Source organism: Myotis yumanensis, unplaced genomic scaffold (assembly GCF_028538775.1).
Source record: "Myotis yumanensis isolate MYYU_CA2020_CCGP unplaced genomic scaffold, mMyoYum1.0.hap1 SCAF_8, whole genome shotgun sequence".
Classification (NCBI taxonomy): Eukaryota; Metazoa; Chordata; class Mammalia; order Chiroptera; family Vespertilionidae; genus Myotis; species Myotis yumanensis.
Window position 1 is genome coordinate 41,894,295 of NW_027223759.1, and position 144,179 is coordinate 42,038,473.

The following is a 144,179-nucleotide window of genomic DNA, read 5'->3' on the forward strand; positions in this document are numbered from 1 at the left end:
CAAATTTTTCTGAATATTGCCACCTTCTTACAATTCAAAGTATGTTCCTCAGAGGAGCAGAGTTGCATCACCTGGGAGCTTCTGCAAATTGACCCACCCAGATCCACCAATCAGAGTCTACATGATAACAAGATCCAAGCTGACTCATGGGCACCTTGAAGTTTGAGCAGCTTTGGGGTAAGGTAGCCTAGTGCTCATCTAGCACTGATTCTCAAACACACACACACACACACACACACACACACACACACACACACACCTTCCAGATCACATGGTAGATACTCTGACAAGTCAGCAGTCAAGGATCATTTGACTTTTAAGAAACACTTCTACAAAAGGGGGAAGGAAGGGAGGGAAGGGAAGGAAGAAAGGGAGGGAGGGAGGGAGGGAGGATTAGATGGAGAATGTAGATACAATGTAGAGACAGAAAAAAATTAAAAAATCAGTAAGGTCCTCAAAAATATGTTCTTTTTAAATACATATTCAAAGAACAGTGAAGAGTTCTTAGAAATTATAACCACTGAAATGAAGAGAGGGGAGCAACAGAATGACTGGAAGACAAAGTTGAGGAAAATTCTAAAAAAAATAAATGTATGACCGTGAAGGAAATAAGATGAAAATTTAGATAATTTCTTCAGGAAGTCCAACTTTGGTCATAGCAGCTTAACAAAGAAAGTACAGGAAAGAGATGGGGAGGAAACCATTGAAGAAATAACAGTAGAAAAGGACACAGAAGAGAAAAACATGAGGTTCCATATTTGGGGGCTAAAGTATCCAACGTAGTAAATGAAAAAAGACCGATTTCAAAGCTCAGAGTCATGAAATTTCAAAACTATGAAAACAATGAGGAAATCCTGGAACTCTGATGTAAGGCCACATACAAAGGATGGCATAGGAAACCTTAATGGCAAAATTGGAAACTAGAAAACAATAAAGCAATGCCTCCAGAAGACTGGGGAGGAAATTATTTGCACACTAGAGTTCTATTCTCAGTCAAACTATTGAACAAAGGTAAGGATAGAATAAAAACATTTTTTGGAAATGGAAAGACAAAAAATGATCTCCTCTGCATTTTTTTTTTTACTAGGAAGCTAGTAGACTAGACACTTCCCAAAGGAGTGATAAAACAGGAAAGAGGAAAATTTGGGGTCCAGGAAACAAGGGATTCAGTATAGCAAAAAGCAAGGGAATGTACATGATGATGGTAAAGGGATCTTCTAGGGCAGCAGCCATGAGCCAGTCTAGACTGGAGCAAGGTGAAAAAGGCATCCAGGAGAGATGTATCTAAGAAAAAAACTATCTGATTTGTTTAATTGTCATCAGAGAAATATACCCATTTGGCCCAAAATTTGGGGTTAAACTAGAACAAAAACAGAAAACTAAGCAAATGAAAAAGAGAGAGTTATTAATTTCAGGAGAAACAACAAAGTAGACAACAAAGGAAAAGCTATCGTATCGTACAGTTCCATTGTAAAAAAGATGTACTTGGTCATAGACTCTGAATGTTGATCCTACCAAAATGAGTGAAGGTGTCAGGGAGGAAGGGTGTGAAAGCTAAACTCATTATTAAAGGTAGGAAATTAATAGGTAATACTGAAAGCTGAAAAATAACTTAATCATAAGGTAAGGATGTTATTCTGAAACACTATCACAAATACTAGAAGAACAAGTTAGAAGACTGAAAAGTGGTTACACTGAAGATGACTCAGGAGAGAAAGATTGAGTCAGGGGCTGCTGCTCTTAATTTTAAGCCTTGAAAATAATTTTCCTTTTAAAATTGTATCTATGTACACCTTTTTAAAAAATATTTTTAATTGATTTCAGAAAGGAAGGGACAGAGAGATAGAAACATCAATGATAAGAGAGAATCATTGCTTGGCTGCCTCTTACACACCCCACACTGGGGATCGGGCCCGCAACCCGGGCAAGTGCCCTGAATGGGAATTGAACCGTGACCTCCTGGTTCATAGGTCGATGCTCAACCACTGAGCCATGCCGGCCAGGCTATACCTTTATAAAAGTTTAAAAAATAAAGGGACAAAAATAAGCAGAATCAAGATATCAAAATAAATCCATATTTTAGAATCAGATGCATTTATGATAGTGAATGCATATTTCATATTTAATGACAAAACGTGTTAAACAGTCTTTCAAGTTTTACAATTTCAAGTTAATAAAATTTTTTAAGGAAGAAAAATGAGAGAATTCTAATGGAATTATATAGCCACAATATTAAAAAGTGCTTCTTAAGACAGTTTCAATACATTAGGTACATTTTAAAATCTTAAGTATTTTGTATTTTTAAAATAACACATATCAATCACTCTTTCCCAAGTATGTGTTCATTGAGAAACAATACTGAGTAGATGATATAGTATAAGATCTCCAGTCCCCAGAGGTTTAAAACATTTATTTCCCATGTTTACCAGATGTCTATGTTGTAGAATTCTTCATTGATTTTTTTTTCAATTCACTATTTGAATAGTTTTTCCCATTTGTAAACATGAGTATCCAAACAGTAGCTCACAGCACATTTCAGTGTACACATATAAACATTTCAGTGGGACAGAAAACTGCACTTCATTCAAACAACAGATTAGGGATAAAATAGTGGTTTTAAGGTTGTTTCTGACATTTAAAAAGGGTAAAGTATTTTTTATCCCTTTGCTGCCTGTTGTATCTCTAGATACCTAATAATTTTGAAGAGAAGATCCCAGCATGTTATATACACTGAAACCCCCTCCGATAGCAAAGTGAGGTTTTCCTTTCTATTTTTCATTTCTGGATTCTGGCTACAGTCAACGATATAATTGTGTTCTCATATTGACTTTCTTATAAAAATGTATCCTTGTTAGATTCATTGATGACTATACATTACTGAGGCACCTGATAAAATTTCATTGTGTTATTACCACTGCACTGGAAATGCTCTTTGCTCGATGAAAAGAACGACTTTTAAAGTGAAGATGAAACTGCGTTTAATGCAGAATTCCAGAGAGTGGCATCCTTACTTGAAAACTAATCATCAAGAACTCCCACCCTCAAATCCATTCAGTATTATTCTCTGTTGAGAAGATGCACTGTATCATTCTAACTTGACCTCAGTTTTCCAATTTTAAGAAAAGATAAATTTCCCACTTTAAACACTTACCCACTGAAAGCTGTAAGTTCTTCAAAAGAATCCTGGTTCTCTCGGGGTGGCCTGTGTGGTTGCACCCCCTCTATCTCACTGGATAGACTTTGGTGGCCTGTACCTGGTTAACTTAAATTGATTTGGGTTAGAAGATTTGTTAGAACAACTCAAGTCAAATAGTGACTTTGTGTTTGTAAGGTTGCACAAATATATAACCCATAGTTTTTTTTCCTTTTTCATTTGGGGGATTATAATAACAAGTCCTCCTTTTTACTAAGAAATACTAAAATATTCTCTTTCATTTTTATCAGAATTCTAGGCTTCCTGAAATTCCTAAAGCTCCCCACTGACAAAACAAGGGAGAATACATTTTTTAAAGTCTATTCAACCATTATAGATTATTTCTAAGGAGTCCAACTAAAAAGAAAATAGCTAATACTGTCGCTTAAAAATTTGATATGACATACTCTTATAAGATCATTTACTTTTCAGTTAAATGCATCTCAGCCTGTGCCATTCCTGATGACGTGGATCATGGAGAGTCCGTTTAAAAAAAATAAAATTTTCTTCTTGGTGAAAAAGAATTTTAAAAATCAATTTCTCATTTAAAATTAGAATCATTGTTAATTTTAAATAATAAAAGTATTCAGAATTCCACATCGATTAGATGACAGCAAATTTATGAATAAACTTAATTTTAAGGATTAGGACACAAAACTAGCACTTTGCTACATAAAAGATGGTGTCAGATACCACAACACTTCCTAGTTCAGTCTAATCTGAACTAGAAACTATTTTAAACCCATCTTCTTATTTCTTTGAATCACGTGCAATAACTCAGCCAGCTCACAAGGCACTGCTAAGAAGAAATATTTAGGGGCCTGATTGACAAATAGAGAAATAATTCATAATTAGCATGTCAATTGCATAGGACTGGCTGCTTCCCGGGACTTAAAATAACATGTACATTAAACTGTGCTTTGTAAAATGTTAATTTGTTTAGCAATTTTTTTCTCCAGGCTAGAAATAAGAGCCCAGTTCTTGTCTTGGTTATCAGAGCTCTTCTTACAGGTAGCACATTGGCGAGGTTTTCAAATAATCCGACTTGGCTCCTGACTCCCCACTGTTTCTGGCTTAAACTGGAGTAATTTACTAGTATTTGTATATCTACAAGCCTTGGTTTCCACACTTGAAAAGTAAGGACAAGGGGCTGTGCAAGTTCAAGTGAATCAAGAGTTCAAATTGAATTTGATGCTAAAAAGATGAGCAGGTACATAGCAGTTTTCTCCATAAATCATTTTGAGGGAGTTCTGCCGACAATAACATCCCACTTGGCCATTGTATTAAGTGTGTGTAAACAAAACTACTCTTTTAAGTTAGTCTAAAAAATATGCACTTAGGGACTTATAAATAGCATATTTTTATTCATTAAATCGTTTTTAAAATAGGCTGTGAGTGAGGACTTCAACGTGCTTAAGAAAATATTATTCATTCTGCAAAGAGTTACTGTGGCCTGGAATACAAACTGGTCCCTGGGGACTGTTTGAAAGCCACAAGCAGGAGGAGGTAGAGGCCATTGCCCTCCTTCCTCCATGACAACTCGAACCTCCTCAGCCTTGGCCTGTCCACTCCTGAGGGACGGTCCACTGAGGCTTTTGCAGCCTGAACACGACCGAGATGTTTGATTTGAACAAGGCAGAAAATCACAAAACTAAAAACAAATTTGCTATACGGGGGAAAAAAGTGCTTTGCTTTCCAGATTTTATTTTAAAACATTTATTCAGGCTTCTCTATGATTTCAAGCCCCACAGCCCAAAGGCATTAAACTGAATTGAAGCTTAATGGCCTGAAAAGTTGCCTTTTGAATTAAAGCACATCCAGTTACAAAGCAGGGAGGGGCGGACATCTGCAACTAATCTGAAAATTCCATCTGATCCTGGACTTTGAGGACACAGAAATAGCCAGAAGAACACAGTGCTTTCAAATCACATAGGGGAGCATATGATTTCTGGGAGCTGGGTTTCTGTATCAACACCCAGTTAAGGGGCTTTCCCATTAGTGAAGAATAAACTATAATATAGAGAGGTTTAGATGGGCCTGGAGAAGAAAAAAAAATAAGCTTTTCCAGATTCTCTTCTCACTAAGTTATTCACTTAATATGGAGGCAAATTCTACAACCTTTCCTTTTATAGGTAAATGGGGCATTGTTCCCAAACCAGTGGGCTCCAGAGTAGGAATGATATACTGGATACAGGTAGAAATTTTTAATTTTTTATTTTAGTGTAAGTTGCCTGCATGTTTATTTAGCAAGTGGTTCTTTGGAGATAAGAGAAATAAAGCAGGGAGCAGAAGAAAACTTCCAAAAAACTACAACTAAAATTCTCCAGGGGAAAAGAGAAAATATTGCATCCATGAAACAAGAAGTAGCTATAAACACAGAATAAACAAGGATGAGCTTTTAGGGGGGAAAAAGAAAAGATAGCCAAAATAAAAAGTCCAGTAAGAGGACTGGGAGATAAAGTCAATAAAATCTTCTAAGGAAAGAGACAAAGAAAATTTTAAGAAAATTTGAGTATCAATATAAAATATTAAACAGCTGATAAATAAAACTGACAAAAAGAAAATGATTGGGAGACAATTCTCAAATAAATAATATAAGAAACATTCCCAGATCTGAAGTTTATAAATCTGAGAAATGAAAGGCCCTCTGAGAATCTAGTATAATCAATGAAAGATGTTCACATAAGGAATTTTAGATCACTCTGGATAAAGGGAAGATCCTAATAGCTTCCAAATGGGAGACCCGGCACATACAAAGGATCAGGAATAAGAATGGCATCAGACTTCTCAAAAGCTACATTGGGACCTATAGAACAATGAAGCAATGAAGATCATATTCAATTAGCATTTCATAGCCAAACTATCATGCCAATGTGAGGGTAGAATAAATATATTTTAAAACGAGATGAAATGATCACTTCTCATGCCCTTTTTTTCTCAGGGACCTTTTTTGGAGCAAAACAAGAAGGAGTTTAATATGCACTTTAGCCAGTTTGGCTCAGTGGATGGAGCGTCGGCCTGTGGACTGAAGGTTCCCGGGTTTGATTCCGGTCAAGGGCACATGCCCTGGTTGTGGGCTCGATCCCCAGTAGGGGACATGCAGGAGGCAGCCAATCAATGATTCTCTCTCATCATTGATGTTTCTATTTCTCTCTCTCTCCCTCTCCTTTCCTCTCTGAAATAAATAAAAATATATTTTTTAAAATATGCACTTAAAGAAGATAGGGAATCCAATGTAGACAAAAGAGAGAATCCCAGGACCACAGGCCTCTAGGGCAACTGGCTCAGATTAGAGCAAGAAGATCCAGGATCCAAAGGAGATATTTCCAGGGAGAAAGAAATCAAAGGAAGGGTATAGGGGGAACCTGATAGAGTGTCAGACTGGTTAACCGTTAGGGAAACTGGACAGAGAGACTTAAGAGGGTATGGAACAATCTATTACTGAGTACAAAGAAAACAAATCCAATGAAAATCAAGAAAGTTAGTAACTCTGAGGCAAGTGAAAAGTTATATGATAGAAGAAACCTAATCATGGTACGCTCTTTGGCTCAGACAAGAATAATAGTAGTCATCCTATATAACAAAAGGGTAATATGCAAATCGACCAAACAGCAGCACAACCTGTCGCTATGATGCTCACTTTCCACCAGGGGGCAGACACTCAACACAGGAGCTGCCCCCTGGTGGTCAGTGAGCTCCCACAGGGGGAGCATCACTCAGCCAGAAGCCGGGCTGAAAGTTAGTGAGCACAGTGGCGGTGACGGGACCCGCCTTCACTGTAGCACTAAGTGGTCACTTGAACATCCCTGGAGGGCTCCTGGACTGCAAAAGGGCACAGGCTGGGCTGAGGGGACCTCTCCCCTTCCCCTCCCCACCCCTCCACCCCCTCCCACCCCCCAGAGCACGAATGGCCTCTAGTAGTTTTATAAACTCCAAAATACTAATTTAACCAAAACTAGTGGGGCAAGACTCAGGGTGGTGTAAGAGAGCTAAGTCCTCTCTGTCAGAGTCGCAGTCAAAGGTGGTGAGTAAAACTGACCACTCAGGAGAGCGCCACACACTCTTATCTAGAAGTTGTGGAAGACATACCAAATAACAAACAAACAAATGAGCCAAAAGAGCCGAAAGCAGTTGAAGGGTGGAGAACAGGTCTTTATTACATAGTCAATGAGACATTTCCTCTTCATGGAAAACTTTTACCTAAAGATGAACACCAATTCTGATATTCTACTACAAAGTGCCTTAATTCTGTACTTTAAAAAGTAGATTATCATGTTCTTGTTAAGCATTTAATATCAAAAGGTAAAGAAATTCCTCCCATCCTACCCACTTCATCACAGGCCTGCCAAGTCCTCTATGCCAAGATGAATGGACCAGACTAGGCACTCCACTGGCCTGAATAAAATATATACTATCTCTAAGCTGCCAATGGATTCTTTCAAAAGTTCCTGGGCCAGTTGTTTGAAATATGAGAATGTTTTTTTTCTGCATTACCCCTATCCCAGGAGATATGTTTTAGATGGTTACTTATCACAGGATTCTGGATTCTGTTCCTTGGGTTGAGGAGGAGGGAGATTGGATGGGGGGAACAATAAGTTAGATGTAGGTTATTGTTAAGACTGAGCTTTTGTGTTGGATGGTGGGTTCATGGATACTTATTCACAAAATTATATTTATGAAAAAGTAAACAATAAAAACAGGACCATTGATAAGAATATGTCATGAACCAAAAATTATTAACTCATTTCTACATACCAGAAACCCAATGGAGACAAAAAAAAATCTATTAACCCAGAATCCTGCTTAGCTTATGGTAATTCAGATGGCACATTGCCTATATATTCATCCATTACATGCAATGAATATTTATTAAATATCTCCTAAGAAGTAAGGCATTAAATAGGTCCTAGGGTTACAGTAATAAATAAAAGTTGGGCCCAAGACCTGTGGGTATTAGAGAATCACCTTTATCTTTCAGAATTCAGAAATTATATTTAAATATCTAGACCATTTCAAATGTTTTTAAAACATACACACAGCAGTTCCCTCAAACATCTCATATAATTATTAACAAAAAGGAAGGCAACAGTAAAGTGGATTAGGAAAGTGTGTATATATATATTATTGTTGATACTTGTGAAAGTAGATTTAATTGGAAATTCCAAAAAAGTCCAAGCAATTTTGATAATGCTGGTCCTTCCCTTTCCCTTGACACGCATGCCCCTGAGCACCACTTTAAGCTTATTAGTCAAGATTAGGGACATATTTAGGTCATAGATATAGTGGTACATGTTAATACTGAGAAAATAATTAAAGTCTCTAGATTCTCTCCATAAAGCAATATTTTCCCATTATTTCTTGATTCTTCATTTTTTACACACATTCTTTTCTAGGGTTTCTCTCTAGTTCTCTTGAGTTGCTTTCTTTCATTCTAGAAATATATCTGAGTGCCTTGATTACAAAACAAGTTTTAGCCCAGAGGGATTCTGGTTTAAACCATACTCTCCACAGCTCACAGACCACACACACACTCACCTCATATACACCTGACAGCTGCACAGTCAGCAATCTCAGACCTGAAGTTCATGGTCATACATCAGGGCCAAGGCTTCACATGGGCTCATTCAGAGAAAATATACTAACCCTGAAGTTACAACTTTGCCAGGGGCTGGGACCGCAGGTAGGTGATGCCTGGTTCCTGGTCCCCAAACACATAACCTCATCCCCCAGAATAACAATGCTATAGGAAATAGCAAGGTAGTTAGAGGGAAAAGCGAAGAGGAAAATTTCTCATTATTTGAGAAACACTAACATAGCACTTACTCTTTGCCAGCTCTGTTCTAAGTGCTTTACAAATATTAACCTGTGAGGTAGATACTATTATTCACATTGAAACATGAAAAGATGGAGGCCAGAGAGGTTAAGTAACTTCTCTAAGATCACACAGCTACAAGATGATGAATTTGATCCAAACAGTCTGGCTCCAGAGTCTGTGCTCTTAATTATGACTCTCTGCAACCTCCTTGAGCCTACTCTCTACCTTTCTAAGTCTGTGATAATTAATAATCTGTTTTCATTATCGAAGGAATAGAGAGTGTGGGTGGGGAAAGGGCTTGGGCTAAGCCCACAATCTACCTTTCCAGGCAAGCAGAGGAGCAGAAGCTAGAACAGGGGAGTCAGGGAAGGAGGGTGTGGGTTCAAGATCTGTAGAGTGAGAATCTGGTTCTCCCTGGCCAGACATGCTTGGGGATGGATAATGCTGGTAGCCAATGTGGAGAGAGGTGATTCCAGGCCTGGAGGCCATTCATAAATAGGAAATAAGCCAGAAGTAGAGGTTAAAGTCTGTCTGAACTGATAAGAGGACTCTATGGATGGAGCACATTGGAAAATGAGCCAAATCACTGTCATCAGAGAAGCATATAAATAGCATTAAGACCTTGGCCTCTTTTCCCATTCAACTCAGTGAATGTTCATAAAGGCCTACTGTGAGGAAAGGATCACATTCGACAGAATAAAATAAGGATATGGCCCAGACTTTTCTCATCTCAATGAGCCTTGACATTGAACTTGACTGTGGGCGTGATAGGCATGAGATGTTTGGAGGGGACCTCAGCCACCAAGGCCCCTTGAGAGTGCCGTCAGCACAGTCTGCAAGACTGAGAGCAGCAGGGCTTCTGGGAACCTCCACCAGGTGGAGGGAAAAATAAATGGGGGTGGGGGGGGGGGGCAAAGCAGCCAATATTAGTCAAGATAAAAGAAATCCACAATAGAAGGTCAGCCACTCTAAGAATAACTGTCCTGCAAAAACAAAACCAGGTCAAATATAACATCTCCTACCCCAGCCAAAAGCATCTGCCTTTTGAAGTTAGTGTTATGTTCCGGCTTTGTTCTGTGTTTTTTCTCCTTTATCCCCTAAAGGTTCTTCTAAGGTAGGCCATTCTCTGTGAGAAGATATATGTGAACAAGGTTTCATTTGACATCTGTTTTCCAACTATTAAATTTGAGGTGGTTATTTTTAGAATAAAAAACCATTTAAGAAATAATTAGGTGCCCATAGATGACACAGACTAGATAGTTTTAAAAAATTTTAGGGTTATGTCTAAAATAATTCAGACTGATTGAAAAGTAGGAGAAAATAAGTTAGATTTGAAGTTTATTAAAAGGACCAAATATTTAAAAATCAGCAATATAATGTATCTGCGTGCACCTCAATTTCCCCATTTGCATGCTGTACTGCCGTTTGCAAAACATGGCTCCCCTGACCCTCCCAGCCCCCAGCCCGGGAGCCAGCTTGAGCAGTTGGGTTTCCGGGAGTGGTGATGTGGTGATGGATTTGCTATGATCCACCCTCACCCTTTCTCCCGTTTCCACCCATGATGAATAGACACCATTACAAGACGGTGACTGGGGTTAGGAGTGCACCTGGGAGAGCTCACCTCCAAGGGAGAATCAAACGCTGGACCTTGGCCTCTTTCCTGTGATGCTTTACCCCGACTGAACCAATCAGAAAAATAAGGATGCTTATCACTGGCTTGCCAAATGGAAGTGCTGTGAGAATGTATTTTTTAAAAAGAAGGAGAAGGATGAAGAAAGATGTTAGAAGCTTTGCTTTCACAGTAAAAAAGCTTTACTTTCAAATGCCAGCTAGTATTACTATAAATCAGGAACTGAGGCAATGGCATAAAAGCTGCTTCTGTAAGTCAACAACTGGCTAGAGACTACATGTGTCTACAAAATAGGTTTCGTAAGATCATGCTTATTTTAGAAACATCAATACTAAAACAGCAGTAACGGAAAGTGTTTTTCCCCTTAGTTTAAGCACTGCTTGAATATGCATTATATCCAGCCAAGCAATAACTGAACAAACTCCTTTCTTAAATGTCCCCAAGTTCAAGTATATGGCTTCGAGCACACCACAAGCTTTATAAAACAGCCTAGCTTTAAGTGTGCAATAATCGCTCATTTCCTGGCCATTAATTCAGACATCATGCAATCCGTCAAAGACATCCATTTTCCTCTGCTGCTATTTTGGGGACTGCTGCCCTATTGTCATCCCTGCCTGAGACCCCTGACTTAGTCGTCTTTTAATTAGAGCCACCAAGAATGACAGGCGGAGCCAGCCTACTGAGGGTGATCCATCACATGGCTCATTTTGCTCCCTGGCCTCGTAAATGACAGTGTATAAATAGGACATCTTGGATATCAAGATAGCTGCTTAAGGAAACAGAAGAACAAATGGTGACCGCCTTGTAAGCTCCTTCCCTGCGATTATAAGCTCTAGTCTAGGGCTGTATTTACGGACACAGTATTTTGATTAATCATCCAAATAAACTTTACCAATGATGATGCTATCGAAGATGTTTTCTCTAAGCTTGCCCTTAAACAAACTGATGTCATAACCTAACACTTGTCCAAGGCATTGATTCATACCAGTATACTTACACTGAGCAATTGGGACAAGTTTTAATGGGACTGCTTTTTAGCTAAATCCTCTCCATGTTGGTCAACAGCTATAGTCCCAGTCCTAGAAAATAAAATTTAAAAAATCAACTCAATACTGGTAGGCTCTTTCTTTGTCATTTCAGAAAGCACTACAATTAGCCTACAGAGTGTTACTGTTCAATTATATTTTCCAGATAAAATTAAAGGAGTTCTTTATGCCTGATTCAATATAACCTTATTATTACAGAGAGAAGATATATAAGACCCAAAGTTATGTTAGGCTGGATCTCAACTCTATACCTATGTGGTGAGCCAGAGAAATGGAGTCTGGAAGTGATGAAGGCCAAGAGGTAAATACTTGGTATTACCCTCCTGGCCTCAATGATTTGTCCATGTCTGGGAAGGTGCATGAAGTTTTGGTCCTCACACTCAATATCTACATATGGCCAGAAAGTTAGATGAAAGGCAACTAAAATAATCATGTGGATGAAGCAGTTTTCATAAAGGAAGACTTAAAAAGTTAAGACTCCCTACCCAATAAAGTCTAAAAGGGAAACTGTATTAATGCCTGTGAAATTAAGAAAAATAATGAGTAGGCTACCATGATATACTTGCTCATCAAATCCAAGAGATCAAATTTAGATAAAATCCAGCCAACCAGGGCATTTCACATTAACCCAAAACTTGCAGAACCTCCAAACAAGGGCCTTGGAATTTGTATTTTAACAAATGTCTCAGATGGTTCTTATGCTTAGGCAAATTTGGGAATAACTAAAAGTAGAGGCTGCAAACTCCTAGGATGAGCAATATTCATTGCAAAAATGTTCTCACCTATCCTGCTGTTTGTCTTACATATGCCAATTATCAGTACACAGGACAGCTAGGATCCCCCCAGAGGATGGCTGGGGCTATTTATGGATAACGCAACTGACCCAGAGCTCACCAGCCTCTTCAGCCTAGTGTTTGACTGTGACGAGCTCAGCCTCCTTCAAATTGTACCTATGGTTTCCCCAAGTTCTCTCACAGGAACATGATCATTTAAACTCTTCTTCTCAAGCCACAGGCCATTGAAGGCAGTCACCACAGGGCAGCTCCTGTGTCCCCTTCCTCTCTCTCTCTCTCTCTCTCTCTCTCTCAATGCCCTTCTCTAAAGCCCTATCCTTCCTTCAGACTTCAGGACCACAATGGCTGGAGGAAGGGGCTGGGACTTGTGCTACATTCCTGTTTCTGGGTTTACTTTTCCAGGACTGCACTGCTAAAGGCAATCCCCCTAAAAGGACTCGATTTTTACCTGCTTGTCAAAAAATTTATTTTCATATTCACAAGTATCACATTAGGTAATATTCCCAAGCACATAAAAGATATTTTTAAATATGTTTATTTTTCAATTACAGTTGACGTTCAATATTGTTCTATATTAATTTCAAATATACAGTATAGTGGTTAGACCATTATATAACTTACAAAGTGATCCCCCGATAATTTTTGCACACATCTGGCACCATGAACAGTTATTACAATATTATTGACTATATTCCCTATGCTGTACTTTATATCCCATGACTATTTTATGACTGCCAATTTGTACTTCGTAATCCCTTCACCTTTCTCACCCAGCCCCCTAACCCCCTGGCAACTCTCAGTTTGTTCTCTGTATCTATGAGTCTGTTTTTATTTTGTTTGTTCATTTATTTTGTTAAAAGAGAGAATTAAAAAAAACATATCGAGAATATAAATTGTTTTGTCAAATTTCAGCTTGATGGCATTTGAAATACAGAATCAGTCAAATGATAGGGCTTCTGCATCCTAGGAACCACTGGGGAAAGAGCATGCCTTTCCTGGCACTTGCATAAGCCAACAGCAAATGGAAGACATTTACAGCTTAATGAATATGGTACGTAGCTGTTTCTAAAATGTACTTGCATTTCAATAATCTGTATTAAGTGAATATGTTCTAAGTAAGAGCTCAATTGAACTAGAATCATAAATACAACTGCTTCACAAACCAAATCCAAAGCTCCAAAGGTTTCAGGTGAGTGTAGAACCTTCATTAGTCTGAGTCAAATTTGATCCCTTGTTTTTTGGTCATTTCACTGCTTGCTAAAACTGTCAACAAAATGGGGGTTTAATGGGGGGGGGGGGGGTGAGGACACATTTGTAATACCTTAACTAATAAAGAATTTTAAAAAAACTGTCAACAAAAGGCAGAGGAAAGACCCCAAATCAATCAATGACAGATGTTGGTGTGCTACATAGAGAACCCTACAGTCTGAAAAGTCTGGAAGGACCCCTTCCTGGGTAATGTAGACCAAGAGAAGTTTCTGCTGGGCAAAACATTCTCATATGCTAAACAAGTGCATCAACGGTAGACATTCTGTTTACAACTTAATTAAGTTTACTTACTGGTCAACATCAGGGTCAATTTACTACAGCCACGTGACTCCTCAAGAGAATTACATGAGTTTCATAAAGGGAAAAGAAGCCATCGCCACAGAGCCCTGCTCAACCTGTTATCTTCAAAACACATATTGCCCTCATGTGATGAGTGTATAGGTCTTTGATAATGATAATTCTCCTACTCAGATGCTTGCCCAGGATTGGGGTGTGCTCACCCTATCACTTCTGTTTCTCCATATGATTAAAGTCTGGCCACTTGTGATGTGGATCTTTATTTAGAAAAGGGAATAGTTCTCTAAAGATGTCAGCCCTAGTCATAGGTACTGATCAGCCACTTTTCATTATTCAACATTTTGTACCACAAGACCCTTTTCAAAATAAATTATGAGACAATATATTTGTTCATCTGGTGTGTTTTGGGCTCTAGACATACATCAATGTTATTCTCTTTTCCCCCTTCAATTCATTGGATAATAGATCTTAGTGTTGAAATGCTTCTTTCAATTAAACTTGCAGTAGATCTAAAGATTCAGGATTGTAAACTCATTACAATGGGAGTAACATAGGAGAACAATACCATTGCTGGTGGCCCTGGGTACCCAGATGTAAGGGGGGGATTCCTTATAACAAGTTTCAAATTTAATCTTTGTGTGAGAGGATTCAATTCCTATGAAGAAGACAGAATCAAACATCAAAATGCAATAAAAGGAACTCTGAGCATGTAAAATCAGTAGTGATGAAATATTTAATAAAAGCCAAATATTGGACTTGGACTTGGGGAAGAAGACTTTGATTCTATTGTGACTTGTTGGGGTGAAATGGAACCCCCCAGTCCTACGTTGAGCCAGACAACAGAAAGTGGCCACATAATCCAGCTCAGACTGTGGTGAAAGACAAGCTTGGGGGGTTGGGGGAGGAAGGGAGGAGTGTTCATTCCCAGACTATTTTACCTGATTATTTAAGCCCAACAACTAGGGTTGCCCTATTTAGCAAATAAAAATACTGAATGCCAATTAAATTTGAATTTTGGATAAGAAATAACTTGTTAGTATAAGTATGTCCCATACAATACTTGAGATATACTAAAAATATATTCTTTCTTTATCTGAAATCCAAATGTAACTGGGCATACTATAATTTGTTTTTGTTAATTCTCATCCAATGATATTTTTTCATTGATTTTTAGGGAGAGTGGAAGAGAAAGGGAAAGACAGAGAGAAACATCGATGTGAGAGAAACACATCAATTGGTTGCCTCTTGCACAAGCCTCTACCAGGGCCCAGGCCAGGGAGGAGCCTGAAACCAGAATCCAACCTGGGACCCTTTGGTCCACAGGCTGATGCTCTATCCACTGAGCCAAACCGGCTAGGGCTGGGCATACTATAATTTATCTGTTAACTCCACCAGTTCACTGCCACAAAAGGAGACCACATTTGAGTCTAAGATAAGAAACAAAATTTGAACTAATTTTTCTGGTTCAATATTACCTGAAGACCAAGAGTCCTAAAGCAGAGAGCAGAGATTTGGTACAAAAGAAAACCTCTTGTTTTTCCTTAAAATAGAAGGACATTGCATGTTGTGATGGTGGTTTTATTTTTGTTAAATTTCCTTGAGTTCATATAAAATCATAATCCTTTGCATTTGTAGTAGCCTGGAGAAATAAGAATGTCATTCCTATGGGAGTTTATGTGCATTTCTAACAAGACTACAGTGACAAAGGACTAAGTACATACCACAGTTGTATTTAACAAGGGAAAATAGGATTGTCAGTGTGGCCCTTATGATTCGAGATGGGCAACCTTAAGGTGGGTTTATTTATTGTTTGGGGTTTAAGGTTTGGTGTGTCTGTGGAAATGTGAGCATTTGAGAGTGCCTCTGTTATAATAAGGTAAATCTCAAAGACGCATTGAACAGTGCACTGATAAAAACAAATTATTTTAAAAATCCATGATAAAAGATTTATATGTATTTTTTAGAATGCAGAATACATATATCTCTTTTTATAAATAGCAACCTGTAAGGACACAGAACACATTTATTAACTTGTACTAAAAATACCAAGGTGACTCAAGATCAAAAGTTATCATATATAATTCATTCCCAAATACACCGACTATCTTTGAGACGAAGGAAATTACCCAGCCACCTACTATACTTCTTGGATATTCTGATGTTTTTTGACATATATAAAATCCTCTTCTTTCTCATTATGCATCAGGAAATCAGAAACTGATTCCAAAGTAAAAGATTGAACTTCTTTATTAAACACATTAGTCTCTCTTTATTTATCTAGAAATCTCTTAAGCACAAGAACGTCTCTTTGTTTTTTATGTCCCTGCAACCGGGCAGTGCCTGACTCACCATAGATGCTCAGGAATTATGCTCAGTGGATGAATCAATGATTCCAACAAGATTTTTTGGAAAATAATTCAATACTAAAAGGTGTCAACTGCCTTTTAGCATAGGTTTTATTGGGTAAGACTTGAAATGAGGTATGTGTGTTTTTTAATCTCCATAGTTGGGGTCTAAGAAAAGTGACGTCAAGCCCTAACTTGGCTTTAGCTTCCAGCCCTAAGACCTCCAAAAGGCGCGCTGGCTTTCTCTGCATCCAGGAAGGGCCCCGTTTGCTTCTGCGGGAGCAGAGCAGCAGAGATTCCTGCATCTGTTCGTGTCTTCAAGGAGCCTGACCATGAAAGCAGGCAGCTTACTTACCAGCTCTTGTTACAAATACCATTCTATCAAAAAAAAACCAAACACGTTATTTTTATTCCTTTATAATCTAACTCCAAATAAAATAAAATATTAAAAAAATGAAATATAAATTAAATGTGAATTTCTTCCATAGCACAGTGATAATAACGCTGTTGTGTCAGTGGCACACTGCAGATAAAGAACAGGGAATGAAATAAACCATGGGTCTCTCTACGCACACCTGCATTACTGACACCTTCGCAAACGACAAGGGAGAAAGGACAGAGTATTACGCACTCAGCACCATATTGGAAAGCATTATGTACTCATTTTACAAATGAAGGAACTGACTGCAAAACTAGGAAGCAGTGCTAAGATTTGAACCCAGGTCTGACTGATGCCGAATGCTGCACTTTTGCTAAGGTATCATGATATTATCCCTACACCAAGGGCAGATGGCTTGCAGCAGCCCATCACTGCTACTGCCTAGTCAATTAGTACACATAGCTGACTATGAGTGGATAAGGGGTGTCATTGCCTATTTGAAAGGACAGCAGATAATTCTATTCTTTTATGGAATGAGAAGTGCCAAAGTTAGGATGAATCAGTTCTCACTAAAAATTTCAATGGAGCACACAAGATCAGATTAGTACAAAAAGAATAAGATACATGACTTCTTTCATTGTTAAATTTGGATTTCTGTTCTCTGCATTTTTCATGCTAGCTTGCTGAAACATCAAGGTTAATGTCTCAGGAACCTTCCAATTCCTGAATGACCTTTATCCCAATTATCCTTCCATACAACACCTGCTTCAGAAAAATTAACCTTCAAAATTCCCCTAAAATGGAATTTTCCCGAAGATCTGTATCCCATTCCACTCACTTCTTGAGTTAAATATGCTCAAATGTCCATGCTGTCACAAAGGGTAAGATTTCCTTCTTTTTTATGGCTGAGTAGTATTCCATGGTGTAAATGTACCACAGCTTTTTTATGCACTCATCTACTGATGGGCACTTGGGCTGCTTCCAAATCTTAGCTGTTGTAAATAATCTGCAATGAACATAGAAGTGCACGTATTTAAAGCTGATACAAGTCATCTAGAATCTAATTCTACTCAATGGCGCACAGAAACAATGGGAATGCATGTATAGACAAGATTGTCTGTGAGTGCGTTATTGTTGAAGCTGGGCAATGAGCACAGGGAGCTCACTATAGTGTTCTCTTTGAATTTTTATATGTTTAAAATTTGGCATAATAAAAAGTTTTTTAAGTACCATATGTAAATAGTCTAAAGTAAAAGAGAAATCAAGATCTGGACATGTGAGCTAAAAATAGATGTCATGTAAAGAGCGAGCAGAGTTGGTAAAAGCTGCAACTCAGCTTAAAGAACAACATTCTAAAACTCTATGCAAGAAGTTAATAAGAAAATAATGTTTGATAAGACATGTTTGCTGAGACATAAATAATCAATCATACAATAAGGCCATGAAGTTCCTGGAGCTGGAAGAGGAAAGCAATACACGGACCACAAGGCAACATGTACACAACTAGAGCAGAGGAAGGATCTGGAGACCTCAGTCTGGAGAAAATAGTTAGCAAAGAGTAATAGAAGAACAATGAGGATCTGAAACCAGGAAACAGACAGTGACGTGAAGATGATGGGATAAGTTATAGAGATAATTCATAACAACAGTTGGCAGTACTTGATGTTGGGATGAGAATGAGGAGCCAAAGATGACTCAATTCAGTACAACAAATATTTACTGAGCTTGTCTCAGTAAACATTTAAATGGTCTCAAAGACCTGCAGTCTAATTGAAAAGCTAAATAATTAAAACAATTTACTATATACAAGAGTTTTATAACAGACATTAGCATGAAAGTTGTAGGAGATCACAGACGAAGGAGCAACTATATAGATGGTGATATTAAGTGAGATGGGGAAACACTGGAGGAACCACAGGACTGTAGAATTTAAGATGCTTATGGGACATCCAGTTGAATAGGTTCAATAGGAGGTTAGACATAGAGTTCATATATCAGCATATAGCCAACGACTTCTAAAATAAATGGGTTAGCTAAGTGTGTTGGAAGACAATTTTTAAAATGCCATCTTTATACTTTGGGCCTATAGATATAATTTGATTTTATCAACATCTTCATCAAGTTAAAAAAATTTTATTTAAATCTTGCCTGAATGCTAAGTAAACAAACTTCCAATTTAATGCTACTATAAAGATTTGCCTAAATCATCTGAACCTAATGTCAAATTCCCTGATGCACCATTTAAGTGCATCATTTAAGATAAATTAAAACAACTTCTTTGTAAATGCTTGCCTCACTGCACTTATCAGTACAGATATAAAACAGCAGCGTGATAATGGCTACCTTCAATGAAAAAAATGTTACTTCAAAAATGGAAATGCAATAAATCTTTGTTTTAAGGGCTATGTAACAGAAGACAAATGCAGCTCTGAATGGCAGTAATTTTCCAAATGAAAACAAATCATATTTCTCTTTAGAAATGTTTGTAGTCAATTTCTGAATGCCCTGTCTTAGAATTTATTGTTTTCTTGCAAAGTAGGAAATTGTGAAACTGTCTCTAAAGTTCATTTATCAATTGGTCCAAATATATGCATAGAGCAATGACTCTGAAGTGTCTGCAACATTTGCTATGTATGGTTAAGCTGTAACACACAATTTTCAACATCAGTTGACGTCATCAAGAACTCAAAAAGCAAAAAGTGCCATATGGCATAAAGTTCATACTTATAGAAACAAGGGACTACACCATCTACTATTTTTTTTATGAGTGTGATTTATTTATTACACTTGAACTATGTGAGTCATACTGGAGAAGCAATTTTTGAAATGTATGGTGCCATAAGCTACACTGCAGGGAAATCTTCTAGATTTTATCTTATATTTATAAAAGAAATTTGATAGTAATTTTTTTTTAATTTGACGATCATAAAAACTTACTGTTCATGAATTATAAATCTGAAAGAAACATTACCAAAAGATCAATGAAAAATAACTTATCAACCACAGCTAGAGAAAAGAACGATTTATCTTTCTATAAAAACTATTACAAATTGTTATGTTAAGAAGTGGCCGTCTACTATTTAATCACCACAATTATTTTCTTAGGTTGAGAAAGAAATCCCATATTACCAATATACAATATATAAAATTTAAGCAGGCTAGGAGATATCATTGAACATTTGCATATGAACTTCTTTAATTTATTAGAAAACATAAGAAAAATTCTTAGGATGAGCCATTTTCATCTTATACCTGTCTGCAGATCGTCATAGTGAGAAATGAAAGGCGATATTCTCCAAAGTAAGCTCGCCAACTTGAACAATGAACTAAAGGTGAGTAATGGTACAGATGGAAAGGTTTATTTACTAGTAACTACCACCTCACCTAGATATGGCATGGAAGGCTGCCTGGAGACCCCCACCCCCTGGAATGCACGTCTTTGTTTTTATCTACGCAACGTGCATGATACAGTACATGACTAAACATAATCCGACTTGATTTGTGCCGCGGTGATTCTCCAAAGAACAAATCTGTAAAATGACAACGTGTGAAAGCTTAACACCGTGATAGAAAATGGCAGCGGCACGGTTCATATCTTAAACTGACAGACTGATGGTGATTATTGCAAGGACAATGCCCTGCATATGTCAAACGATTTGCAAATAATTTATGTCACCTTCCCCTCCATTATTGTTTTTGCAGAGGACATAAACTGTGTCACCAATATTAAACTGTCTGCAAAAAGAGCCGAGCTCAGCTCTCTCCTCTCTGACAAAGCAGAGCCATCTGCACCCAGACAAACATGCATATGGCCATCATTTGTCCAACATCTTACACAGTGTGAAGGTTTTTTACTTGAAATGCCAACCTGGGTGGCAGATGATGTATGTGTTTCCTCAGTCCTGTGATTACCAGGCCCGCGCGCCGCGCCGCGCTCTCACCTCATCAGTTCCACAAGCTGCGCTGCAAGGTGCGTGAGGCATTTGCAGCAAGATGGCTTCTGACACGCCGCGGTGCAGGCGGCCTGGTGTGAATATCCGACTCCAGATTTTGTTCCAATCGGGGTCAAAGTCTGACCCGCCGAAATTGGTGTGGGTAGAGATTTAGGACTGAAAAACGGCCATTGGAAAACTGGAATGAATATATTTTGATAAAGGGGAAAGCAAAGGGCGCTCGCTATCCCCCGCTTAACTGTTGTCTCAGATGCCTTGGAAATGGCCCCAGCATTGTTCCTCTGGAAGGGGATGCCGAGGAAGGCGTGCTGGTTAGCCCCGGTGGTAAATAGGAAAGGTTACACCTGCCACTAGAAGGTGTCGTTAGTTTGGGGGATTTGCCAGTACTCTCGACGAGAGTAGAGGGAATTGTCACCCCTGCAAAATGACATGACAAGGCAGCTCTCCTACAGACCTGTAGCAAGGTTTATAGGGACACTTAAGTAGGATTTTCTTTTATGTATTGTGTGTGTGTGTGTGTGTGTGTGTGTGTGTACACAGAGGATATGCGACCCTAAAATATAATTTCAAAACTATGAAGCTCTTTTCTTTTTAAGAGCTCTGCAGAACCCAGGCATGTGATCCAAGGCAGAATGCATTATTTTTTTCTCTTCCTGTGAGCCCCTGTTTTTATTGGGGAGGGAGAAGAAGCAATAGAGGAGAACTGAGTTTAAAATTGTCCCAAAGGGATCTGTTTAGACATCAAATAGCTTTTACAAAACCACACATTTTGATGAGTTACGTGTAAATTCATTAGAAACATATGGACTTAGTTTCCTATAAAATTCACATGGACATAAAATATCTCCCCGAGCTCCTTTATTCAGTGACGGGTGGTCGAGGGACTAAAAGAAGACATGTGATACTTAGTTCTCGTCTTCTGTCATAAACAAAACACTTTTCAAACATGGACTTTGAAAATTCAACCAAATACCTAATTTTATTCTCCCCCCCCCCCCCCCCACACACACACTGATTTTTAGAGAGAATGGAAGGGAGGGAGAGAGAGAGGGAGGAAGGGGGATGAGAGAGAGAGAAAGAGAGAGAGAGAAGAGAGACACATTGATTGGTTGCCTCCTGCATGTGCCTGACCGGCCTAGATTGAACCTGCAACCCAGCTACGCATCCTTGACCAGGAATCGAACCTGAGACCCTTTGGTTTGTGGGCTGACTCTCTAACCACTGGACAACACCAGTCAGGGCCAAAATACATAATTTTAATTAAAAGAAATAATTGCTCAAAATTAATTTATTAAGAAAAACGTCTCTGTACTTGCCAAATTGAAAACGTATCCCACCTAGGAGCAGTTATGCTTATGGGAGTGAGTGAAATGTAAGCCATCAAGACCATCTTAATAGTGACTCAATGTGATATGATTTCCAGAAACTGAATTCTCTCGATTGAAAATAACAGGCAGTTAACATTGTTTCCATCAATATTTGCCACTCCTGATTACCTGCAGTTCTTTCAATTAATGACAAGAGGGATGAAAATGGAACATACACATGTTAATAATAAAATTATAGAAAAACAAGCATGATGGATTTTGTGAACTGACATTTGGGGAGTTTGTAAAATGTGGCCAGCAGCCCCTTAGGAACTTATCTTGACAAGTTTAATTTACATGTTTTTAAATGAGCATTGTCAAGGTTGGCAGAGCTAAATAACATTCAGTTTACCCCTCCTCCAGGCTTTTTGTTCTCCTACACCTTAAAAATATCAATGATATGGTTATTAAAGGTCTCTTTTATGCACAGAAGATTTTTGAGAGATTCGTTAAATTAGAATTGTGAAAATTTAGTCTTTTTTAAAATATTTTTATTTATTTCAGAGACGAAGGGAGAGGGAGAGATAGAAAAATCAATGATGAGAGAGAATCATTGATTGGCTGCCTCCTACACGCTCCCTACTGGGGACTGAGCCTGCAACCCAGGCATGTATCCCGATGGAGAATCGAACCTGTGACTGCCTGATTCATAGGTTGATGCTCAACCACTGCAGGGCTAATGTCTTTTAAATCTGTCAATGGGGGGAAAAGGAGACATATGCAATACTTTCACAATAAAGAATTTTTTAAAAAGAGAGATGTCATATACAGAATAAATAAATAAATAAATAAAAATAAAACTGCCTACTGGAACTTTCCATTTGGATGTCCAACACAGCATATCTGAAACTGGCCTCCAAATTGTTAATGTCTCATGAATTGCTTTTCTATTAATTATACCTTTTCTTCCATTGAGGCTCAAAGTCTTTAATGCTACTTTCTCCTTCACCACATCTGATTAGCTATCAGCCCTGTAAACTTTCCCTTTCCAGTTCTTATCAGATCTGCCCCTTTATTTACTTTTCCTTGGCAATGTTCCTGACCCAAGTACTCATGACCTCAACTCAAATTAATGAAAAGGCCTTTCATGCTTGTTTCCTACCTCCAGGAGGCAGATGACACATCACTTCCTGATCAATCCTTCTCAATGGCCAGTCTAATCATATCTTATTCTTCTCTCCAATAAGAATAATATTTGAGATTGTGGAATATTTAAAAATCCACAAAGCACTTTCACATTCATAAATCTGTTTGATCTTCACACCAAGCCTGTGAGGTGGGCTGAACAGGTATGGACATTTCTGTTTTGTAGATGAGGAAGCTAAAACTTGGAGAGGCACTTGCCTGCGGCTGTACATAGCTACCAATTGGAGCAGAAGTCCAATCCCAGAGCAATTTCCATTACACTCTTCTGGCTAGGGTAACTGCATGTTGCCTAAATGTAGAAATTGCTTAAGTACACTCAAGGCCTATTGCAATTAAGTCCAAATTTACACTTATAAGTTTATGTTTCATGGCTACCCTACAGAAATCTTCTGATCCAACTGCATAGATTTACCTACCGTTCAAAAATGTGCAAGGCACTCTTTGCTCCTACTGTGAGCTTCTAATAAAAGTCATCCCCGCCGAAACCGGTTTGGCTCAGTGGATAGAGCGTCGGCCTGCGGACTGAAGGGTCCCAGGTTCAGTTCCGGTCGAGGGCATGTGCCTGGGTTGCGGGCACATCCCCAGTGGGGGATGTGCAGGAGGCAGCTGATCGATGTTTCTCTCTCATCGATGTTTCTAACTCTCTCTCTCTCTCCCTTCCTCTCTGTAAAAAATCAATAAAAAATATTAAAAAAAAAAAAAAAAAAGTCATCCCCTATTCAAAGTCTACCTACCTACCTTTTAAAATGCAATTTTTACCTTCTCCATGAAGCTTTCTAAAACCATTCCATTAAATGTCAATAATTCTTTCAAATGTTTAAACTCGGGGTAATTTTTTTTTAATACTAATTTGGTCCTCATCCCCTTCTGAGGCAATACCCTCTGGGGATTCCATTTGATGACCATGCATATCAGGTGATCTTTCCACTCACTGGTGGGAACACAAAATGACTTCCAGTCCTTTGTGAGCTCTAAAGATCGTTTTGCTTGTTCTTTTCCAGTAGTTCTTTTTGTATTTATAAGTCATTCTTTATTCTCTTCTGGAATGAGAACAACTACACCACTAGTTCTTTCCTGAGTCTTGGTAGTGTCTTAATATCCATGTGATGATCAACACTCAGTTGAAGTCTCGTAGCAGAACCCTCTACAGCTCTCTCAAGTTCTCTCTCTATGCAGCTATCTCATCTCCAGTGTTCTGCTTTGTGAATTCTAGCCGCCTTAGTCTTCTCAAACTCTGAACCCTTGTTGTCTCAACTCAGGGAACCTCCTGGGCTGCTTGGTTCCCCTCACCTGTGCTACAGCCTGGACATGCTCTCTAAGCAGAAGCTGGAATAATGAAGGACTCACCTTGTTTCTCTTCATGCAAGGATCATTATTCTGAACTATTGTTTCAGTCTGAACCATTGTTTCCTAAATTTTGTCTGGTTTCTTTAGTTATTTAAAGCAGAAGAATAAATCCAGTCCCTGTTACTCTCATCATGACAGGAGGTGGACATCCTTAGATAGCATTCTGAAATGTAAACATTGCTCTAGAAGTCAGAGTAAAAATAAACCTTTCTTATTTGGAATTGCAAAAATAAAAATAAACAAAAAAACAACAAAAATAAAAATTTACCCTTCCCAAAAATAAGCCCTTCAGCAATGGTATTTAGTTCAAAGTAGACAAAGCAAAATGTATCGACTCTTTAGAGTGAAATCTTTAATTTATACACATATAAGGAGGTTTTAGAGTGAAATCTTTAATTTATACACATATAAGGAGGTAATTCAATATTTTGGAGGTAATTTACCTACCTAACCTCTTTCAAACTCATTTTAATTTTTTAAAGGTCACAAAAAAACATTGTTTCAGTAGCCAGAAATATTTTCTGATGTACTATTAAAATATAAGGCATTTCTCTATTTGTGTTGTTTAGTCTCAAAAAAAAAAAGTGGGATTGGCAACACAAATATGTTTGTAGTCAGAGAGGGAGAGAGGGAGAGAGGGAGGGAGGGAGGGAGAGAGAGAGAGAGAGATAGAGAGAGAGAGAGAGAGAGAGAGAGAGAGAAACAAAAACTGGTCTGAGCAAGCTAGTATTTTTTTTTCCCTACATGCTCCACTTTGTATTGGTAAGACCAGATAATGAGTAGCACTTTTTCTTTGTAACAATTCATTAATCAGAGAAATGATCCTTGCTAGTGTTTAGATGTTTTACTTAATTTGGTACCTCTGGCCTGCTGCCCCACTAGTGCCAAAATTATTATTTCTCACCCAGCAGGTGATAAATAACAACTTCAGTCGTGATTAATACCATGAATCCTTCAACCTGACTAATGCAAAAAAAACTTGAGACCTACAGAACAAGTGGGTGATAATTGTTGTGAGAACTGTTGAAGCTCTGCTCAGCTTGTGAGGAAGAAATCCACAGGAAATGGAGCGTTTGCTAGCAGTCCAGCTGATCCAGGGAGGCTTCATTAAGCCCATCTCAGCCACATTCGCTATGTGAATACCAGTGTTAGATTTTTCTCCCTCCCAATACTAAATTTTAAGTATCTTCTGAGAAAAGAAACCGCTAACTCATTTTTGCATACATTTAAGTATTTATTGAATGGATAAATGAATGGATGAATGAATAATAAATGAGAAAATAGAATTCCTGCCGAAGTACTTGTCATTGTTAATATGGGTCATTTGAGAGCTACATATGGTTATTTCTCTAATAACACAATTGTGCACAAATGTAGTTTTGCTAAAGCCCATAGCACTATTAACATTCTCTTCTGGCAAAAAGAAAACTGTTAGTAATGGCCAGTAACTAAGGCCATCATCGTAATTATTATCGCTTAGCAATAGATATCAAGGTAGTATATGAGAAGTCAATTAGGCAGATGGTAAAGGGAATATGTATTGTTTGAAGAGCTTCTCTGGATATTCCTTGCCTCCTGAGAAACTTCTTTAAATGGTACAATATATTTTAAGTCAATGAATGGTGGTCAACCAGTTGAATATGGCTTGCAGGCGTATTTGTTTGGCAGACAAGTTGTTTTAAGTTTTTAGGTTATTTTAATGGTTTAGGTGGAGATATGCATTCTCCAGTTTGGCACAGCCCTCCCTATTCCTATTGTCTTGATATCCAGTCTGTCTCACTCTAATCACCATATGCCTGGCTTCTCAAGTAAGTTTGTGAACCCTGACTAAATGGGGAGATGTAAAATAAAGACAACCAAGGTGGGGGGCCCAGGGAGATGAAAAATTAGCTTGGATTGAGATATATGGCTAAATACAAGGTGGGTCAAAAATAGGTTTACAGTTGTTGATGTTGTAAACCTCCTTTTGCCCCACCCTGTACATCCAGAGATTTTTCAAGAATCACAAATTATCTAAGCATCAATTTCTTCAGTTAAAAAATATTTTACCTCATGTGGTTTAATTACATTTACTTGATGACTAAAAAACCTTTTTGCCTAATCCTAAGTTCTAAAGATTTTCTTCTATTTTTTTAGGAGTGTTGTTGTTTTAGCTCTTACATCATTTAAGTGTATAGTCCATACTGAATTAATTTTAATGTATGGATTGCAGGTTGCAGGTCTGATTCCCAATCAGGGCCCATACCTACGTTGCCAGTTCAATCCAGGTCGGGGTGCATATGGAAGGCAACCAATGGATGTTTCTGTCTCTCCCTTCCTCTTTCTCTAAAAATCAATAAAAAGTGAGGATTAAACATACATATATATAAACCTGTTATAAATAAAATTGTGCAAAGATTAAGTATATATACATAAGCCTGTCATAAAAATTGTGCAAAACCAATTATTATAGTTCGCGGAAGCTATAATAAATAGCACTGTAGTCCAAAGAGAGAGCCCAAAGTTTATGGGGGATTTAGACTAAGGAGACTATAATGTGCGCTTTATATGGTATAAATTTATAATCTTCAAAAAAAATAAGAGACCAAGATGGCGGCATAGGTAAACACTGGAGATTGCTGCCGCAAACAACCACTTCAAAAATACAACTAAAAGACGGAACGGACATCACCCAGAACCACAGGAAGGCTGGCTGAGGAAAGACTCTTCAACTAGAAGGGAAGAGAACAGCATACTGAGGCTCAGAGGAGGCGCAGTGTGGAAAATACAAAGGTGTGGAGGTGCGCGCGCAAAGCGGGCTGGTGGCTGAGGGCGCGGTTGTCGTTTTCAATCAGGAGGGAGTCTCAGACTCTGAGCTCCAGATCCGGGCGAGTCTCTAGGGACTCAGACTCAAACGGGAGAGGCGGGATTGTCTGGCATCAGTTGGAACGTGAGGGCAGCTTTCTCTCCGAGGTTTGCAGCAGTTGCTGGGGTTCTGAGAAGCAGAGCCTCTGGGAACGGGACTGAGAGCAGCCATAACTGCTCCCTCCGCCCGCCCTGTTGATCCCGTGCGACCCGCCCCGCCCAAGCCCTGCACAGAGCCATTTGCCGGATAGCCTCAGGCAAAGGCTAGATTAGCACCTCTCCAGAGGACAGAAATTTTCCCACTGCAGATTCAGGTGATTCTCACAGCCAGTCGGCCTGGTGGTCAAATCCCTCTAGTATTAACTACAACAATCAAGGCTTAACTAGAACAAGACTTCGCACAAAGACCACAAGGGGGTGCACCAAGAAAGCATAAAAAATGCGGAGACAAAAAAGAATGACAGAAATGGAGGATATAGAGCTAAAAAACGCAATTTTGAGGGTTTGCAATAATGTGCTAGAAGCTGCCAATAAACTTGATGAGAGCCTCACGAAATCTAATGAGACCTTCGATGCTGTGATAAAGAACCAACTAGAAATTAAGCATACACTGACTGAAATAAAGAATATTATACAGACACCCAATAGCAGACCAGAGGAGCGCAAGAATCAAGTCAAAGATTTGAAATGCGAAGAAGCAAAAAACACCCAACCGGAAAAGCAACATGAAAAAAGAATCTGAAAATACGAAGATAGTGTAAGGAGCCTCTGGGACAGCTTCAAGTGTACAAACATCAGAATTATAGGGGTGCCAGAAGATGAGAGACAGCAAGATACTGAAAACCTATTTGAAGAAATAATGGCAGAAAACTTCCCCCACCTGGTGAAAGAAATGGACTTACAGGTCCAAGAAGCGCAGAGAACCCCAAACAAAAGGAATCCAAAGAGGACCACACCAAGACACATCATCATTAAAATGCCAAGAGCAAAAGACAAAGAGAGAATCTTAAAAGCAGCAAGAGAAAGAGACTCAATTACCTACAAGGGAATACCCATACGACTGTCAGCTGATTTCTCAACAGAAACTTTGCAGGCCAGAAGGGAATGGCAAGAAATATTCAAAGTGATGAATACCAAGAACCTACAACCAAGAGTTCTTTATCCAGCAAAGCTATCATTCAGAATTGAAGGTCAGATAAAGAGCTTCACAGATAAGGAAAAGCTAAAGGAGTTCATCACCACTAGACCAGTATTATACGAAATGCTGAAAGGTATCCTTTAAGAAGAGGAAGAAGAAAAAGGTAAAGATACAAATTATGAACAACAAACATGCATCTATCAACAAGTGAATCTAAGAATCAAGTGAATAAATAATCTGATGTACAGAATGAACTGGTGATTATAATGAATCAGGGACATAGAAAGGGAATGGACTGACTATTCTTGGGGGGGAAAGGGGAGTGGGAGATGCGGGAAGAGACTGGACAAAAATCGTGCACCTATGGATGAGGACAGTGGGTGGGGAGTGAGGGTGGAGGGTGGGGCGGGGAACTGGGAGGAGGGGAGTTATGGGGGGAAATAAAAGAGGAACAAATGTAATCTGAACAATAAAGATTTAATTTTAAAAAAAATTGGAAAAAAAAATAAGTATAGTGTTCTTTAAAGGCCAAACAGCTGCCACACTTCCTGCGTTTGAATTCCAACTCTACCACTTATAACTCTATGACTGTGGGCAAGGTATTACCCTTTCTGTCTCCATTTCCTCTTTTTTGATTTGGGGATAATAACCTTTGCAGTGTTTCTGTAAGGATTAAATGAGTTAAAAATGCATGGTACCTAAAAATACAAAAGTAATATTATTATAGAAATTATTATTACATCTGACTCTTTATAGCATCCCTGGCTTTATGTAAAATATTAGAAAAATTGAAAAGGACACAACATATAATCCTTATTGCTTATATATAAACTCTTGTTGATACTTCTCTGAACACTATCCTCCCTTCCCCACAAAAGGAATAAAAAAGCATTATTAAAATATTATCTCAAAGTTTCAAAAAAAAGTTTTAAATTTATCAATATAAATTATAGCTGCTCTGATGAAATGTTTTTAAATTTAATTAAGTTTATTTTTATTCCTTTTTATTGAATTCATTGGGGTGACACTGGGTAACAAAATTATACAGGTTTCAGGTGCACAATTCTACAACACATCATCTGTACACTGTATTGTGTGTTCACCACCCCAAGTCAATTAAGCTTAGACATGAAGAATGTTCTTAAATGGTAATCTGTTCAAGGCTTTCATCACCTTGTAATCATTCACATTTTCCAAGAGTATACTCATTAGGAACATTTTTCCTATGACCAGGTTTACCATGTAGCTAGCAAAATAATCTTAGGTGTAGAAACACAAACTATTTGCCTGAGAAAAGACACTGTTTACTTCATGTATGAAGCTCAGAAAGTGACTCTCAGAAAGATCAAGTAAATATAGCAGCCATATAGTTGTTTAAAGTTTATTTTTATGTGCATACAAGTTTCAAGAAAACAAAACTTTCAAGATACAGAGTATAACATATCAAATGGAGTCATTCAGAATTATTTCAATTTGTACATAAACAACAGTATAAAGTACATGTACAAGATACATTATATAATTTGTTTTGAGGTTTCAAAAGCAGTGTTTTGGTTTTAAAATTTTGATACCATTCACATATCATTCAAGTAACAGATTTCAAAAGTTAAATTTTTTAATAACAACTAAATTAACACATAACTCTAAGACAATCTAATAGATGAGCTGCCTTTAGCACGATCTTCAAAATAGTGCTGTTCAATTCTTCTACAAAAAGCAAGAAGGTTGCTATAGTTTTTCACCTTCTCAGAAAGTTCATCATTGGTCAATTGTGTGGTAAGAATGGTGTACAGATGGCCAAATACCAGTGCATCTAGTTCAGTAGGCCTAAAACAAAAGTAGAAATGAGAGTAACATTGTGTTTAACTTGTATGGTAGGATATATACTATTTTTTAAAACATTTTATTCATCTATTTAAAAGAAAAAATCATAGAAAAAAATTCTACCCAACTTGATAGAATTTATTGTTTTAACTTAGAGTTTAAGATATGAAAAAATAATTTTAAACTATGATTTGCTAGTGTGTGGCTTGCTTTTTGAATTAGTATTATTTAAATGTGTTAAAATTATATTGGTATGTTTGATCATATTCGTTTTATTTATTAGTTTGTTCACTAGATAAATACAGCATGTTGCCAATGTGCCAGAACCGTGCCAGATGCTAGAGAGATAAAAACAAGAAAGATATTCTAAAACATAGACACAAATTACCACAACAGAATTTAGTAAATGTGTTAATAGATGCATAGACAAAATGTTGGCAAAGCACAGAGAATTTCACTGTGGTGCCGGGACAACAAAATGATACCTGATTACCCAATCATATACTAACAATATATCATTTTAATTTGACCATTTTTAAAGTGACTTAACTTTAAAAATGAAGTTGGCTTCAACAAAAATTTTTCCAGGGGGGTTTCCCTATAAAAAATGAAATGTATCTACCTCACAACTAATGGCCTATAAATGGGGCATCACCAATCTATATTACATTAAGATAACCATGATAATTATGAACTATTGGTAATTGCTGCGATTAGTCCTACAGTGATACAAGTTTTTGAGAAAACATGTGTTAGTCCACCTAAATGTGAAAAAATGTTACAGTAATCTGGTTTGGCAGAATAGATTGGGGGGGGGGGGGGGGCGGTCTATCAAATCTAAGTTTGAATCCTAAAGCTGCCACTTACTTACTAGCTATGTGGCTTTAATCACTATTGATGAATGAGCTCATGCAGTTCCATGGCTTTAAAAGCCTCTTTATGCCACTAATTCCCAGATATTTATCTCCAGTCCTAGTCTTTCCCCTAAACTCCAGAATCATATATTCAATGATCAATAAAAAGGTGATACCACACTAAAACTAAAACACCCCCCCCCCAATTATACTTCAAGCTATTTAAAGGTAACACTGCACATATCTTGATATCCCCAGTTCTTAATAAAATATCTGAGGAACTGAATCTGTATTTGGTTAAAGAATGAAATAAAAAGAAAGCATCTTGCCTAAGTTGTGTAAAATACTTAATTTTTCAAAGTCTCTTTCTCTCTTTTGACACATTCATGAAGTTTTCATCAAAGTCAGATAAACAGTTGATGGCCAAGTTTAAGCCGGAAGACAATAGGATGGTTTCAAAAAATCACAAGTATCCTTGGACTTAATAGAAATATAATTCTATCACTATAAATGGACTATCAAGGGGGGGAGGGCAGGAAGAGATTAACCAAAGAACTTATATAAGCACTAGAGACCCGGTGCACAGATTCATTTACCGGTGGGGTACCTTGGCCTGGCCTGGGCCCTCTCGCAATCCAGGACCCCTCGGGGGATGCCAGAGAGTCGGTTTTGGCCTGATCCCCGCAGGCCAGGCTGAGGGACCCCACAGGTGCAGGAATCCGTGCACCGGGCCTCTAGAATGCATATAAAATCTTTGGTTAGTCTCTTCCCGCCCCCTCCCTTCCCTCTGAGATTCATCAGTTTGATCCATGTTTCCATGCCTGTGGTTTCTGCTCCTGTGTTGAGCGTCTGCCCCCTGGTGGTCAGTGCACGTCATACCTACCGGCTGGTCGGCTGGTCGCTTAGGCTTTTATATATATACTAGAGGCCCGGTGGACAAAAATTTGTGCACTTGGGGGGAGGGGCGTCCCTCAGCCCAGCCTGTGCCCTCTCGCAGTCTGGGACCCCTCTCGGGGGATGTCCGACTGCTGGCTTAGGCCCACTCCCCGGGGGATTGGGCCTAAACTGGCAGTCAGACATCCCTCTGGCAGCCCGGGAGTCCTCGGGGGATGTCCACTTGTCAGCAGGGAGCAGGCCTAAGTTGCAGTCAGACATCCTTAGCTGCTGAGGAGGCGGGAGAGGCTCCTGCCACCACCGCTGTGCTGGCAGCTGGCAGCCTGGCTTGTGGCTGAGCAGAGCTCCCCCTGTGGGAGCGCACTGACCACCAGGGGCAGCTCCTGCATTGAGCATCTGCCCCCTGGTGGTCAGTGTGTGCCATAGTGACCAGTCATTCCCAGTCGTTCTGCTGTTAGGGTCAATTTGCATATTACCCTTTTATTATATAGGCTAGAGGCCTGGTGCATGGGTGGGGGCCAGCTGGTTTGCCCTGAAGGGTGTCCTGGATCAGGGTGGGGGTCCCGCTGGGGTGCCTGGCCAGCCTGGGTAAGGGGCTGAGGGCCGTTTTCAGGCTGGCCACACCCCCTTCAGAGTGGGGGTCCCTATTGGGGTGCCTGGCCAGCCTAGGTGAGGGGCTGATGGCTATTTGCAGGCTGGCCAAGCCCCCCAGCGAGGACCCTCACTCCATGGGGGTGTGGCCAGCCTGGGTGAGGGGCTGGGGGCCGTTTTTAGGCTGCCCACAGCCCCTTCAGGGTGGGGTTTGGGGTCCCGCTGGGGTGCCTGGCCAACCTGGGTGAGGGGCTGATGGCCATTTTCAGGCTGGCCACGCTCCCCGGCGACCCAAGCTCCCAGCCTCTCCTTTTTTTCTTTGGCGGGCTGGAAGCAGGTATCTGGGATTTATTTATCTTCTATAATTGAAACTTTGTAGCCTTGAGCGGAGCCAAGGGCAGGCCAAGGCAAGCGGGAAACTTGGCTTCTTCCATCGCTGGGGGAAACCCAAGCCTCCTGCTCACTCCAGCTCCGTGGCCGCCACCATCTTAGTTGGGTTAATTTGCATACTCACTCCTGATTGGCTGGTGGGCGTGGCTTGTGGGTGTAGCGGAGTGGCAGAGTGACGGTTAATTTGCATCTTTCTCTTTTATTAGTATAGATAGATAACCCATGGATACAGACAATAGTACAGAAGGCCTTGGGGTGGGGGTGGGGGATCAATGAGTGGAATAAAGGGGACATCTGTAATACTTTCAACAAAAAAGATAAATTTTAAAAATACATACCCCCCAAAAAAAGAACAAATAAAAAACAGATCCCTGGAAAGAACTAAGGATGTAGAACAAGCATGTCAAACTTGCAAGCCTCGTTTCAATAAATTGTAGAAGGTGGATAAATGTAGAGCCTTGGCACTTTGTGAGAAGTAAAATAAACATCAACACTTACATATCCCTAAACATATTTCTTAAAAGATTTATCTTATCTTACCAATGCAAAATTTATCTTTCTAACCCTTTTTTTATGGTGAACTACCCTTTGCTTCTTATACTAGAGCCTTAAAAAGTTGAATACATTCCCTGATGCAACTTCCAGTAGTGTAGATAGCATCCACTAAATGCTCTGAATGAGTTGGAAGTATACATGTATGTTTAACCTACTGTGGTCTAGAAATGCCTCTGAATTGTACAAAATGTTCTTAGCTGCAAATATACATCCACATAACTCAAAAGGTGCTGAATTACATATGGATAACAAGCACACAAAAACTGATCTGAAGTTACATAAAAATAGCAGTTTTGTGGCCAGTTACTCTAGAACAAGCATGTCAAACTCAAAGGCTAACATGGGCCAAATAAACAAGGTTTAAGTTTATGTGGGCCGCAAAAAAACAAAAGCTTCAATTTTCATAGAAACATAGGTTTATTTCAAAAAGTACAGTACAAAAAAAAGAACAAGAGCAATGATAAAATTAATGTTTTCTTCCTGACACTTGGCATCTCTTCTCTGCTACTATCTTTCCTACTTCAGGGGAAATCTTGTTCAGTGATTACTTTTAAAACTGAACCAAGGTGAATGTCAGTAATTCTGGATCTGACAGGAGATTTATTTCCTTTCATAATTGTAAATAACTGCTCACACCGTTATATTGGCTGGGCCGCAAAAATATTCATTGTGGGTTGCATGCGGCCCACAGGCCACGAGTTTGACATGCTTGCTCTAGAACAGCGGTTCTCAACCTGTGGGTCGCGACCCCTTTGGCGGTCCAACGACCCTTTCACAGGGGTCGCCTAAGACTATCCTGCATATCAGATATTTACATTACGATTCGTAACAGTAGCAACATTACAGTTATGAAGTAGCAACGAAAATAATTTTATGGTTGGGTCACAACATGAGGAACTGTATTTAAAGGGCCAGAAGGTTGAGAATCACTGCTCTAGAACATCTAGGGAAGTAGAATAAATACACCAAGTAAAACAAAACACACATACACACAAACTTTAATGTGTATTTGTTGCAATCCTTACAAATTTCAGCAATTACTTAATTTATATACTCTGGTATAAATAAATTACCAATTCCCTCAATTCTTTCTTCTTAAAAAGTATGCTTATAGTAGTGATTAACGTAACTGTACACTATTACTAAAACTCATAGAACTATGCATATAAAAGTGTCAATTTTACTATATGTAAATTATACCACAATAAACTTAACTTTAAAAAAGCAACTCAGAAAAATGTTTGCAACTCATATGCAAGACAAGCACAAAAAATATACTTTAACCAATATTTCTACTGAATTATTTAATCAAGCCAAAATCCTTAAGTACTTCCCATTTTAATTACCTTTCCTATATCATATGGACAGGAAACATAACATTTGCACCCTTCTGTTTACTAAGTAGTTGGTGGATTGTAATTTGGATATAGATAACAATTTTCCTACTATGACTTTTAACATCTTTCATATATATTATTGCATTTATTTTTATACACTTTTTATTAGAAAAATATTCCAGGGTGACAAATATATTTTTAAAGTCCTAAGCAATTTGTTGCCTTCTTATTATTCTTTCCGCATTTCTGTTGGTTAGCTACTACTCTTTCATGTGAGTATTAAAATAAAAACAGCACTGTAGATGTGAATATTTTCCTAACTTTCCCCATTTTAATTGTTTGCACTAATCTTTTTTGCTTTACTTATTATCTATACTAATAAAAGGGTAATATGCTAATTAGACTGATGTCTTCCAGATGACCTTTCTGCTAAAACTGGAACCAGGTGAAGCTGCCTGGGGTCCCGGGCGCCTGCAGCCAGTCCGGGCGAGCCGCCCACAGTCTTGGGTGCCTGCGGCTGTGGCTGGCCTGGGAGAAGCCACCCTCGGTCCCGGGTGCCTGCAGCTGGCGAGAGGAAGGGAAGCCCAGGTCCCAGGTACTTGTGGCCAGCTGGAGAAGGGAAGCCTGGGTCTGGGTGCAGGGGCCAAGGCAGAGGCAGTTAGGGGCAATCAGGCTGGCAAGGGAGCAGTTAGGGGCGATCAGGCAGGCAGGCAGGCAGGCAGAGGTGGTTAGGGGCAATCATGCAGGCAGGCAGAGGTGTTAGGGGCGATCAAGCAGGCAGGCAGGCAGGTGGTTAGGAGCCAGCGGTCCCGGATTGCGAGACGGATGTCCGACTGCCAGTTTAGGCCCAATCCTGCAGTGATCGGGCCTAAACCGTTAGTCGGACATCCCCCTAGGGGTCCCGGATTGAGAGGGTGCAGGCCAGGGTGAGGGACCCCCCTCCCCCCGCACAAATTTCGTGCACTGGGCCTCTAGTGATTCCATACTTTTCTTTCTGTCCCAGTCAGTCTGGTTTCAAAAAGATGAATTTTGTCTGAGTGTTCCTTAATCTTTCTTTCCAATTACACTACTAACTTGTCATGTCTTCAGACCACTAGAAATAATCTACATATCCTTTCTTTAAATACTGGCCACTAATCTTTAGGAGAGTCATTCAAGTTTGTAAATCAAGCCCCTTGCCATCAACCTTTTCTATATTTTGCGTGTGAATATTTTTGAGCTATTTTCTCTTCATTTTCTTAACTGGTGATTTCTTAATTGAACAAACCTCAATAAAATCTTATTCCTTCCTGAAACTTTTCATCTTAAGATTCCCAAGTATAATTCTTGCACCATTTCTTCAATATACTTTCCCATCTGTACATGAAAGTATATTTTCAAATTTTACCATTTACTTAATGGTTACTAGCAATATTTTTTCTTCTTAAAATCTAACTCCTTTTCCAATTCCTCATTCACCTTAACCTAGTTTAACCAACATTTATTGAGCTGCTTCTAGCTAACAGGCTTTGTTTGGAAAACACAGACCTGCAAGGTCATAAATACTTTGGAATACTATAATTCTTTCTTGATTAAAATATTTCTTGATTTAGCCGAAACCGGTTTGGCTCAGTGGATGGAGCGTCGGCCTGCGGACTGAGAGGTCCCGGGTTCGATTCCGGTCAAGGGCATGTGCCTGGGTTGCGGGCACATCCCTGGTGGGGGATGTGTAAGAGGCAGCTGATCGATGTTTCTCTCTCATCGATGTTTCTAACTCTCTCTATCTCTCTCCCTTCCTCTCTGTGAAAAATCAATAAAATATATTTAAAAAAAAAAAAAATTTCTTGATTTAAAATATTTTTTTCTACTATTTCTTCTCCTTTATTAAAAAGGTCACATATAAATATCACTTTAAGAAAAGTTTTTGTTTTTCATTCCAAGTCTACACTTGAAGGGAACTAATGACCACATAGTCTTTGCTTAGGTATCTTAACAGATCACACATCAGCAAGATAGCGTAGTACCAATTTTGGTTTTGTTGCATTTCAGAAATATGACTTAAGATATTTAAAAGCTACCAACACTATATATTTGAAGGAATAAAAGCCACATATTTTAGTATCATTCATTTTCTTCTGCCTTTCCACCATTTAAGCTTCCTTGTCTTCTTTTCCCAATTACTATTCTTGCTGCAAGATCTCCCTCAACTACCCTTTTTCCCTTTCTCTCATTAAGTAAAGCTATTGGGCTTCTTTCATGAGCTCTCTCAACAACCCCAGTAGGAAAGCAAGGAGAAAATTGTATTCTAATTTAAGAGGGTAAGGAGAGGACACATAGGAGAGTCAAGAATAGAATACAGGGCCTCTAACTTGGAATCCAGTACTATATATCTTGACTTAAGCCAGTGCTCTTTTTACTACTCTTACAAAGTAAATATGCTTGCAATAGATAAAGAAATGAGAAAAGTTTTGGCACAACAAAGTGCAAATACAAGTTACCTTTTCCTAAATGTAATTTTCTTGCATGTTAATATTAATTAAACAGTTGGGTAAAATTAAAATTAAAAATCAAACCTATTCTTTAATCATAACTGTTAAGGAAAAATGTTTATCTAGGTCTCATATAAGGTAAAATTATTTCAAATACCTATACTTAATATCAATTAAACTGTTCCTTGATAGGAAACCTCTTTAGTTTTGCAACTGTTCTAGATTTTTTATTTTTCATTACAAGTTTAAATATAATTGTACCCTTATGAAAAAAAATATTTTTTTAAAAATATGTTTTATTGATTTTAGAGAGAGAGGAAGGGAGAGGGAGAATGAAAAAGAGAAACATCAATGTGTGAGAGAAACATCGATTGGTTGTCTCCCATACACACCATGACCCGGGACCAAATCCCACACTGGCCAGGGCACAAAAGAAAGTTTTAATATTTTCACTAAGTCACATGCCAAATGTTACCTGGTTACTAAATCTTTGACAATGAGTTTAAATGAAAAGAAAAATAAGTTCGATGTATCCTCCCAAGAAGACAGCATGTATAACAAAACTAACTCCTAACACACAAGATGCACTTCAAACAGTAAAATGCATCCCTTTCTGAGCTTCTCAACTCCTAGAGCTTTTGAACTCTTATGACCTTCCTTCACAGATACCAGGCTCCAATTTATTTTTAATATCAGTTACATGTAGTACACATTAATATAACTTAAATATTTCCAACCTATCAATAGTCATTTTTGCTACAAATATTAATATCTCTAACCAAAAGATGTTTGATAAGGCTATAGAAAATGAGTGCCTATAAGACATAATAAATAATAGCAAATAAAGGTTTATAAAAAATTATCAATCTAGCCCTGGCTGGTGTTTCTCAGTGGTTAGAGCACTAGCTTTGATCCATGGCCCATTGGGGAATGTGCAGGAGGCAACCAATCAATGTGTCCCTCTTGCATCAATGTTTCTCTTCTCTTCCCCAATCTCCTTCCATTCTTTCTAAAAATCAATGAAAAAATATCCTCAGGTGAGGATTAAAAAAAATTATCAATCTAAAAAGCAAGAAAATTTTATTAAAAAGCCAAGAAAAGGTTAGAATTTCTAAGCAAACCATTGAGATTAAACTGCTAATTTAATTCCATCTGAAACTGGATCACAGGATAGCTGATCCTGGTACACTAAAAGTTTAACTTAAAAAAAAAATTCATTTTTTGCCTACGTTAGATATTTTTCTCCAAATTACCAAAAAAAAAAAATCTGTCTTAATGAAACATGAATTAAACTATATACATAAATATTTAATCTATATCCTTCACATTCTCTTCTACGCTTTACAAATATTTTCACTACTTTAAAAGATAAGTTCATAATCGTGCTTGTCTACCCAACAGTATTTTTTATTGCTTAGCTTTTATTCACTTTTCTAGTCTTAGGGCATCACCCTACATAGACAAGTGTGGTTACACTTCATATGTTAATAGTACTTTGCAAGCTTAGAATTCTGTTAATTAAGATGTCGTGTTTCGCCTTGGCCAGGTGGTTCAACTGGTTGAAGCATTGTCCCATACACCAAAACGGTTGCTGGTTTGATTCCCAGTCAGGGTACATACTTAGGTTTTGGGCGGGTATGGGAGACAACTAATGGATGTTTCTCTCTCACATTGATGTTTCTCTCTCTTTTTCTCCCCCTTCCTTTCTCTAAAATCAATAAAAACATAACCTTGGGTGAGGATTTTTTAAAAAAAGTCATTATTTCCATACACAGCACCTTGAACTACCTCTAGTAGAACCTCTATCATATCATACACTAATGACTGGTTTACATATTTGCCCTTTAGAGAAATTCTCAGTCTCCCAGAGCCTAACACTTTGCCTGATACCTATGAGGTGCTAAGTAAATGTTTAATAAAAGCAAAAATAAACTAAAATACAACTAAATATTTTCACAAATATTTCTTGATAAAACAATTTCTCTATGATTAAATAAGTTTGTAACCTAACAATATAGAAAAGAAACTAACTTTAAAAAAATAAAATTTCTTACTGCTTATTGAAGAAATATGGTTGTGTTCCCAGTCTTTGAGAAAGAGCTTGACAGCACTGGTCAACATCTTCCAAGACCTAATATAGGCAATAGACCCCAAAGAAAAATATTTAAATTAGCAAAACAATAAAATGTGTCTAAAACTATTTATAATACAGTTTATAACAAAAATATAAATTTAGGTAATCTTTAATAATACATTTAAATCTGCCAATAGGTCACATATAAAATATAAATAATATTTCCTATAGAAGACATACAAAGAAAATTTGAGAGCTAATTTCCTTTAAATGCAAGTACAATTAAGTTACTTATAAGGATTACTATCAAGTAAGTTTTTACCTTAAAACTTTACTCCATACAAAAACTGTTTTGCTGAATCCAATGATTTTACAAAAATTAAAAAACCTGCTTCATAAAAATGACACTGCTGACCTACCATGAGCAAAAGTATTTCAATTGTTTTTCCACTAGTAGAGATGGATTTTACTTACTCCATCCCTATTCACTTACCCAAGATCCCTTACGGCCAATAGCACACACACATAAGTGAGTTGTCTAGCTAAGACTAGGGGTAGCCTTATAAAAGAGACATTAATTAGTCTAATGATATTTAAACTCATGACCTTGATAAGATTTGTATTTTTTAATCTTGCTACTTCAGTACATTTAAGACCAAAATCTTTAAAAATATATATTAAGCACTGTATTTAACATGGTGTTTTTTAAGCCCTGATACTATAGATCAATATTTATTGGTATAAAAGATGCCCACAATATGTTGTTAAATGGGAAAAACATCAGGTTATAGAGTGGGCAGGTATAATATGATCCCATTTAAGGAAAATATTATTAAGAGACATCTAGAATAATGTTCTCCAAATAGTTAACAGTGGCTACTTCTAAGTGGTAGTATTTCAGGCCATTTTTATTTCCTTTTTTAGCTTTTCTGTATTATATAATTTGTTTTACAATCAGCATGTGATTTTTATAAAATTACTTCATGTCAAAGAAAATAAGAGCAAATGTTTTGTTAATTTTTTATTATGTTGGGATTTTTTAAGAACTATCAATACAAAAAAATGAACTTAATACTTTAAAGGTTTATCTTAAATGCATTAAGGGTTTGTGAACTTCAATCTGAACTGACCTGGTCCAGAGTCTTCTTACCCCATCCAATAGCTTTCATCTTACGTTTGACTTCCCACTGTTTCTGATAGGCCAAAATACGATTCAGAGGCCAAGGGTAAGGAGATCCATATCTAGCATGTGTGATCTAAAGCAAAAAGATTTTGTTAAAAACATGATTCTTCCTAAAAACAAAGCCTCTTTTTCACAAATAGAATTCTAAGGGAAACAGACTGTCAGAGAACACAAATAGAATAACCTGAAAAAAAATACAGAGCTTGCAATCTAAAAAATTAAAATTTTAAAACATTCCTTTTAAAAATATATAAACTTTTATGTACTTCGCAACCAGTTATATCAAACAATGACACATAGCTTCCCTAAAATGTATGTGCAAGCAAAATTAAAGTAAGTGAAAAACTAAAGCACTAATGGTATAAACCATAATGTTTCATTTATGAGCAGGGACTTACAATTCTGAGCAAAAGTATTTTCTCATTAAATTTTAATTAAGATAAATGCTGCAGAACCACTCACCTCCCCTACTGTAGCTTCATCACACCACTGGAGATACAACTAGGAACAAAAGAAACAGTCACAAAAACTTTAGAATACCAAAGAGAAAATGGTTAAAAAGAAAGTTATTTCTTGCCATGGTAATTTTTTATAAGCCAACTTTAGAAAAGTCACATATGTGAGGGGCTTTTATCTTCACTAATGTTGCTATATATAAATATTAAATTTAATGGTGGTACTTAATAAAAAGATTTCTCATTGGTATAGTAACATCTCCAAATACCATTAAAGTATTTTACAGATATTATTTAAGTACACTTAACAAGGCCAAATAAAATGAGCAAGAATCATTGCTTTTTATAAACAGAAAATTAGAAGTGAAAATGTCAGGCAATTTGTTCAAAGATAATGATCAAATAATTTGTGTAAGCATCCTAGCCCTTGAATTGCTTGACTATTTTCCTATTTCTCAATAACTTTAAATAACCCATAAGAAAAGATTATCTTTTATGAGAGAAATAGCTTATTTTTAAGGCCTATTATTTTCTATTATACCTCTGCAGTCAACAGCATGTTGTTGACTAATTCCATGTAGGCTTTCATTTCTGCTTTTTGGACTTCATCCAACCCATCACTAAGAGAATGGCCCTAAAGGGAATTTAAAAAAATTTAAGAGCATCATATTAAATATACAAAAACTTTCAGTTATGTTACTATCAAGTAATATAACATCAATCCTTTTACTGCAAATGTCCAATGGATTAATTTCCAAAATGTTTCCGAAAAGAAAATTAATATCAAAAAATTATTTTATACTCTTGCTACAACATATTAAAAAGTCGTATTTGTCATTATAAAATGACGCTTTCAATGGATAAAATTACGTTATCAACTATTTCACAAAAGAAGAAAACAACATGGTCTGTAAACCTTGTTACTTTAAGAGACTAATCTTAATAATAAAATAAATGCCAAGAGATTGACATGTGTTACTTATAAAGTGGTCAAAGATAAATAAAGGTATAGGGAAATAGATACTAATTTTTAAAATCTACACTATAGTAATGAGTGAATGCATAAAATGATATAACCTTTAGTTCAATCTGGCAATCTGTTTTAAGATTTTAAATTGCATACCCTAATATCACAATATCACTTTTAGGAATTTATCCTAAGGAAATAATCTGACAAGTGTACAAATGTGTATGTACAAGAATATTTCTCATAGCACTCAATAACAGCTTGCAACATAAGTGTCCATCAGTAAAGACAATAAATTATTATATATCCATATAATAAAACACTAGACAATTTAAAAGGGTAATTTATATATATATAGATATATACATACGTAAATTTATATATATAGTCATTACTATGGAAAAATTTCCAAGCATACTGATGATTTTAAAAAACAGGTTACAAAATAACTAATAATTGTATGATGTATATTTTTCTATATATACAAAAAAAAAGTCAGGAAGGGTTTCCACAAAATGTAAATGGAGGCTGTCCTTTAATAACTATTAAAATCTAAACTGAATAATTCAAATGAATAAATTAATACATTCAACTTCTAAACAGATCCTATATCTCCCTTCTTAAAGGTTAACTTGACATTTTTTAAAAACCTAACAGTTTTCATTCATGGCCAAAATTCTCATAAGCATATTACAAAATTATCTACCATTTTGTAAAAATCAAATTACCTCTTTTGCCACTGATTTTCATTATTTAAAAAACTTGCACTTTAGAAATATTTCTCTAGTAGTTTATACTGGCATTTTCTAAAACCAGGTTAAAATCAATGTAAATGTTAAGATATGCTAAGAAATGATGAATGACTTATTTGAGTGGCTGTAATCAAATGCATCTGGTATCTTTTTTATTACCTTGGCTTTAACGAATTGGACTATTGGACCAAGTTCTGATACTACTTGATTTCCTACATGAATAAAAGGTACTTTACCTGTTGAAGAAAAAAAAAAGTGTGAAAACACTTTCAGTATATTAAAGTTTGTGCTAATACACATAGGAAATTAACACAAAACTGAGACATGTTTTATTAATACAGAATACCAGAAAACTATAACTTTTGAAAATTACAGTTGAATGTGTATGTTAAATTCTATACATTTTTAAATACTGATTACTTACTAATTTTAAAACAAAAGACAAAAGAACTATTTGAATTATTCATTTACAGAATTCTCACTTATATATAACAACAAATCACAATAGTCCCTTTTCAGAGCTAACACTAACAAATCACTCTATAGTCGTAAATATTAATTATTCAAATTACATGAACCAAGCCCAGATACTGGTTCATGACCACTGACAGATTTCAAAGCAATTCAACTGGGCCTTCTCTTCAATCCATATTTTAAACTACACTTAAGACTTCTTTTTGTGTCTTCTACTTTCAAGTCTCAAATATTCATTAAGGTCGATATTTTAAGTACATAATGGTGTATTAATAAATGTCTTTGAATCAGAAATATCAGAAATTAACAGAATTAACAATCCTTGAAAGTATGTTAGTTTATGAATTATAATATAAAGTATGTTTCCAACATATATTGGAAAAAAGAACAAGTAGGATACTTATAAAAACTGGCTTTTCTAAATAAATGTCATGTTAAAAAATTATTTCATTCCCATAAGCACTAATAGTTGATGAAATTATCAGAGATGATGAAAACAAAATAATCTCCAAGTAGCAATAAAGTTTACCCCAAAAACCAGAGAATAAACCTTGCTGTCAGGCCTAGTTCAAATAGAGTTCACATTAACAGCAGGTTTCTTCATGGTCCTTTTCAACAGATTCACTGCTTGCTCTCTGGCTCAGTTAGCCTGAGGGTAATGGATGAGGTGCAAAGCACCAACAAAAGCTTCATCTGCATCCATAGGATAACACATTACAAAGGAAAGTCAGGCCTCTTGGAACACAACTCAATAGATGTATTTAGAAGACATATCCATGTTACCAACATAGAAACACTGAATTCCGCATTCTTTTCTTCTACTGTTTTATAAACCTTGCAATAAAAAAAAAGTTTATTATCTGGGTAAGCATTAGGGCATATTGTTTTTTAGTGCAGATCCTCTGAGATAAAATAATCTTAGAATAAAAACTATTTATTAATGAATGCCTAGGCCAGTGGTTCTCAACCTTCCTAATGCCACGACCCTTTAATACAGTTCCTCATGTTGTGGTGACCCCCAACCATAAAATTATTTTCGTTGCTACTTCATAACTGTAATTTTGCTACTGTAAACAATATATAATTATATATGTGTTTTCCGATGGTCTTAAGTGACCCCTGTGAAAGGGTCATTCAACCCCCAAAGGGGTCGAGACCCACAGGTTGAAAACCCCTGGCCTAGACGGAAGGGTATTTCTGGGGTGTAACATTTTGAGAGCAAAGTGTATTTCTCTTTTTCAATAACCAGTTTGGAGTTGTTGGAAGAAAGAGATTTCATTTTCTTTCTTTTCTTAAAAATATTTTGAGCACTACAGTTTCTGAAAAAGGGAAGCAGTGTAGGGTAATCAATTTAATACTTATATATCACTAAATATAAAGGTATATATAAAAGGCTAATATGCAAAGTGTCCCTTGGGAGTTCGACTGGGAGTTCGATCGCTCACTATGATGTGCGCTGACCACCAGGGGGCAGCGCAGAATGAAGGAAGGCCCCAGCCGGTGGGCAGCAGCCGGGGAAGGAAAGCCCCAGCTAGCAGTGGGAGACCCTGATCGGCCCTGATCACCGGCCAGGCCTAGGGACCTTACCCATTCACGAATTTCGTGCACCAGGCCTCTAGTCTATATATATAAAAGCCTAAGTGACCAAACAACTGGTCGATTGGTCGCTATGACATGCACTGACCACCAGGAGCAGGCGCTCAACTCAGGAGCTGCCCCCTGGTGGTCAGTGCACTCCCACAGCCAATCTCCTGCAGTCCCTCACCCTGGCGGGCCAAACCTCCCCCCGGCTGGCCAGCCCCAATTGGCCTTGATCGGGCAGCCGGCCAACCTCCCGTGGCCCCGACTGGCCCCAACTCGGATCACCAGCCAGGCCAAGGGACCCCACCTGTACACAAATTCGTGCACTGGGCCTCTAGTATATATATATAGAAGGCAGTGAATAATTAGCAGTGAATGTTTTTTGTTACTTGCTTGATTTAAAGTGAAGCCAATGTTATATCTTTATTGTATCCTTATTATAAGGCAAAAAGCACTGTGAGACAGCTATTGTCTGGCACCAATCAAAGGTTATAAAAGAAAACTAAAGGCACTTTTACTCACTTTAGGCAGAATAATCATTTTTAGAACTTTTATTTCTAAAGAAAGCAACGAGATGTCGCCAAGCAAGTATGAAGATTTAGAGAATATTAGAAAAAGAAAAAACCTTGAATGTCATCATATCCAGCCATCTCATATTACAGATGTGGACACCAGAGCTCAAAAAAGAGATGTCAAATTTCCCAAAGAAACTGTTAATATGTGACAAACTCACAGAAGAATTAGACTAAATTTCCTAACACTTAGCCAAGTGCTCTTCTGACTATTCCATGATCCTCTCTGCTTTAAAAATTAATGGGGGGATGAGGACACATTTGTAATACCTTAACCAATAAATAAATTTTTAAAAAAATTTCCACAAGGTCAAATAAGTAAATAAGATAAAATACATTCCCCTGATCACCCCATGATGAAAAGACTAATACTAGAGATATGATAAAATGTAAATATCCTAACAGAAAGTGCCATTTCATCTACCTATAGAAGCCCCCTCCTATGAATGAATGTATATCTGTACGTATGTATTATTGTAGTCTCTACAATATTTATCTGTTTGTCTTTCATAGTCTATAAAAATAAGGTAGATATCTATCTTGGTGACACTTAAGTATATAATACAGTCATTTTAGGAAGCAGGTAGGTATGGCTTCTCCTTATTTGCCAAAGATATCAACTTCAGTATTAGATTACTAACCATTTTGTACTAGAGGCCCGGTGCACAAAATTCATGCACGGGGTGGGGGGGGGGGGGGGGGGGAGGGTCCATCAGCCCGGCCTGCACTCTCTCCAATCTGGGACCCCTTGGGGGATGTCCAACTGTCTCTCACAATTCGGGACTGCTGGCTCCTAACCGTTCGTCTGCCTGCCTGCCTGATTGCCCCTAACCCCCCTGCCTGCCTGTCTGATCGCCCCTAACCACCTCTGCCTGCCTGATCGCCCCTAACTGCTCCCCTACCGGCCTGACCGCCCCTAGCTGCCCCCCTGCTGGCCTGATTGCCCCTAACCACCTCTGCCTCACCCTGTACCCAGGACCCAGGATTCCCTCCTCCGGCCGGCTGCAGGGACCCAGGACCTGTGCCGGCTTCACCCAGGCCAGCCGCAGCCATAGGGGACCGTGGGTGGGCGGCCTCGCCCAGGCTGCAACTGCAGGTGCCCGAGACCACGGGGCAGGCAGCTTGTCCCTCTCCCAGGCTGCAGCCGCAGGCACTGGTGCCTGGGATCGAGGGGCAGGTGGCTCATCCCTCTTCTGGGCCGCAGGCACAGGCGCAGCTGCTGGCACCCCAGACCACGGGGCGGGCGGCTTGTCCTTCTCCCAGACCAGGCCGCAGCCTGGCTGGTCCCCATTCCTCTCTCCCCAGTGTTGAGTGTCTGAGCCATTATGGCGTGATGGCGTGAGAGTGTGATGACCATTTGCATATTAGCTCTTTATTATATAGTATGTGTATTTACATTCTTTGTATGGCTACCTAGAGGAAAAGGATAGATAGAACCCAATATAATTCATTTCTCCAGAATTCAGTAAAGTTTATAAAACCTATGTGTAAAATTAACAAAAAAAATGAGTCAGCTAATGGCCTTCAAAAATATAAAATATATCTATGGTTACAAGTCTAGAAATTATTTTATGGAAATGTTTTAAAATATATATTTATAAACCTATAAACACAAGGTGGGGCAAAAGTAGGTTTAGAGTTGTGAATATGCAAAACACAGTTTATATTTTATATATTTTTTGAAATACATTAAAATTTAATCACTCATAAAAGCTGTAATTATTCTTGTATTATTATTATTATTATATTATTTTACACATGAATATCTGTAAAGCTACTTTTGCCCCACCCTCTATCGAGTATTCATATAGAATTTTCAATGTGTATGGAGAGAGCATCTTCACAGCTTTTGACAATTATTACTACCCTTAAGAATATAAGGTGGAAAAAAATGTTTAACACAAGTTATCATTACAATGAAGAGACAGGTAAATGTTTCCCTAAAAAAAAAATGTAACACACTTATGCCCATCAGTTATATTCAACAAGATTTATTCATAAAAGAATGACTCTATGTTATTATTGCTCCAGCAAAAGCATAGTTATAATAATCCATATCAATTTTACTTAACATTCATCAGCATTATATTTTATATTAAAAATATCTGAACCATCCTTATTTATTTTTTTATAAATATACTTCTTTATTGATTTCAGAGAGGAAGGGAGAGGGAAGAGACAGAAACATCAATGATGAGAGAGAATCATTGATCGGCTGACTCCTGTACGCTCCCTACTGGGGATCGAGCCCGCAACCCAGGCATGTGCCCTTGACCGGAATCAAACCTGGGACCCTTCAGTCTGCAGGCTGACGCTCTATCCACTGAGCCAAGCCAGCTAGGGCATGAATCATCCTTATTTAAAACTGTACTAATACATGACACATAAAAAAGCAATACTGATTATGAAAAATAGCAGAAAGGCTAAAATCTTAATAGAAAGCATCTTAAAACTTGTTAAAACAAAAAGAACTAAAAACCAAAAACATTCAGAGATGACATTAAGACTTGTGACAAGTTAATTTAATTATTTCACAATCTCTCTTCTTCCATATTTATAATGGGACAATATAATTTAGAGAAGTCTGTTTAATAATAAATGGGTCCATCAATATTAAAATTTGTTTTGTGAAGAGGAAAACAGTCCTGTGTAAAAAAGACTGGCAAAATCTAAGATTTTCTATTTTCTTAAAATCTACTATTTAAAACAATTCCTTAACTTTCCAGTAAATATTTCTGACCACAGAGCTGAAATGCATAGAGAGGCCCACCACAGTACTGTCAAGTTTGCAATTTTACTTTATAAAACTATAGGGAAATTCTTCAAAAAGTAAACAAAAAATCTAGGCATTTTAAGAATCTAGGTACAGCCCTAACTGGTTTGGCTCAGTGGATAGAGCGTCGGCCTGCAGACTGAAGGGTCCCAGGTTCAATTCTGGTCAAGGGCATGTACCTTGGTTGTGGGCACATCCCAGTAGGGGGTGTGCAGAAGGCAGCTGATGGATGTTTCTCTCTTCGATGTTTCTATCTCTATCTCTCTCCCTTCCACTCTGTAAGAAAAAAAAAATCTAGGTACAAATTGGACTAGCACCAAGTTTGTCAATGTATAATAACAGTAGAGAAGAAGACACTTACCAGATGGAGACATATATTCTGCATTTGCCCTACAAACTACTTTGATAGGCAGATTACACATTTGCAAAAAGGCCTGTAAATCAAGAGAAATACAGTAAGCCTAGGGAAAGTATATGCATATTTGAACACAAATTTTTAAAAACTTCTTTTCTAAACTTAAGTAATCACTTAGATAATAGTAACATTTTATTGGAAAAGAATGTATCTATTGAAAGTGAAAGATTTGTATTCCAAACAAAAATAAAATATTTCCCTACTGAAAACCCAGTATGATGTAAACACCAGTGAGTGTATGAAGTTTAAAGCATTTATACATTTAAGACTGGAAATGTAAATTAACACATTTATTTTACTGTATTCATTTACATAAGTCAACAGTACTGTACATTGTTTTAATTTTCTTTAATAGATGGCAAAAGTCCAATTTTTATAAGGTATTATTACTTAATTCCACTATTCTTTCTTGTCTTAGGAAAAAGCTCTCAAAATGTTATTTCTGCTATTTTAAAGTTCTCTCCAATAATACTAAATATCCTAACATGTAGTTTTTATGCTCACTAGTCACTTACTAAATATATAGTTTATTTTTGCTTTGTTTAAAGTAACAAAAATTTTAAATATTTAACAATAGGAAATGGGTAAATCATTTATGATAAATCCAAACCATGAAATATTATACAACTAGTAGCCCGGTGCACAAAAATTTGTACACTCGGGGGTGAGGATGAGGGGTGGGGCCAGACCCCTCAGCCCGACCTGCACCCTCTGTCATGTTCTGGGACCCCGGCCACTCCTGGCCTAGGCACAGGCCTACAGGCTTGGGGCGGCCTGGCTCCAGAGGCCCCATTTTATCAAGAGAACAAAGTCAGCGTTAGTTACAGCCCTCACTGAACCCAGTACACTGCATCTGTGCATACAACTGCCTCGTTCATGTGCCTGCTGCCCTACTGAATTACTAACATCTTGAGGACATAGCTCTGTCTTATCCTGCTTCACCTTCAGTGCCTGGCCTGGTGCCAGGGACCTGAGAGGGTTTGCTGAGTGAGTGAATAATGAGTGAGTGAATGAGTGAATGAATGAGTGAATGAGTGAATGAATGAGCAAGTAAGTGAATGAGCAAGCAGCTACTGGTCGGGATAGTTCGCACTCCACTCCGGGCTGCCTGATACAAACCCTGGGCAGTTCCCGCCCTGCTCCCAGCGGCCCCACTCCCCTCTCCCAGCTGCATAGTTTGCGCAGGGCAAAGGCGGCCCGGGTGTGCGTGTTGGCAGATCGGTGCAATAGCACCTGCCAGCCTCGGATCCCAGTGCGAGAGTCGTCTGTGGGTGTGGCCAGTGGCAGATCTGTGCGGGAGGGCTGTTTGTGGGCGTGGCCGGTGGCGGATCGCTGTGGTCCCGCCCGCCAGCCCTGGGTTGGGTCCCATACAGGCCGCCTGCCGCCCGGGTAGCAGATAGCAGGCCCGGATGGCAGCGGGGCAGGCAGGATGGCGCTGTCCCGCCCTGCCTGCAGTATGCAAATTAGCCGCCATCTTTGTTGGCGGTTAACCGCCATCTTGGTTGGCAGTTAATTTGCATATCATCCTGATTAGCCAATGGAAGCGTATCGGAGGTACGGTTAATTACCCTATTTGTCTTTTATTAGATAGGATGTTAAAAATCACACTTTTAAATAAAGAATATTTTATGACAGGAAAAATATCCATATTATAATACTAAGTGAAAAAATATAAAATTGTATTGACAATATATACTAATTCATTTTTAAGTGTTTTTAAGACATCAGTAAACTCTCTGCCAACCTATATGCCTTCTGACAGATTCTCTGCACTGTTTTTTTGTAATACTCAAAGGTTACTCCCCTTATTCTCTCTTCTATGACATCTAGGTTTCTTTTTCTCCACTCACTATATTTACCTACCTTCTTTCTATAAAATTGTTTAATTGGGGTAGTCATCCTATATAATAAAAGGCTAATATGCAAATTGTCCCCTCTACCAGGAGTTCAACCAGGGGGTGGGGCCGGCCCGCCAACTGCCTGCAGCCGCTCCCTCCCTCCAGCCAGCCACAGCCCCTCCCCCTAGCTGCCCCATCAGTCCCCCCACCCTGATTGGCGGCGGGGCAAGCCAGCCAGCCTCCGGTATCCCCTCGTCCCCTTCCCTCTACTCCCCCCCACCGCCCTGATCGGGCAGGGCAGCCAGACCCCACCATGCACAAATTGCACCAGGCCTCTAATAGATCACAATGGTTTTAATTACCACATACAAATTAGAAAACAAAGTTTTTATCTATTTCAAAACTGAGGAAACTGCTATAAATAACAGTCAAATGTCAGTTGAGAGAAATTAATAAATAACAAGGCTAATACTTATCATATATTAAGACTATTAATAGACCAGCCTATCCTAGCCAATAAAGATTTCTCATAGGGTTGCCTATTGCAATTCCTTCCTCAGTTTTATGTTGGAAATCAGTCTTAAGATTCTTTCAAAGTAGTAAGAGTGTTCAACAGTGATTATTATCTTATACGAAGAACTCTATTTACCTAAAAATATGTCAATTCTCTTCTTTAAATCTGTCTTCACAAAACTCCAGTCTTCTAGAAATGCTCCTCTCTAAAAATGAACCAACATGACTCTGATCCCTCTCTACTTATACCCTCTGATTCCTTCATTGCTCTAAAATTTATGTCTACATGTCTGATGTCAAGTAAATAAATATCTTAGAGAAGCAAAGAATAGATCTGAATTTTTATAATTCTGTCACCCCTCCAACCTCCCTCATTTTCCTACAGCTACCGTAAGATAGTGCACTACTTATACTAAGCATTCCATGCTTAGTGACTGAGCCAACCAAAGCTTTATTGTGTCAGAGGCGTAATTATCTCCCTATATATATTCCCCCACTTTCTCTACAGTGGTAGAACCCAAGAATTATACCTTCACACGTGACTGCCTGAAATAACTTTATTTCCCAGGATCTCTTGTAACAGGGTATGTGGCCAAAGTCTAAATACTGACCAATGGGATTTAAAGTTCAGGGCAACTGCTGGAAAGTTTCTTCAATAGGAACCGTTTTTTCCATCCTGTTGACTAGAATGTGAAAAGGATGACTGTAGCCACAGCAGCCAAACTAAATTATTAAGTACAAATTCAGTGTTTGACATGGTAGAAAAACAGGAGTAAAGAAGCCTAGGTCTTCGATAGTCATGTAGTCACCAAACCTGGATTACCTGTGTTTATAAGAAAAGAAAAATTTCCATTTGGGTTTTTTGTCACCCACAGACAAAACTTAATCCTTAAACTAATTCACCAACAATTACTGTTTCTAAGTTTAAGCACCACCTCAGCCAACCAAAAGCTTATTCCTCTGTGTCACTGTAAGTGTATATTAACATTCCTCTAAATACCATAATCGGCACTCCCAACTTATAGTAATAATAGTGAGCTTCTTGATCGACCTCTAAGGAAGTGGTTCTCCAACCTGTTTGGCATGCATCAAACTCATGTGGAAGGATTATTAAAACACAGTTTGCTAGGAAGAGAATTAGAGAGAATAAATTTAAATAGCTCTTTCAAGAAGACTAGTGAGAAGAAGGAAGGAGGGATTAAAAAGGTCAACTCCCTTCCATTATATATGCAACTGCACTGATGACGGAGAAAGGCTGAGCTCATTAAAACATAAATAGAAAAAAAAGTGAAAATAGGCTGAAATGACAAGAAACAGGTAGAAAAACTGACATGCAAAATCCATGCGAAGGTAAAAAGGAATGGAATAAAAGCACAGGTGGAGAGAATTTTTGTCAAAAAACAGGACACTTTTTCCACTGTAATATAAGGGGTGGTCGGAAACAGTGATGAAGACTGCAGTATAATAAGAAAATTAGAGCGTGCTCACATTCCGTGATTAACAGGAGAAATCATGTGCTAAGAATGAGGAACTAGAGGGGGAGACCAAGATGGCGGCGTAGGTAAACACCGGAGACCGCTGCCGCAAACAACCATTTCAAAAATACAACTAAAAGACTGAACGGACATCACCCAGAACCACAGGAAGGCTGGCTGAAGAGAGACTCTACAACTAGAAGGAAAGAGAACAGCAAATCGAGGCTCAGAGGCGGCGCAGTGTGGAAAATACAAAGGTACCGAGGTGCGCGCGCAAAGCGGGCTGGTGGCTGAGGGCGCGGTTGTCGTTTTCTGTCGGGAGTGAGTCTCAGACTCTGGGCTCCAGATCCGGGCGAGTCTCTAGGGACCCAGACTCAAACGGGAGAAGCGGGATTATCCGGCATCAGTTGGAACCTGAGGGCAGCTTTCTCTCCGAAGTTTGCAGCGGCTCCCGGGGTTCTGTGAAGCAGAGCCTCTGGGAACGGGACTGAGCGTGGCCATAACTGCTCCCTCCGCCCGCCCTGTTGATCCCGCCCCGCCCAAACCCTGCGCACAGCCATTTGCCGATCGCCTCAGGCAAAGGCTGGATTAGCGCCTCCCCAGAAGGCAGACGTTTTCCATACAGCTGATTCCTATAGCCAGTCGGCCTGGTGGTCAAACCCCTCTAGTGTTAACTACAACAATTAAGGCTTGGCTAGAACAAGACTGCACACAGAGACCACAAGGGGGTGCACCAAGAAAGCATAAAAGATGCGGAGACAAAAAAACATGACAGAAATGGAGGATATGGAGCTAAGAATCGCAATTTTGAGGGCTTGCCATAAATTTGTGCAGAACCTCACGAAAACTAATGAGACCCTCGATGCTACGATAAAGAAATTAGAAAGTAAGCATACACGGACTGAAATAAAGAATATTATACCCAATAGCAGACCAGAGGAGCACAATAATCAAACAAAAGATTCGACAAAAAACACCCAATTGGAAAAGCAAAATGAAAAAAGAATCCGAAAGTGTGAAGATAGTGTAAGGAGCCTCTGGGACAGCTTTAAGCGGTCTAATATCAGAATTATTGGAGTGCCAGAAGATGAGAGACAGCAAGATATTGAAAACCTATTTCAAGAAATAATGGCAGAAAACTTCCCCCATCTGGAGAAAGAAATGGACTTACAGGTCCAAGAAGCGCAGAGAACCCCAAACAAAAGGAATCCAAAGAGGACCACACCAAGACACATCATCATTAAAATGCCAAGAGCAAAAGACAAAGAGAAAATCTTAAAAGCAGCAAGAGAAAGAGGCTCAATTACCTACAAGGGAATACCCATACGACTGTCAGCTGATTTCTCAACAGAAACTTTGCAGGCCAGAAGGGAATGGCAAGAAATATTCAAAGTGCTGAATACCAAGAACCTACAACCAAGAGTACTTTATCCAGCAAAGCTATCATTCAGAATTGAAGGTCAGATAAAGAGCTTCACAGATAAGGAAAAGCTAAAGGAGTTCATCACCACTAAACCAGTATTATACGAAATGCTGAAAGGTATCCTTTAAGAAGAGGAAGAAGAAGAAAAAGGTAAAGATACAAATTATGAACAACAAACATGCATCTATCAACAAATGAATCTAAGAATCAAGTGAATAAATAACCTGATGTACAAAATGAACTGGTGATTATAACAGAATCAGGGACATAGAAAGGGAATAGACTGACTATTCTTGGGGGGAAAAGGGGTGTGGGAGATGCGGGAAGTGACTGGACAAAAATCATGCACCTATGGATGAACACAGTGGGTGGGGAGTGAGGGTGGAGGGTGGGGTGGGAGCTGGAAGGAGGGGAGTTATGGGGGGAAAAAAGAGGAACAAATGTAATAATCTGAACAATAAAGATTTAATTAAAAAAAAAAAAAGAATGAGGAACTAAGAGAGGACTGAGGCCCTCAAAAGAAGAAAGGAATCTAAAAAAACTGCTTATATCTTCTCAAAGGTCTAAATAATATTCAGTTGTTAGTTAACAGTCATAATATATAAAAAATAGTAAATATGGTTTACTGCACTTTGCTATACTACATGCATAGTGACAACTGTACTAATCAATGTTCCAAAAGCTGTATTTCACAAAGGTGATTAAGCAAAACTGTAATCAAAGCCATTCTTCGAGTCCTGTTAATTTTTTACCCCTTTACTATAAATACAAACTTAATTTTGTCCAATTTAACATCAATTTTGTCCAATCGATGGAATAACTCTGCTTAGCCAAAGATTAGTTTTACAATATTTACTATAATTACTCTTCATCCCTGATTCAAAATATGTTTTCTGAATTAATCTGTACTTCACAAAGAAGTCTGATGTCACAAACACAGTATTTTCATCCAAACTTCCAAAATACAAAACAAAACAATACTATGGTTGTGTTCAAGAATGTAAAAATTCTAAAACCAAATCAGGCTTTGATTCAAATAGTATTACCCTTTCTCTTGTAGGATGGAAGAAAATCCCCAAAACATTCCAAAATAGTATTTTCATCTTTCATTTTCATTTTCAATCCCCTATTGGCACGCCATTTACTCCAAATAAAACAGGCATGAAACAACAACCTAAAACACATTTTACTTTCAATCTGAAATCAAAATCTGCATGTTTTTATTCTTAGCTAAATCCAAAGGAAAATGTAGTTCTAATTATAGTAAGAAAACTTAGGATAACTCGCCAAAGTCCTATTCCTCAGTTGGATATTTTATTCCAAACTAATTCAAGTGATTGACAATATAAAGTTTTTGAGTCAAAAACTTACTACATTCTATCAGAATAATGATGTATAAACTGTACTGTCCAATATGGTAGCCACTAGTCATCTGTGGCTATTTAACTTAAATTTAAATGAATTAAAGTTGAATAAAATTTTAAATTCAGTTCCCCAGATATACTAGCCACATTTCAAGTGTTCAAAAGTCACATGTGGCTACTGGATATTATATTTATTGAACAGCACACGAAACACACACACACAAAAAAACAAAAAACAAAAAAAAAACCACCAGAACATTTACATCATTGCAGAAAGTTCTATTGCACCCAGTGGGTCTGTAACAATGGTAATCAGTGCATTAAAGACATCTTAGCAAGAAAGGACATGAATAGCAAATAACTCTGCTCTCTTTTCAAAGACCTGGAGATGCTAAAGTACAACTACATTCTTTGAAACCAGACAAGCATGTTCTATTGAAACACTGAGAAGCCCAATCTTGAAGGCCACCCCATCTCTTTTACAGACACAGGTGACAGAAGTATGTACAGATCAATATCATCTTTGTCAACACTTTCCTGGAGGTCTGTAATCAAGGTGTTAAGAAACTAATATTATACAGAATAAAAATACAATCAAGGATAGTTTTATCTTTGGTGATTTGTATCCCCTGCATCTACAGCCCACACCAAGTGAAAAGCCAATTTAACTGCCTGGTTAAAATAAGCAGCTTTCAGAAGCTAAGAAAGCCATCCAATCAGAGTAGTATTATCTTTCTGAAATTTTGCTGAGACATGAATGACATGAAAAAGCCACTGCCAGCAGGAGTCCTTTAAAATCTCAGCAACTATGGCTCAACCTTCAGGAGATTAAAAATAAGTATGCAGGTCTCTTATAATTAATACAAGTAGGAAAGTAGAATAACATTAATGAGAAAATCAAACAAAACAATACATCTCAAGTATTATGCATATCTAGTTTCTTCAAGCCTTTATTCGTGGAGAAATATACTAGTAATATTCCAGAAAGAAATGTAGGGAGGAAATCAGTGAAATTAAATTCAAAGCCAAAAAGTCATTCAGTTCTTTTACAAAAAAGAATAAATATGATAGTTCCTGACAGAAACAAGGAAATAGAATCCACGATATTTAGAACCTTAAAATATCAAATATTCCTTGATTTACTTGCATTATGGCTTTTCAAAAAGATAACTAAAAACAGTTCAGAAAATGGTGAAAAGGGCTCAACCCCAGTTGAATGGAAACACAGCCAGCCAACAACAGGCCTGCCCTGGTGGCTACATTTACACAGGGAAGATGTTGCCTCATTAAGATGCTATACTTACCATCATTTAGAGCAATTGACTTTCTGTTGCTGACTCATAAGCCATACCACTATTACGACTGGGTGAACCATTAGCACATCCCCACTCCTTAATTGTCACTGGGTAAGTGCCCTAGCAGAACTTAATGGATCCTAACAGAAGATAGATTTAAGAAGCAAGTTGTTTAAATGGAAGACTACAGTTTCTTTTGAAAAATGAAGTCTCTGCATCAGTTTTAAGAGTCAGTATAGAACAAAAAGGAGTTAATAGAGCAGAGCCTCCCAGTGAGACATCTCTCAGTGGAGTCTTAGTGACTGACTGCTTTAGCTTGAGAAAGTTCCTTTATCTCATAAGCATCCTGATTTCTAAAATGAAAACAATATATTAAGCAGAGTAATTGAGGTACTGTGTGTAAAATACTATTTAAAATCAAAATAGCAAAATTGTACACTAAGCTAAAAATCTCTAAATAGATATTTAAAGGATAAATAAGTCAACACAACACAAAGTACTTTTTTAAAGAATAATGTAAAGAGCAAATATATGTCTGTTTTTAATATGTATCTCATATAATATAAAATCTTTCTAACAAGGCAAAAACAAATGAATAAAGATATTGACATAAACTTTTACTTTACAAATAATTTTTCTAAGTAATACACACTGATGAAACTGATAAAAGGCCTCTACCTCCAGAATACACGCTCCATTAGTACACAATGACCATGTCTATCTTATCCAGTACATTATCCTTGGCATACTACCGTTCTCAATAAATATTTGCTTAATGAGTAAGATATTGATATTCATAACAACAAATGCAAACATAACTTCATAGATAACTAGTAATATACAACAAAGCTCACTGTTTTTAAAAATTAGATATGGGAGGAATGGGGGGGAGCATCTATAATACTCTCAACAATAAAAATTTAAAAATAAAAAGTCTGCAACCCAGAAGAGGGCCCTCCCTCACCAATGCTGCAACCCTGTCTTGAACTTCTAGCCTCCAGAACTATGAGAAATAAATTTCTATTGTTTACATGCATATAAAAAACTAGATGTAACTCTTGTTAAATTCAGAGAATTTTTAAAAGTCAATAATATTACAAATATCAATAAACAGACAGTTTTAGGAAACAGTAATAGGAATTCAACTTAAAAAAAAAAGCTGTGCAGAAGTAATCAGAAACCACAATTCAATAAGCATAAATAAGCTTTAAATAGAGCAAATTTGTTGCCAAAAACATAAAATGTTATTGAGAGCACATCAGAGGACCTCCCATAATACAACTTTCACCTGAAAACTATTCCTACCCTACCCATGCACAAATTTTGTGCATCAGGCCTCTAGTAAAGATATAAAAATAATTCAAAAGTTTAAAGAATTATATTTAATAAGTTTTTTAAAGATTGGATGCTTTATACTAATTTTGTGGAATTTAAGGAATTATAAACATAGCTTCTTAAAAGTATGTGAATCACATTAACAAAGTTATCCAAATTCTAGGTACTGGACAATCAATCCATTTTCAGTACAACCAGGTAAATCTATCCTGACAGCAGACCTCAGGTTTTCTTCTTTAGGACAAAGCTTTTATTCATTTCATAATTAAATTTGAAATGTTTTATGTAAAGATTCACCAAGGACTATTCTAAAGCGTGCAATGCCATTTTCAGGACACAAAATGAAAATGGTTCTGAATTTTAATTCAAATCTTGTTTTACTAGGATACAAAGGAAAGCTATGATGACAACTGAAGAATTATTTTTTGCTTTTCTGAAGAGGCATGTTTTAAAATTAAAAACCATGAACAAATCTATCTACAAAATAATTCATTTTTATATCAAACAGCTACAGATCTGGTAATTGAAATAATATATCTAAGGTTACAAATGAAAAGTGTTAGGTATCATTCTTGAAATGACAGATTAAGTACCTAATCCAGTTAAAGTAATAGCCATATTTGTAGTTTAACATAAATTAAGACCTTAATTATATTTGTGACTATTTTAAACAAAATAACAAACTCCTTTGTACCTGGGAATGTAATTTATAGCAAAGCCAGGTTCATTTTCTAAACCAATCTATTTCACACTGCAGAAGTACTTTGGTATAATGGTATAATGTAATTCTTGTTGTAGAATGTTGAAAGAGTAGATTCACTAAAAGCACAGAAGAGGTTTGAAGATAAATGAAGATGCTATTCATTCAAGGGTAATTTCATCTTAGAACTATATGAAAGATGTTTCACTCAGACGAGTAGTGTATGGCCTCAAATTTAAGTGTATTTTCAGCTCAAATACAATGCTGCTAGATCGATTATGTTGATACTGTATATCTAATAATGAAGAATTCTAGCCTTTTTCTGTTTAAAAAATTGACTGTCACTTTTCTCATCTTACTGCTGTCTTTATTGCTCTGTTTAACAGCAACAAATTTTGAAATTCTGGTTGCTGTTTACTTTTTAAACAAAAAAGTATACAATCGATGTTCTTACTTGTAATGTCTCAGAATTACAGGAGTATGATTTTTTTGCTAAGTTAAATAGCTATTTATATTAGTAATCCATTACCCTATATAATCATTTTACATTATTTCACTAATTACTAAAAATTACAACTCTAATAGCCACCTAATTCTATTTTGAATATTCTTCATTTTCACAAATCTGGTAAGATTAATTTAAATATTTTATATAACAATACCATTTATGTGCTAATGGATTAATATTAATAATAAAAATTCTGTTTGTAACTTAAGTTTTATATATTTAAACTAGTGGCCCAGTGCATGAAATTCGTGCACTGGAGGGAGGGGGGTCCCTCAGCCCAGCCTGCCCCCTCTCACAGTCCAGGAGACCTCAGGGGATGTCCCACTGACAGCTTAGCGGGCCTAAGCTGCAGTCTGGCCTCCCTTTGCGGGAGGCGACCGGGCTGATCAGGGGAAGGTGCCACCCTCATCACCCCACTGCTGCTGCCACTGCCGGTCGCCACAGCTGCTGCAGCCGCCAAGGTGTTTTCATCAACACGGACTCCAGTCCCCTCACCACGAAAAAATAACAACTTTCTTTAGGCATTTTCAAGATGTCTCTTTCACAGGATATGACATTTCTTTTTTATCCTCACCTGAGGATATTTTTCCATTGATTTTTAGAGAACGTGAGAGAGAGAGGGAAAGACAGAGAGAAACATCAATGTGAGAGGCACACTTCAATTGGTTGCCTCCTGCATGAGCCCTGACCTGGGCCCCGGCCAGGGAGGAGCCTGCAACCTAGGTACATGCCCTTGATCAGAATCGAACCAGGACCCTGCGGGCCGCAGGCCAAGGCTCTATCCACTGAGCCAAACCAGCTAGGGCAGGATATGACATTTCTTAGCCCCTCTAGCAGCGGACCTTCCTTTTTTCCTCCAGGAGTGAGGTGGAAAAACCCTAGATCACCTTCTTGGATTCTTATTACCCAAGTTACCAAGAACACTGTGAGTGGCGTACAGGGAGCTTAGCCAATGAGCAGTGAGAAAAGGTGTTTCCTCTGCAGCTCACACACAGAGGTGAGACTGCTGGCACGCCACGGCTGGCAAGCACCCTGTGTGTGTCTCCACTCCGGGCCCGCCTCCCTGTGTGTGTGTCTCCGCTCCAGGCCCATGCCAGCCCCCCAACCCCCTGTGTGTGTGTGTGTGTGTGTGTGTGTGTGTATCTGCTCCAGGGCCCCGGTGGCCACACCATGGACCACTAGGGCCAGGGGCGGGCCACCCTGTGTGTTGTGTCTCTGGCTTTGGGCCCACCCCCAGCCCCTCCTCCTGAGCCGGTCATGACTGTTACGGCATCCTGGCGCAATTTGCATATTACCGCTTTTTATTTATATATAGACAGATTATTCCAGATTATAAGCATAAATCACAAAAATGCTTTTTATACTTTGGTATAGAAAAGGTGATGAGTATAAAATATTCAATCTGAAAAATTTCAACTCAGTGATATCAAGGAAACATCTGCAGCCTCCATTTTGCTCATTTTAGAATACCTAAAAGGGTTTTACAAGTCCCCTGATATAACAAGTGTTTACCAAATTCTCTCTACCCCTTAGTTTTCCTTTCCTTCTCCTAATCCTTAAAGTAACTACAGAAGCCTCATTTTGCAGAGGATGAGCAAAGTGGGAGGGGTGAGCAAATGTTAAAAAACTAAAATTTAGCACTGGTTGGGTAGCCCAGTTGGTTAGAGTGTCATCCAATACACCAAGGTTGAGGGTTTGATCTCTGGTCAGGGCACATACAAGTAATGCCTAAGTAAGTGGAACAACAAATCAATGTTTCTCTGTTTCTCTCTCCTTTCTCTCTAAAATAAATAAAAAAGTAAACTAAAATTTTCACTTTATGAAATTTTAAGATATCAATTTTTAAATGTTTTCCATAAAATATTAATTCTCTATTAAAATATATCCACTGATACCACCCTACATGTATTTATATCAGATTTAAATTAAACTACTAGTAAGACAAAAATTGCATACAACCATAAACAACTTGTTTCAAACAAAAATGTATCCAACTAAACTGAAAATTCAAAATCATTTCCTTCAAAATTCCGCAAGTAAGCTGTCCACTGTGGTCATCTGCTATACAGCATTTTCATAATCACAATGCAACAACTGACATGCAGTCCCAAAGGAGAGAGAAATATTCCTCCCTCTGTTCTTCCCTAATCACTACATTAGGATATTACTATTTAACTACACACCAAAAACAGGTTCCTTTTTATTTATTTACTTTTATATATATTTTTATTGATTTCATAGAGGAAGGAAGAGGGAGAAAGAGATAGAAACAACAATGATGAGAGAAAATCATTGATCAACTGCCTCCTGCAGGCCCCACACTGGGAATCGAGCCTGCAACCAGGGCATGTGCCCTTGATGGGAATCGAACCTGGGACCCTTCAGTCTGCAGGCTGATGCTCTATCCACTGAGCCAAACCGGCTAGGGCAAGCAGGTTTCTTTTTAAATTATCTTCTCTAAAACTGACTAGAAAGTAACATTTTATTATATAAAGACATTAAAAATATGTATATAAATCTTTGAAGTCAAAATAGGCACTAATTCAGCATTTAACATCATGTTTTATTGCTTTTACTTTTTTCCCATTTATTACCAAATGCTCACACAAATTCAACATGTCCTAACATTTTTTTTAACACTTCGGTTAAAAAAACCGAATCTTCCTGCAATCTTCCATTCCTCCCGCTGACATTGATTACATGTACTTCTCTCAAGGATCGCTAGTAGTGCATATTTACAATATGCCAGATACTTTTTCTAAGTGCTTTATGTATATTAACACATTCACGACACCCAAGAGAATAGCTTCTATATCTCCATCATCTATCATATCTTACAGATGAGGAAACTTGAAACAAAGAATACTGTTTAAGGTATACTGTATTTGGAATAGAGACCAACTGTCCATTTCATTTGTGGAATCTGCTACAAAAAAAACACCAGCATTTGAAGAAACTCAAATAAAATATTTCTCTTTGCAGAAAACTTATAAGTAGAGTTCATATGTGTTTGTCCATACTGTATTTCTAGACATGTGTAGTCAATACAAGAGTCACCAACTACATATAGCTACTGAGCACCTGAAATGTGAGTAGCACAAATTACAATGTGATATAAGTATAAAATACACACCAGAGCCTGAATTTAATATAAATGTAAAACATACCATTAATAAAGTTTGTATTGATTACATGCTAAAATGATAATATCTGGAAACACTCATTAAATAAAATCTACACTAATAAAAGAGAAACATGGTAATTGGCGTACGACCACTACCCTTCCCATTGGCTAATCAGCGTATCCTTATGCAAATTAACTGTCAGCCAAGATGGCGGCCGGCAGCCAGGCAGCTGGAAGCTAACAGGAGGCTTGCTTGCTGTGGACTCCAACGTTCCCCGCCGGCCTCTGAGCTTCAGTTGGAAACATAGTAACATTTATAGAAGATAAACAAAACTCCAGAAAGCTCCTGTCAGTCAGCCGGGATCTCAGAGCTGGAGTCACAACATTGTTTCGAATACAGAAAACAAAGGCCAGAAACCTGCTTTCAGCCGAGCCTCAGAGAGAAAGCCGGCTCTCAGCTCCAGTGACAGCCATAGAAGGTAAATAAATGCCAGAATAAAAAAAAAAAAAAGAAAAAAAGGAGAGGTTTGGAGCTTCAGTCGCCTGCCAGCCTGAAAACGGCCCTCAGCCCCTCACCCAGACTGGCCAGGCACCCCAGTGGGGACCCCCACCCTGAAGCAACAAGATGGCGGCTAATTTGCATACTGAAGGCAGGCGGCAGCAGGCAAGGCTGTCTGCGGTCTGGGACCCGGATCTGTGACCCTGCCGGGCGGGATCAGCAGAGCCACGAGGCCTCCCGGCACCGGGATCAGCGTGACAGGGGGCAGCGCCCAAACGCCCTGATTGCCCTGCGGCTCTGTGTGTGACAGGGGGCAGCGCCCCAACCCCCTGATCAGCCCTGTGGCTCTGTGGGTGATAGAGGGTGGCGCCCCAACCCCGATTGCCCTGCGGCTCTGTGTGTGACAGTGGCGGCGCCCCAACCCCCCCACGGGCCCTGCTCTATGTGAGACGGGGTAGAGCCATACCTCCCCATCGGCCCTGCCCTGAGTGTGACAGGGTGTGGCGCCTCAACTACCCGCCCCCCCACGGGCCCTGCTCTGTATGTGACGGGGTGGTGCCCCAGCTCCCCTATTGGCCCTACTCTGTGCGTGACAGGGGGCAGCTCCCCAACCCTCTGATCGGCCCTGCTCTGTGCGTGGCAGGGGGTGGCGCCGCAACTTCCCTATCGACCCTGCCTTGAGCGTGACAGAGGGCGGTGCCCCAACCCCCCAATCGGCCCTACCCTGAGCGTAATTGAGGGTGGCATCACAACCTCCCCATCTGCCCTGTTCTGTGCATGACAGGGGGCGGCGCCCCAACTCCCCAATCGGCCCTGCTCTGAGCCCGACCAGGGGCTGCACCTAGGGATTGGGCCTGCCCTCTGCCACCCAGGAGCAGGCCTAAGCCAGCAGGTCGTTATCTCACAAGGGGTCCCAGACTGCGAGAGGGCACAGGATGGGCTGAGGGACCCCCTCTCCCCCCCGAGTGCACAAATTTTTGTGCACCGGGCCTCTAGTAAAATATATTATTAGAATTAATTTCATCTGTTTCTTTTTACTCTTTTAATGGGGCTATTGCAAAATTTTATACATATGTGGCCCACATTATTATATTATACTAGAGGCCCAGTGCACGAATTCGTGCACGGGTGGGGTCCCTCAGAGTGGCCTGTGGGGACTGGGCCAAAACCGGCAGTCCAACGCTGCCTGTTGCTCCCCTCATCCCGGCCCCACTGCACCTGCCGTGGGCTCCCACCCAGTCAGTCCTCATGGGGAGAGGCTCGCACCGCTGTAGTGGCGCTCACCACCCATGAGCCCTGAATCTGGCGCCTGTCAGAGGGAGGTGGAGGGGGCCGAGACGTGATCAGCCATCTAGGCGGCGGGCAGTGGGACGCCCTTGCTGGCCCGAGATCCGGCCCACTCACATTCGCGCCAGTTGTCAGGAGCCACCTGGTGGCCGCTTTTATATTGTTTCTTCCTTGCAAATTGTCTAGGGAGGCGAAGCGGCTGCAGTGCCCGAGGCTGACTTCCAGGAGGCCGGCAGGCGGCGCTGTCGGGATCCTGTAGGTGGCGCTGGTCCGTCAGTGCCTGGCCTGTTCTCTGGAGATTATACCTGCAGGACTACTGAGGGGTGGGGCTGCTGGGATGGGTTGGTCAGCTGAGAGGCACTCCCGCTGTGGGAGCACACTGACCACCAGCGGGCAGCTCTGCGTTGAGCGTCTGCCCCTGCGTTGAGCGTGGTCAGTGTGCTTCATAGCGACCAGTCGTTCGGTCATTCGGTTGCTTAGGCTTTTATATATACAGAAATCTATTAAATAGTTGGTTTAGGTTTAGGAATATGAGTAGCCACAGAAAATTATTATCGAAGTTCTTTTACCAATCAATACAAGCTTAACTCCTTCAAAGTGGAAGTATTATAAAATGGAAAGTTTCTCTCTCACTGTGTGTGTGTATGTGTGTATGTAGTATGTCATATAGATGTATATATACCTACATGTATGTATGTATGTACATATGTATATTTCATGAAAAACAGGAACACACACTACACTAATACTTAACTACATTCAACTCATGAGATTATTTTGTGACCAGGCAAACACTTGAGGTAATACCAATACTTTGTGGATGAGGAAAGAAAAACAAATCTAAGAGGAAATAACAGCCATGAGAAAAAATTTTATTTTCTTTTAAACTGAAATCATAAAGGTTCCTTTAATCAAAAATGATCTAACCACTTAGTTTCAGGAGTATAATAAATGCCAACTCTATGTGGTAAGCAAAATTTAAATTTCCTGATGGCTTAACTAGCAGACTATTAAAATATCTGATGTATGATATCTGGTATCTTCTAGTAAATATCCAGTTTATGGATACCTGTCACATTGTTTTGATCAATTTTATACATTTAACTGATTCTTCTAAACGGATACTGGTCCACTATATAGATGAAAATTACTCCATAAAGTTTACATCAGATATCTGGAAAAGTCACATTTATAGTCATGGCTACTATCAGCTGTCAAGCCAAAGAATATTAAAGAAAACCAAGAATTTTTAATATATGCTGGTTAATTTATCATCTAAGTGACATATGTAGTATAACAAAACAATTGAAAATGGTTAAGCAAAATTCTGCATTTTGAAAGGTTCCTTTTTTTCTGGTTTTATTTTTTATTGCAACTATGATTTGAGAAGCCATGGTGAGAAAGTAAATTAGCAGGAACCATAAAAATAGAGTTGCTAAATAAAGTACACACTAAGATTTTTTTTTCCCCTCCCACAGATTATTTAAGACATTCATTTTTTTTTATCACTAATATACCAATATTTTAGTTTGCTATGAAAACTAGTTAAACCATCTATCCCAGGGTTTCTCAACATTGACACTACTTATATTTGGGGCTAGATAATCCTTTATTATGGAGAGACTGTCCTATGTATTGTAAGATGTTTAAGAGGATCCCTGGCATCTACCCAATAGATGCCAATAGCACTCTCCCACAACAGCTGAGACAACTAAACATGTCCAAACATGGTCAAGTGTCCTCTGTGGGGTTGAAATCCCCCTTAGTTAAGAACCATTGGTGTATTCCTACCCAAAATACTTTCCTTGGTGAAAATTACTTCAGTACTTCCTAAACTACTCTTCCTTGGGGATTCCCAGACAGCTTCAGCAGAGAGATCATTAAACTTCCTGAAACCATATGCAGAATACTCTGGGTAGGTTTTTACTTGTGTGCGTGCACTGGGATGTGTTTCATCAGATCCTGAAAGAGTTATCCCAAAAATGGCAATTAAAAAAGGGTTAAGAATTAGTGCTTCGACTAAAATATTCACTGTTCCCTGAGCCATCTTTTCAAGGCTATAAAGACTGACAATACTAGTTTATACAAAGCAAATAATTTATTGGTGCTATTAATTATTAGGCAAAATTGCTTTACCACACGTACAAACCCTTCATTCAACAAATATTTACTGAGTGCATTCTATAGGGTGTCCCAAAATTCACGCAAGAAGTAATTTTGATAGAAAACACAGGTTTATAATTAAAAATTGTAAATTTTTTATTGATTCATAAAATATACAATATAGGGTTATGTATGGAATAGCACATTGGGTAAATGGCATCCATGGCTTTGCTGGCACATATGCAAAGCCGTGGTCTTCAATGGTCTTCATTGTCCCTGCTCCTGGGCCATAATTGGTACTTGGTAATGCTTATCAAATTGAAGGGATTGAAATCAAAGGGCAACAGATATTAGAATCTGATTCAATAAACCAATTAAAATTAGGCTTTTATTTTTTGTTGCTGTTGTTGTTAATGCTCACGCAAAATTCAAATCTTGCATGAATTTTGGGACACCCTATATATTCTAGACACCATGTTATTAGTATTTAAAAGCTAAACTTAAATTCTATTTCCCTTACCAAAAATAAATAAATAAATAATTTTTAAAAAAATTAAATAGCAGTATAAAATCCATATTTATTGCCTATAACCAAGTAAAATTTCTGCTTCTCAAAAGTTAACATAAGAAAATGCACTAGTTATAATGCTAGTGCCTAAAGATAAAATAAAGGTAAATAAATAAAATAAACAATTTATTTTCTAAAAAGATACAAATATTCAAAAAGAAACTTAAAGATACTCAGACTTATACAAATAAGTTATTGTTCAATACATTCCTTTTCATCTCTCCTTTCCCTATCTTAAACAAAACTCAAATGTACTGAATGATATACTATGTATTAGACATAGTTATTAAGCCCAGAGGATATCAAGTGAATAAAAAAATATGAGATAAAATGAACGGAGCCGATCGAAGATGGCGGCATAGGTAAAACACCGGAGACTGCCGCCGTGGACAACCACTTCAAAAATACAACTAAAAGTCGGAGCGGACATCAACCAGAACCACGGGAAGGCTGGCTGAGGAGAGTCTCTTCAACTAGAAGCAAAAACAACAGCATTCCGACGCTCAGCGGAGGCGCAGTGTGGAAAATTTAAAGGTACGGCGGTGCGGTGGTGAGGGTGCGCGAGCAAAGCGGGCTGGCGGCTGAGGGCGCGATTGTCGTTTTCAATCAGGAGCGAATCTCAGACTCTGGACTACAGATCCGGGCGAGTCTCTAGGGACCCAGACTCAAACGGGAGAAGCGGGACTGTCTGGCTACGGCCCCTCCGAGGTTTGCAGCGATTGCTGGGACAGAGAGGCAGAGCCCCAGGGGACGGACTGAGAGCGGCCATAGCTGCTCCCTCCCCCCCGCCCTGTTGAGCCCGCCCCGCCCAAACCCTGCGCACAACCATTTGCCGACCGCCTCAGGCAAGGGCTGGACTAGCACCTCCCCTGAGGACTGAAGTTTTCCCACAGCTGATTTCCACAGCCAGTCGGCCTGATGGTCAAATCCCTCTAGTGTTAACTACAACAATTAAGGCTTGGCTAGAACAAGACTGCGCACAGAGACCACAAGGGGGTGCACCAAGAAAGCATAAAAGATGCGGAGACAAAAAAACATGACAGAAATGGAGGATATGGAGCTAAGAATCGCAATTTTGAGGGCTTGCCATAAATTTGTGCAGAGCCTCACGAAAACTAATGAGACCCTCGATGCTACGATAAAGAAATTAGAAAGTAAGCATACACGGACTGAAATAAAGAATATTATACCCAATAGCAGACCAGAGGAGTGCAAGAATCAAACCAAAGATTCGACAAAAAACACCCAATTGGAAAAGCATAATGAAAAAAGAATCCGAAAGTGTGAAGATAGTGTAAGGAGCCTCTGGGACAGCTTTAAGCGGACTAATATCAGAGTCATTGGAGTCCCAGAAGATGAGAGACAGCAAGATATTGAAAACCTATTTCAAGAAATAATGGCAGAAAACTTCCCCCACCTAGTGAAAGAAATGGACTTACAGGTCCAAGAAGCGAAGAGAACCCCAAACAAAAGGAATCCAAAGAGGACCACACCAAGACACATCATCATTAAAATGCCAAGAGCAAAAGACAAAGAGAAAATCTTAAAAGCAGCAAGAGAAAGAGGCTCAATTACCTACAAGGGAATACCCATACGACTGTCAGCTGATTTCTCAACAGAAACTTTGCAGGCCAGAAGGGAATGGCAAGAAATATTCAAAGTGCTGAATACCAAGAACCTACAACCAAGATTACTTTATCCAGCAAAGCTATCATTCAGAATTGAAGGTCAGATAAAGAGCTTCACAGATAAGGAAAAACTAAAGGAGTTCATCACCGCCAAACCAGTATTATATGAAATGCTGAAAGGTATCCTTTAAGAAGAGGAAGAAGAAAAAGGTAAAGATACAAATTATGAACAACAAATATGCATCTATCAACAAATGAATCTAAGAATCAAGTGAATAAATAACCTGATGTACAGAATGAACTGGTGACTATAATGAATCAGGGACATAGAAAGGGAATGGACTGACTATTCTTGGGGGGGAAAGGGGAATGGGAGATTCGGGAAGAGACTGGACAAAAATCATGCACCTATGGATGAACTCAGTGGGTGGGGAGTGAGGGTGGAGGGTGGGGTGGGAGCTGGAAGGAGGGGAGTTATGGGGGGAAAAAAAGAGGAACAAATGTAATAATCTGAACAATAAAGATTTAAAAAAAATAAATAAATAAAAAAAAAAAAAAAAAAAAAAAATATGAGATAACCAAGTGCCTAACATCATGCCTAGAACACAGCAGAAGTTCACAGTTCCTTTTCTTCCTTTCTGTCCTCAAGATGCTTACAGTCTCATCTCCAATAAATATCACATGTCTTATATTTCTCTTTTAAGTTATCTTTTAGATGCTGAACCAAAAAAAAAACTCTCTTTGTAATTCAAATTATATAAGCTAACTGAATAAACAGCAGCTAAGTATGTAAAATATCTGAATAATTATAATTCTATAACCAGATGAACATTTCTTTCTTTTGTTAAAGCAAATAATCCCCAAGAATTCCATTCTTCCTATAGTACAATTTAAAATTTATAGAACCACTAATCTTTTTTGGATTATACAACTGTGATATACAACTTAAAGAGCTATTGCATTCAATAAGTGGTTTGGGGATAAACACTAATGTAATCAATAAGTATATAAAAAATTACTAGAGAAGAATATGTCTGCTTCAAGATTATCGAATGGATTAATGTTAGAATGAGTATAATGAGAAAATGATGCTTTAAAATATGTGGTGAATAAATCTTCAGAAATAAGTTAGAAAGTAATCCTGTGTCTGTAAATGAACATATCACCCCCCAAAAATCAACACCATCATCTCTAGCCAAAAGCAAAACTACTAAGAAACAGAAGTAATTTTTTATAAAAATAATAATGAAAATGTTATGCTTATTTTATATACTGACAACAATTAACTCAATAATATTATGTAATAAACTTAACCTTCACAGAAAAGATTATATTGATCATTGTAAATCACACGAAAATTCTAAACAGACCGCATCAAATTATCTGGGGGGTTGGGGGGGGAATTTCCAACTCAAAATGAAAAAATGTTACATTATTTATATATTTACCTGCACAGCAAGGGAAGCTGCATTGTCAGAAAGCAAAATTTGCTCCCCTGTGGAAATACAATAAAATGTTTGAGTCAAAAGTGTGATTGCTAACCAAGTCAGATATACTTATATTTTTATTTTTAAAAACTATTCTTATTTTTAAAAAGATATAACCTTTCAGTAACATAAGTATTAAGTTCTAGATCAATGCTATTTAATTATAATTTTGATTATATTATCATTGTATGTAAACAATTATAAAACAAGACTATTTCCTCTAAAACTGATTATTTATCACATTTTTATCAGCAATATATAATTAAAATCGCTCACTTAAAAACAAAATTCATTTCTCAAGTTTTCAAGATATTCCTCTTCTTTTCATTAAAATTAAGTATATTTTAAAATTAAGTACTATTTGTATCTACTCAAACCTCTCTAGTTAAAACTATTTGAAATCATATAAAACCAGCTTGCAGTTAATATTGCACAGTGTGTCTAGGTCTGTCACACAAAAGAAAGATGACAAGTTCACTGCAATAAAAATTCCATGCTTAGAAGACTAAGGCTGCTGCCTATTAGTCTTCATTACTTTGCAGTCTTCTGACAACTGTAGCAGGCTGCTGAGCCCCAAATGGGGTCCATAATGTGATCTGATGATATATGAAGAGCTGCTAAAGGGAGCCTGAACATCCTGGCCGATACATTTTAACAGTTCCTTTTTACTGAGAGCCCACTTTACCACAGGACTTCAAAAATCTGCTGTGTCAGCTATTGGTGCAGTAAATCTGCCAACTGCTCCTGCAACCACATCATTTTACACTGCCTACAGCAGCCAATATAATGAGTCAATAATAAACTAAGGACCTTATAGGCCATGAATAGTTGGTTTACACTGGCAGATACAAGTTTAGGCAAAATCTCCTAGACAAATTATACAAGGGAAGCCCTTTTTATGTTTTATGTTCTCCTTGCAGTAAATTATACTATTGAAGGAATTTTTTTAATAGATATATTTTGATGCAAGGCCATTTTTAATTGTGAACAAGTTCCTACCTTTCAGTTGCTGATATAATGTAGCATTTTCAGGCCAAGGTTCTACAGCTGTGGAAACAAGGCAGTGGTAATTAGGCACATAGGGCAAAAACATATGAATAACCCACCAAGTTAAATAAGCACATGCATTGGCCTAGAGCAGCGGTTCTCAACCTGTGGGTCGCGACCCCTTTGGGGGTCGAACGACCCTTTCACAGGGGTCGCCTAAGACCATCGGAAAACACATATATAATTACATATTGTTTACAGTAGCAAAATTACAGTTATGAAGTAGCAACGAAAACAATTTTTTGGTTGGGGGTCACCACAACATGAGAAACTGTATTAAAGGGTCACAGCAGTAGGAAGGTTGAGAACCACTGGTCTAGAGCATTTAAAGTCAATTGCCAAGTTACCTTAACTGTGGCAACTACTCACACTACCTTAGATTCTATGGTAACCTGTGTAAGTAGGTTAGATAATGTTTTAAATGCATGTTTGGTTTATTGTTTGGTGGTCATTTGTTTTTTGTTTGTTTGTTTGTTATGGGGAGGAAGTGGAAGATATCTTGCCCAATCAAAAGTAAGAATTGAAAAAACTAACTTAGCCTATATGCTACTATTCCTTTAGCCTCCTTCAAACACAGACATATCCAAAATGTTATTCATATATAAAGATACTGAATTCTGATTCACTATAAAAATAGTGAAACAATATTTATATTTCACTGTAAACATTTAACAAAGTAAATTTTCAAACAGACAACAATACATGAAAGAATCAAATATATCTGTATGATGCTGTGCATGTTGCTTTATAAGCTGGTAGTACTTAAACATATAGTGGAATCCTGCTGTATTCTAGAACATTTCATTGCCTTGATCCCACCACAACCACCCCACAAAATCGAAGGAGAGTAGCATGATGAAGCAATAAGTACCTACAATGTCAAAGCTGATAAAGCTAATTTTAGGCCTAAAGTCAGGTTTGACCTTGACTCCTAACCATTTGTCTACAGAAGACTAGTTAGCTACAAAAATATTAGTAACTTATCAGTGCTTGGAAAAAGCACTAGATTTAAATTCTATCTAATCAATTGCACTTAAGAAGCAACGTCTCCACTTATAGAATATATAGGATATGATTTGTTGAATTGTCCTTTGTAAAAGCCATAAAACATCAGAATCACCAATTCTGGCATAGTAACTACATTTGCTCTCAGGAAAAAAGTAAATTAAATACATGAAATTTGATAATAATTAGTATTTTCTTATTCTGTTTATAATACAGTTTCTGTGATATAGCAATAAATTATCATTTGATATATAACTCTAGCTGACTTTTTTAAAGAAATGTATGTATGTGAAGTATTTTTTTTCTTATGAATGATCATTTAAGATGCACTAAAACAGTCCCAGGGATAAGGTGACTCCTTAGCTTGCTTTTATTTACACTTTAGAATAAAAAGGAAAACGTAATAGTAGTACTATAAATTATAAATGCTAGCTTTGCTTTGGTTTAGTTTGGGCTACACAAAATTAAACTCATACTTAAGGGTAATTAATACCATGAAATCGCCAAGCAAATAATGAACATACATAGTTTTATATGCTATTACCCACCACATTATACATACACATAAAGGCTACTGAGTTTCAACTCACATACCAAAAAGGCAGTGAAACTAAATATTTATTATGTTATTGTAAACTTTTTAACAAAGTAAAATTGCAGTAAGAAACCCAATTAACCTGTGTAACACAGTTTTATAAAAAGTCAGGGAAACAAAAACAAGCTGACATCAGCAAATTACTCAAAAATAACCTTTTAGGATAAATTGTATGGTCAGCACACCTACACTGTTTACATCTATATAAGAAACAATACAATGAGGTTCATTCATTATAAGATCCTACATCATCAAAGATTCAATTGTATGTACTATATTAATATTATTAAAGCAATAAAGCATAGAAATAAAATTTACAAAAATTTCAAAGATCTTGAAACTAAGTTCCTTGAGGACACAGATGTGTTATATACAGCGTATCTTCTGTATCATGTTGTGCGTATAGTTGGTGTTCATTAATTGTGTGTTGAAAAAAAGAAAAGGGATATTTTGGTTAAACCTACTACTCTATTCCCTAAATATTTTGGCTAATCAAAATTTTATCTGAACTGCCCTGGCTGGTGTTGCTAAATGGTTAGAGCATCAACCTGCACATGGAAAGGTCCTGGGTTAGATTCCCAGTCAAGAGCACATACCTGGGTTGCAGGTTCAATCCCTGGCCTGGGTCAGGGAGCATGTGGGAGGCAACCAAATGATATGACTCTCACATCAATGCCTCTCTCTCTCTCTCTCTCTCCCTCCACCCTCCCTTCCACTCTCTCTAAAAAATCAGTGGAAAAAAATGTCCTTGGTACTGAACTTAATATTATCAACTCTGTTAAAGCAATGGATGTTCTAATTAAAAATTCTGGTAATTTTAACTGCTGGTTAGCTGTTTCATACACATACGAGACATAGATTTAAATTTTTAAAAACAATGGAATAGCATTCCCTTAGCATTAAATACATGCTAAATATAATTTAAGTGTTCTCTGATAAATCAGAAACTATTTCACTACTCTGCAGTATCAAGTTCTCATATAAACAGTAATTTATGTTGAGTTAATTTATCATCAACCCCATAGATTCTTCAGATATATTACAACAGACATATGTGAAAGTAAAAGAAATCTTGCAACATACTGCCTAACTGCAAATAAGAACAAAGAAGTTGCCTACAAATACTAAAAGCTCTGCTATTAAGAACCTAAAGCTGAAAATGGGGGTGAAAGTGCTATGCTTTTCTTGCTCCAAGATGCAAACTATGTTCCAACTCAGAAATTATTATTGAAAAGAAATTCTTGGGAAGTAACTGCCAAAACGTTTGATACTATCTTCACAGCTAGAACCTACTATTCAAAAAGAGAAGGCAAGACGGCTGACAGAAACCTATTCAATCATGTTATTTTAACAGCCTGGAATTGCAGTGCATCCAGACCAGGTGGCAAGAAATGCTAGATGAGGCAGGGAATGATTAGCTACCTATCTCACCTATGAGCAGTTGAGAGTATACAAATATCACTGATTTAAATGCGTCACCTACCTAGAGCAGCTCAAATAATTACATTTTAAGCATGCCATGGAACAAGAAATGGCTAGCTTGTTATTCGATAGAGTGTCCAAAGTGAAAATCCTAAGTTGTGTAGATCTACAAATCAACCATACAGATTTTTATCTAGAAAATGAGCTCTATAACTGCCTTTATAAGTAAGTCCATGAATCATGAACATTATTACCCACACATAGCAAAGTACAAAGCCTATTTCTTGGTTTGGGTAATATTAATTAAAGCCTTTTTATTGAGAATGCCTATTATATGAAAGACAAAGTCCAAAAATACAACTTCTTCCCCACTCCTCTTCCCAAGGTTAGGCAAGTCAATACCCACCCCTTGTTTCTGACCCTACATAACAGAGAGATTACGAACTTAAAATTATAATGATGACAATAGACCTTAAAAATCTGTAGTATTTAAAAAGAAAAATCTTTTTAAAACAATAATAAAACATTTTCATCTCATACGAGCTCTACTTCAGTAAACCTAAAGTGTTTTAGAACACAGACTAAGTCTTTTTTTAAAAAATATGTTTTATTGATTTTTTACAGAGAGGAAGGGAGAGGGATAGAGAGTTGGAAACATCGATGAGAGAGAAACATCGATCAGCTGCCTCTTGCACACTCCCCACTGGGGATATGCCCACAACCAAGGTACATGCCCTTGACCGGAATCAAACCTGGGACCCTTGAGTCCGCAGGCTGACGCTCTATCCACTGAGCCAAACCGGTTAGGGCCAGACTAAGTCTTTTTATTTTATTTTATTTTTATTAAATTTATTGGGGTGACATTGGTTAATATTATCTGCCCACCATTATGTGCCCACCACCCAAATCCAAATCATCTTCTGTCACCATATATTTGCCCCCTTTACCCTTTACTGTCCCCTACCCCCTTCCCTCTGGAAACCACCATAGTGTTGTCTAATTCAAGAGTGAATAAAATTTCAAAATTCATCCATCATATTTTCAATTTCTACCAGCAAAAGTATACACTGATATGAAATGCCTTTTTAAACCTGCCTTAGAGAAGGGCCAAGCTTAGAATAAATATAGACAGTGTAGCTAAAAGTTTCCGAAAAGAAGGCTAGTAGGAAATGGGGATTGAGAAAGAATGCTGTCAAATGCTATCAAGGTGCAAGTTATTGGTATTATTAGACAAAAAGTAAACTTTATGCTTATCATACATCAATAGTTTGTGTGGCTCTTGAAATAAACATCAGAATCGTCAGTTTGGCCTTACACATAATTCTCTCTACTCTCTGGCCTCATCATAACTCCACTCCATCCACTCTGTACTCCAGCCACACTGGCCTTCATCCTGTTCCTGAATGAGCCCCATTCCTTCCTGCCCTAGAGATTCATTTGGGCTGTCTGTCTCCTCTGCCCTGGAGCAATCTTCCCATCCTTCTGTGTCCTCACATCTCTGCTCAAACATCACTTCCTGGGGTTGGGCCAATTTCATGGACATGCAACCTGAGCAGATGCACAGGCCTACACTTAGAAAGGCTCCACCCTTGGTTTAATGTTGTGCTATCTCAATCCTGGAATACTTTTGAACAAGGGGCCTCTCGTTTTCATTTTGCACTGGGCCTACAGCCAGTCCCGTCTCCAGGGAAGCCTTCTTTGACCTCCCTGAATAGTTCAAACACTCTTTGCAAGCTTGAAGATCATGCACACTCCGTTGTACCACTTAACAGTCAACATTTTGACATAGAAGTCAGGATTATTTGATTGCTTATCTCTCCCTAGAACATAAAACACCATAAGTCCCCATGTCCAGTTTTTGTTACCACTTCATCCCTAGAACCTAGCACCTTATAGGCAATCAGTAGATTTTGGCTGAATGAATGTTTTCTATTCACTATCATTATTACTATCATTCTGTTACCATTTAGGCTAAGAATGCAGCAGAGAAGATTAGGAAACTACACAACATGCCCCAAAAAAGGAAACTTTACCCAAAAACTTTAATACCACAACCAATAACACAACTGTAAAAATATTAAACAGCTGCCTGAAATAGTTGGCAGAATTTAATTCTATAAACTTACCTATGCAATGACCCTTAACACTGGAAATTTGTTTACATATTTTATATCAAATATGTAATTTTCATGAGATATTACTGTTATAACCCTCCTAAAACTAATATAAGGCCCTCAACCATTAATAAGTAATCTCACTAATCCCCTTTCCACATTCTAAAACCAACTCAGGGATCACCAGCTTTAAATCTCATGTGCCCATCAATAAAATATATGCGCATGCAGGCCCAAATAGATTTAGAAATCATACGGTTGGTATTCCTGAGCTAATAAATCACATCCATTATAAAACATACACTAAAAATGAAAGTAGAGTTTTTAAAAATTGAAATCCAAGTTCCAATAGTTTAGTCCTGTACTTTAAAGGATTGCTTTGCACAATACAGGGTGTTTTTACCACACCCAACTTTGGATAACACTGTTCTAGTTAAATAACTACCTTTTAGAAATTTTAGAAGAGAACCCAGCCATTCATGTACCCTTGAACAAAGAAGTATCCTCCTCTATTTTAGTAAAATCCTTTATTGACCATAGAAAAAGCTTGGAAAGAACACACACAAATTAATGGGAAGAAGGGATATCTGCCTACCTTATCTACCTAACAACAGGACCCTTTTTGGGGGCAAGTGTGAGAGCACTTAAAATTTCCCCATACATTTCATAATTTCTCACATTCGTGACTTTGCTCAAATGATTCCCTTCTGTCCAGAATACTCCTTCAGCAGCACAAACTTAAATCCTATACCTTTCTCAAGACCAAGTTAAAATGCTACCTCCGTCAAGAAGGCTTTCGTTAACTTATCAAACCTAATTTCTCTTTTATCTATACTGTCCATAGCAGTTTGTACTTGTCTTAGATCATATATTACTTTCTACTCTATTCTATTATTGTGTCAATATCTTATCTCTCTTTCAAGACAGTAAGTTCCTAGAATGTGAAAAATTCCTATGGTCCTGAGATTATTTATTAAAGCCTTGGATTCTCAATTGCTCCAAACTGAATATGGCATTTATAATAATACATGCCAAAATTTGAAATTCAAATTAAGCAAGATTTAAATGTTTTGATCTAAGTATCATTTAAAGCTAATATCTTTTTTTTTTTTTATTTTTTTTTTTTTTTTTTTTTATTTTTATTTTTTAAATTAAATCTTTATTGTTCAGATTATTACATTTGTTCCTCTTTATTCCCCCCATAACTCCCCTCCTTCCAGCTCCCACCCCACCCTCCACCCTCACTCCCCACCCACTGTGTTCATCCATAGGTGCATGATTTTTGTCCAGTCACTTCCCGCATCTCCCACACCCCTTTTTCCCCCAAGAATAGTCAGTCTATTCCCTTTCTATGTCCCTGATTCTATTATAATCACCAGTTCATTCTGTACATCAGGTTATTTATTCACTTGATTCTTAGATTCATTTGTTGATAGATGCATGTTTGTTGTTCATAATTTGTATCTTTACCTTTTTCTTCTTCTTCCTCTTCTTAAAGGATACCTTTCAGCATTTCATATAATACTGGTTTGGCGGTGATGAACTCCTTTAGCTTTTCCTTATCTGTGAAGCTCTTTATCTGACCTTCAATTCTGAATGATAGCTTTGCTGGATAAAGTAATCTTGGTTGTAGGTTCTTGGTATTCAGCACTTTGAATATTTCTTGCCATTCCCTTCTGGCCTGCAAAGTTTCTGTTGAGAAATCAGCTGACAGTCGTATGGGTATTCCCTTGTAGGTAATTGAGCCTCTTTCTCTTGCTGCTTTTAAGATTTTCTCTTTGTCTTTTGCTCTTGGCATTTTAATGATGATGTGTCTTGGTGTGGTCCTCTTTGGATTCCTTTTGTTTGGGGTTCTCTGCGCTTCTTGGACCTGTAAGTCCATTTCTTTCACCAGGTGGGGGAAGTTTTCTGCCATTATTTCTTGAAATAGGTTTTCAATATCTTGCTGTCTCTCATCTTCTGGCACTCCAATGACTCTGATATTAGACCGCTTAAAGCTGTCCCAGAGGCTCCTTACACTATCTTCACACTTTCGGATTCTTTTTTCATTTTGCTTTTCCAATTGGGTGTTTTTTGTCGAATCTTTGGTTTGATTATTGTACTCCTCTGGTTTGCTATTGGGTATAATATTCTTTATTTCAGTCCGTGTATGCTTACTTTCTAATTTCTTTATCGTAGCATCGAGGGTCTCATTAGTTTTCGTGAGGTTCTGCACAAATTTATGGCAAGCCCTCAAAATTGCGATTCTTAGCTCCATATCCTCCATTTCTGTCATGTTTTTTTGTCTCCGCATCTTTTATGCTTTCTTGGTGCACCCCCTTGTGGTCTCTGTGCGCAGTCTTGTTCTAGCCAAGCCTTAATTGTTGTAGTTAACACTAGGGGGATTTGACCCTCAGGCCGACTGGCTATAGGAATCAGCTGTGCGGAAAACGTCTGCCTTCTGGGGAGGTGCTAATCCAGCCTTTGCCTGAGGCGATCGGCAAATGGCTGTGCGCAGGCTTTGGGTGGGGCGGGATCAACAGGGCGGGCGGAGGGAGCAGTTATGGCCACGCTCAGTCCCGTTCCCAGAGGCTCTGCTTCTCAGAACCCCGGCAGCCGCTGCAAACCTCGGAGAGAAAGCTGCCCTCAGGTTCCAACTGATGCCGGGTAATCCCGCTTCTCCCGTTTGAGTCTGGGTCCCTAGAGACTCGCCCGGATCTGGAGCCCAGAGTCTGAGACTCACTCCCGACAGAAAACGACAACCGCGCCCTCAGCCACCAGCCCGCTTTCGCGCACCTCGGTACCTTTGTATTTTCCACACTGCGCCGCCTCTGAGCCTCGATTTGCTGTTCTCTTTCCTTCTAGTTGTAGAGTCTCTCTTCAGCCAGCCTTCCTGTGGTTCTGGGTGATGTCCGTTCAGTCTTTTAGTTGTATTTTTGAAATGGTTGTTTGCGGCAGCGGTCTCCGGTGTTTACCTACGCCGCCATCTTGGTCGACCTCTAAAGCTAATATCTTTATTACAAGAGTTCCAAAGTAAAACTACCCACCTTTCAGAAATCTATTGTTTCACAATAAGAAACTACTATATGATTTTCATACCAAAGCAACAACTTAAGGTACTCTTAGTGACTTCATAACAAGGTTTCTCTCCAATTAACATTATTAAAAGTCTTTTATCCACCTAGTCCTTTACTTATTTTCCAATTTTGCCCAAGCAAAATGATTACATTTAGAATCTCTTTTACCAGGAGCAAAGGAGATGCCTCTTATGATTTCAATCTTCAATGGAATAGAGAGGGGTTTTTTAATCCAAATGAGTATTTTTAAATTTTTCAAAGAAACTTTCTCTATGCCTAAGAGTATTTATGTTGGAGAACAAAGTTTAAAAAACAAGAGAGAGAGGGGATCTATATGCTTGGATCTTTGAAAGTCATAAGATAAACTTAATAATGCAAAAATAAATTAGTGTTAAAAATGCATACATTGTAAAAGAAACACCCACAGCCCCCCCCAAAATATATATATGCTTCTCATTTAATTATCTTTAAGGTACCTACTATTTTTAAGTTTTATCAACCAATACAATAGAACCCAAAAAATCAATATTCTTCACTACTAATCCATTATAATTTTTAGAGAAATGACTACTGGCCAATAAATTTTAGGGATATATATATATATATATATCCCTAGATCTCTTAAAGGCTCTACCTTTTACCTGAGGTATTCTTTCAAGTATCAGGTTGGGTGACAAGTCATTGTGGTAGTAGATGATCTCTCTATTCCATTCAATTCAGGGTACATCAGTATGAAAGTGCTATGACCTAATAAACAAATCTAATTCCCAAGTCCATCTCTTGATGATCTAACCTAAGAGGACAAGAGAAAGGCCATGAAAAGCAGTGCCCTATATTGTTGTTGGTTTTTAAATTCTGCATTCTTAATGTACAACATGACTCCTCTGGCATATGAATGTAGGTAAAGACATAATTTGTAGAATAATAAGCACTAATATTACATGCTGCTTCAGTGCTGTCATGTTTCTAATCCATCAAATTGATTAATGTTATAATAACTCTACACAAACCTATCATTTGTGCACTAATGAAGTAAACTACAGTTTATCCTTAGGCAACTGGATCCCAAAAGCTCATAGATGTCATCTCTTTAGCTTCCAAAGATGATGTAGACAGTGCTATACAAAAGGAGTAAGAAACATGTATAGCCTACCTCCAAATTTGAATGGCTTTCTGCCAAAGGTATAAATACAAATACTACTAATATAACAAAATGCTCAAAGAGCATTTGACAGCTCTTAAACATGGACAAGTTACAGCAACACACAAAGAGAAAAGAAGAAAATAAATTTACTAATTTGACATAAATACTATTCTGATGATCTCAGTGATACCAACAGACATTAATTTCAAAACCTAACAAGTTTTAAATGGTTATGAAATGAAGGCCTCATTTAAAGTAGATTTTTAAAATGTTTAGACTTAAACTATGATAGCATGTGACTTTATTAAAACTAGATTTTTAAGAGCTACGTATTAAATTCAAAAGCAATTCAAACTGCAAACTATAGTACAATTCAAAGATAACACTATATCTCAGATATCACTGATAATGAAATGATTAAACAGTGATGCCCCTGAGCTACTGTTTCATAGGGGATGTTTAATGATATTACACAGGATATGTTAGGAGGAAGTGACTCTTCCCACAAAAAAAGTTTAAAACCCATCTCCCATCACCTCAATAGCCAGAGAGCAATGTTTATGTCAGAAAGTGGCTCATGTGAAAAAATGGAGAAGTGCAGTGTAAAATGTCATTTCCATAAACCTAAAAAAAAAAACTGGCAGGTAGCATTTTGTATCATTAGCTGTAAGTCTACTGTCTTAGTCCATTTGGGCTGCTTATAAACCAAAGAAATATATCTCTCACAGTTCTGGAGGCTGGACGTCCAAGAGCAGCATGGTCAGGTTCTGGTGAAGGTCCTCTTCTAGGTCATTCACTACTGACTTCTTGCTATGTTCTCACATGGCAGCAGGACAAGGGAGCTCTCTGGGGCCTCTTTTATAAGGGCACTAATCCCAATCATAAGGACTCTGTCTTCATGACCTTATAACCTCCCAAAGGCCCCACCTTCTAATACCATTACCTTGGGGAAAAAGATTTCATACATAAATTTGGGGGAAACACAAAAATTTAGATCATAGCAGTTACTTAAAGAATATATTGGACGCCGAAGCCGGTTTGGCTCAGTGGATAGAGCGTCGGCCTGCGGACTGAAAGGTCCCAGGTTCGATTCCGGTCAAGGGCATGTACCTGGGTTGCGGGCACGTCCCCAGTGGGAGGTGTGCAGGAGGCAGCTGATCGATGTTTCTCTCTCATCGATGTTTCTGACTCTCTATCTCTCTCCCTTCCTCTCTGTAAAAAATCAATAAAATATATTAAAAAAAAAAAAAAAAAAAAGAATATATTGGAAACAAATGCAGAAAGAATGATTACAGACTATGTTAGATTGAAATAAGGGCCCTGAAGCCAATGGTAAATACAACTTATCCCATAGATCCCTCATCAATATCCTCAACCACCCATTCATTTGTAACAAGTGATAAACAAAAAATTAAAATGATCCAAAGTGAGGACACATGAATGAATAATAAAGAATTAATTCTATATTAATAATATAGAATTAAGGCAAATGGATTCTAATAACCTGCCATTCATGAAGCAGAAAATAGAAAGCAAAACAGATTGAAAATTCAGGAAAACTAGTAGAGAGCAGAATTTCTTCCCCACAACCCAACATTAGAGCCCAAATGAAACAAGACAATAATGAGAATCTATCTTCTTCTCGTCAAACACTACCCAGACTTCTACCTAGGCAGATGATGATGATGATGGTGACAGCAGTTAAAATTTTCTAAGACTCATAAAGCTTATATCCAGAATATACAAAGAACTTTTATAACTCAAAATTCGTGCAGAGGTAGGGGGGTTCCTCAGCCCAGCCTGCACCCTCTCCAATCTGGGACCCCTCGGGGGATGTCGGACATCGGACATCCCTCTCACAATCCAGGACTGCTGGCTCCCAACTGCTCGCCTGCCTGCCTGCCTGATTGCCCCTAACCACTTCTGCCTGCCTGCCAGCCTGATCACTCCCTAACTGCTCCCCTGCCGGCCTGATTGCCCCCAACTTCCCTCCCCTGCAGGCCTAGTCTCCACCGTTATGGCATCACGACCCCCCCCCCCCAACTGTTGGATCATCTCTGCCTTTGGTTCTTTCCAGCAGAGAATCCAGACATTGTGAGGTAGACACAAGCCATCCCTCCTGTGGCCTGTCTGAATTACTGGCACACGGGATCCATGAAGGTAATAAAATAGATGTATAGTAGCCATAATTTGTGGTCTGGTTTATATACTACAACAAAAACTGAACAGTTATCTACATCATAAAAGGCCTGTGGTCATAACACCGTTATGGCATCATGACCACATCTGGTCACCAGGAGGTGAATGGAGCACCTCTCGCGGGCCGCGACTCATGGCTCGTGGGGTAAGACGGGGCTGGCATGGCAGAGGTGGGGCCCACAGCTCACGTGGTGGAGGCGGGGCCTGCGGCTCATGCAGGGTGGGTCTGGGGTCCCGCTGGCACAGCAGGTCTGAGTCTCATGTGATTTCTCATGCTGGGCCTCTAGTATTTTAATAATTACTACTAGTCACAGATTTAGCATGAAAGACAAAATTAAATGCTTATTCATATAAAGCTTCAGAATTCCCTCTGATCATCTAAATCAGTTATCAAACTGATTCCTAACCATGTTACTTTTATAAACTCCACTATACTGCTTTAGGCACCGATTCTGACATTTCCATCCACCTACCAATCAGTTCCATTTTATAAACCCATTACTTTGAAACTTTACCTTTCTGAAATTTCCCTCTCCAACTTCCTTACCATATAACAACTCCCTGGCTCCTAGTCCTCAGAATTTGGAATCCAGTGGCCACAATGGCTTACCACAATCATAAACTCTGGTCTGATGGCAGTTGCTACATTATGCAGGAAATTAGAAAAAAAGAGAACCCAAGAGAAAAATGACTTAAACTCAAATCTTACCCTAATCTTTTTATAAAATACTAGAGGCCCGGTGCACAAAAATTTGTGCATTGGGGGGCGGGGGGGCCCTCAGCCCGGCCTGTGCCCTCTCGCAGTCTGGGAACCCTCGGGGGATGACCACTTGCTGGCTTGGGCCTGCTCCCCGGGGGATTGGGCCTAAGATGGCAATCAGACATCCCTCTGGCAGCCCGGCAGCCCTCCAGGGATGTCCACTTGCCAGCGGGGAGCAGACCTAAGCTGCAGTCGGACATCCTTAGCGCTGCTGAGGAAGCAGGAGAGGCTCCCACCACCACCGCTGTACTGGCAGCCATCAGCCTGGCTTGTGGCTGAGCAGAGCTCCCCCCTGTGAGAGCACACTGACCACCAGAGGGCAGCTCCTGCATGAGCGTCTGCCCCCTGGTGGTCAGTGTGTGTCATAGTGACCAGTCATTCCCAGTCTTTCTGCTGTTAGGGTCAGTTTGCATATTACCCTTTTACTATATAGGATAGAGGCCTGGTGCACAGGTGGGAGCTGGCTGGTTTGCCCTGAAGGGTGTCCCGGATCAGGGTGGGGTTCCCGCTTGGGTGCCTGGCTAGCCTGGGTGAGGGGCTGATGGCTGTATGCAGCTGGTCACACCCCCTTCAGCGTGGGGGTCCCCACTGGGTTGCCTGGCCAGCCTGGGTGAGGGGCTGATGGCTGTTTTTAGGCTGGCCACACCCCCTTTAGGGTGGGGGGTCCCCACTGGGGTGCCTGGCCAGCCTGGATGAGGGGATGATGGCTGTTTGCAGCTGGTCACACACCCTTCAGGGTGGGGGTCCCCACTGGGGTGCCTGGCCAGTCTGGGTGAGGGGCTGAGGGCAGTTTTCAGGCTGGCGGGCGACTGAAACTCCCAGCCTCTCCTTTTTTTCTTTTTCTTTTTATTCTGGGATTTATTTACCTTCTATAGCTATCACTGGAGCTGAGAGCCGGCTCCAGCTCTGAGGCCGTGGCTGGCTGAAAGCAGGTATCTGGGGTTTGTTTAGCTTCTATAATTGAAACATTGTTGCTTTTGGAGCTGTTGCTTCAGGAGCTCAGAGCCGGGACATGGCAGGCGGGGAACCTTGGCTTCCTCCATCACTGGAGCAAGCAAGCCTCATGTCGCTTCAGCTGCATGGCTGCCGGCCGCCATCTTGGTTGGCAGTTAATTTGCATATCACCCTGATTAGCCAATGGGAAGCGTAGCGGAGGTACGGTTAATTACCCTATTTGTCTATTATTAGACAAGGTTAGTAAAGTCATTTACCTATGAAACAAAGATAATACAAAATAGTAAATAATAAATATATTTTATATTTGTCTATAAACTACATTCCATGATTTCTAAAATATATCTCCCTTTCTAAATATTTATTTTAATATTAATATTAAAATTATTTTATCTTCGCCAAACCACCACCAAATGTTATACTACGAGAAAATTGGTACAAGTATACGGCAAGAAGAAGTCTGTTTTAGGAAAAAATACATCAAGAACAATTCACAATCTCAACTAAAGAACAAATATCAATTACCATGCAGATAACTTTAAATAACTAGTTCTCATCCACTAACCTAACCAGAATGCTAAATTGATGAATAGTAAAAATAACAATGCCAATGTCTAATGAAAAAAATATAGTAACTTTTATTTTTATATTATTTCTCATGATGTATCTTTTAATATATAAGAAAATTAGGAACATTGCTTATCATTCATGATGCCAAAATATTTTCCTACAACATAAAGATTAATCAAAAGAAAAGGAGGTGGATAAAAGGCCAGATCACTAACGTATCATTTGTCAATATTATCTTACAGAAATAAATGCTGGAGTAATGATGGCCTCTTCATGGCTAACAAATGATACAATTTTTTTGTATGAAGTTCGTCAGTGCTCTAGTTTGACCATGTAATGAAATATGACCTGAAGGGAAAAATATCTAAGGATATTGTATTCAATGATATATACAACTATATACAAAAGTCTTTTTTTTTTTATCCAAAGGCAGGTTAAGTCATAAAGAAGCTTCTATGACATAAGAATTCTTAGAGATAAAAATATATAATCAGCACAAAAACATAGCTAAGTGTATAAGCACAATGAAATGCTTTTTATGGTTTCTATTTTGCTAACACAAGTTACAGTTAATGGGAATTGTCATGGTAAAATAATTGTTTTTATGAAATGAACCTTCTTTATTACTAACCAATCAAATTTAATTTTTATTACTGATGTAGAAAAGTCCAAAACCATGATTCATTTATAGAGAGTACAAAAATAAGAAAAGTGTTCAAGAATAGAGGATCATTTACAAAGCAATAAAAAATTAAAACATGCATTTCTCTTACTGGCAAGGCAAATACTTCTACACAAATGTCTGTAGATGAATTTGCTGGATAGTGTAACATTTCTGAACAAAAAATGAGAAGCCTGAAATTAATATCTCATCCTCCATTTGGTATTTCAGTCCATCTGATAACTGCTTATCAAGAAATTTTTAAAATGTTTGAAAAATGTTAAGAAGTTTGATGATGTTTTCTTTCAATTTTCACTTAAATATGGAAGGCTTGACCTAACAATAACTCAAATGTCTTCATAGAAATAAGAGTGACTAATTTTATGGGGCACCCATCACCAAAACCTTTAAGTTAAAAACAAAAAGTCATTTAATTTCAGAGTATAAAATGTTAGTAAAAACTAAAAATTAAAACTCGCATTATGTTTAACTACAGACTATTTCAAGATCAAAATAAGCCTTTCAAGTGATCTTAACACGTCAAAGTTTTCCAAAAGGCAACAAAACACTTCCTCTAAGAATTTGGCTTCCAACCTATTCATGAATACAAGTATGATAAACTAAAATAGCCACACTGCTGTCAATAAATTGTACTTTGCCTCTAAGCCTCTAATCTGAAGTATAACCATTTTTTGTCTTGGTTTTACTTCTCCATCTGCCCCTTCTAAATCTACTTCACATGTGCCAAAGTGCTAACACTATAATATGAGACTACTCATATAGCTAATATGAATCAAAGATTCTCTGAAATGTAACAGCCAGTTCAATAACTTCTCAATAATTCCTCAGTGCCTTCCTCCATATTGGAGGATCCTCCAAATACTGGTTATAACTAACAAAATATCTTTATTTTCAAGAACAAAAGAATTAAATGCATTGAGTTTGGGGTTGTTGTTTTTTTCAATTATCTGTTGCAATTATCAGCCTCAGATATTTGGACATGCAGATTTAAAAGCCTTGATTATCATTTTCCTCATTTTCAATAAACCTTCTGAACAATAGCATCACTTCTATTTTAAAAAGGACTTTTAAGCTATGTTTTCCATTTCTTTGCACCTCTAGAACCCTTCTGAATGCTTTTCAAGTTCAGATTTCCCAGTACTCATGTGGAAATGGATGAAATAGAAGCACTTTATTACTGATATAAAAACAAAAATTTTTAAACATGCCTGTTTTGATTATACTTACTTTCAATATTTTTACATATGGATTCCATGGAACCTGTAAAACTACTTTCCCAGATCATACCATAAACTAATCCTACTGCTAAAATGAAGTTATTAATACATTTAAATAATTAAGTACCCACATGCCCACAATGAGATAAATGAAATATTCCAAGTCTTCTTTTCTCATTCTTTATATAGTTTTGAGCTTCTAAATAAAGAACAGACATATTGTCGTGATTTCAAAAGATGAATAATTACAGTATGACAAAATTAACCAATATGCTTAAAATATAGCAAGACACTGGGAAGTAATAAGATCATTCAGAAAAGATGGTATATGAGTTAATAAAAATAAAGGCACTTTGGACATTTTCTGCTGTCTAAAATGGTTACGGGATAACATCCTCAAAGGCTCTTAGGTAATAAAATAACAGAAGCTACCATGTATTGAACATTCATCATGTACCACCATATACTGTGTTAAATATATATTATAAAATACATTATCCCCCTTTTAAAATAAGGAAACTGTCGCAAAGAAGGGTCTGCCCACGATCATTAAAGAAGAGGCAGAGATGAACTTAGAACTCGGTTCTCTGTCTTCCTTCAATGGCCTGTTCCTAACCTTGATGCTTCCTTACCTAAGGGAGCTTCAATTTCTTCATCTATAAAATAACAACACCTATCTAACGGGATCAAATCACTAACATTAGCAATTATGTATATAAGTCATCTAGCACAGTGGCTCTAAAAGGGATGCTTACTTTTCATATAGTAATCAGATAATTATCAGCTAAGTTTTTAAAGCTAAAACTTTTGGGCACTAATAAATCTGCCTCTACTGAAAAAGACTCAGGATATATGTATATCTATGACCTATACCAAAAATTCTATTTTATAGTAAAGACTAGAGGCCCAATGCACAAAATTCGTGCAAGAGTAGGCCTTCCTTTCCTCGGCTGCTGGCACCGGCTTCCCTCTGGCACCCATGACACAGGCATCCCTTGCAGTCCTGGCTTCATCTGGTCTAATTAGCATATTATGCTTTTATTATTTTAGATAAATATGGTTGGAGTTTATCAAATGTATAATCTTGAAACAAGTATCTTAGAATCACTTGTTATAGGAGTAACTTTAATAATTGTAATAACTGTAGATGTTTTATATTATTGAAATAAATTTTGTATTCTATTTATAAATAACTTTTAAAATCTTGACCAAACATATCTTCACATAGGAAGTTAGAGGCAAAACCCAGTAGAAGAGAAAAACTGATAAGTAAACAGCTAAAAAGACTATTAATGAACAATTATTGAGTGCTTACAATATGCCAGACACAACACTAAGCATTTTATATCTCTTATCATCATTTTAAAATAACATAATTTATATTCGCTATTTTACAAATAAGAAATTTGAGGCTTAAGAAGGCAAGAATTTGCCCAAGGTCACACATTTAGTAAGTAGCTAAATAAGAACCCAGATCTGATTCTTACTCCAAAATTCAGACAGTGCAAAAGCAAGATGAAGGAAGTTATCAACATTACATAGATGTCTCCTGCTTGCGCTTATCACCTCTCTCTCCTTTTCTAAGTACCTGGTGGCACTGTGGAGCCCTAAAGTCAGGAGCCACTCTTGGCACAGGAATGTGCAAGTAAGTCAGGCCTGTCCATCATAGTACACCATCCTTTTGGCAATAGTGACTGCTCCAAATGTGGTCACACAACTCACATAGGGCTACTTAATCCTCCCCTTGGATATATTCATACTCAACTGACAGTGAAAAATTTCTAAAAAACAAAAACAGAAACTCAAGTAATGTACTGTAATACCTTGTCATTAAAAGAAAAAAATGCAAGTCAAAATTTTAAATACACAGGCTGTTATAAAAGATGTGAAATCCATTCAATATCAAGGACTGTTTTTATCTTTCTTCTGAAGTTCTAAATCCTCTCTAATAAAAGAGAAACATGGTAATTAGCCATACATCCGCTACCCTTCCCATTGACTAATCAGGGCGATATGCATATTAACTGCCAGCCAAGATGGCGGCCGGCAGCCATGCACTGAAGCGAACAGGGAGGCTTGCTTGCTCCAGTGACGGAGGACTCCAACGTTCCCCGCATTACTTGCCGGCCTCTCAGCTGCAACTCTAAGCAACGATGTTGCAAATATAGAAGCTAAACAAAACCCCAGAAACCTGCTTTATTCAGCCGGGCTTCAGCCAGCCGGACCGCAACATTGTATCAAATACAGAAGGTAAACAAAGGCCAGAAACCTGCTTTCAGCAGCCGAGGCCTCAGAGCTAAAGCTGGCCCAGAATAAAAAAAAGAAAAAAAGAAAAAAAGGAGCGGTTGGGTGCTTCAGTCACCCGCCAGCCTGAAAACGGCCCTCAGCCCCTCAGCCAGACTGGCCAGGCACCCCAGTGGGGACCCCCACCCTGATCCAGGACACTCTTCAGGGCAAACCAGCCGGCCCCCACCCCTGCACCAGGCCTCTATTCTATATAGTAAAAGGGTAATATGCCTCCCAGCACCGGGATCAGCGGAGCCGTGAGGCCTCCCAGCACCGGGATCAGCGTGACAGGGGGCAGCGCCCAAACCCCCTGATCGCCCTGCGGCTCTGTGTGTGACAGGGGGCGGGGCCACAACCTCCCTATCCGCCCTGCTCTGTTCGTAACAGGGGAAGGCACCCCAACCCCCTGATCAGCCCTGCTCTGTGCCTGATAGGGGAGAGCTCCCCAACCCCCTGATTGGCCCTGCTCTGTGGGTGATAGAGGGCGGTGCCTCAAACCACCCCCCCGCCCCCCCGCACGGGCCCTGCTCTGTGTGTGATGGGGTAGAGCCATAACCTCACCATCAGCCCTGCCCTGAGTGTGACAGTGGTGGCGCCCCAACCCCCTGATCAGCCCTGCTCTGTGTGTGACAGGGTGCGACGCCCCAACACCCTCCCCCCCCCCCCCATGGGCCCTGCTCTGTGTGTGACGGGGTAGAGCCATAACCTCCCCATCGGCCCTGCCCTGAGTGTGACAGTGGCGGCGCCCCAACCCCCTGATCAGCCCTGCTCTGTGTGTGACAGGGGGCGGTGCCCCAACTCCCCTATCGGCCCTACTCTGTGAGTGACAGGGGGGAGCTCCTCAACCCCCTGATGGGCCCTGCTCTGTGCGTGACAGGGGGGAGCTCCCCAACCCTCTGATGGGCCCTGCTCTGTGCGTGACAGGGGAGAGCTCCTCAACCCCCTGATCGGTCCTGCTCTGTGTGTGACAGGGTACGGAGCCCCAACCCCCCTGATGGGCTCTGCTCTGTGCATGACAGGGGGCAGCGTCCCAACACCCTGATCCGCCCTGCTCTGTGTGTGACGGGGCGGTGCCCCAACTCCCCTATCAGCCCTACTCTGTGAGTGACAGGGGGGAGCTACTCAACCCCCTGATTGGCCCCGCTCTGTGCGTGACAGGGGGGAGCTCCTCAACCCCCTGATCGGCCCTGCTCTGTGCATGACAGGGGGGAGCTCCTCAACCCCTTGACTGGCCCTGCTCTGTGTGTGACAGGGTATGGAGCCCCAACCCCCCGATGGGCCCTGCTCTGTGCATGAAAGGGGGCAACGCCCCAACCTCCTGATCGGCCCTGCTCTGTGCATGACAGGGGGTGGCGCCGCAACTTCCTTATCAATCCTGCCTTGAGTGTAACAGGGGGTGGTGCCCCACCCCCCCAATAGCTGTACCCTGAGCGTGACTAGGGGTGGCATCGCAACCTCCTGATCCGCCCTGCTCTGTGCATGACAGGGGGCAGCGCCCCAACTCCCCAATCGGCCCTGCTCTGAGCCCGACCAGGGGCTGCACCTAGGAATTGGGCCTGCCCTCTGCCACCCAGGAGCAGGCCTAAGCCAGCAGGTCATTATCTTCTGAGGGGTCCCAGACTGCGAGAGGGCACAGGATGGGCTGAGGGACCCCCTCTCCCTCCCCCAAGTGCACAAATTTTTGTGCACCGGGCCTCTAGTTTACCATATAATAATCTAGCGACCCAAACTACTAGTTCAAAATTCATACTTTACCATTCCTTTCCATGTTACTGAATTAAAAGAACAATTCAAATTCCTTTTCCATTTTAAGAAATTTATCCAAAGCAACTACTCCTTAGATACAAACATATCTATGCAAACACTACTTATATAGAGAAAAATCACATATAGCTGTGATGGCTTTAGGATGCATCAACTTGGTTAGACTAAACTTACATTTGCCAGAATTCCCTTTCTACTATATTTCTGATTAGGGTGATCTACAAGGAATCGTCTCTCGCAGACTTTAGGAAAACAGAAGAGGTAAGAGTCATCCTATAGCATGTGAAACAACTCCTGGTTATTCAGACTCACTGCTGTGAAGGGATTTTGCTGACATAACTAAAGTCCCTTGATTAGCTGACTTTAATGAAAAGGAAGATTAACCTGGGTGGACCTATTAATCAGTTGGAGACCCTTCAACAGAGGCTCTAAGTCCTCCCAGAGATCAGACACTGCGAGCAGCACCTGCTACATGTGCTCTTTCCCTCCTGGATCTCCCACTCCTGTCTGTCTGTCTGCCTTGTGGACTTAGTACTTGGTTGGTCAACCCACACAACAGCATAAGCCAATTGTGTGTGTGTGTGTGTTTGTGTGTGCGCGCGCACGCAGAGACACAGAGATATAGAGATATAGAGCTCCTACTGCTTCTGCTTCTCTGTTGAACTAATACACACCCTACATACCCATCAGAATAAGGCTAGATAACTAAATTACGATTTTTATTACAATGAAATACTATATGACCACTTTTAAATGATGATGTATAATTCCATTCATAGACATGACATATGACAAAACAGATTACAAAGAAGTATGCATATTTTACTTTTATGTCATTTTTCAATATTAGGGAAAGAGAAAGAAATAGCTTTGCTTACCAAAATTTTAATGATGAGGATGGGGTTTTAAAGTCTTAATCTGGGTGTTACAATTTTAGGTGATCCTTACTTCATTCTTTTTATATTTATTTTGGGGGAGGAAGTTGTTTTCATTTTCTACAATGGCCATGTATCATAATTTTTCAGAAAAGAAATAAACCTTTCTCATTTGAGAGGGGGAAATGTCAGGCAGACTTACAGGTTAAAATGTGCCAAAAGCCTTAAGAGACAAACAGGAGTTATCCAAGCAAAGCGGACATTTCAGGCAGAGGGCAACATGTGCCAAAGGTGGACAAGGTTTAGAAAGGAGAATGTTCAGGAAAGGAGTGACAAGAGAGGAGGCTAGACAGGCTTGGACTAACTTATGGAGAGTCTGACATGCTCCCTCCACCTACTGACAATGGGTAACGAATGAAGGTATTAAAACAAGAGGATCACATTTGCATTTTAGCAACATAAAAATAAAACAACACAAACAAAACCCCACTGAGGCTTGCAGTGTGGTGACTGTATTGGAAGGAGACTAGACTGGATGCAGGAAAACCAATTCAGAGACTACAACAGTAATCCAAGCAAGAAAAGCAGTGGAGATGGAGAGAATAAGCCAGAGCCACAGGAGTAAGAACTGAAAGAACTTAGTGGGGGACACACTGGTAGTGGAGACAAAAGTGGTTCACTTAACCTGGGGGATTCAGAGAAGGCTTCCAAAAAGATGTCCTTGTGAATAAGGCTCCCCAGATATCACAGACAGCCTTACAGGCAAGAGGTCTTTAAATGTTTCCAAAAGAAATATCAAACATTGTGGTGGCTCACAGCCACCGAAAGGAAGAATAATGAGCAAAGTGTTAAATACATTAAAAATGAAAGCTCTCGACTACAAAAACAGATTCACAATGATTTATTAAGTTAAAATAGGACTATGTATGTATATCTCTCAAATCTCCTGAGGTTGAGCTCTTCCAACAAAATCATATTACTGCCAAAAATAGAAGATTCTGAATAGCTGTTGGATTTGAGTCACACTTAGATGTCACTTCAAGTCAAACGCAGGGTTTCATATAAATTATTATTTCATCTACCCTTTTTTTTACTGCTTGCCAAAGTAAAATCTTTAAAATTAGAATTGCTTAAATTACAAAAGTAGCCGGAACCGGTCTGGCTCAGTGGATAGAGTGTCGGCCTGTGGACTGAGGGGTCCCAGGTTCGATTCCGGTCAAGGGCATATACCTGGGTTGCGGACACATCCCCAGTAGGGGATGTGCAGGAGGCAGCTGATCGATGTTTCTCTCTCATCGATGTTTCTAACTCTCTATCTCTCCCTTCCTCTCTGTGAAAAATCAATAAAATATATTTTTTAAAAAATTACAAAAGTAAAATATTCTCATTAGAACAATTTAAACAATTCAGAAATGTAGTTCCTCCACCTTCCACCAATGCCCTACTCTGATTACCCTTGAAATTACTCCTTAAAATTAGTTGAATATTTTTCTGTGGGGTTTTTTTGTTTGTTTGTTTACATATACATGTTTACACAGCATTTATTTATTTAACAATAATTAATGGGTTGATACAATATATATTTATTCTATAACTTGTTTTTTTACTTAAGATAATCATAACTCAAGCCAATATATTCAACAAGTGTAGTTCTTAATTTTTAGTCTCTGTAATTGTGGGCAGACGTTAGGACATTTCTGGTTTTTTGCTCTTACAAATATCATTTTATATTTCTTTTATTTTTCTGTGTATTTCTTTAAGTACTGGTCCTTACATTTCTATCAGATTAAATCCCCTGAAGAAGAATTTCTGGGTGCGATGTCAGTCCATCAAATCAAAGGTGTTTCTAAAAAGCACATGTAGCCCTGGCCTGGTGGCTCAGTTGGCTGGAGTCCCCCCAACACAAAAACAGCTGCAGGGGCCACCCCCAGTGGGATGCATATGGGAGCAACCCATCCATGTTTCTCTCTCTTTCTCTCTCAAATTCAATAACAGAGAACAAATCCTCAGATGAGGATTTAAATATATATATATATATATATAACTGTAGTCGGTGTTGCTCTGTGGTCGGCCACACACAGGAGGGTTAGATTCCAGTAGATTCCAGGTCAAGGGCATGTAGATTGCAGTCAGGGCAAGGGTAAGGCCAGAAGGCACCTGAATGATGCACATCAATGTTTCTCTCTCTCTCTCTCTCTCTCTCTCTCTCGCCCTCCCTCCTTCTCTCTCTAAAAAAATCAGAGCAAAAATATATGCTCGGGTGAGGGTTTTTTTTTAATTTTTTAAGTACATGTAGATTTAAAGATGCTTCAGTGAATCCTAGAGACCTAGCGTGTGGCTCTGTTGCGTCTCTTGGAGATAAAACGAACCCTTCGGTGGCCCCTCAATGACAAAAGGACACTCGGACGACTTCCGAGTGGCCATCACCTTACCCTTCAGGTCTCACCACCGAGGCCGCTCCCGCTCCCACGGAGCCTCGGGCCGCCGGGCCCCGGTGGCCACGCCCCCACCCCAACCCCAACCCGCCGCCGCCGCCACGCTCGCCCGCCCGCCCCTCCGGCCGACAGGGGGCCGGACCAGCACCGCCCCGGGGAGCGGCCGCGCTCCCGCCACGGCGAGGTGACCTTGGCCCCGCGCCGCCCCTCAGTTTTCCCATCCGCGGTAGAAGGCTGGTCGCCGCGCCGCCTCCTTCCTCAGGCCTGGGCTCCGCATCTCAGACCGCCAGCCCGGGGGGCAACTGCAGCCCTAAACCGCACGCTGCTCCCCGCCGCTGGCCCGCGCCGGCCCCCGCCTCCCCCGCGGCCCCGGGCCACGCGCGCTACCTGCGATCTGCGAGACGAAGGCTTCCGCCACGAGAGACATGTCGGCGGGGCGACCCTGCGCCCGCGGCTCCTGCGCCCGCGGCCCTCCGCGCCCTCCTCCGCGCCCTCGGCGGCTCCCGGCAGCTCACAGGCCTGGCCCGGGCGGCGGCGCGGACTCGCCAAGCCCCCCACCACGGCGATCGCGCCGGCGTGGACCCCAAGGTTACCGCCAGCCCGGCCGGGAACTTCCGGCGCAGCTGACAGCGGCGCGCGCGCGCTTCCGCCGCCCCGCCCCGCCCCCGGCCGCCCAGCGCTCCCGGCGGGTGGAGGGCGGAGGAGTGGGGGTGCCTGGCTGGCTCCCGGACCCGAGACGCCAACCCAGGGCGCGGGCAGGGGGACCCTGGCCCTTTTTCGTGTCCTTTGTAAGCGAGAGTCTTGTGAACAGCTCACATTTTCAAGGGCACTCGAGATCCCGGGCACTTATTAAAATTCTATGCAGCGCTCTGTTTCATTTCATCCTCTCAACAACCCAGTGAAATGCCACTGTTATCGCCATTTTACTGATAAGAAGACAAGCTTAGAGGGTTTAACGTTTGCTAGGGGAGTCTGCTTAGGCCCAGATTCACATCCATGTTAATTTCCTCTCCTCTATGCTGCTAGGTTGATTAGCCCATGGACAGACATTAGTGTTTAATTATTCCTTTATTCAAACATGCTTGCCAAAGGGGAGACTTGAGCAGCGCCTAAGCCGAGAGACTGCCCTTCAGTGGCTTAGAACACCAGGTTTCCTTGGGTGTTCTAAACAGCTCTATACATCGCAAATGAGAATAAGAATACTCTAGTTTCTCACACTTCTCCACTTTTGGGGGTGAGAAGGGCAGGAAGAGAAGACACTAAAATCCCATAAGTAATTAACTTGATAACTTCCTAAATTATACATACATAATTAAAGAAAAAAAACAGAATATGTTACAAATTAAAAAGTGGAACAGACTTAAGAGATCATCTTGTGGGCCAGAGCCCTCTCTCGCTGATGAGAAACGGGTTCAGAGGCGAAGTGGCTGATTTTAAATCACACAGTCAGTCAAAAAGTCAGGTAGCTTCCTAAGGTTTTGCAAAGGAAACCTGGTGTTCTAAGAATTGCTGCCGGTCACACAGGATAGTTAGGAAGTTAAGTCTCCTCCTTTCTGTTCGCTTCCATAACTCTAAACCTCTATTACAGTTTATTGATCATATTTCTGCCTAGCTCACTAATGTATTCGTTTCATAACTGATGGCCACAAACTAAGTGGCTTAAAACAACAGACATGTCTTCTGGGGGCTACAAGTCCAAAGTCAAGATGTCCGCAGGGCCATGCTTTTTCTCATGGCTCATGCCTTCCCTGCCTCTTGGTAACTTCTAGGGGTTGCCAGAAATTGTTGGCCTTCCTTGGTTTAGGCATATCACTCGAATCTCTGTCTCCATCATTACGTTATTTTCCCTATCTGTCTGTGTCCAAATTTCCTTTTCTCATAAGAGTACCAGTCATTGAACGAGGGCCCACCATAATACAGTATGACCTCACCTTTAACTTAGTTTCATATGCAAAGACTCTGTTTCCAAATAAGGTCATATTCATAGGTAACAGAGGTTAGAAGCTTGAACATATCTTTTTTATTTTATTTTGTGGTTGTGGGTGGATTCTACCCACTACACTAGATACATTTTTTAATGTCTTGTCAATATTTGCATCACCCTCTGCAACTATAAAACTGGTTGAGTTAAATTTAAATTTACCCCAAAACTTACATGAACAAAAGCAGTGTTTTAAAAAGCAGAGTTTGTTCAATGGCTGAGATTCAGAGTTGACAAGAGGCTGAGAAAATTGGCTCTTCTTGTTCATGCTGAGAGCGGTAATACTGATAGTAAAGAGTGTGCTATGCCCAGTTTCCTCCTCATCATCCCATGGGTGGTATTGACCAAGAGAAATGAACTGTTCCAGGTATTTGGGTGTCAATTGAAAGAAAACTTTCAGTTCCTGTCTGTTCTCTGCACAGTGGGGAATTATATATAACCTGTACAAGTGAAGAAGATCATCAGCTATTCAAGTTCTATTACCAGGTTTGGTTGGTTACCATTAAAAAGCTGAAGATAAAGTATTTTGACTACTTTTTGACACATGCAGGGTTTCTTAGATTTTTTTATATCATAGAATTGAGCCAGAGCTCTTAGAGAGTACTTAGAATTGAACTGGGGAAAACAAAATCCATGTCCAAGGGGCAAAAGTGAGCCCCAAAATGGAAGAGAGGGGCAAGAGCCAGGGACTGGGCATTCAGGCAAAAGAAACAGAGCAAGCTGAGAGGCAAAGGAGAATACATCCTTGAAATGTCAGTACTCATCTATGGCTTGATGCATGGCACATTAATGAACTGGATTGGCTGAAAGTGACTGGGTTGGGACTGACATCAACTCTCTTCTAGCAAGGTTTTGAGAAAGGAACAGGGATCTGCTGGGGGCACTGTCTTTGCTCAACCTTTCTTCATTGTAGCCAGGGAAACAGAAGCATCAGCGCCATATGGATTCACTTTTTCTCCCTGACTGATGGTTCCTTTGCTTCCCACACAGGCTAATTTAGGCTGGAAAGAATCTGTAATGTGGGAGGTCTTTATTACTAAAAATTAAATCCAATAAAATGCAGATGTCCTGATGGTACCCACAAACAAGCTGTCTTTGTAATAAACAGCCAACTGGAGAAAATATATTTATGCATCTGCATTAGAACAACTGGCAGCTTTAAAACTGAAGATCTGTTCAAGATCACCACAATTAAGGAAAATACAAGAAAACAAGCCACTGGAATTTCTAAGAATGAGGTTATAAAACAAAAGTGTTAGGGAATCCATATGTTTCTAAAAGGATAATCACACAATTATTTAAAATGAAATACTAATGCATAACACTAAGAGCCTTATTGTTTGCCCTAATAAAATCACTTATCTTGCAAAACTGTACCATCAGAATATTTTTATGTCTGTAATCTAGATTTCATATTACTATATTAAATAGAAAATATACAGCTATCATGATGAATATAGACTTTATAAAGATTAATATACTGAGGCATTTTATCTGCATTTCATTTTTCTCTGACAAAATGTTAATATTTTAAATGTAAATACTTTCTTTTTTTTAAATGCCTGCAAGAGAAAAATTTTGGGCTAAGATTCTTTCAAAATTAACTATTCATAAAACCATGATATAATAAATTCTAAACTGTAATATTTTTATGACACTTTCTCTCCCTCTGCCCCTCCTCCCTACTTCTATAAATAAATAAATAAATAAATAAATAAATAAATAAATAGTGACTGTTATGAGAAGTGCTCTGGCCTGACTAATATATCCAGGCCTTATATAATATTGGTCTCATTAACTTTTAATTGTACTGCTGAGAACCTATCTTAAATTAGCTTCATGTTCCATAGCAGAGAGTCATTCTGACAGTAATAATGACAGAACATGTGCAGACAGAACAATATCCAAAAGTTATTATTTGATTGTATGTCCTTATTTAAGACTGTGTACAGATGGGCAAGACACATATCATTGGGCAACTTCTACTGCTTAATACGGAATGATGTGTTAAACAAGGAGAAACTGGCAAATTTTGTAGACTGGTTGCAGACACTCTTGCTTTTGATAATGGTTTGGCATTGGTTTTACACTATTCCTGAGCTCTCATTTTTTACCCTTAAACAAAGCCAAAGAATTGGTAATGGTGATTAAGGAGCCTGAAGCAAGAGTGTCTACAACATGTGTCACACAAACAACTGGGAAAAGGATGGGCCTAAGCTGAAATTTGGAAGGACTCTTGAGCACTTGGAGCCATTTTGAGGAAAGGGTCCCATGATGAGGAAATAGGCCACCTCTGATGTAAAGTCACATCGAGAAGCTTATGCCAAATGACATGGCCACCATGTTTTCCTTTACCTTCTGTCCAAATTAGAATCTATATCAGAGCATGAGATTTTTTCACTCAGTCAATCATCAGATAATTATTGAACCCCAAATTGTAATGCTGAGCCCTCAACTAGATCATGGAGATATTATGGTGAACAAAATTCAGTGTCCACTCTGAATTACAATCCATCTCAGAAGATGGATCCAATCGAGAAGGTGGACAAGCAAACAAGCCATTTCAACACAGGATAATAAGGACTATGAGTGTCCAAACCTATTTAAAGTCATAGACAATCTTACCTAAGAAATGTTTCAAGTTGCTGTGTTGCCATAGTTACCACAACCCTTCAGTGTAAGCGAAATGCCTTTGCCAGGATACCAAATGCCTTTCTTAAATTTAGATGTATGAAAAAATAACTCCTTGGGCTGGTGTACACCTTTAGTAACCCAACAGGTCATCAAATATGTTAGCATTAAAAGGGGTAATGAACAACCTCACAATCTCTCAGAGGTGCAGCATGCTTCTGTCCATGAGAATTATTATTTTTTTTACTTTCCAGATACTATATAACTCTTTTTTAAAAATATATTTTATTGATTTTTTACAGAGAGGAAGGGAGAGGGATACAGAGTTAGAAACATCGATGAGAGAGAAACATCAATCAGCTGCCTCCTGCACACCCCCTACTGGGGATATGCCTGCAACCAAGGTACATGCCCTTGACTGGAATTGAACCTGGGACCCTTCAATCCTCAGGCCGACGCTCTATCCACTGAACCAAACCGGCTAGGCAGTGGTCAGCAAACTGCGGCTCGCGAGCCACATGCGGCTCTTTGGCCCCTTGAGTGTGGCTCTCCCACAAAATACCGACTTCTGCACATGGGCCACGAAGTTTCAATCGCATTGTACGTGCGCGCCCGCACGTGGTATTTTGTGGAAGAGCCACACTCAAGGGGCCAAAGAGCTGCATGTGGCTCGAGAGCCGCAGTTTGCCGACCACTGGCTAGGGCAAGAATCTCAATATCTTAAAATGAGATGAAGACAGAGTGAACAAAGATGTTACCTAAGAGAATAAATTTCAAATAATAATAATAAAATTTCCTGGCTATCTAATAACAGTTTAAAGATCATATAAGTTGCTTATATTTTTTTCTTATGATGACCTAAAAGTGTATCTCTCACCTTTTTTTAATGCCCATTTTCATGTTGAAGTATACGTTTATTACAGCAAGTCATAAGGCTTTTAGGAAAAGAATGCATACTAGAAAACACTTTAAGCTCACCAGCCCTGCCAGATCATGTTGTAGCAAGAAAACATATTAAGGAAAGTGGAAGTTGGATTAAAAGGCACTATAACAGGATTAAAATTAAAGTTAATATCATGACTTTCCCTGTATTTTTAAAATTTAAGTTCTTGAGTTTTAAAGCATACACTCCTGATAGCCGAAGGTTTGTCCTATTTTATTTGTTTTTAAATTTTGTGTTGATTATTAGACTTATAGAAAAGTGGCAAAAAATGTAGAGTTCCCATATACTCTTCACTCAGTTTTATCTAATGCTAATCACTAATAGTAAAATATAATTTGTATTTTGTGTAAATACTTCATTGTATTTGCAAATGTAATGCATTTGTATTTATAAAATGTATGCATATTTATAAATGTAAAAATAAAATTACTGAAACCAAGAAATTAACATTGATGTAGTACAATTAACTAATCTCTAGACCTTCTACTCATTTCTCCAGTTTTCCCACTCACTTCCTTTTTCCTGTCCAGGCTTCCACATTGCATTTTTGAAATTAATAAGTACATTGTGGGAGGTACGTTGATACTATACAAAATCTTCTTTCTAATCCTATTTTTGTCCACTAATTTTAATATCCATTGATGGCTCTTGCCTGTGGCAATTATTAATTTGGTGTTTACCTAACGGTGATTTTCTATTTTTATCATTACTCCTACATTTATTAATTAGAATCCTACTGCAAGGAAAAGCTATGCCTTCTCCCTTTTATTTATTTATTCAATTACTTATTTGTATCACTATGAATTTTATTCTATTGCTTATAATCCAAAACTATTATTGTTAATTTTATTACTCAAATGTCCCCAGATTTGGCTATTGGTACATTTTCCAAGTTGGTTCCTGTATCTTTTCAAATGCCCTTATAATTATCTGAGCACCTCCTTATTTTCTAGCACTAGAAGATGTTCCAGGATCATTTTGTATTTTCCCTGTTCCAGCCATGGAATCAACCGTTTTCCAAGGAACCCTGGTTTCTTTTGGTGGAGCATGGTATTTAGAAAACAAGATCTGGATGCTTCCAGTGGACAAAGGTAGGAAATATATGTGTATAGTAACACCTGCACACACGCACACATCTATATTTATTTCTACAACTATTCATTTGTGTGTATACATGTGTGTATGTATATGTATATGTGCATATACATATATAAAACCATGAATTTATACTGATAATTTCCACTTTAACCCAACATCACAGAATTCATTCTAGCCTGGTAACTTCTTTCTCTGACAGTGAGAAACCTGGCTTTCATTATCCACAATATATTTTCGTATTTGTTCAATCACAGTATATGCATAAAGAAGTTACAAAATTGCAAACCCGTATCCCCGTGAGAAACAAATTTACTAAATAGAGTACAATATTTCTATGCAGGATTTTTGGCTTTAGCTTTACAATGTATAGTCAATAAATTGTTTTCCAAAGTAGTTAGTTCTTTTCTTCCCTCCCCATTTCATGTGATTATGTTATTCATTTAATATACTTAGGTTCATGTATTACTCTTTATGTTCCATTTGAGGTTCCTTCCAAGTCCTGGCTGATTTTAATTATTCATTTGGGGGGGGTGAGGAGCATGTAAAGCATTATCATGGTCCTCAGAGTCCAAAGAATATAGAAAGACATACACAGAGCAGTGTGACTCCTCCCTAATTTCTACTACACAGTCTTTCTATTCGTTCCCATCCACTCCCTGTAGGTAACCAATCCCCTTCTTTCTGCTTTATCCTTCCTGCATTTCTTAAGCACAAACGAGCAGATGTTTATTTTCTTAAGCTCTCCTTCCTTTTTACATGAAGTAGTTTATCTTCTTCAATATCTTTTCTTATAATTTTTAATGTTATCCTGGCTATTCTTGCATGTTTACTTTTCTACATAAACTTTAATATCAACTTGTACAGCTCCATAAAAAAAGCTTGCTGGCATTTTTACAGGATTAGCATTAAATCTATAAATCCATTTAAGGAGCACTGACATCTTTACAATGTTGACTCATCCTATCCAAGAACAGAGGATGTCGTTCTATTTGTTCAAATCTCCATTTTTGGCTTTCAGGAGTGTTTTGAATTTTCCACATCTAGGTTTTACACATTTCTTATTAAGCTTATTCCTGGGTATTTAATCACCTTTATTGTTGTTAGAATGTGGTTTTCTCTAACTTTATGGACTTTAACTGGTTATTGTTTGTGTATATACACAGAAAGGGGTGCATGTTGTAGGAAGAGAAGTGTAGACATGATTTTCAGGTGGCGGCAGAATATACAAGTGAAAGTACTCTGGAGGTATTTTAAGATGCCTAGAGCTAGGAGGGATAGCAGGATTGATTTTTTTTTTTAAATCCACATATGGGTGATGATTGAAACCAGGGGATGGAATGTGATCCCAAAAGAAGAGAATTATAGGAAGGAAGAAAGAGAGAGAGAGAGAGAGAGAGAGAGAGAGAGAGAGAGAGAGAGAGAAAGGAAGGAAGGAAGGAAGGAAGGAAGGAAGGAAGGAAGGAAGGAAGGAAGGAAGGAAGGAAGGAAGGAAGGAAGGAAGGGAAAGAACTGTGAGCTGAGGCCTGAACCTTGGAGAATACTCTGGTTAGGTTGGGACACAGAGAGGAGATAGGAGAAACATCCAAATAAGGGAAGTCACAGAGGCCAAGAAAGAAGAAAGATCCAGAGAGATAAAGTGGGCCTCTATGGCAGAAGTGGCAAAGACAATGAGGCCTGACAAATGCCATTAGATGCAGGTAATTCTAGTGTTTCCAAAGCTTGGTCCCTAGCATTCTAGTTCCTTCAGGATGATAATATGTATTGTTCAAAAAGTGTTATGGCGATCAAATAATTTGGAAAACACTAGATTAATCAAAGTTAAATAGGTTTCTTTACTGCAGAACTTTTCAAAGCTATTAATATGTTCCTATGAATTATGAATTTCCATAAAAGAGAATAGTATGCAGATTGCTACAATTTTTTAACCAATTAACCTTAAATTTTCTTAACCCATCTTTTTTCCAGAAGGATTTCTCAGGATGAGACATGTCTTGGAACACACTTGGAAATTTTAGAGCACACTGCAAACCAATTTCCCTTAGCCTCTTCTCTGCCCTCAAAGTCAAATACAGAATTGAAGAATTTCACTTTTTTAAAGTTAATTAATTTTTTTTGGTTAATCTTCACTCAAGGATATTTTTTCCATTGCTTCTTTAGAAAGCATGGGAGGGAGGGAGGGAGGGAGGGAGGGAGGGAGGGAGGGAGGGAGGGAGGGAGGGAGGGAGAGAAGAAACATTGATGTGAGAGATACACATCAATTGGTTGCCTCCCACACCTGGGATCAAACCTGCATCCAGATACATGCCCTTGACTGGGAATCAAACCCATCACCCTTCGGTGCATGGACCAACACTCTAAACACTGAGCAACACCAGCCAGGGAAGCAACTTTTCCTTTTCTTATGTCCTCAATTTCTTCCTTGAAGTCTACAGTTGCATAAATCAGATACTTGTTAATATTTAAACAAATGCTTCCATTAATTGAAGCTCTGACCTTCATTCATCGTAGGTTATTTCCTTGCATATTTCCTAATTTTAACCTGTGCAGCTTTTTCTGCAGAGATTATGTGCAACTCAGGTTAAGTGTATATTCCTGCAGAAAGGTTTTGCATTTGCTTCTACCAAGCACTCCAGCCTAGCATAGACCACTTTTTTGTTATTGTTGATTTATCAATGTGGGAGAGTTCCTAGACCCCTACAGATGGTATAAATTCAAATGACAAATCCATATGAGGGCTCGTAGTTAAGAACTTTAAGTGGATACTGTTTTGGTCCACCCAGGGCACAGGTGAAGAACATCAGGATCCCGGTTGCCTCCCTGAGCTGGTAGGCAGGTGTTTGCTAGCTTGCCTTTTCTCTGATGGCACAGCCTTTCAGGGGTTCCAGCATGATGGAGGGGTCCTACCTGGCCCTGGCCCAGGCCTCTCGTGTTCTTGCATGGGGTAATAACCCCCAGAGGCTAAGTTAACAAGACCAAGGGGCAGCGATTCATCCTCTTTCGCAGCACTGTTTTGCTTTTCAATCCACTCTTCACTTCTGGAGTATGGGGACATTTTATTCTACCTGATTACCAAGTGTTTTGTAATGAGGGAGTTTTTCAAGTTATTTAACCCACAATTTTGCTAGAAGTGGAAGTGTCAGTCAATAACAAAGAAATTCAATAGGTAATTCTATCGGTATAAGTATATTTTATTTAATATGATTTTTACATACACAAAAACTACCTTTAAGGAAAATAATACAAAACCTTACAATGATGTACTTTAGATAATATCTCATTGTAGTTTATGTTATAAATCAGAAGGTCTAGAATATAATTACTGCTCTTTGAAATAATAAAATATCATTCATTTCTTATAACCTTGTTCCATAGTCTTTATATATCCACTACCATTCTGGTTCAAGCCATATTCTCATGCCAGAATTTAGGAAATAGACTCTTAATTGATCTTCCCATTTCCAGTCTTTCTCAACTCCACATCATACCACAGATAACCGCAAGATTAATCTTCCTAAAATTCTGCTCATTCAGTGACATGCTCTCTACATATCTCTGCTACTTCTCCACACAACTTAGACATTTACTCACTACGTTCCTGTACTGTTTGTTAATTCTTGTTTCTATTCATCATTCTCCTCTCATTTAGAATGCCCTTCTTCCTATACCCTGCCTTTCCAAACTCCTGCCCATTCTTAAATGTTTTGCATAAATCTTCTGCCTTGAAAAGTTCCCTCACCTACCTCCTCCACTCCCAGGGGGGCCTCTTTAGTACACTTCCAGTGTCCCATATCTGAAATACTCACTTAGCATTTATCATATAGAATACAGAGAATCCCCAATTTACAAACAAGTTGTGTTTCAAACGTATCTTTGTAAACTGGCTGCTTGAAACGCTGAATTCAATTTTCTTCAGAAGTCAGATTACAAATGCTGGTTAGATTTTGAAGCAGGAGTCCCAGAAGTCTATTCAGCCCTTGAAACTGAATCAAAGTACTAATAGTACCAGCTCAAGAACCTATAGGCCAAACTTTATGCTATCCAGAAAAAGCAAAAGGATAAGTATTAATTTATTCCTCTCTTTTGACAAAGCAATTGTTTCCACTCTTGGGACAAATTTCTACTTACTATAACAAACACTTATTGGACAATTACTAGGTATCAGGTACTCTTGAAATACAACTAAGACAGATACATCACCTGGACTCATGATGTCCTTCATCTCTACCCCTTCATGTATACAATCCTCCCCCATTTCATCATGCTCTTCTCCCTGGGCCCAACGTTTCTGACCTGGTGACTAAGTTATTGGAGGTAGTGCCATTCACCAAGGTGGAATTGCCAGAGAAAGGATAAGTTTGGTTTTGTTTGGTTTGGAGCTTTGTTGGTGGCTGTATTTTTGTGATAAAAGTGGTTTCTGCTTTTGTTATATTTTGTTTGAGAGAGAGATGGTATGTTGGGGACAGATTCTATATTATATTAGAACTTAAAGTTTGGCATGCTTGTGGGACACCAGGTAGAGATTTGCAGAGTGAAAAAAATAAGGGAAATAGACTTAGCACTTATATGAGCAAGAAGTGACCTAGACGGGTAGCTCAGTTGGTTAGATCCTTGTCCCAATAGGCCATGGTTGTGGGTTTGATCCCTGGTCAGGGCACATACAAGAATCAACCATTGAATGCATAGATAAGTGGAACAATAAATGAGTCTCTCTCTCTCTCTCTCTCTCAATCTCAATCTCATCAATTTAAAAAAAAAAAAACTTAAAAAAAAAAAAAAGATATGGCCTGGACCAGAGCTAGAGGTTTTGACTCATCAGTGTGTCAAGGGAATTATTCTCATCATAAGCATGAATAAAACCATTTTTGTAGGTATAGGTTCCTTGAAGGTTTGTTTTTTAAGTGCTAGGTTATGTGATCTAGCTTTTTATTTTGTGTTTTTTTTCCTTGAGGGCATTTTAAAACAGCAACTAGTCTGCTCCCTTAGGGCAAAATCCTTTCCAATCCAACTTTATGCCCCATAAAGACTGTGCACACTATATAGACTCAATAAATATTTATCCATTGTTCCACTGTGTCATTGTTAGATTTTGAGACACACCAATAATTTCCCTAGTGTTAATAAAAGTAATTGTAAACAGTTGGACAGCCTGATGTACCACAGGCTGGTTAACTACAGCAATAATAGCTACCACATTTGCTAAAATAACAGCTAAGCTGCTATACACAATTTTGGATTAAAGATTCAGTAAATAATAATATTCTTTTCAGCCATATACTGACCCACTCATTATTCCCCGACAGGCGTTGAATATTTCTGCTCCCACGTTTCTGGCAACTCCATTTATCACACCTGGAAAGACCTATCACTCCTCTTCCCCGATGTCCACACTCTTCCTTTTGTTAACCTTCTCAAGTGCCATTTGTGAAGGGCTTCCTAAGCACTCTGGCCTCAGGTTGTCATTCCCACCCAGCACACATCACCCTGTTTCCTCAGTTTTATCTGTCTAACCCACCTTCCCAGCCAAATTGAAGAGGAATCTTTTCAATTGGTAAAAGATTCCTTGCCGAGCCCAATGTGGTAAAATAATAGGCACCCCACAACTCATTGTTGTTGGTGATGATGGAAGCATAGGCATCAAATAAGTCATAGAACCATGGACTGTTAGAGTTGAAAGGAAACTGTGAATTCTGTAATCTCAGCCTAACCTCTAGCAGGCATTGGGCTCCTGTCCTCAAATTAACTACATAAGCTAATTGGAGGTTCCTAACTAGGAGTCCCTGGACAGCTGCTAAAATGAGGTCCTCTGGAGGTGAAGAAGGTCAGGAAAACTAGTCCAACCAAACTTTCTTATTTTGAAAGTGAGGAAACAGAGTTACAAAGAGCCAAAATTATTTTTCCAAGGTCGTACAACTGATATAGTACAGTAGAGTCTAGACTCGGCTTGCTGACCCTTACTCTGAAGGTTTCTGCATAGTGTCAAAATATTTGGAGGCTGATACCTTAGTTACATTACCAATATAAAAGACATACACACTTGACAATTTTCCCTTACTGCTTTCGATAATAATATTTTTAGTTCAAAATCTGTTGAATAATTGAACTTGACAGTGACTGGATAAAAATTGTCCTTTAGGTTAACCAAAATAACTTTACACTTAAAAGTGTTCTTTATGGTTATTACCACGGAAGCTCAATTCCAAATGGAGTAAAGTAGAAGAAAGATTCCAGAATGAAGCTGCCTCCACTATTCTAGCCTTGCTCCCAGCTCCCACAAGGACAAGGATGCTATGAGTGACTAAGTCCCCTAAAATACTTTTATAATATAGGTATGGCTTCTTTGATGTTGTAAAATTAAAATGGTTCATTTTGTTTTGAACATCCTAGATAGAATTCAATCGTCTTAAAAATATGAAGCTTTAAAATGGGGTAAGCTAGAACACAGTCAAAAAGAGAGTTTATCATGTAAATAAGCACAGGTAGCTTCCATTGCATCCTCTTAAAGCTCTGGAATGGGAGTAATCAATACCAAAATTAAAAACCATTTCTTTCCTATCTGTGCTTATTAAGAATTTGGGGGTACTACCTCAATAAGAAAAAATACCATTTACTAGAGGAATTAGCCTTCTTGCTCTTTCCCTCCCCCCATCTTTTAAACTAGCAATAAACAAAAAGAAATGTGAATTTTACTTTCAGACAATTTATTCAGTTTTGCTATTGCTATATCTCCAGAGACTAGATTTACATTTTGGAAAAAAAAAATACTGTGCTGCACAAATGTGCATACCCTACTCAGCCAACATATCATCGATACCGTGTAATGACATGTGGGAATATTAAACTTTGCCTTCACTGGCAACCCAATTGGCATATTTAATTTACATTGCAGATGTTTTATACTGATGTGTTTTGGAAATATTTGAAGTATTCTTAAGACAGTATTCTGAGGTTTCTGCAGTGGTCCACTTTCATCCTTTGAAGTTCTTTAGACAATAGGATACATACATAGATTTCCCCAAATATGCCTTGTTGGGGGGATAGAAAGAAAGAAAAGTTCAAGTTGGCATTACCCGAAGCTTCCCTGAGGGGTCTGTACCTAATTCCTTTTTGGCACTGTTGCTCTGGCAGTCCATGAGCTTTACAATACCCATCTGATAAAACCGTTCCTGTTCCCAGACTGCTTCGTGCAATCTAAATCGTTTTAATGCCTGGTATTTATGAAACACTCATATTTATAAAGTACAGATATAAAATTTTAATTTTACTTCTGAGCACATCGTATTTTGGCTGCGCATTATCCAGAGGGCGATGCCCCATGATAGCAATTACTGCCTGAATGTGCGGAGATGGCTGGCGAACCCAGGCACGATGGTGAGCGCTTCCACGGGGCTCCCCCTGGATAGTGTTCTTTCATTCCAGACCTCTGGCACTTCGCACGGAGCTTGCTCCTGTTTACGCCACTGGCTTCTCAGCTTGGGCACAGTCCGGCTTTTGTTTAAAAGGAGCTGCCTGACCCAGCTGCTGCCAGTGTCTGCCAGGGCTCCACTACTGTGCCGCGTGTTAACATGTGGACTCTGGAACATTTTTAAAGCAGAGTTTGCATCTCTCCTATTTCATCTCCTTCTTCTATTATGGAGACAGCAATACTTTCTGATCAGGCTGCAGTGAGGATTAAATAAGAGGAAGTGAACAGAACATTTTCCACAGTGTCAGACCCCCATCAGGGTGTGCAATTAACATTCTCTGAACTCACTTGGATTAGCAAGTGTTAAAATGCACTCTGAAATATGCCACAAGTCCCCCCCCCCCCCACACACACACACACTATTAAGCAAATCAGTTTTTAAATAGTTTGAAGGGTATGAGACAATAAATAAAATATATGGTATCATATTTGGTCAAGTCAAGGAAAAATATGTAGATATAGTGTGTATACTTCAAGAAACCCAAAATGCTGGAAATTATTGAAGAAATGAAATAATTTGGCAGAGCTGCTTCTAACATTGAGGAAAAAATATTCATCTCATAGAGGCATCATTCCAGAGTGACTATCCCATTTATCTGCCCCTGAGTTTGCCATCTGCGGGGGCCCTGTCTAGAGTGTGCTGGATGTTCAAGGCTACTCTGAGCATGGGAATGCCAATCAGGATGTTCAAGACTAAGTTGGTATACGCAGGTGCCAAAGGAAAGACACAGCTATCTTACTGTATGTACACTGCACAAGAGTGCCCTTCTATAACCCAAAATAGTGGGGTCACTATTTGGAAAGAAGCCTCTTTTGTCTAAGTTAGTATTCAAGTATGTTACTGACCAGCAGGTAGCTAGCTTGGCTTGGTGGCAGCTGCTTCGTGTGGCTGTAGCTCTAAGGATGACTCCTGTGTAGCTCCTATGTTGGAGGCTACTGCTACTTTGTAGGAAAGATGTATTGTTACCTAGCCAGTGTATGGCTACTGTATGGGACTTTGCTTTGAAGAACTGTTCGGTCTAAAGGCTCCTCATTAGCAATGGCTACTTGGGCTATAATAAAGACTCTCTTATAAATCCACAACTTCTCATGTCTTCTCTATCAAATACCTGGAGTCTAAGGAGGTCTAGTCCAGTGATGGTGAAGCTATGACACACGTGTCAGAGGTGACACGCGAACTCATTTTTTTGGGTTGATTTTTCTTTGTTAAATGGCATTTAAATATATAAAATAAATATCAAAAATATAAATCTTTGTTTTACTATGGTTGCAAAGATAAAAAAATTTCTATATGTGACATGGCACCAGAGTTAAGTTATGGATTTTCAAAATGCTGACACGCCGAGCTCAAAAGGTTCGCCATCACTGGTCTAGTCCCTGGCAGAGGGGCTCAGACCTGACACCATCCCTCTATTTTTATTACCTGTCTACTCTGTCAATGCCTACCTTGATACCCTAAAAGTCATGTCTATTAGGTAAATATCACAAAAGCTGACAAACACTAACTGCAACAGGTTTCTCCTGAATCTCCCAAAGATAAACTGAACAGATAGGTTGGCACAGCTACAACAGGACTGTCTGCAAATCTACTTGGCTGTCAAAAGAAAGAGAAGAATTGTACAGGAAGTGAAAGAGTCAATGAGACAAGTTAAAGGAAATAAAGAATTCTAGTGGATTGAACTGACAAGCTCAAGAACAAAATGATAAAGACTTTTAATCACTTCAGAAAGTCTATAAAACTGTGTTAAGTACAAGAACTAGAAGATGTTATTAATAAACCTTATCCTATTACATAAGAGACAAAATTAATTGCCAGAGCTTCAGAAACATCAGCTCTGTTATATATTGTATCTGTATTGAATGTTCATACTGAAAACTAATTGGAAGTCTAATGAAGAATTTGCTTTGCTAGGAAAGAACGATCTTTTTAATTAGTCAAATGATTTCAAATATGTAAGCCTCTTAGACCCCTGTAATTGCCCTGAGAACATGCTTGGCCTAGTCTGCTATAGGGTGAAACACAGGAGCAGATGAGCCATCCCACCAGAGTCCATTCTAGATTAGACAACTAGTGAGTGAGTCCTAGCTGAGCCCAGGAAATTTGCCAGCTAAGCCCAGCAAGATCAGCAAAATTGCCCAGCCAACCCCACCGCTCAGTCCCTCCATGGATAATATCCCTTACAGTGTGGGAGCAAGGGCAAGTGGGGAGATCAGTGAGGAGACTACTGCAATATGCTGTGCTGATGGCCCCCAAACTACTGATCAACGCTAACATCACAAAAAGAGAAACAACGAGGCGGTATGCGCCTTCTGATGTGATGCAGTAGGGAGTACACAACATCTCTTGGAATTGTTTTTCCAAACAATAAAAACTTGCTCTAACTAAGCATCCAGACCTAACTACAAATTTACAAGAAATACAGGAGACAGAAAACATGTTAAACAATAACAGGGGATGCAATCAACAAAATTTAGACTATGGAAAACTCTTATGGTACAAATCACCTGGTTTCTTCAACAAACAAAGGGTAAGAAAAAAATAGAGCAGGGGTAAAAAGGCAGTCACACAAGCCAAATGTAAAAAAAAAAAAAAAGACCCCCACATTTATGATACAAACAGGGAAATTTTAACAATAATTGGGTACTTAATAATATTAAGAAATTTCTAAGGATTTTTAGATGAGATAATATTATAGTTACTTTTTTTAAAGTTCTTATGAAAATACATAGTGAAATATTTATGGATTTAAAAAATATGATATTTGGATTTGCTCCAAAATAATTTAGTTGGGATGGGGAGAAGTGGAAGTATAAAGAAAACAAGGTTGGGCATGAATTGATCATTGCTGAAGCTGGTTGATGGATACATGGGGGTTTATTATACTACTAGAGGCCTGGTGCACGAAATTCGTGCACGGGTACAGACCCTAGACCTGGCATGCGAACAGGGCCATCTTCCCTGGCTGCCAGCAGCCAGCCCCGCCCCCTGCTGCCACCCACCCACGGTTCCCGTTCGCCATCAGGCAATGGGAGCCTGCCTGTCGAGGAAAGAGACCAAGAGGTGGTCAGTGTGCCTCATGTTGACTGGTCAAGCGATGGTTCTGGTCGTTCCACTGTTAGGGTCAATTTGCATATTACACTTTTATTATATAGGATTCTCTCTACTTTTGTGTATTTTAGAATTTTTCCATTTTAAAAAGTTTTAAAAGCATGTTGTGTCATTTACATACAACAAATGACAGGAAAGGGTTCATAAATATAGCTCTTTTTCATGATTGACAAGCCCTGCTGTTGCAAAAAGCCCTTCTCCCTTTGAAGACCCATGTTCCTCTGGGAACCCGCAATGACATTATTAATGCAAAAATCCCCCTGAGCTAAAAAGTGGCTCTAACTCAAGAATGAAATTGAAAGCATGGTGCAAAAGCATATGTACAATGCATGCCTGTAGGCTATAGTATGTATTTCAGGGTATGCTCACTGAATGACTATCCTTTTTAATTAGCCAGCTTTTAAATTATTAAAATAAAATCATGTTCCTGGCAAAAAAAATAATAATAATAATCCCAACAGTACAGAAGATGGGGGAAAGGCAAAAAAGTTTTTCTCAACCTCTCTCCCAGAGGTGTGGAACCACATAATTAACATGCTCTTGAGTATGCTTTCAGAAATGTTCAACACGTAATCATGGTGTGTGTGTGTGTGTGTGTGTGTGTGCAAGTTATTTTTAGGAAATATTTGATTAAGTGCAAGAATGATCTGACTTTTGGTTAATTTTATTATAAACAATTATTAGTGAATATATAATACATCTTTATTTTGTAGCAACACTTTTATATTTGCAAAGCTGCCTATACATACAATTTATTCATAGCCCTCCTGTCACATGATTTTCCATGTCATTCTAATATAGTTATTTATATCTTTATTGGTCATTTGAAAATATAGCTGAATTTTTCACCCTAATATAAAAGAAGATACATTAAAATGAAAACAAATTAATGGTTAATTTATCATTGTTTCTTTAAAACCTTTCAAATTAAAAAATGTTTAGATAGATTTTCCTCTGGGGCTGTTATGGTGCTGTCTCACATCAATAAAGTAATACAAAACTTTAATGCATAAGAAGATTGCTATCTTTACTTATTCTTAAGCCATCTACCTCACTTAGGAGTAAAAATGGTTATGTATAGATATATGCAAAAAGATTTTTCAAAGTATATTCAAATTGTGAGAGTAGCTCCTTTATATTAACCTTTTTTCTTACGTTGTAAGGTTTGCATCAATAAACAAAAATGTTTCCGTCTCTAAAAATTTTTAGTCTATTAATTTTCCTCACAACTAAAGATGCCTCTCAAATGAACATTGACCACAACTTCTTTCCTCTTAACTTGTTTACGATATTACAATATTTATCTCAGGCATGTGTTACCCATTACCATGTTACCTTCCAATATTGCCCCAGTTGGCATGTGATCATTTTGTTGGTGCTCTTCCAGTGATTACTGGTTTTTCAAGTTCCTGAAAAACGCCAGATAACTCTTACTTTGCTTACACGCAGGGCTGGCTTCAAAGGTGTGTGGCCTATGTAGTAGTCACCCAGGGCCCCACATTCAGAAGGCCCCCACACTTGGTTTAATGCTCTGCTGTCACTGTCTTGAAGTTCACAATAATTTTGTCTGTGACCTTGTGTTTTGTAAGTGAATTCCAAAGGGACAATGGCACGAGCAGATATTCGTGTGCCCGTTGCTCGTTGCCACCCCATTTGCACAGGGCATTCCTGATGCTGCAGGGGCACAGAATTCCAGTGGACCCGGCAGGGCAGTTCAGCAGGCCTCAAAGCAAGTAAAGGTCAGCATTTCAAGGAGTGAAATAAAACATAGTCAAGTTAGTTTTTGCAGCATTTCCAGTGTCCCGGTAAGAACAAAAGACATATGCATGGTATGAGCTACAAAATGCAAATTGTGTAATTTTGGTGATTCCTCATACAAGTTAAATGTTCTCATATTTGCATTTAAAACTGGCATTCCACAATAAAAAAATGAATGATAAAAATCATGCCAGTAATTTAGGATTTTTAATTTTTCTTTACTGAGGTAAGCATTAAATAACAAAACAACAACAACATGACAAATCAAGAGAGAAACTGGGGAAAAGGAAAAAGCCTCTATTTTAGTATCTTTTATGACACTTTTTTCCTGACTTTTGAACAAGGGGCCCCACATTTTCATTTTGCACTGAAACTCACAAATTCTGTGAGCAGTACCGGTTACATGTGCTTTGTCTGCCTGGAAAATCCTCCTGCAGAAAGTATCTGTCTTCCATTCTGAAGTCATTAGTTCCCTCTTACAGCTGAGGTCTGGCTGGAGAAAGGACATCTTTATTTTGGCAAATGGGCAGAACTGGCAAACAAAAGTAGCAAAAGGAATAATCTTGTGTCCTGAAATCTAGTCTGGTAAAATGCTTACACTCAGTGGTTGGGTTTTGTTTGTTTGGTTTTTGTTGTTGTTTTGCTTTGCTTCATTGTGGTTTACAGCTGTGGGTTTTTCACATTGAAGAGCAGTTGTCAAATATTTTCCTTCATCACTTTTTTTACAAAAGCTCCAGACTTCCCACTGCTGTCTTGCTGTGAATTTTCTTTTCTCCTAGAACTAGTAGAAATGACCCAGACTAATCAAATGCTGTGTTGTTCATTTTTATGGGCTTTCCTGTCATTGTCTCTGATGGACCATCTTCAGATTATTTCAAGAAATATTTATTGAGGACTAGCTCTGTGACAGCCACTATGATAGGATACCAAGTGAAACAGGAAAAGTCGCTGGCCTCAAGGGGTTTACATCTAAATGTCCCCCAGAGGGAACAAGTGAGGCCAAAATGTGATGGTGAGAGATCTGGTGTTTCATGGGAAAAGGCCTTTTGTTTTGTTTTTTTTTTATTTCCATACAAACTAGTGAGCTCTATTTTTCATGGTACATAAACCGCTCCCGAATAGTGAGTTAAGAACGGTAAGTTAACCTCGTGCTCGCTTCGGCAGCACATACTAAAATTGGACCAATACAGAGATGAGCATGGCCCCTGCCTAAGGATGACATGCAAATTCGTGAGGCGTTCCATATTTTTGTATGGTTTTGTTAACCAATGTCACCCCAATAAACTCAATTTTTTAAACAGTAGGTTAACTTTACCATTGAATAAATATATCGTTGCTGTGGGAAATGGCAAGAAGGGATTGAAACTGACCGATTTGGGAGGGAAAATGCTCCTTTGAAATAAACCATTGTCATTTTAAGTTGAAATTTCAATTTCTCTGATTTGAAAATCTAAGTACAGAAATGGTGCTTAGGAGAATCCAACCTAAATGAAACTCCCCAAGTCCCAAGCCTGTGATTCAGAGTAGCTCCACTGACAATGACCAAAACGTCCCTCACAGGTGACAGGCTGCTGTTCCACTTCCAGAGTGCATTTACCCAGCAGTCTCCGAGGTCTTTGTTCTCAACATGCACTCACTCGCCCTCATTCTCAACACCACAGAAGGAGTAATAACTTGTGAAGTGCTTCTAAGTCCAGGCTCTTGAGAGTTGTGCTTGTAGCTCTATAAAAAGAAATGTTCCTGAAAATGATTTACATATATTTAAATTATTTAATATTAGAAGGTAGAAATCCTTTGGGACTTGTTTCATGAAATGCTTGTGGATTTTTTTTTTTTACCCCAACAGTTCCCAGTTACATCATATTTATCTATTTCTCAACATCTATTTTTCCCTTTTTCCTTGCAATAATACTCCTAATTTTTGGCTTGGTACATGAGCACCTGGTATAAAGAGATTTTCCAGGCCCTGACCAGGTAGCTTAGTTGGTTAGAGTGCCATCCCAAAACACCAAGGTTGCAGGTTAGCTTTCTGGCCAGGGCACATACGAGAGTCAACCAATTAATGCATAAATAAGTGCAACAACAAACAGGTGTTTCTCTTTCTCTTTCCTTCTCTCCTTCTCTCTCTAAAATCAATCAATCAAAAAAAAATTGAAGACATTTTTCAGCTTCCCAGAAGTTAGGTATGGCCATATGACCAAGTTTTATCTAATGTGATATAAGCAAGGTATATGAATCTAATATCCATCTATCCTGTTGACAAATGTGACAGCTGGAGTTTCAACAACTACTTTGGACCATGAGATAGTAAAACAAAAAGACAGGAGGAGCCTGAATCCTTAATGACTTCAAAGACTGTCTCCTTTTAGCCTTTTCCATAGAGAGAAATAAAGTTCCATCTTGTTAAAGCCTCTATTACTTTGGGTTTCTGTTATTTGCTGCTAGATCTAACCTTAACTGATACATTTTCTTATCGATTCCTGGCTCATTCTGCCTTAGGTGAATTTAGTCTTAATACTGCATTTCCTACCTTGAAAATTATTGTTCCTCCTGCTAAAGATTCCTTAAGGAAAGTTGTGCTTTTCACAGTTCCAGTTAATTCATTCCTAGTTACAAAATAGATTTAAGCACCATAACAGCTGTAAATATTAAGTAATAGAGAAAATATAAATTACTAGAGGACCGGTGCACAAAATCCATATACGGGTGGGGTCCCTAGGCCTGGCTAGCAATCAGGGCCAATCAGGTTCCCCACCTCCTGGCTTCCCAGCCTCCTCCTTCCCTCAGCACCCCGCTGCCACTGCTGGTCGCCCACCACGTTCCGTGCCACCCCTGGTGCAGGAGACAGCCAATCAATGATTCTCTCTCATCACCTATTTTTATATCTCTCTCTCCCTCTCTGAAATCAATACAATATATATATATTTTTTTTTTAAGTTTGCTAGTCAACTGACCTTAAAATAAGGAAATTATTCTAGAGTATCCAGTAGGCACAAGAGTCTTTAAAAGTGAAAACAGCCCTGGCTGAGTGGCTCAGTTAGGTGGAGTATCGTCCATGCACCAAAAAGGTTGTAGGTTCCATTCCCAGTCAGGGCACATACCTAGGTTTCGGGTTTGATCCCCAGTCAGGGTGCATATGAGAGACAACTGATCCATATTTCTCTCTCCTCTCTCTCTCTCTCCATATTACTCTTCTCTCTCTCTCTCTCTCTCTTCCCCTCTCTCTAAAAGTCAATAAAAATATATCCTTGGGTGAGTATTTTTTAAGAAAAGTGAAAACAGAAAGCAAAAGACTCAGTGTTAGTGATGTGATGTGAGAAAGACTGGCCTGGTTACTCCTGGCTTTTGAAGATCATGAGTCAAGGAAGCTGGAAACGACTTCTCCCCTAAGGCCTTTGGTTTGTAAGTACCAACACCTTGCTTTTTTGGTCAGTGAGACCTGCATTAGACATCTGACCTCCAGAACTGTAAGATAATACATTTGAGTTGTTTTAAACCACTGTTTGTGATTATTTTGCTAAGGCAGTTGCAGAAAACTAACACCAGCCACAAGCAAAACAAATTGCTAAAGTACAGCTTTTTCAGTCTCACTTAGATTGAATGGTTGTTTTACTAGGAGGGGTTGCACAGGAATATAAGAACGTTTTGGACCTGGCATATAGGACTACTGTGGCACAGTCTAAGCCTGCCTTTGCAGTCATTAGAAGTGGTCACAGAAACAGGAGTCTTAAATTTCTCATTGACTGTTCACACTGAGTTGTGTTAGTAACTTGCATCCACTGCAGACATTTATGTCAGTGAAGAAACTGGAAAATATAGGCCGGTTTATTTCAATGGAAAAATAAACACACTTACCTTCTGCTGATACTCTGAGAGCATAAAGCCTGTTCTCAGCTTTCAGTCTGAGAGTTCAGAGACATTTTGGGCAAGGCCAGAAAAAAAAAAGGAAAAAAGTCCTTTAATGTCCATGTAGATCAGAAGGGCCTGGCTTTTTAAAGCTTGTTCTTCATGGAGTAAGTTAGATGAAATCCCATTAATCTATTCTAGAAAGCTAAAGAGCAAAGTCCATCCTCCAGGGATGGGAATACATGATTCCAAAGAGGTTAGCCATTGAAAGCTAAGGCGGTGCTGTGGAGGACTGGTAAGCGTAAAGAGATGGACTCCTCTTACTTGAAAATTCTGGGGGATGTTCTTCCCTTTCCCACTTCCTTTAAGTGCCTGTGAATGGAGCCTGACAGATGAACGTGGATGTTAAGAGGTAGATGCTTCCGATGATGCACTTGCTGAGCTTCCATTAACACTTCAGGGAATTATGTGCAACTATCAGTGGGAGAATATATCCCTAATACTCTATTTAAATTTTTTTCAATTAACAATTATGTTTAGTCAATCCCCAGCAGGATATGTTAGTGAGATTGCTGGCTCCCTGATGCAAGATTCTTTGCAGTTAGCGGAGCTAATGCTGATGACCTGCTTTCACTCGACGACGCACTGTTAGATGCATCCAGTGTCTACCTAGATGCATTTGTGAATTAAATCTTGTCTGGGAAGGCTTGCTCATTCAACCTAGGGATTAGAAATTATATTGACCCAAGGAGCAAGACTTGCTATATTTAGTCTGGGATCAGTGCCAAACATGCACAGCCAGACCAAGGAATTAGGCGGCCCGGACATCATTTTTATTCCAATGACTTATAAAGCATCTAAGGTTAACAATTATGCCCCATCATTTGAACAGTACAATTCCCAGGTTTCAAATTATTTAAAATTTTTTTGTGGGGAACCTCATTTTCACATCAATGATATTCAGTGCTGAAAGGGAAAGGAAGGGACTAAAAGGGGATAGAATCAGCTTTTAGCAAGGACCAACTGATACTTTTATTCTCATTTTGTAATGGGGAAACCAGTCCACAGAGAGGCTAATTAAGTAAATTACAGAAAAGTACAGTTGCATCGGTAGCAGGATTAGTACCCTAGCCCAAACCTGACTCCAGAAACCATGCTCTTATCTTGTTACTATTCATCCATCTTTGTGGGAGAGAAAAGGGATGTATATGTTCCATTTCAGTTGGAGAAGTGAGACCATTATAATAATGAAATGAGTTCAGACTCTCCCAAGAAAACCTGAATAATAGCTTCTGACTCGAGCTTCCATCCCTTTTTAGACAATCATTTTCCTCCTCTCTGTCTTTCCTCCCTAATAAAAGCACGAATGAAATTAAACATTAAAACTCCTAAAGGAAAAAATTCTCCAGGAGGGCACAGATGGTCATTTATCTTGGTATCTCCAGTGCCTTGTGCATTACCTGGCTCAGATTAGGTGCTTGTCACTGATTTGTCATAGGTACTAAAAAATGAATTAAGATTGTTTTATTTATAGTGCTTATTGAAGCTGCTGTTTCACTTTCAAAGGTAGGCAAGTATGTTGTTACTATTTTAATCCAGCTGTTTTGAATATGTTAAATATTCCAAATTCCTGAAATGTGTTACTAAAGACTGATTCTGGACATGGATCTATTTTTTGTTCTTACTGTACACAGACACACATATACATGTATATTTAGTGTTATATTGTTATCATGCTTCTTAAAATGATTTGAAACAGTTTATATTTGGAGCTGTATGCACTCAGATCCCCAGTAGCAGTCTCGGGAAGGGCCTTTTAACTTTTCATTAATTAGAAATAAGATCGCTAACAATGAGGGCATTCATAGGTCTCTCTAAAATGTAGGCAACTCTTGGACAGGATTTATAAATTGTCCAACTGTAACGTAAAATAGTTACAGAAGCTCGGGTACATATGGATGGTGTTACCATTAACAAGAAATTAAGAAAAAAAACAGTAGTTCATATGTAAAATCTGGCTACATTTAAAGCAGTGGTTATAACTATTGTCTATACAACCCCAGAGGCAGTCAAAATTTTCCAAAAGTAATATGTAATGATGCTCTGAGAATTCTTCTCAAGATGTACACCTACTGTTTCCCACATTCGACTTTTCTTTAGAAGAAAGTGTAGCATTGTAAATGTCTTTCTAGCAAAAAATCAAACAAATTTTAGAAATTTTCTTATATAGCATTTCATGAAATACCTTGTTTCCAAGTGAAAAATATCCTAAGGACTTGTAATTAAATATAAGTTTTGCTACATTTCTAGAACTTTATTTATATTAAAAGTGAGATATTTTCTATGAAAGACCTTAGTTCATATCCTAAAGAATAAGGATTTTTTTTTTCATAATATCACCTTTGGAGGATGAATTGGTATAATGAAAATGTCAATACACGTAGGTCATACATGAGGTGTGTTTGGATTGATTATGTGTTCTAATAGCCTGAAATCTAAATGAAGAGCTTTTTTAATAAGAAGGTAATAACACTATAGAGATCCTTGTATGGCATAAAAATACATGGGGAGGTGTGTTGTAATGTGAATAAGACTAATTGATCATCTTATTGGAGAAACACTTATCTCAAGATGAAAAATGGCCACATTGTTATTTGACATTTGGCTTGTCGATGGCTTGACCAGAAGAAACCTTAGTCAAACACTCCAGAGACACAAGCAGTTCAAGAGAGCAGTTGCTTGCCAAAGGTCACTGATAGAATAATAAGGTTTTTCTTTACAATCTTAAGAAAGTCATCTGACGCTGCTTACATCCCAGTGGGGGGGAGGGGTAAAATTAGGGACAAAAGTCACACTTTTATTAAAAATAATACCATTCATGTAACAACCAATATGACAGGACAAACTCCAAAATCTTTCCATAATAGAATCCCTAAATGGCATACTTAGGCATATAACCTATACTTTGCTCATTTAATGTACATCAAAAGTAAAGCCTTTACTTCTTTTTGAGAAAACATTAGCTAAGAAAATATCCAAGTTGAATCACTAGTTTTCTAGCTTGAAAATCATTCAAATGAATAGAATTCTCAAGATAAATTTTTTTGCCCTAGCTGGTTTGGCTCAGTGGATAGAGCGTCGGCCTGCGGACTCAAGGGTCCCGGGTTCGATTCCGGTCAAGGGCATGTGCCTTGGTGGGGGGCGTGCAGGAGGCAGCTGATCGATCTCTCTCATCGATGTTTCTAACTCTCTGTCTCTCTCCCTTCTTCTCTGTAAAAAATCAATAAAAGAAAAAAAGAAAAAAATAAATAAATAAAAAGGTAAGTTTAGCCTCCATATTTGTTTTTAGATTTCCATAATAAAAAGAGACGTTAGGTAGGCTTAAAAGTATTTTTAAAAGAAACAAAGAAAAAGATACAAAGGGCCTCTCTTCTCTACTATGGAGTTAAGCTTTTCAGATAAAGGGTGGATGGATGTTCTTAGCCATTCTAAGCACCTTTGCTAATTTCAGCATTTGCTATCCCCTGAAGCTGCTCACATTCAGAACTTTACTTTTTTAAATTGTCTGGGATTTTAATACCAATTAGCAAATACCACATGATTGAGTTATTTAACAAGGCGTTGGTAACAATGCTAAGACTACTGGTAGACATGAGGTTCTTCCAAGCCTTGGACTTCTCACTCTTCAGCAATGAAAAGATTTCACAAAATCTTTCACAAAACTGCAAATTTTAACCCATGTAGTGCCATACCAAGGAGATACAGAGGCTAGAATCATATCTAGGGGAGTTAAAATTGCCCCACTACCTCCCACTCCAGAATCTTTGCACAGTGGATTTCATGTTAAAATATGCAGTATGGGCAGAATTAAAAGCAAAAAGAAGTCAAAACAATGAAATGTGAAGCTTGAACTGCATTCAGGGGAAAGGCGAAAGCAATTCTATTGCCCTTTACCTTGATAAGAGTTGGCAGGACATGAGCTTCAGCTACCCTGACCTCCTCCCACACAGCAAATACACACTCCTTCCTTGCCTATCTTGTTCACTCTAGCAAAAAAGGCCCTCCAAGCAACATTGCTCCAATTCATGCTGCATCTGTGGACTGTTCTGAAAGCTATCTGCCGGTGCTTGTGAGTACCTAAATTGACCACCAAACTTTTTTCTGCCCACAGCAATGTGAAATAAATGTTGAGTTCTCTTAGAACAGCCTTATCTACTTTATAATGGAATTATTTATTAGTAGGCTCTAACAAGCAGTGCAGTTTGAATCAAAGGTTGAACTAATAACCAAATCACTGTGAGATTCAAATTCTCACTAGCATTTTCTTCATCCATATGCATAGGTTATCCCCATATAGCTTGAAGAGCATGGAAGAAGCTCAAAAACATCTCACTTGTCTTCTTCAGTCAGGAATCCACGCTTTTAAGTCCCAGCAGAAAATGTATGGACCTCTGAAATGCCCTTTCTTACGTAGCTACCTGTTCCATGAATTCAGTGAAATTAGTTTTTTGCCAACATTGTTTCTACAAGATTCTCTGCAGATCAAGATATTATTTGCAGCCAGGGATTGTCAAAACCTCATAGCTTCTTATAGTCCATATATGGGAGATAGCACAGGATCCTCTGCCACTCCAGAAAGAGTCCGGGGAGCCAGCAATGTTTGGGAAGCTGAAATATAACTTGAAATCAAAGTGTCCTGAAGTACCAAGCTCAATTGCTGATCTATAGACAGATTGTAGCATCCAATCCTCTATCTGAGTTTGAAGATGAGTTGCATCCCAATAGAACCACTCAAGTGCTTGAACAGTTTTATCATTGTCCCCTCTGAATCGTAAGCCTTAAGCTAAAAATGGCAAACCAGAGCTCCCAGAAGGCACCCTGTCCACCAGCATGACCTTTGTCACTGACTTCTGCTTCTGACTACTCTTTAGAAAGAAGTCCATGCATATAATTCCAAAGAGCTCTCTCTCTCTCTCTTTTGTTTCCTACTTTTTAAGGTTTATAATAGTCACATTACTTAATAATTGAGTCTTCAATAATGGATATCTTATTAGAAATAAAGACATGTTTAAATTTGTCTCAGATCTTCATGCAGCTGAGTCAGGTGAAAATCCTGAACCTATCGTGTCCTAGCTGTGTGACCTGAAAAAATTATTTTACCTCTCCCAGCCTATTTTTTGTTCATTTGTAAATGGAGCTAATAATACATGCCTCACAGGATATACTATTAGGATTAAAGAACATACAGAGTAACTAGAATGTCAGAGGCAGTAACTTTTAAACAAACATCTAAATGTGTTTACATAAAAACTTGTAAATAGATGTTTTTTTCTTCTTCTTCTTTGTTAATCCTCACCTGAGGATATTTTTTCCAGTGATTTTCAGAGAGTGGAAGGGAGGGAGGAAGAGGAAGAGAGAGGGAAACATTGATGTGAGAGAGACACATCAACTGGTTGCCTCCTGCACTCACCCCATCTGGGGGTTAGGGGGAGGCAGGGATGGAACCCACAACCCAGGCAGGTGCCCTTGACCAAAATCAAACCCTTCACCCTTTGATGTGTGGGTCAACGCTCCAACCACTGAGCTACACCAGCCAGGGTGTTTTTCTTTTGTCAGTCAAGTCTTTTGGTGTTAAATTATCTCTTTTTTACCATTTCAAAAAAAAGAACTGATCAAGCTTGTTTAAAATGTTCATGTTAAGGATTGACTTAAAACATTCATATACATACAACATTTCATCCTGCTTCTCCTGTTTAGTTAGCTTTGTATTTTAAAGAAACATTTCACATAATTACATAGTCTTTATAATATCCATGTGTGCACATGACATTTCCATGGAGTGATGCATAATTATTTAGTTTTATTATTGGATATATCATTTGTTTCCAGTTCTTCATATTATCATCAATAATGTTGTGTAGGAGAGAAAATTTTGTGCCCAAGAGCTTTTTCTAATTTGTTAAGTGTTAGTTTCTTAAGCTATAGTTCTAAAGATGGTATTGCTGGGTCAAAGAATGTGAACACATTTTTATGATTTTGATCTGTTTTACTGATTTTAAGTAGAAGAGGAAAGTTACTGTAGGGTCCGGTTATCAGAAGTCAAAATATGGAGATTTGGACAGTGGAAAAGGGAATCTTTTAGGAAGAAAAAAAAATGCCTTAGAAAATAAACAGAAGCAAGTAAGAGCTTTATAAGACTAAAAGATTAGCTTCTTATTAAGAAGTACAAGTAGAGGTATTTGGGGCAATAGTGGGAAATCAGGCAGGATGAGTTAAGTAGATTTTTTTAAAGGTGGCTCTTAAAAGTGAGATAACATAGTTTAAGCTTGCTGTGGTTTTCCTAGAGCCTAGGCCAGTAGCACAATTTGGGGGTTGGGGAGAGTAGCAGGGGAGATGGTTTATGAAGAATCACTGGTGACAGGATTGAGGCTGAATTAGATGGAAAAGACACTGGAGTCATGGGAAATAGCTATAATCAATCGAAAGTGAATCCAAACACCTGAAGAGAAAAATGAATAAAGAGATTTAGAAAGAGGGTAGTATAGAAAAAGGAAGAAAATTATATTTCCCAAGAGTTTTCACCTGAGAGCCTGGAAGTGAAGAGAACTGGATGTCACTAAAGTGGCAGCAGTCAGGTCACTGGGAAGAGGATATTGATTGCAAGTTGAGAGTAAGATGGACATTCAGGTGGAAAGGCCATGTATAGGCAATTGGGAGCCCTTACATTCTTCAGGACTTTAGTGGATTAAGTTGGATACATATAAAACAAAGAGTTCAGCCGGCAGGAATGGCTAAGTGGTTGAAGGTCGACCCATGAACCAAGAGATCACCGGTTCAATTCCTGGTCAGTACACATCCCTAGGTTGCAGGCTTAATCCCCAGTAGGGAATGTGCAGGAGGCAGCTGATACATGTTTTCCTCTCATCCATGCTTTTATCTCTCTATTCCTCTCCCTTCCTCTCTCTCTCAAATCAATTTTTAAAACATATCTAAAATACACAGTGGAGACCCTGAAACTCAGAAAATCTTCTCTGAAGAGCAGTATGAATAGCTTTCAAGAAATGACACAATAGTGAAAATTTGGCAGGCCTCACACCTGCAAAAACTTAAAGATGAGCTCCAATGTCCACACCAAACAGTCAGAATTCCAGATTCATCTTTTAACTACAGAAAATTCCACATGAAGAATCTAATAATCCCCTGGGTCATCCAGAACCACTGAACACATACCCTATATTCTAAATATAACTTTGCATTTTTTCTTAGAGAAACATTAATCACATGTGTGGGCCATATGTTATAGTCTAATATCTCCCCAATCAGCAAGGAATTTCCTCAGATTTTTCATAGGATCCCCGAGGAACCAGAAATAGACAGCAGGAGGATCCAGTTTGAAGTAATCATCTTAGATTGAATTAAATATAATCATATATGTAATGGTACCAGAATCTGATAGATAAATTGGGATGTATTAAGTGTCCCTGAACTTGTGGGTTTTATCTTTATTTTTTACCCTCACCCAAGGATATATTCATTGATTTTAGGGAGAGGGGGAAAGAGAGATAGACAGACAGATAGACAGACAGACAGAGAGAAACATTGATGTGAGAGAGTAACATCAATTGACCATCTCCAGTCTGCACTTCAACCAGGGATCAAACCTGCAACCTTTTGGTGTATGGGATGATGCTCCAACCAACTAAGCCACCTGACCAGGGCTTATCTATTTTCAATTATTTCTTTTAAACTTATGGGGAAAATCTCTCATCAGAATATTTTATAATTCAAGAATCATAAATGAGACAGTTGGTGTAAGGCCATAGTTACCTCAAAAATACTCTATTTTCACAATGGAATACTATGCGCTGTAACAAAGGAATTCTTACCCTTTAAGACAGCATGGATGGACCTGGAGATTATTATGCTAAATGAAATAAGCCAGACAGAGAAAGACAAATATCACATGATCTCTCGTATATGTGGAATCTAATGAACAAAATAGGTCCAGAGGCATGGATGCGTAGAACAGACTGACATACCTCAGAGGGGGGTGGATGGGAAGAGATTAACCAAAGAACATATATGCATATATGTATAGCCCATGGATACAGACAATAATGTGGTGAAGGCCTGGGAAGGAGTGGGGTCTGGGTGGAAGCAGGCAAAGTGGGGGGTGGGGGTAGGGGAAGTGAGGGACATCTTTAATACTCTCAACAATAAACTTTTTAAAAACAACAACACTTTATCTTCAAGGTGAGTAGGGAATGCACCAGAATAACTCATAGAGAGTGGGACCACTTGTGGCTCAAAGGTCCCCCAGCGCAATCTATCTGCTGAGCATTCCCTCTGCCTGCAGAGGAGGACAGCTTTGGAAATTGCAGTTGTTGAGTCCCTCTAAAGCCCTGCATCAGAATCAAACCAGGAGCATGCAGGGTACATTCATCTCCCAAGAGTCCTGAGCCACAAGTTTTTAGCCTCGGATCTCCAAGGCCTTCTGAGCACAGAAAATGCCCTGACCCAGGGCCTCCTTCTGTCTCAAGGTCAGCGGAGCTGGAGTGAAGGGAGACGGAAGGGAGAGGGGTGAGGGAGCATACAAGGAAGCACTTTCTTGCCCGTTACCAGAGGTTGTTTTGATTCTTTTAAATTGATAGTTCACAGAATTATATATTTTTTCTTTTCTGTAACTCCAGTATATATGTTCATTGCAATTAAATAAGATTTTGCAGTCCATTACCTTATAATGGATGTAGCCTTTGGGTATTTTTGAAAACTAAAAGAAAAAAAGAGCAAGTAAAGATGTTGATTAATGCATCTATGAGGATCTTCATACTATCTTTTAAACAGACTAATGAACATTTTGAAGCAAAATAATAACATGAAAATAAGTATACTATGTCTTTGTAATGATAAACCTGTTTTTCGAAACAACCACCAATGAGTGAATAGTCAAACCCAAAGCTGAAGACAGTGAGACAGGAAGAGACCAACTCGCTGTCACACACAAGTTGGTAGGAGCAGCAGCTGCTATCAAAAACTGCTGGCTCAGCCAGGTGACCGGGGTTACCAGGATATTTGTCAAAAGTGTCAAAGTTGTAGCCAATTTGCTATAAAAAGGAATGGCTTTATTTCTTTTTACCAGTCTATACCTTCCTCCAGAGGCGTGCCTTTCTGATTCCGGCTGCTTTTCAAGCCCTCCGTTAGGGCAGGGAAAGGCAGGCGAAGCTTGCTTGCGTGTCTTCCTGCCTCCTGCTCAGGGCCAGTTTAAGGCCTTCCACCAGATCCCACTCCACCTCCATGTTTCTCCTATTTCTGGGTTAACTCACAACTAGAATTGGAGCTGAAGAGGGGTATGGCAGCCAGCTTCTGAGATCCTCACTTCCTGGTCTTCGGCCTCCCACACTGAGAAATGGCTGAGTTCAAATTTCAAATGATGGACTAGGAAACAGAAGCATGGTGAAAATGAGACTTAGCTCTCAAGAGAGCTATTTATTTAGACCCTCCTCCAGTTCCTCATTGGCTGAGTACTATCTCATCACCTATTTCCTAATAGGTTGCCTAGGTCTTGTTGTCTCCCATTGGGTTATTTTTTTTAAATGGGCTGGGGCCTTCTCTAGTCGCCTCCGGAATCTTCCTAGGACATGAACTGAACATCAGCCCCATGTACAGCTCTCATCCTCTCTCCCTACCCTCACATCCTGTTTGCTCTGGGGAAATTCAGCAGCAGCCTCCTGGCCACACGCTGTTTCTTTTCTATGAAGATAAATCAGAGGCGTATTTCTTACAACTGAATCAGAACATTCTGTCGTGATAGCGTGTCATTTCAGAGGTTGGATCAGAAAGGCATTGTGGCTTCCACCTTGCTTTTGTTGTTTTTTATTTCTTGTTTTGGAGGACTCAGTAGCTATGTCGTGAGGGCATTCAAGCAGCTGCATAGAGAAGGCCACATGGAGATGAGTGAGCCACCTTGGAAGTGACCACCTTGGGAGTGACTCTCCAGGCCCAGTCAAGCCATCGGATTGCTGCAGCCTGGTGACATCTGGCTCAGAGACCCTGAGCCAGAGCTACCCAGCCCAAGCCACTCCAGAATTCCAGACCCACAGAAACTGTGAAGTTTAATAAGTGATTATTGTTGTTTTCAGTCACTAAGTCTGGGGGTGGTTTGTTACATTGCAATAGGTAACTAACGCAGGAAGTTAATATATAACCCCTCCTGAGGGGCATTTATACTTTAACCAGAGTCTTTTACTAAAGGAAAAAAATGGTGAAATGACAGCCCCTCCATCACCAGGCAGCCCCTCCCCTGCTCTGCCTCCCCAGTGAGCCTGTCCTTCTTTCTCTTGTGGGAAAATAAAAGGTAGGGATTGGGGTATCAGGTTACATTTTCCCCCTCAGGCCTGGGCAGAGAGATTCTTGATTGTAACCTAGTGTTCCCCCCTCACCCTGGTTTCAAGAAAACCAGAGAACTAATGGGCATATAAGGAATCTGATTATTGTAGCTCCAACCCTGGCTCTACATTGAGCCCTCAGTGCAGTATCTCTGGGCCTCAGTTGTTTAAGAGTAAAATGAGGGATAGCTAACATAGGGCTAGTGCTTACTATATACCAAAAACCATCCTTAAATGCTTCTATGTTTTATTTAATCCTTACAACAATCTCATAAGGTAATACCATTTTGCTCATTTCCCTGTAAGGAAACTGAAACACAAAAGAGGTCGAATGACTTGCCCAAGATCAAACAGTAAGTACTGGAGTCAGAATTTGAACCCAGGTCCTATGATCTCCAAGCCCATGTTCTGAGCCCAAACAGTTAGGATTCTGTGCTGTGAGAAGCTGCTCCTAAACCACCACCCACCTTTAGCCAGGTGTGCTGGGGCCATAGAGCCATCTTAGGTCTCACCTGTCCTGGCCACAAGTCTCACCTCCTCCTCCATCAGCTCGCTGCTCTCTTGAAGTTTCTATTTTCACATTGACTCGAACTCATTAGGATCTATACAAAATAACTCCTGGTTAAAATGTAAACATGTTATCTGTGAAATGCACAACAACCTTTTGTCATCAACCCTGGCCTAGTAGCAAACAACAGGGCCCAAAAGGAGTAGGAAACAGGGCAGATACATTTGAATCTGGCTGGAATTTGGAAAAGACCTAAACATGTAGCATTTCTGGGTGTTGGAAGGACACCTGAGCAGTGGAGGAGTGTGAAGTAGGTGAGCAGAGAGTACCACCCCTGCACACACACACCCACTCACACCCCAGACACCGAGAAAAAAATGTTAACTTCAATTATCCAGAAGTGTGCAATCAGAAAACCCAGAAATACGCTTTTTTAATTTAAGCATATACATAATTTAGTGTCATTCTGAACAATATAATTTTATCATAAATTACTTATAATGAAGGTGAGGTACAGCAAAATCGTTTATATTGAAAACACTATGCTAATGAAATAAGCCAGATACAAAATGCCAAATATTATATGATTCCACTTACTTGAAGTATTTAGAATAGTTCAATTTTATAGAGCTAGAAAGTAAAAGGGTGGTTACCAGGATCTGGGCCGGGGGGATGGGTGTTTAATGTGTGCATAATTTCAGTTTGGGAAGATGAATGTGTTTCATGCCACTGGATTGTACATTTAAAAATAGGTAAAATGGTAAGTTTGAATTTATGTACATTTTACCATGACTTTTTTTTTATCCTTTCTGTTTCCAGAGCTCTAAAGTCTATGTCTGGTCTTACATCGTCTCTTTTGCATCAGTTACTAACCCCTTCACATTTTTCCTCCAAAGGGTCTGTTTTATGCTTGGTGTTTCTTCATTGTCTCAAGCCTTCATCATCTCTCATCAAGTCTATTGAAATGAATCCTTAAGTGGCCTCTCTGACTTCTGCCTCTTCCCATCTAATCTATCTTACAACACTGCTTTCTAGGTCATCTCAGTGTTTAATACTTTCAGTGTCTCTCATTTTTGCCTCTAGAAGAAGCTTAAAATATATTAAAAGTCTTATCTCCTGTTCAGAGGGAAACTCAGTACTAGATGTAGTGGTGGACACATGTTTTTAACGTGCATTATTTCACTTTTTGATTGTGATTGTGAAATATAGCATACATCCAGAGCAGTACATGAACTTTTGAGTGGGGCTTAAAAAAACAATCATAGGAGACCACTTGTGCAACCAGGGTAAGTTAGAACATTGCCAGTTAGTACTTTAGAGCTGACTTAATCCACTCCTGACTGGAAGGTGTGGGTTGACCTACAGGGTGGGCAATGGCAGAAAACCCTCAGAAGAGGAAGATACAGAGACAAACGTCTCTCCCTTTATCATTTAACCCAAGCATGGAAGGCAGCACCTTCTAGAGCAGGGGTGGGCAATCTTTTTGTGAGTGCGTGCCAAAACCAGCAAAATCTCTGACTCAAAATTCTTCTACGTGCCAAGCCTAATTCTTTGAGAACACGTTACGCCTACTTGATATCTCTTAAGGTGTACGTATGTGAAGAACCTTGAAGAAATAATAAAATTCATTCGAGCGACAAAAACACAGTATATGATTATGAAAAAGACATTTATTTTTTAATGTATACATGTACACTGATAGTCCGACAGAAAACTTTATGACTCCGTTTGATATTATCAGTGGGACTTTTGCTGCTGCATCACTGATGACAGAGATTTTACATCAGGTTTATATTTTGTGACCTTCAGAGATATGCACGAGCTACTACTTTCATCTGTCAGGCTACTCCTATTATGAGACTTAACAAAATTCATCACTGAGGACAAAGATTCACAAGCGTATGTGGATGAAACCAAAACACTGGCCGGATCTAGGAAGGCAAGGAGAGTTAAGGCAGAGGCATAGAAATTGCTCTTCCCCTCTCATGTCAATCCATGTTTATGGTCTTTAAGATAACTTGTTATGTAAAATTATTTATTTATCTAAGATGCACCTACACTGAATTTATCTGAAAAATAAAAAAGTCGATATTAAGAAAAAAATTGTAAATGGAAGATTATAAGAGAGGGTTTCGCGTGCCAGCTAAAGTTACTGGCGTGCCATGTTTGGCACGCGTGCCAGGGGTTGCCCACCCCTGTTCTAGAAGGATCAGAGTGATGCATATACACAACTCTTTTTTTTTAATCTCCTCAGGAATTATGGCATATAAATCAGCACAACACTAAACATAGCAAAAATGGATATGGTAGGGAATCCAGAGTTAGGAAGATGAATATATCCTGCTCCTGTCCTGGAGAAGACAGACACAGATGCAGATCATTGCAATAAACAGCAATCATTCTGTAAGAAAGATGTGTACAAAGTGCAATGTGCAGCACAAAAGGGCTTGGAAACGAAAGGAAATAAAAGTAACCAAACTATGAAACAAAGCAAGAAGCAAGTGGTAGTGGGATCTTTGTTCATCCTTTAGTCCAAAATGCCCATTTGAGCTGAGAAAGTTCTTGGAAACCAAATGACCTGAAGGAAAAAACCAACTCCACTTCTTCATTGCCAGAGTCTGTGGAGCACCTTAGAGCGAATTACCAGTGGAAGTTTTGGAATCCCCTTCTCCAGAGATCTTTTGATTGACTCTGAAGGCTTATGCAGTCAATGGGCTGCCAAGTTTGTTAAAGCAACTGGGTGTGCGCCAGACTGCCACTTCATTTTGTGCTGTGTAGACACAGTCCTAAGCATGTGAAGCTCCCATTAAGCACTTAACGTTATTTTTGGACTTGTCCAATCTCCCTTACTACTGGGTTTATAAGTTCCTTGAGGGCAGTGCATCATACAGGGTTTGAGAGAGAAACTCTGTTTCCCTTAAGCTGGTTTAAACAGGAAAAAAAAGAGAAAAATGTTAACTTTAGTTATCTTCAGGGCTGTGGACCCACCTAGGCGTGGCGGTGGCTCCACAGCCCTGAATGTAAGCCAGGTACAGGCCCAAGTTGACATCACCACCATGGGCACAAGACTCAGAAAAAGTGGAGAAGGGCTGTTAGAGGAAGGAGTGGATACAGGGCAAGCCAAAACAGCAAACAGCCTTTTAATAGATGCTCCACAGAGTTTTAATAATTTCAGCCAAATGAAGATACCTAATACAGTTACAAAAAATATACACATTTATTTAAGTTTTTTTTCACACATACCTAAAAGTATCAAGTTGCTAATGAAATAAAACCAGTAAAAGAATTAACATTTTCTCATTGTGGTTATCTAACCCTTAATTAACCTCTTAGAGGCTTAATTAAATCTGTCTTGTATTGTTGTTATTTTTCTTTTTTGGTGTTTATCTCACAGACCACTGAAATTTTATGTCTTCCTACAACTGAAAGATAGAAATCAAAGAATGTTTTGGTACTGCTCTCCAGAAAAAAATGCAAAGCTTATTAAGAATACACATTCTTGCCGAAACCGGTTTGGCTCAGTGGATAGAGCGTCGGCCTGTGGACTCAAGGGTCCCAGGTTCGATTCCGGTCAGGGGCATGTACCTGGGTTGCGGGCACATCCCCAGTAGAAGATGTGCAGGAGGCAGCTGATCGATGTTTCTCTCTCATCGATGTTTCTAACTCTCTCTCTCTCTCCCTTCCTCTCTGTAAAAAATCAATAAAATATATTTTTTTAAAAAAAATACACATTCTTGCCTGGCCAGTGTTGCCCAGTGGTTGAGCATTGACCCATGAACCAGGAGGTCAGGATTCAATTCCAGGTCAGGGCACATGCTGGGGTTGTGGGCTTGATCCCTACTAGGGGTCATGCAGGAGGCAGCCAATCAATGATTCTCTCTCATTGATGTTTCTATTTCTCTCTCCCTCTCCCTTTCTCTCTGAAATTAATAAAAATATTTAAAAATAATACACGGTCTTATAAAAAGTTTGATTGTATCTATATAAACTTGCTTTCACCACTAAAAGCAGCATTTCTTTTGTTTTATAAGTATTGCAAGAAATGGTACTCAGAAGTACAGTTTTCCATATTTCATGACTCTCCATTTTACTTAAGCAAAAGGTATTCTTTTCTTATTCTTTTGCTAATCGTGAATTCTGCTTTTATCAGCACAATTTGGAGCTTGTTTCCAACTGGTAGGATGAAAATTGAACATATGTGACAGCCAAGTGCTGAATTCCCTGTTGAAGAAATGAATGATAGACCTTATCTATCATTTATTTGACTCATGTGTATATCCATGTATATTATAGACCTTTTTATTTAATTATTCAGGAATGGGCACATGAGATGCATTATCTAATTCCTCTGGGGTTACCAACTGGCAAAAATAAATGCAATGACTGTGACTACCAAATGTTGTTCCTTTTTCACATATTTTAAAATAATAACTTTATTACCTCTACATTTAATGTTTTATTATTTAAAAATTTTTAAACAATGTAGAAGAAAAGTACTATAATGAAAAAAAATCAACAAGATCTTACTATGTAGAAATATCATCATCAACATTAGGTGGACATATTTCTTGACATCTCTCTCGGTGTAGACACAGATATGAAGAGTGATGATTACATGGAGAGGTAGTTTGGTACACTGCAATAATTTTTTTAAAACTGGGTACATTCCATGCATATTATTTTTAAAATAAAAATATTAAATTTAACAAAAGAGAGAAACAGATGAAACTAACAAAGGTTTCTTCTTCACTAAGAGAGTAGCTTTTAACAGAGCCTTCTGACATTAAAAGGGAAAAATATCTTAAAAGTTTGAATTTTTTAGCAACCCAAATGTGGTTTTGAATTTTATTAAAATGTCCCTAATACTACATAATCTTAATTAAGAAAGCTTTAAGCTAACTGTACTTATCCTGAATTCAAAATGATCATTGCTTTATAACTAAAATTGGAAGGGGCAGAAATGGAAAATATGAACTTTTATTTACAAACTAGAGACCCAGTGCACAAATTCATGCATGGACGGGGTCCCTTGGTGTGGCCTGCGAGGATCAGGTCCCAGCTCAGGCTCCCAGGCTTGTAGCCCCAGCTCACACCCCCAGCCTCGCAGCCCCGCCTGGCACCCCTCCATGGCTTGGCTCTTTCCCCTCACCTGCTCCAACCATCCTACCTGCAGGGCAATTGATTGGTCTGGTCCCTCAGCCCCCGCTTGCACCCGCCTTGGCCTGGCACCATCCGCTCACCTGCTCCACCATCCCGCTGCTGTGGTCCTGCTAGCACCTCCACTGCCACTTGCTGCCAGAGCCATGTTGCCCATGTTCCCCGCCACCCCCTGGTGGTCAGCACACATCATAGCAAGCAGTTGAACTCCTGGTGGAAGAATTTGCTTATTAGGCTTTTATTATATAGGATAACCTAGCTTTGTGATGCATATTGAGCTATGGACATTTATAAAGCAGTATCTTTATTTACCTTTGATTGTTCAGAATGAAATTTATTCAGTTTATTGGTGTATTAAAATATGTAATATACAATAGTTTGTTGTTAAAAAACCTATGACATTTTCTTATAAAATATATAAATTTTCAAAATCAAGGGCCAAGCCAAAAATCACAAACCTTCGATTGAAGTGGTCTTGGACAGTTCTTGGATAGCATCACCATGTGACAAATTCCAAAGCATTTTCAGAGATTCAAACACAACTGTTTTTGAAGTTTACAAAGAAACCATATGCTGGTAGGGAAAAAAAATTATGCTGGTTGCATGTAGTACTTTATTCAGTCAAAACAGAAGAATAAATTTTACTTTTTGGCAGGTTAAACCAAGAAAGATTAAATTGCTTTTAAAGTCGATTGAAGACTTTTAGGGATAAGTAGTATGCTACTTTTATCTGAATAAGAAATACTATAGTTTTAATTTGTCCATTGAAGCTTATTTTATTTATTTACATTGACTCTATCTTTTCTATAATTCTTTCATAGTAAAGCCAACACACTTCATGAATTTGAAATTTAGATCAGGTTTAAAATGTAAGAGGAGAAATAAACATTTATATCTGATAGAATAATCACTCATTCAAGCAAGTGCATACTAACACTATTTGGACAATTGGTCATGGGCATTGAGGAAAAATAAAATATTTTCTATTTTATTTAGGACTATCCTTTAGCCATCAATTAGACCTCAAAGTGTCCTTTTTGTAGTAAGCCCCCTCCAAACACACACACACACACACACACACAAACTTAATAGCAGGCTTTCATAAACCTACAATGGACATAGTTACAGGTTATGCACAGTTGGGAAAATTCATGATTCCCCACTTCCAGAGTAGGTAGAGGGGAAATTTTCTTCTTTCCACAGCAATAGAATCAAGAATATGGTTGATCCTATTTTAACTTTGATGTCAACAGAACACAGAAACCAGAGTTTCTGTTTTTGAGAATGATAAATTCAACCCGGGGAAGCACCACAATGTAGGAAACTCGAGGAAATCATCACTGCATTCTAATTTATGACACCTGACCCTCAAAATACCATGCATGCAAATTCACATGTCCTTTTGCATAGGGAAAAAATGAGCAGAAGCGTGATGAATTTCACTTTTCTGCATTTCCCAGAATGATCCAGTAAACCAGAAGCAGGCTTTAATGATCTGATGCCCCTCCTGTCCTTTACTTCTCCCTGGCTTCTTCTAAGGTCTTGGGCTCTTACTTAATTCAGTGAGTGCTCAACCATCAACTGCCATTTTATTTTCCTATAGCTTGCAAATTTTATCCATAATCCCAGGCCTTTACTTATTCTCTCTAACCTGATTTCCTGTGATTCTTGTTCCTTTCTCGGTATCTCTTTAATTCTAATAGTCTGTACCTGGCACTTGGGAAATCAATAAATATTTGTTGTATATATTAGTATTTCTCTCCCTCACCCCATACTTCCATCCTAGCTGCCTATCACAACTCTTATAATCTATCTTAATAGCAAATTTTTATTAAGCATCAGACATTGTACTATGCAACCTACATATATTATCTCTGGTTATCCTCAGAATTCTATGAAGTAAGGACATTATTATTCCCATTTTTAAGAGAGGAATTTAGAGCTAAGTAACATAGTGTCACTTGTCCCAGGATGTGCTCCCAAACCTATCTGCCGCCTAGGTGCACCACTATAACCACTATATTTAATTGTCTCCAGACCTTTCTTGAGAAACCCCACACTGGACCTTGCTTGGTTTCAACAGTCCTCCTCCCGTGATTTTTGTTCCCATAAGGTACATAAGTGACAGTAGCAAGTAACAAATGCAATATATTAAAAAGCCTCAAACAACAACTAAAGTGCATTATAAATTATATTCTGTAAGGATAAAAGGGATCTTTTAGATAACATTCACACTCTTTATTGGTTTACACTGTATTCAATCAAAAGAATGTGCCTTAAAGCATAGGAGGGAAGTCTATAGTTTTCCCTCATTCACCTCTAACCTCCGATTTGTATTTTATTGTGTGGTCAAGAATAGCTATGTTCTCCGGTAAATAATGAAATCCAAAGAATACTTAGCAATAAGTCACTATAATGCTCTGCACCTAGTAGAAGAGGTGCTTGATGAGTAGCACTGTACCCTTTAATCTAATAAAACTATATTCAACATTCAGCAAATAGTGCTATATACAAGGTACTCAATGAGAGATAAAATATATACCTGTGGAGAGAACTAATGGGAAGGGGGAGAGGGAGATAGCAGCAGAGAGGGAGAGAGAGAGAGGGGGGGAGAGAAAGAAAAAATAGAGATGATTTAATATGGCAAAAGATTGTAAGTGCTAAGTGAGTATTATAAACAGTAATGCTGTAGCAACTCAGAGGAGTTTGCTTTAGAATTGGATGGTGCAGAAAAGATTTCACAGAGGTGGTAGGACTAGAACTGTGCTATTAAAGAATGACTTTGAATAGGTAGGGAAAATGTACAAGATAATTCTGAGAGAGCAGAATGGCATGAGAAAGGGTTCCAAGGCAAAAAGCAAAAATTTCCTTGGGGAGAGAATGAACAGACTATTCTAACTGGGGTGACGTTTTTGTGTCAATAAATGGTATGAGCCCTGGCTTGTGTTGTTCAATAGTTAGAACATCAGCCCAAACAACAAAGGGTCCTGAATTCAATTCCCAGTCAAGGGCAGGGTCCTGGGTTGCAGGTTCAATCCCTGGCCTGGTTGGGGTGCATGCAGGAGGCAACCAAACCAATCGATATGTCTCTCTCACATCAATGTTTCTCTCTCTCTCTCTCTCTCTCTCTCTCTCTCTCTCTCTCTCTCTCTCTCTCCCCCCCCCCCCCAATTTCCCTCTTTCCCTCCCTCCCTTCCACTCTATCTAAAATCAATGGGGAGATGTCCTTGAGTGAGGATTTTTTTAAAAAAAGAAATGGTATGAGATTAACATGGAAAATACAGAGGTTGGGAAACTTGAATCTCAGGCTAAAGACATTTCAGTTGCTCCCATTGGCAACCAGGAACTACAGAGAATTTAAAGTGGAACACGGTGAAGACAGGACTTTACAATGGAATAGCTGGGAAGGATACCAGAGGCAAGGAGACCAGTGAGGCACCCACTGCATGTCTGAATGAGAGATGATAAAGCTGAAGCCAATGGAGAATGAAATAAAGGCAGCATTTGGGAAAGGAGGAGTAATTTGGTTGTCCTTTATCTCTTTTCTTCAACAAAAGAGAATATTTATTTTGCAAACCCACATATTTTAAAGGAATAAAAATTCAAAATTATTTCTCTATTTTGAAAGTTGACAACTTTGAAGTATGGAATTAAGGACAAGGAGATTGAGGCTCTGAACATGAAGTGCTGACACCTATTTGAAAAGTTTCTTATTAAACCCTAATTTATCTGGTCAAAGAGAAGTGGTAACTTTGGGGTTGAGGGGGCAAGAGCATTGTTAGATTTTTTTGTTCATCAAGTCAAGACCAATGAGAAACATTACCTACCTCACATACAAACACACACATATACTTCCTAAAGCTAGAGAGATGAAATTTTTAAAGGCCTCAGCTATTATTCCAATAACAACAGTCTCTCATTGATGATAATCTTACAGAGCTTCAATATTGTTAAATACACCTTTCAGTAACAGCAGAGTAAAGGCTTATGGGAGAATGCTAAGGTGATAAGAAAACTTAATGACCATCCAGACCAACTCCCCCTTTTTTACAGGAGAAACTGAGACCAGGGAAGTTATTTTTCCTTTTAATCAGAAAACACAACTGGTGTGAAAATCCTTGTTTCCTATCTTAAGAGTAATTTTCTTTTTTTTTTCTTTTTTTAATATTTTATTAATTTTTTACAGAGAGGAAGGGAGAGGGATAGAGAGTTAGAAACATCAATCAGCTGCCTCCTGCACACCCCGCACTGGGGATGTGCCCGCAGCCAAGGTATATGCCCTTGACCAGAATCGAACCTGGAACCTTTCAGTCAACACTCTATCCACTGAGCCAAACCGATTAGGGCAAGAGTAATTTTCTTAGTTACACGGTTCTTTACTTCAGTCTCAGTGATTCCATCCTTCTGTGAAATTTTTAGAAGCTAATTGTAGCTGTGGGCTCTCTAACCCTGTATTTCTCTTCTGCTTGTATCATTGAGAAGGAAATACACAGAAAAGGCCCCCAGGGATGAGAGAGGGCTCCCATTCCAAGGCGGTGAAGTAATTCAGCCAGCCGGTAGCCCAAAGCAGAGTGAGATGGCGATGCTCAGATTGTAGAACAAAGTCCCAACCTGCCCTTGTCCGCGCAATATATATTATTGAATGCACTTGAAGACGATCAAACAGTAATTCTGGCTCCAAGATGTTGGAGAAAAGAAATCATTGTGACCATCTTATAGGCAATGGCTGGATGGTGGGCATGAAGGAATGGTTTCAGGAAGGGGCAGAGATGGATTTACCATGAACCCAAAGAAACTTAAGCTTCACTAACTTGGGTCCTTCTAGATCCTGGGAGGTAGCCTAACAATTTTGTATTTGTGATTTTGTGTGTTTTTTTCTTAAAGAGGACCCCTCAAATTGTAGGTTAACTTCTACACAACCCCTAAGGATGGGATGTGCTAATAGTCTATCGCCCTCTAGAAATGCCTCAAACTGTCAGTAACCTGCTTTATTCGCTATTATAAGTGCAAATGTCCTCTCTTTGGCCATCCTGTCCAAATTATATCAATCACACTATTAGAAATGGAAGAGGTGATGTTTTAAATCTTTACAATCTAAGTCAGGGGTGGGGAACCTTTTCTCTGCCAAGGGCCATTTGGATATTTATAACATCATTCATGGGCCGTTAAAAATTAGCCTGCTAGCCCTAACCGGTTTGGCTCGGTGGGTAGAGCATCGGCCTGCGGACTGAAGGGTCCCAGGTTCGATTCCGGCCAAGGGCATGTACCTTGGTTTCGGGCACATCCACAGTAGGAGGTGTGCAGGAGGCAGCTGATCGATGTTCCTCTCTCATTGATGTTTCTAACTCTCTATCCCTCTCCCTTCCACTCTGTGAAAAATCAATAAAATATATATTTTTAAAAATAGCCTGCTATATTTGGCCAAACATTAATTAACTCACCCCTAATGCCTTGGCAGAGCCAGACCAAAAGATTCTGTGGGCCGTATATGGCCCAAGGGCTGGACGTTCCCTATCCCTGATCTAAGTAATAGACTTCCCTTTTATTCACTATTTAAGGTTTCTTTCTTCTTAATTCATTATGGAACTTAGCTAAACAGTTTCTATTGAGATTATATTTCTGAATAACATGTATAACCTAAGCAGATATAAGCTAGATGTTAAATAGAACTATTTTGTATATTTGTTGCATGTTTATGCCCTGGAAACATGCTATAGAAGTCAAAACCATGAAAATCTTGATTTCTAGTTAGGTGGAGATTTATCATTATTTGTGAGATATGTCCAGTATGGTTTCACTTTAAAACCACAAATAAAGTTTTAACAATGGGCATTTTTCTTGTTGAGAGGTCTGTGGTCAGACTAAACATCTCTCTGAAACTGATTAGGTGCTGAGGTTTTCAAATTCAATATTCAGCAAATATAGAGCATTTATTTGGCCATAAGACATAATTAAGAACATCAGAGCTAATGCAACTCTCCTGCCCCTGCCCCTCCTTTCTAATGACATGCTAATCGGACATAACCTCTTCTGGTCTTGGGCCTAGCCATATATGAGATTGAGGCAGAATAAATTGCATACAATTAATCTTTTGAGAATCTAGGTGACATTGCTTTAGGATTTTACATCAGCAAGACCTTCATTTGCTAGTACTCAAGCAATGGAAGTTTTATGTGCTATTAAATGCTTTATTTCTTTTTTTTGCCAGGGCCGGTTTGGCTCAGTGGATAGAGCGTCGGCCTGCGGACTGAAGGGTCCCGGGTTCGATTCCGGTCGGGGGCATGTACCTGGGTTGCGGGCACATCCCCAGTGGGAGATGTGCAGGAGGCAGCTGATCGATGTTTCTAACTCTCTATCTCTCTCCCTTCCTCTCTGTAAAAAATCAATAAAATATATTTAAAAAAAATAAATAAAATAAAAAAAAAATGCTTTATTTCTTTTTCTTTTTTTTTTTTTAAAATATATTTTATTGATTTTTTACAGAGAGGAAGAGAGAGGGATAGAGAGTTAGAAACATCGATGAGAGAGAAACATCGATCAGCTGCCTCCTGCACATCTCCCACTGGGGATGTGCCCGCAACCCAGGCACACGCCCTTGACCGGAATCGAACCTGGGACCCTCGAGTCCGCAGGCCGACGCTCTATCCACTGAGCCAAACCGGTTTCGGCTAAATGCTTTATTTCTTTTTCCTCACTCCCAACTATCCTGAATCCAGAAAAATAGACACATGGTCATTCTGTGGAAACGAACATTGAATAGTTAATTATACAACAGCCAGACTGTCCATTGTGTATTCATTCCTATAATGGGTCACTGAAGGATGAATTAGCATGTTTAATTTGAAATCTTGTTAAGTAGAAATGGGATTGTTTTAGCAGTTGCCCAATTTGAGTAGTAACCATCACACTTCATGGAAGATCTGACTCAAAATAACACAAGGTTCTGAATAATGAGAAGGGAACTGTTCTATAAATAATCCACATGGGCTAGTTACCTCCACCGATGAGATGTATTTGATAATTTCTAAAATCCACTTTTCCTATATAAACACAGTCTCCTCATAATTCTGGGGAAGGTATTTGCTTTCTTAGAACTGAATTCTCTTTCTTCCAATGATAGGCCTAAAATAAACTATGTAGAAGTCATTGAATTGTTTCTGTAGCACTTTCATGCTGAAAGGAACCTCCAGGACCTGGAGAATATTATGCTAAGCGAAATAAGCCAGTCAGAGAAAGACAATATCACATGACCTCACTTATATGTGGAACCTAATGAGCAAAATAAACAAAAAAGATCTGGAGACATTAAAGCATTCAACAGACTGACATATTTCAGAGGGAAGGGGGAGGCGCAGGAAGAGATTAAGCAATGAATTTATATGCATATATGCATAGCCCATGGACAGACAATATATATAGTGCAGGGAAGACCTGGGGAGGGGGCAGGAGCAGGGTGGAGGGCGTCAATAGGGGTGGAAAAGGGGGCATCTGTAATACTTTCAACAATAAAGATAAAATTTTTTTAAAGAAACAAACATTTTTTTTTAGAATAAAAAAAAGAAAGGGACCTCCAGAGGTCATCTAGTTTGTCCCGATCTTCAGCCAGAATTCTCTCTAATACTGAATATCGCTATTTAGTGATCTGCATTAAGAAAGCTTTTAAAGATCCCTCGGGTTAGTCAAAAAATAGCTAATATTGGCCTGATTCATGGAAGAGCATTATACATATGTCAAAATAGCCACCTTCATCAAGGGAGACATCCATCAGGGTTAAGTGCTAGTAGTAGCTAAAAAAAAAAAAAAAAAAAAAAAGCTTTATTTTCTCAAAGAAAAGGGTAGTAGATTAAGGAAATGACCAAGCCTCTTGGTACTCTTTTGTTTAGGTGTACATTTGAACGCTTACCAAAAAGGAAACATTGTCTTGTCAAAGACCACTGCAGGGGAAACCGGAGGTGGCTGTAAGCAAGCTGATCACAACTCCTTTAACAAGTCCTTTCACACAGCTACAGAGCTCAGAGGGGAGGATGTTGTTTTAAACAAGATCTGATTCGCATCAAGTTAGTGAAGGGCAGATGGCAAAACATAAGAATAATATTGACAGACCTGCTTTTTAAGTGATATCTTTTCCCGCTTATCAGCTGAGTTTGTTAGAGCTGACAATCTTATTTCTTCAACTCCATTAGACTGTGAAAGAGTACAAAGGACAGGAATTTCATTATAATTTCAATATTCTAAGACAATTAATCACATTGCTGTTTTATAAGGAAAGTAATCCTCTACAATCATTAGTTCTCTGAATTACTGGGTTTGAGGCACTACCCTAAGAATCTAGATATCCTAGCTAAAAAGAAGAGCTTAGGTTCTTATCTGGATTATTTGGGGCTTTAAGCCTTTCAGTTGAATTATACAGAGAACTTAAAGATACAGCTACAGCTATCTATATAGTAAGGAAAATGACCTGCCCTAACAATTGTCCGAAGTATCTACTGGATTTTGTGTATTAAAATTACATTTTTTTCAAATAATATTTCTGTAAGGTTACATAAAAACTTGGTCAACCACAGGTGCCTTCAGGATTGGGAACTGGATGGAAATAAGGTTAGAGAGAGTTTTTTTGTGTGTTTTTCTAACCACATACCCTCATGCCAAGTTTCAAACTCTGCTTGTACTTCTTTCTATGACTTCATTTGAAAGTACTTAATTTCAAAAACAGAAAGCACCTCTGTGCTATCTCTTGTAAGGCCAGATGCTCAGTCTGGGTTACAAGAAGTGGAAAGCTCTGACTACTGGCGTCTCCAAGCCTCTTTAAAATACTTGACTTTGGAAATAGGAATTTCAACACTGAGAACTTTTGATGAGCAGCTGAGTACACTAATCAACTAGCAAAGTCTTCAGGTCACCTTTCCTCTTCATTTTGTAAGACCAGGAGACAAAAATACAGCAACTCCCTGCAGTGTCTCCTTGGCTTTATAACATTCCCACAGGGAGCACCTAATCTACAGGTTAATGTGCAGTCTCCATATCTGCCATAAAACTAGGGCATTTAAGGTAAGGAATTCCTAGGTTAGTTGATATTTGGCAGAGTAGTTTTTTTTCTCCCTTAACCTGTTCAGATAATTATCCCAAACTTGTTTGTGTATCCAACCTTTAAGAAGTGTTATTTTTTAAAGTTATCAACCTAAACAAATTTCCATAGCAGAATCAAGAAATTCCAAATAGAAGAAACCGAATCAACTTGAAAGAAAACAAAAATGAGAGTAAGGAAAAGCAGAGAGTAGTATATTCTGTAATTTTTATTATAAAACAGTTCAAACCTTTTACATGCTATGACATTAAATGTCATATATGTTCATTTCAAGCAAACCTTTTTAAAAATATACATACTGTATATATTTACATTCAAGTTTGAGTAACTGGAATCAAGGTTTAGTTCAGGTTCTAATCTTTACCCACCTTGCGGCTTTGTTCAGCTACTAACTAAACAGCGATTGTATCTTCACTCAGGCACATAGAGAGGTAGAAACTGCTTCTTAAAGAAAAACAAAACTGGAGTGCAAATGTGAAGATCATCATTGAAGCAGCTTAGCTACATCAGGGAAGCTCTAACTAGCTTTGGTCATCTCAAGAAGCTGAATACAGGTAGCCTTGTCCTTTAAATTAAAACCAGAAAAACTTTGGGTAGACGCTCTTTGGAGCACATCAGGGGGTTGCTAGAGCTCTGCAACTACTGCACTGCCACTCTGCACCCAGGAATTGCATATGACTAAGGCAACATAGCAGCAGGGCTGGGCTGGCAGCTAGCTAGCCACCTTTTCCCTGATAAGACACAAATCATACACATATGAGTGGCTGAAGAGACCTCCAATTAGTATCTGTACACCCACAGCCTGGAACTCAGAAGTCGACTAAGATACTTCCTTTCCCAGGTGAAACCTCTCTTTCTGCACAGGCCCACTTCCACCCCAAACTGAGCTAGTAAGTCTAGACAGAGGTGGGCTGGCCTATGACTTCTGCAGGCCAAGTTTCCTCAGCCTCAAGACTAAATCTCATGAGGGCTCTTGGGCCTGAGAAGGGCTCCCCAGGTTCTTGCCTGAGAAGGTAAGTTGGAGGGAAGCCACAGAGGTGGCCGAGGGCAAAAGCCCTTCTCTTTCTCTTTTCTTCTGTTTCATCCTGCGGTTCTGGAACCAGATTTTGACTTGGGTGTCATTCAGCTGCAAGGAGTTGGCTATCTCGATGCGTCGGGCTCGAGTTAAGTACTTATTGAAATGAAACTCCTTCTCCAGTTCGGTCAGTTGCTTGGTGCTGAAATTCGTGCGGATCGCGCTGGAGGGGCTAGCGGCTCCATACTCGGCGAGTTTGCCTGCAACGTAAAGACAGATCGTCAGCAGGGGCGAGAGGACACGGAGACCCAACACCGGGGAGCAGGAGGGCTACAGTTAGAACGTACAGTTAGAATCAAGTCACAGCGCAGCCTTCCCGGGTCTCTGCGGACAGAGCTGTGCCTGGGGAATGCTCCGTGGAGCGAGCCCCGTCCTGCACTTTTCTCCACGCCTGGCACACTTTGCGAGCGTGTGGCCGGAGCACGCTCATTAGGATTCTCCTGCTTTAACAACACCTGGGAACGCGTTTCCTCCCTAGACCCCAACCCGCCGTCTAGAGGAACAGCTGCATGGTGCTCCTAGCGCAATTCCGCGGAGGGGGCCCTGTCCCCTACCCAGGCGCGTCCGTCCAAGACTCGAGTACTTACTTTTCTTGGGGGCGTTCCTCTTCACTTTCATCCACTCGAAGGTGCTGAGAGCGGCGGGGAGGCCGGACGCTGGGGAGGCGGACTTGGGGTAGGCGCCGAGGGCCGGGGACGCGGTCTGGAAGGCCCCGGAGAGGCCGTCGGCGGGCTCTTTGAGACCTGCCGGGAAGGGGCCGGGCTCGCCGAAGGCCGCGTAGTCCACCTGGCCGCTGAGAAGCAAGGAGCTGCCGCCCGAGAACACGGCCGAGGTGGCGTAGTGGACGTGCGCCCCGCCGTCGTCGGCCGGCCGCCCGAGCGCGCACGGGAAGTCGTAGGCGGGCCCGGGCCCCAGGAAGGCGTAGTCGGCGGCCCCCGCCGCGGCAGGTGCGGCGCCCGGCTCGTAGGCAGCCTCCAGGGTGCCCGGCGCGTACGGCGGGGCGGCGGGGGGCGGCGCGGGGGTGGCTGGCGGCGAAGGCGCGGGGCGGGCAGCGGCCAGGGGCAGGCAACTGACGAAAGCGCCGTCGCCGCTGCCCAGGGGGAAGGCCGGCTGCAGGGCCACCGGCCGGGCATCGGCGCGGCGGAAC

The 144,179-nt window shown here is 39.1% G+C and overlaps 2 protein-coding genes, 1 long non-coding RNA gene and 1 pseudogene across 3 annotated transcripts in view; 2 read left to right on the plus strand and 2 right to left on the minus strand.

Annotated features, from left to right (window-relative positions):
• Positions 1 to 29,570: 29,570 nt before the first annotated feature.
• On the minus strand, positions 29,571 to 94,607 carry MTX2 (metaxin 2). Its single transcript, XM_070422701.1, has 10 exons — positions 94,382 to 94,607; positions 70,869 to 70,916; positions 69,831 to 69,877; positions 48,669 to 48,741; positions 43,067 to 43,143; positions 41,730 to 41,822; positions 41,196 to 41,234; positions 40,681 to 40,806; positions 39,531 to 39,607; positions 29,571 to 30,390 (listed from the first exon to the last, which is right to left on the minus strand). The coding sequence occupies exons 1-10, from the start codon at positions 94,419 to 94,421 to the stop codon at positions 30,207 to 30,209; spliced, it is 804 nt and encodes a 267-aa protein (XP_070278802.1). The 5' UTR covers positions 94,422 to 94,607; the 3' UTR covers positions 29,571 to 30,206.
• Positions 94,608 to 114,126: 19,519 nt separating this feature from the next.
• On the plus strand, positions 114,127 to 114,226 carry LOC139015854 (U6 spliceosomal RNA; annotated as a pseudogene).
• A 27,992-nt stretch (positions 114,227 to 142,218) lies between these two features.
• Positions 142,219 to 144,179, minus strand: part of HOXD1 (homeobox D1) — a 2,116-nt gene continuing 155 nt past the window's right edge. The window contains exons 1-2 of the mRNA XM_070422704.1: positions 143,620 to 144,179; positions 142,219 to 143,232 (exon numbers count right to left, since the gene is read on the minus strand). The exon at positions 143,620 to 144,179 is cut by the window's right edge and continues 155 nt beyond it. Of these exons, the coding sequence (XP_070278805.1) occupies positions 142,919 to 143,232; positions 143,620 to 144,179 (874 nt within the window). The 3' untranslated portion in view covers positions 142,219 to 142,918. The remainder of the gene's footprint in view (positions 143,233 to 143,619) is intronic.
• LOC139015217 (uncharacterized) overlaps positions 144,124 to 144,179 on the plus strand; it is a 13,019-nt gene continuing 12,963 nt past the window's right edge. The window contains exon 1 of the long non-coding RNA XR_011472423.1: positions 144,124 to 144,179. This exon is cut by the window's right edge and continues 62 nt beyond it. This is a non-coding gene — a long non-coding RNA (uncharacterized lncRNA).

Bases quoted from the DNA above. Each gene is read 5' to 3' on its own strand.
- MTX2 (XM_070422701.1), bottom strand. From the start codon at position 94,421: ATGTCTCTCGTGGCGGAAGCCTTCGTCTCGCAGATCGCAG. The intron at 70,917-94,381 runs GTAGCGCGCGTG...TTGTTTCCACAG, and splicing joins CTTCGTCTCGCAGATCGCAG to CTGTAGAACCTTGGCCTGAA. The intron at 48,742-69,830 runs GTAAATATATAA...CTTGATTTACAG, and splicing joins CAGCTTCCCTTGCTGTGCAG to GCCTTTTTGCAAATGTGTAA.